Source organism: Nuphar pumila, chromosome 15 (assembly GCF_984573655.1).
Source record: "Nuphar pumila chromosome 15, dmNupPumi1.hap1.1, whole genome shotgun sequence".
In the NCBI taxonomy this organism is placed as follows: Eukaryota; Viridiplantae; Streptophyta; class Magnoliopsida; order Nymphaeales; family Nymphaeaceae; genus Nuphar; species Nuphar pumila.
In genome coordinates, this window is record NC_143263.1 from 14,080,677 (window position 1) to 14,210,374 (window position 129,698).

At 35.7% G+C, this 129,698-nt stretch overlaps 5 protein-coding genes across 8 annotated transcripts in view; 2 read left to right on the top strand and 3 right to left on the bottom strand.

The window, feature by feature from the left end:
• Positions 1-6,862: 6,862 nt before the first annotated feature.
• Positions 6,863-11,796, bottom strand: LOC149814578 (protein NRT1/ PTR FAMILY 2.7-like). Its single transcript, XM_089988554.1, has 4 exons — positions 11,613-11,796; positions 10,340-10,557; positions 7,843-8,381; positions 6,863-7,693 (listed from the first exon to the last, which is right to left on the bottom strand). The coding sequence occupies exons 1-4, from the start codon at positions 11,749-11,751 to the stop codon at positions 6,889-6,891; spliced, it is 1,701 nt and encodes a 566-aa protein (XP_089844680.1). The 5' UTR covers positions 11,752-11,796; the 3' UTR covers positions 6,863-6,888.
• Positions 11,797-56,759: 44,963 nt separating this feature from the next.
• LOC149814579 (spermidine synthase-like) lies at positions 56,760-64,102 on the top strand. Of its 3 annotated transcripts, none has more exons than XM_089988261.1 (11): positions 56,760-56,857; positions 57,783-57,990; positions 58,230-58,271; positions 59,034-59,110; positions 59,202-59,324; positions 60,941-61,045; positions 61,146-61,218; positions 61,434-61,505; positions 62,145-62,340; positions 63,204-63,336; positions 63,822-64,102. In XM_089988261.1, exons 2-11 carry the CDS (start codon positions 57,813-57,815, stop codon positions 63,888-63,890), a joined length of 1,068 nt encoding a protein of 355 aa, XP_089844387.1. In that variant the 5' UTR covers positions 56,760-56,857; positions 57,783-57,812; the 3' UTR covers positions 63,891-64,102. The 3 variants fall into 3 exon arrangements, 2 of the variants coding, with proteins under 2 accessions (XP_089844387.1, XP_089844388.1); XR_016427811.1 differs by having other exon boundaries at positions 56,761-56,857; positions 63,175-63,336; XM_089988262.1 differs by having other exon boundaries at positions 56,845-56,900.
• Positions 64,103-71,836: 7,734 nt separating this feature from the next.
• EMB2261 (Tetratricopeptide repeat (TPR)-like superfamily protein) lies at positions 71,837-75,146 on the bottom strand. The gene is made up of 2 exons (XM_089990398.1): positions 72,202-75,146; positions 71,837-72,019 (listed from the first exon to the last, which is right to left on the bottom strand). The coding sequence occupies exon 1, from the start codon at positions 75,144-75,146 to the stop codon at positions 72,522-72,524; it is 2,625 nt and encodes an 874-aa protein (XP_089846524.1). The 3' UTR covers positions 71,837-72,019; positions 72,202-72,521.
• Positions 75,147-92,731: 17,585 nt separating this feature from the next.
• On the top strand, positions 92,732-110,068 carry LOC149814581 (Leucine-rich repeat (LRR) family protein). 2 transcript variants are annotated; one of them, XM_089988855.1, is made up of 7 exons: positions 92,732-92,977; positions 93,533-93,687; positions 101,322-101,539; positions 107,813-108,422; positions 108,786-109,301; positions 109,398-109,509; positions 109,738-110,068. In XM_089988855.1, exons 1-7 carry the CDS (start codon positions 92,787-92,789, stop codon positions 109,745-109,747), a joined length of 1,812 nt encoding a protein of 603 aa, XP_089844981.1. In that variant the 5' UTR covers positions 92,732-92,786; the 3' UTR covers positions 109,748-110,068. The 2 variants fall into 2 exon arrangements, with proteins under 2 accessions (XP_089844981.1, XP_089844982.1); XM_089988856.1 differs by having other exon boundaries at positions 109,741-110,068.
• A 16,673-nt stretch (positions 110,069-126,741) lies between these two features.
• Positions 126,742-129,698, bottom strand: part of LACS4 (AMP-dependent synthetase and ligase family protein) — an 81,363-nt gene continuing 78,406 nt past the window's right edge. The window contains exons 17-19 of the mRNA XM_089989657.1: positions 127,810-127,992; positions 127,595-127,714; positions 126,742-127,066 (exon numbers count right to left, since the gene is read on the bottom strand). Coding sequence (XP_089845783.1) covers positions 127,031-127,066; positions 127,595-127,714; positions 127,810-127,992 — 339 coding nt within the window. The 3' untranslated portion in view covers positions 126,742-127,030. The remainder of the gene's footprint in view (positions 127,067-127,594; positions 127,715-127,809; positions 127,993-129,698) is intronic.

Consider the following 129,698-nt stretch of genomic DNA (forward strand, 5'->3'; position numbering starts at 1 on the left):
AAGAAGAAAAACTCACATAGAGAAAAGGTTGGTCCTTTGTGTGCTTAAGAGAGAAGAGAGAGGGTGTGAGATACAGAAGAAAGAGACAAAGGCTGGGCCTTTGTGTGCTGCAGTGAGAGGAAATAGAGGCAGCGAGAGAAAGAACAAAGTATTGTGTTCTTGTATGCCCAAAATAAATTTCAACAGTAGTGAAAAGAAAGAAAAAGACTTTGTCTTTGTGGTGAATCAACGTAATGAGCACTTGGATCATGGATTTGTCATTCTCTCCAAGTGAGGGCACATATCCGTTGAGCAAAAGCAAGCATAGACGATCCTCTTATGCTTCCGCGACAAGAAAAATGTATGTATCGAAAACCTATACACAAATAATTGTTGAAAGCCTTCATCTCTCTCACTTTGACTCCCAAAATAGATAAGAACTTTCTGTATAAGTCCCTCTGTCGAAGTGGGGGTGTTTGGTATCCGTGCCACTCCAAAAAAAAAAAGTTACTAATGATGCGTTCAATCTGTCATTCAATCCTCTTAGGAAACCGAAAGCTCATCATCCAATAAATTGGATATGAGGATAAAGTAGACTTGATAAGTACCAGATGCCCGCCATAGAAATAATTAAGATTCCCGCATTAATCTTTGTGCAAGATCATCCCTATATCAAGAAAAGCTTTCTACAACATGACAAATATTAACATGGATAAGATACTAATATTTCTGATAAAAAATATATAGTAAAGTTGTCTGGGCCCAACGAGCCATCCGCTTTCATCTCAAAAACAGCATGCCTGACTTCCTCCGTTGTAATAGGGGGCCTCTAGCTTCTCGTTTTCTAAACTAGTGACAAAAGAGTTCACAATGCCCTCAAAATCATCATCACCATCTAAAGTCCTAGAGAACAAGGACACAAGTCTTTAGCTTCCTTCGCCTTATCCTCCTGCAAAACTACAATGGACCCATAATCTCAGATAAGCTTATGGATGGAATTCCTCTGATTATTTTGCTTATGTTTTGACTGAAAGAAACACATTACAGTCCCCCCTCATTCAACCAATGAACACGGAACTTCTTCCTCCAACTAAAGGCATCCATGAAACTCCTCTCGCAGTAATTTACATCTCTCTACTGCCTCCCCATCGTCATCATCCAAAGACTGCTGGATGCCCACCAGTTCCGCTTCCAGCTTTCTTTTATGTACTTCAATATCTCCCACATGCTCTGTGTTCCAAATTTTGAGTTTCCTTTTGATAGCATCCAACTTTGCCATGACAATGATCATAAGAACTCATACAATGGAAGTAATGTCCTCAACTTGAAACATCTATTTGTTGACACCCCATTTGGACCGAGACATTTCATACATTAAGGGACTTGTGGTGGCTTATTTCAGAATAAGAAGGTTGATTTTGATCCTATTTTTAGCATTCAAAACAACTTATTTACAATTTTTAACCAAAAGGAAAATTGAAGTAAAAGATTTCAACTTTTCATGAAGCTGAAAGTTACTACCAAAACAAGTTGTCAGGAGCTAGGAGCTAACAACACAGCATTTTTCATCTCTGTCATCAGTAAACCCTTTTCCAGGTTCGTTGTCAGGATTTCTCCAAGACATGCATTTGCGGTCAAGACTTTGCCAACCCCATGCATTGTCATTAGCTCTTTCTGACTTCAAAAAGTGTACCTCAAATAAAACAGCCTAGATCTTATTTCTACCCCCCTTCCAAACAAAGATTGGAATATTCATAAATCTGAAAGTACTTACCTCATCTCACCCCTAAATCTAGGCTAGAGTAGCTTGGGTCAATCACAACCAACAATAAAAAAAATCAACCAATAAGAGCCCTCTCAATGTCTACTTTTGATGGATAAAAAAATACAGAATATCCAGAAAACATGTCTGAATCCACTAAAAAAACTATTAACAGGTGAGCACCCCCTATTCCAGCATTATAACTAGGTTTCAAAATGAGGCCTTAAAAACCAAGGTGTTCTTAGCTACAAAGTACCCTATTTCTATGTATCTTTTGGTCCAACTCAAAATCTAAAACCCATCACCTTTAAAGAAGATGTTCAAAACCCCAAGTGGAGAGAAACCATTGATTGTGAGAACATTGGCCTCATCATAAACCGAACCTAGTCACTTGTTCCGACTAATCAAGCCTAACATGATGTGGGTTGCAAATCAATCTACAAAATGAAGAGAAATGTCAATGGAACCTTGGAGTGATACAAGGCAAAACTCATAAAAAAGAATGTACGAATTATTTTGAAACTCTTTGTCCTATGGCTAAATCGACAACCAACTCCACCATCAACCACTCGGTCAACCAAGTCGTCAGGGGCCTCACTGTCGTCCAGACCTTGGCCGATGACCATCTGACGGATAGTGCATGGACGCAGGTTACAACCTGTCCTGTGGCTTCTCCTCCTTGGATGGTGGCCGCCTCATCAAGTCGACAGAACACTAGGCCATCGGCTGACAAGCACACCAACGGCGCCCCAAGTGCAACCGATGAGGGTGGCTACCAAACCCCGAACCCTAACATCTCATCTCCATTCCATCATGGAGTGGAGGATAGAGAACCAAACCGATTTATTTCTTAACCGGTTCATTCTCAATGTCCTTCCCTCTGCAGAGTCACCACCATCTGGAACCGGTTTCATCCTTCATTCTATACTTCATATCTTGTTTTGGATCCAAATCATGCCATAAAAGCCCATAATAACCCAAATCCCTAATCAAATCAATTAGATCCTATTCAAACTCGTCATCTTACATATTCAAACCTTAACCTAACCCAAGATCCACTTCTACGAAGCTTCAAACAAAGTTTTTTTTTGTTTTATCAAGGCTCAATGTTAGTGAAAGAATACATATAAGAATTTCATACAAACCAAGAGTTGTGAGACCCTTAACCAGCAAATCATTAAGTATATTGTTAGATTTTGTAGTAGCTTTTTTTTAAACCATATAATGCCTTCTTCACATCCTTAAAGCATGATTTTCAATGTGCATTGGATGTTAAAGTAGAGCTAAAACTCACCCCAAATGTCCTCTCTCGAAGCCTAGCAAAAGCTCATATTCAATTAGAGAAGACTTGGATCCAAAATCATATATTAGATCCAAATCCCCTTTTATTGGTTCTACTTGAACCCACCTTAGACTCTAAAATTTCAATCCAAGACAAACCCACTCAAGGCTTAAACCAAAACCCAATTGACCCAATCCAAAATGAACTTCACAAAGCATACCTAAGCCCTAATCTATGTTAGAACCAAAACCCAATAATCGGATCCAAAATTGTCTTATGCACATCTTCCTTATCCCAAGCCCATTTTGGACCCCATGCTTGCTGAAATTGGACCGTCATAAGTGCATGGTGCATACATTGATGTTTGGATCGTGGATGTCTACGAGTAAGATTCCTTTAGAGTGGATCCAAATTTTATCTAATGCATGGCTACAAATTGATGTTTGGATCATGGATGGCTACAAATTGATTGCTCTAGATCCATTCAATTCATATCAGCCAAAAGATGCAGCTGAGGACTATGGATGGTTTGATAACATTTTAGGCTTCTAGATACATATTGGAGCAAATTTTGTTTGGTCCACATAGTTTCTAGAACAAAGAAGCTATTTAATTTCATATTAGGAGTCCATAACCCACAAAGTGGAGCGAAATTGAAAAAGGTGCAAGCGAAATCGAAAAAGTCTTATCCAACCTTATGAAGAATAATGCAAGAGAAAGGGCAACATATATCCAGGTCTACAAGATCCAATTGGATCCATTTTGCAATATTAACAATAGGACTTATTGTTTAAGTAGGAAGATTTTGGTTTTTCTCGTTCCTTCTCTTCGATAGGAATAGGGATTTGAAATGATACAAATTCCTCTTCATTTTGTTGTGCTCAGCGCAGGAACTGCCTAAGCATACTTTTTATGAACCATTTTTTTTTTCAAAGTCTAATGGATAGAACGCAAACAATGACCACTGGAGGATTTGATCAAGTGAATGGCCGCTTCACTATATATGGTCATCCAAAAATCCATCAAGGTGAAGGCCTTGTTAAGTCAAGTGAAAGTTCCTAAGGCTCTCAAGTCGATGTGGAGCAGGCGTCAAGCGCCAATGAGATTAGAGCTCACGCAAGAGGCGTCTTCCCTCCAACTACGATCGGTGGCTTCACATCCGATTTGACTAGCGGCCCATCGGTTGATCGGTTGGTTGGCGTTTTTAGTTTTTATGAGGATATTGGATCTATATTAGATCCATATCTAATTAGGAAGTTAATTGTGATAGGAACTTAATTACCCTAATTAGAGTTTATCAGTTAGATAGTTTGTTTTGATTGTGATTGGGGATACTCGTCTATAAAAAAGATGAGAAATCTTATTGTTAACTCTGAATTAAGGTGTGTTAAATCCAGTTATTTAAAATTCAATTTATTTGTTGCTTTTTCAGTTTTCCTAGATAAAGTTAGATAATTCTAGATTGATTGTAGCAGTAGATGTAGTTCAGTAGTTTTTCTTTGTAAATCCGGAGATGGATTTATGTCAAAATGGTAACTCAGTTTGTTGTCTGCACTCACTACTTTAGTTAATTTTTTGAGCATAAAGGCTACAGATTTGGTTATTAGGCTTAAAATCTGAACTATAGCTTAGAATCTTGAATCTTTAACTTTTCAATGAGTTAAAGGTTCCTCAAATGTGATGTTGGAGTGAGAACTTACTGAGTTTATAAGATAAACTATGAAAATGGACCTAGATCCAAATGGATGATGTGGTTTGCCATCTGATTTTTGGATGACAAAGTGGAATTGCCATCTAGAAACTTTATGATGCTGGTTGGAAAACTTCTTGCCAATCCCGATCATTCCAGTCATTGGACGGCACCCGAAATGTTGGGATAACTCTCCTAATTGATCGATATCCTCTTTGCACCTTTGTAGATGCATTTGAGAGGGTTGGCTAGCACTTTACTCCCTCTAAGCTTCATTGAAAACCTGTCTTTGTCGAAAGTTAGTCAATTAAAGGTAATTTGGACTTAAATCTAAGATCCAAATAACCCGTTATGAAAGACAAAAAACAGACATGACCACCTAAGATTCCAGATAATCTAAGATCCAAATACCCGAGTGCTGACAATGTGAAAAAAGATCATTCCCTGTCCTCACTTTCTCTCTCATTTTGGTGTGTAGATTCATTATACAAAGATTCTATAAGATCCGGGCCTGAAATTGAGAAACCACACGGAGATTCTGCCAATTTTTCGGAGAGGGGTCCTTTTAAATCCCCAACAGCCATAGGTGGGTGCATTGTTTGAAAATGATGGAACTTGGGAGCACTAAAGCCAAAATGGATCTTGGAGCCTAGAAAAGGTAAACTGTCTTGAACCAATTGGCTTTCATTTTTTTGAATAATTTCTCATATAATCTTGGTATCTATGCTTTTCTTGCATGAAAATTCATATTTTCTTTGTGTATTATGGAGTTTGCAGATTTGATTCTCCTGAATTGTGGAAGTTAAACTGCAAAAGCTTACCTACTTTGGCTTCACATTTTCATTGGGAGTAGGATAGCCAGAGCTTGAAACGAATGTTCTAAAATTTCTTAGTAACTTTAAAATTCAAGTTTTGCAAAATTAAGGTAAGTTCATAGCAGGCTTGACCCCTTCATCCCAAGTTCGACTCCCACCAGGTGTGCAGGTGCCTTTCACTGGTGGGTTTCGTAAGGACTTGGGGGTCAGTGACACCACCCAGAGATTACCTGCTTCGGTCATAAAAAAAGAACAAAAGAAAGTTTTAAGGTAAGTTTTTATCTTGCAAAACATTGTATACAATTAGGGATGGCAATGGACCAGGGCGGGGGACAGGGTCTCCACCCCCGCCCAATCTCAAGATTAGAACCTCCATCCCCGTACCGGGATAGATTTTAACCTTCACCCCCGCATTCATCCCCCTTTCATGTCCTCCATCCCCGGTTCAAATAGGGATGAGGCGGGGCGGGATCCCGTTTCTTCCCTGTAGGGGAAAAAATGTAAGTCCATCCCCGAACGGGGATGGATTTTAACCTTTGTCCCCGCCTCCATCCCCGTTTCATACCCTTCATCCCCGGTCCAAACGGGGCAAGGCGGGGCAGGACCCGCTTTCCCCCTGTCCACTGCCATCCCTATATACAATTTCAAGAGATCACGGTGGGACCCTGATTTTTCTTTTGGTAGTTTCAAGGAGATATAGGATTTTATGAATTCCAAAATCTCAATCATCTAGTTCATTTTTTTTGGGGGGGATAATCCAAGGAAAAAAAACACCATCACCGGCCCCAACTTGGCTGGCCTCCAGTTGGTAAAACCCTTAAGGTCCCCCTCCCCTGCCCAACGGGGAGTACATCCAGCTTCGACCTTGCGGCAAGAGATGCCACCTGTGGGTTTTAAACTTGTGATGTCCAGTCAACTTGGTGACATTCACAAGTCGCCCCTACCAGATGAGTAGAGCCCTTGTAGGCAATCATCTAGTTCATTTGAAATCTGAGATTCAAATGTTACAGTCTGAACGACAAACCCAGTGTAGTATTATAAAAGTACCCCTCCTTGCATTTGTAAAACTGGGTTAAATCTCAGTTTTGGAGAAATCCGGGTTTGACAAAAAACTAGGTTTTTTTGGCACCCAAACAGGCCATGAGATTTGGTCTTAGGTCGTAAACCATGTTGACACTCAAAACCTGGTTTTTAAGCAGGTCTTGGGTGTGATCCAAACGCACCCTTGGCATATATATATATATATATATATATATATATATATATATATATATATATATATATATATATATATATATAACCATTTTGGAGTAAAGAGAATAGCACTCGCTGAATAACATGCAAAGGTCCTCCCACTGTTTCATGTTCTTAGTTTGTACAACTTAGAACACAAGAGATAGTAACAGAAATTGAGCCCTCCTAACACGGCCAACGTCCAGTACACATTGTCCAAACGGCCCTGGTTGATATCATCTGGTAGCCATCCGGTAGCCCTTCTTATCATGTCCATAACGGGTGAGCCTAAACAGAATCCTATTCCCATGGTCATCGACATCATGGACGTGCCCGTGGTCTTAAGCGATGCCGGGAATTCATGGTAGTACAGGCTCACCTGGCCGGGCAAGTGGAAAGCCGATCCGGCTCCGATGAGTGCAAGTGGTGCCACCAGCAAAAGGGCAGAGATGGGCAGAGTGGTACTGGGTCCACCAACAACCTGGCCTTGTCTGTTCACCTCATGCAACCTTCTTGATTCAATAAGAGCCATGGTCCCCATGCCAGCAATGTTCAGTATATGTCCAACACCTATTCGGTGAAGAAGTGTAGGTGACTCGTTTCCCATGGTTTGGAGAAGTGGGCAAAAGAATTGTTCAATAATTGGTAGGAAGGCAACCATGCTAAGGAATGCAAAGACTTGGAAGGAAGCAGCTGGGATCTTAAAGTGAGGGCCCAAACTACGGTCCATGGTGAGCGCTTGGAGAATGGAGAGGTTTGCTTGGATGCCAACGGAAACAATAAGATAGACGCCAGTAGACCAAAGTGGCAGCAATTTCAGTACTGTTTTGAGGTCATCTACTTGTTGCGTGGTGCAGAGCCTCCAAGGCTTTGCCAACTTCCCATCCCAATGAATGTCACCTTCCGTTATCAGGGCTGCTTTGTTGAAGAAACTGCAGAAAGGTTGCAGATTTTAGAGACCTTGAAACAGTATCATTTAGGTTCGTATCCTGTGCTGCTTAAATGTATGCTAGCTAGACATGAACAAAACATGGATCATGTCTACCTTTTTGCCTGCATCGGAGAGAGTGGAACACCTTACCTAAAGCTAGAAGGCGATGCCGGAAGCTTTGGTATTGTCACTGCATCATCACCGTAATAGTAGTCCTCCTCTTTCATCGACACTGAAGTCTTAATCTTCCGAGTTGCACTGACGAGTACCCGGGCCAAGCTAACAAATGGGCTCCCTTGCGGTCGAATGTCTATGTAGCGCCATTTGCCTACAAGGAACATAACTAGGCCAACAGCATATAGCACCGTACACAGTCCATAACCCCAACCCCAACCTACATTGTCCATTATATAGACAACAACCGTGTATGCAATGAGCGTTGCGAGAGTCGTTGAGAAGAAGTACCAATTCACAAAAACTTCCTGGTCTTTGGGCTCGTTGAACTGGTTTGCGCCGAGGGCAACGAAAGTGTAGAACGTTCCTGCTGCACCTGCGGCTATCAGTGCAAAAATTAAGCAGAGGGCAACAAACTGAGCCGTTGATGGAGGCTCACATGAGCCTGGTACCTGCTCGCAAGATGATGGAGCAAGAGATGGCACTAATGCCGTAAGAGTTAAAGCAAAGGTCCCCTGCACATCAAAGTATAAGAAATTTTTATTAACCAAATTTCAAAGAAAAGCAGTACGACAAGTTGTTCTTGAGGAAACTGCTTGTCGTTTGATCACTAGAGGAACTAAAGGAACCAATTTAATTGGGTGACTAATGGTCCCTAAGGATAATAACTTTGTTGGTGGGAATCTGACTGACGTAAATCAGAAGCTCTGTTCACGAAGGAACAACTATACGCTAACAAAAACAAGAATAATGAAAATTGATAAATTATCTAATGCATAAAAACAAAGAAAATAACAACTCAAATCAATCAATCCCCTTGAGAAATTCCCATAATAAGTATTTATAGAGAAACCCAAGAAATCCTAAATCTATTTACGATCCGAGATGAATCCATTACATTAAAAATATCCAAATATAAGTAGAACTCAAATAAAAACCCTAAATAGATCTATTTCGAATCCAAAAGGATCTCTTGGGCTCAGACTGCACACTACACTGCCCTTGCATCATTGTCCGTAAGTTGGAGAAGATACTTGCTTTCAAGTCTAATTCTTGTTTATGCTTATTTTAATTTTGCTCGACTTTTACGAACTCCAACGAGTGTGGATCTATTGAGTACTGATACAGCGAAGCAGACACTGGAAGGATTCATTTGGTTGATGATCCTATCTGGATATTGTTGCTCCCTGGTGGCTGGCTGGTGGAAAACAACTTCAAATGGATCTGCTTGTAATATACGATTCAAAGTAGAAATGTTCAACTACAAATGCTTTTGGATCCAATTAAGACAGATTGGATCCAAATTGGTTTCACCGGGTCAAATGGGTACTTTGCGGACTATTTAGGTAGTGGACAAGTGCAAATGGGTATAAGCATGTTTAATCGACATTTGACTTCAAATGGGTTAACTTTGAATGGTTTTGAATCACAAGTGAGCCAAAATCAGGATGTAGGACCCAACCTGTTGGATCTAGATGTCCCCACAAACTAGACTCGACTGGAGTCTGGCTTACAACACTCATAACTGGTGGTTTTTTGGTAGGAATCGATCCCAATCCCATAGAAACTAAGTTTGAGGCTTGGTTTCCCCCGGCAAACCGGCTACATGGGTTATAAACCTGTTTGAAAAACCAGGTTGCCTGGTTGCCCATCATGGGCGAGCTCACCCTGTGGGGCAACCCACGGGTGGGCAGCCTCCCTAAGAGGGAGCCCTCCACCACTGGTGGTAGGAGGATATATCTTCCCATTGGTGGGAGGCAAGCAACCAATGGGCCAGCTAGCCTATAATGAACAACTAATTAAGTTGCGCTACTCCTACAAATCTATGCTATAAAAAATAAGAATAATAGAAATTTAAAAATTAACTAATGCATAAAATCAAAGAAAATAAAAATTCTCAATCCAATCAATTCTCTTGAAAAAATCCTATAATGAGTATTTATAGGGAAATACAAAAAACCTTAAATTTATTTGGGATCCGAGACATTTAAAAATCTTTAAATATAAATAGAATTTAAATAAAAAACCTAAACTGGAGCTAGATCCAAATGGATCCGTTGGGCTCAGATAGCACGCTGCTCCGCCCTACATATCTGGCTCACTTGAAAATCACTAAAGATGATCGGGTATGGAAAGATAAACCTCCTGATTGTCTATGACTCTGATTGAATGAATGTAGCTGGTCAGGATCTACCTAACCCCAGATTCCAATCTAGAAAAAAAAATGATTCTCTATTTTTGGTTTTTCCAAAAAAAAAAAAAAAAAAAACAAAATCATTTGGGTGAGGTGAGGCAAGACCCCGTTTTCCTTTGGTCCATTGCCATCCCTAAAGAAGGATTGAGGATGGGGCGAGGCGGGAAAAAGCGTAAGTCCATCCCCGCATGGGTTTTGATTTTAACCTCCGTCCCCGCCTCCATCCCCGTTTCATGTCCTCCAAACGGGATGAGAAAAGGTCCACACAAACGTACATACCAAGAAAGCTAGAAAGGTAGAAATGGAGATGGTGAGGAAGCAGCCAAGGTAGGAGTCGCACAATATGGCACCAGCAACAGGCGTTAGGTTGATGAGAGAAGCTATTATGGTTGTCATTTTTGCTGCCTCAATGTTCTTGATGTTGTACCGTTGGCTTAGGTAAACCAACAAGTCGGTGGTCACTCCAAAGATGGCAATAGTTGCAGCACATGCACTCCCTGCACACAAGGATACAGTGTTCATATACAAGTGGTACGTGTGTGTCAGTCATGCAGATTTGGTGCCCCATGAAAATGTTGTATGCCTACTCTTCAAAAGCAAAGATGCGATGTGCGCAACATACCAGCTGCAAGCAAATGCATAGCTCCCCATGTTTTGTGTATGTTTTAAGCTCTCTCAAGCTCGAGAACTTACTGACCATCAAAAAATTGAAGGCAATTTAAAGGCTTTTTCTTCCTAGACCAAGCTTGAACCTAGAAGGAAATTTAAAGGTTTTTTCTTCCTTCAGGAAATAGGTTTGGCTGATAAATAACCCTTGTGAGGTTCGAACTTTAGACCTGTTGGATAGGGAAATGCAACTTTGTTATTGCAGTTATCATATAATTTTCCATCAACCACTCTGTACAAGTTATTCCTCACTAAAAGGAATATGATATTGTTGTATATTCTCAAGATCAAGAAAGAAAAGCCTGAGTACTGCGGGTATAATTAAACATACATGAGACATAAGGTTACTCGGTTATTGACTACATGAGACTAACTTTAGGCTCTGTTTAGGAGCATGGCACCAGAGGAGTTGGGATGTAACTGGTACGTGACACTGAAGATAAGGATTTGGCTGATGTTTGAGAGAAGGAGTTGGAGGGGGAGGCGAGATTTTTGACTAGGAATCAGCAACTCCAACTCCTCCAAAATACACATTTGAACTCCCCTTAGAAAGAGGAGGTATTTGCAATTACTGGGTTCACAAGGATTCAAGTGAGTCTATTAAAAATTCAATTCACAGCATTTTATTGAATTCACAAGGATTTCCGTGAGTCCCCGGTGAGAAATCAGGACTAGTTAAAAGCCTGAATCCTTGAAAGAGTTGTTTATGCTTCCAAACAAAAGGAGTCCACAATTCCTCTCAAATCCATTTTTCTTGAAATGAATTTCAGTAGTGATACTTTTTTCAGACTCCTTGTAATTTCCTCTAACACGAGTTCTCAAACAAAGCCTTACTCATGACTCTTAAATCGTTAAGGGTAAGAGATGGAGCCAGGAAGAGGCTTACCAATGAGGAAGGGGAAAGTGCTCCATCCACCTTTCGTGGAGGAAGGTTGTGGAGTTTGGTTGCTGGGAACTTCAACAGCAATTGCTTGTAGGCTGCATTCCGGATGTTGTGGAGCCATATTCTTCTCGTCCTCCCGCATAGTCTTTCTATCTCTGATTATTAGACGTTCAAATGGAGCCCATCATGAAGTTAGATATATGCACATATGAGTTGCAAAGGGTAGGCGTGTTGTCATCTTTAGTCATCATCAAGCCTAAAAATGGTGAGATTGATATGGCCATCACTCTTGACTCTAATCGTAGAGCGATTGAAAGAGACAAATGGGCTCATAAATGATGGAGTTTTCACCAGGGTTTGTTGGAGTGTGGAGCGTTTTTTTTTTTACCATAATATAAATCTTAAATTTTCTCAAACTCCTTTTTGTATTCACTGGTAAACTCTTTATAAAACTTGTATATTCTTATTTAAAGAGGCATCCTCCTCTATTTTGTATATCTCAATCAATAAAAGAAGGCTCAGTGTTATCGTGAACGTAAGCAGTTTTTGCTTAGCCACGTAAAATTCTTGTTTTCATGTGTAATTGTTTTGTTTTTTTGCATTTTTCATGCTTGTTTTTTTTTATTCATCGGTAGGTTGATGGATCGTTCTCTATCAGGGTCGATGGTCTAAAGTGGTCCAAAGTCCAAGCCCAGAGAGTGGCTGGCTGGCTACCCCAAATTCACTATCAAGGTGTGATTGCAATTTTGTCGTTGGCACTTTTTCCCAGCTTGAGCAATAGAAAAAAATTTTAAATTTGCAACTCTTTCGTCCTTTTGCTTCTGCGTCTGCAAAATGTAGACCACATGAAAAGGATGTGAGTCCCACCATTTTAGAGAATTTTCTAATTGGCTCCCTTTTACGTGGCAGTCGAATTCTGTTCTTTAAAATACTAGACAAAAAAGCAAAACTGAAAGCGACTGATCACTGATTTAATTATTCTGTATAAGCACTTTGGTTTAAAAGCCACCTCAACCATGACTTCATACAGACGGCTGAGTTTGTTTAGAGTCCTTAGACATCGTGGAACTGTTTTTCTTTAGCAACAGACGCAATAACAAATTAATAGAATCAAATGAATCGATTCTCAAAGCCCAAAAAATTAAAGTGCTTGTTGTAGAGAAAAAGATAGTACCCACTCATCTCAGGAGACACGGATGTAGGATTCGGTGCCCAAATCCAAATAGCATTTACTTCAATTGGATTCAGATCTGAGTCTGAACCTGAACATACTGGGCCAAAAGATACATGTTCCCTTGGTTTTCATATCCTGAATTGTGTGAGACATGAATTGGTTCAAGTCTTGCTCACTGATGCAGACCTAGGTCCTGTTTGGTTTTTGTTCCTCAGCTACTGTCTCTTGCTAAAGCTGCTCACGATTCCTAAGGGTCACATATTACGTCGATGGGATTCCTCAGGGATTGGTCCCTTATCTCGTTAATACCGATGAGTGCCTTTCCTTTTATATATATATATATATATATATATATATATATATATATATGGTTGTAACCCATCCTTTGCTCAAAGTGTGAGTCTAATAAGGAATCCTACCATTTACCATGGATGTAGGCTTTAAGCGGAACCACGTAACATGTTCTTCTCTTTTGTGTTTCATGCATGTGCGGTATGTGTCTCGTTGATCGTTACCACTTTAAGATGGTATCAGAGCGAGAGCATCTTGCTTAAGCTTGCCGATCTTTCTCGCCACCACCCACTCTCTTCCTTTGTGGCTTGTTTAGAACACCTTGTGCTTGTGTCAACAACTTTTCCTAGTCACTTGCTTTGTCCATCTGTGTATCATTCCCAGCCACTAGTCTTGCATCTTTCCTTCTCTCTGCTGCATATGCAGGTTTGATCCTTTTTTTCTCATGGTTGTCAAAGAAAATGTGGAAGATGTTGAGCACAACACCCAAGCTATGTCCAAAGTGGTTGTTCAAGAGCAAAATCCTACCTTCAAAATCACTTTAGTTTCTCTCAATGGAATTGACTATTTTGCATAGTCCAAGGCTGTCACCTTATTCTTAAGTGAAAAATCCAAGTTGGGATCGATACAACAATGGAAAAATTGCTCCCTCAAACAAAGATGACCCTACCTATAAAGAATGAGAGCCTAACAACCATATTGTCACTACAGGCAGGCATGAGGGTCAATAGTGATTTTTTTTTTACCGCTATTGCTCTATTTCTTATCATTATTGGCCTATAACTAAGAGAATTCTCGTCAACAAGTGGCCACAAAAAATGGCCTTTGTTGACCAATAACAGCGACATTTATAAGTCATTGTTAAAAGTGAACCAATATCAGCGAAGAATCTTGCCGGAACTGAGAATACTAATAACGGCGAGGTAGCCTATAACAGTAAAGGTTCTTTAACGATGAAATACCTCATAACGCTGAGATATATGAGTCACTGTTATAGGCTACCTATAGGTTATAACAAACTTGTGCCGCCGTTATAGCCTATAACAACAAGAATTAACTTGTCTTTGTAGGCTATAACAAAGAGAATTAACTCGCTATTATAGACTGACTATAACGACGAGACAGGGATCTCGCTTATAATACCGAGACAAGAATGCCACTGATATAAGCTATAAACCTATAAATTAAAAACTAAAAATTAGTTAAAAAAAAATTACATTAAAAAACTTGCAACTCAAACACACATTCAACAAAAACTTCAAATATACACTTCAAACATACATCCTCCAACATTAAATTCAAATATATACTTCAAACATACATCCTCAAACATTCAACTTCAAAAATACATCTTCAAACATTCAACTTCAAGTATACATCAAACATTCAACTTCAAACATACATCTTCAAACATTTAACACACTTCAAACTATTGACACATACTTTAAACATACATTCAACAACAACTTCAAATACACTTCAAAAATACAAATCCCCCTACATCCTCTTCAAACATGCAACAAACACACTTTAAATACAATATCACTATATCTTCTCCAAGCTTGCAACAAATACACTTTAAATACAAACCTCTTACACTCTCTACATCATCTTCAAGCCTGTAACAAACATATACAATTCTAATATTCATATAAATCAAAATTTAATTATAAAAATTATAGCAAAGAGTTTAGAAATCAAAACATATAGACTTCTCATATATGCAAAGAGTTTAAAAATTATGGACCTAGGATGGAGGGTTTTGTTTGTGCATATTCATGAAGGTCTGCATTTCTTCTTTGAGCTTCTGAGTTGTTTATATCTCTCGCTTCATTTTTATTTAATTATAAACAATATTAGATCAGTACATAATTGAATCATACATGAATATTCACTATCATACAAGAACAATATTGAATCAAATGACACTACAAGAAAAATGTCAATTAGCGACAAAAATTTATGACTGAAATAATCTGTTATAATTTTATGACGGATTAGCGAGAGAAAATGAATTGTCCCTAAAATTTTATTTAGTTGTGGGATTTGCGACGGAACAATTCTATTGCCAAATCCGTCGCTAAGTAGCGATGGATTAGCAACGACATTACATCCATCACAAACTATGTCGCAACTTAGCGATGGCTTTTTCCCGTCACTACTTCGTCGTTGAATAGCGATGGTGTTTGTGACGAAATGTTTATGTCACGAATCCGTCGCTAAGTAGCATCAGTGTTGGCGACCGAATTATTTCATCGCTAATTTTTTATGTAAAACGCCCATCTAGGACATGAAATTAACTTTGCTTTCTTTCTCTCACCCACGTTGCTCGCCCCGACCACCTACCTCTCTCTGGCAATCGCCACGACCACCTACCACCCTTCGACGATCGCCCCGACCACCTACCTCTCTCTGGCAATCGCCCCGACCACCTACCGCCCTTCGACGATCGCCCCGACCACCTCCCACCCTCCGACGATCGCCTTGGACACCTCCTCCTCCATATGTCTGGCAGACACCCCAACGACCCTGAGAACCACCCCTCTTTGTGTCTCCTCTCATTTCCCCAACAACCACTGACGACTAGAGCCACCAACGACTAGAGCCACCGGCAACTAGAGTCGTCGGCGATCTCCCCATTGTCGTCCATCTCTGACCTCGCTCTCCAGAAGGCTCCCTCCGCCGAAAACCTCTTTTCTCCGACGACACCTCCCCCTTTGACTCAAGTAACCCCGACTCCCCTCTTTCTTTCTGTTGCATCGTCGGTCGTTTCATTTTTTGCCAAGAAAGGGTCGAGCCTCCATGTCTTACGGGATGTGAGAGAGGGGCTCGGCCCCCTCCCTGTGCTTTTTTCGCCGGAGAGGGGCCGAGCCCCCTCCTTGTCTCCCTGTCTTACGGGTTGCACTGGAGGGGCTTGGCCCCTCCCTTTTTTTTCGCCAGGGAAGGGTCGAGCCCCCTCCCTATCTCCCTGTCTTACGGGATGCGCGGGAGGGGCTCGGCCCCCTCCCCTATTTTTTTTTGGCCAGGGAGGGGCCGAGCCCCCTCCCTGGCTTACGGGATGCGAGGGAGTGGCTCGGCCCCCTCACGTATTTTTTTTTTGCCAGGGAAGGGCCGAGCCCCCTCCCTGTTATTTTTTTCGCCGTGGAGGGGTTGTGCCTCCTCCCTATCTCCCTGTCTTACGGAATGAGAGGGAGTGACCGAGCCTCGTCCCTTTTTTTCACAAAGGAGGGGCCGTCCCCCCTCTCTGTTATTTTTTTCGCCAGGGAGGGGTTGTGCCCCCTCCCTGTCTCTCTGTCTTACGGGATGAGAGAGAGTGGCTGAGCCCCCTCCCTTTTTTTTCGCAAGGGAGGGGCCGAGCCCCTTCCTTCTTTTACGAGATGCGAGGGAGGGACTCTGACTCCTCCCTATTTCATTTTTTGCCAGGGAGGGGTCGAGCCTCCTCCCTGTATTGTTTTGTATATTTGTACTTTGCATGTACATTACTCAGCTAATTGTGTGATGCTTAATACTAAGCATTGCATGCGACTAAAAATGCAATGCAAAAAAGAAATAAAAAAATGCAAAGACAAAAACAATTCAAATCGAGTAAATACCTGTGGTGAGTAAGTGATGCAAGTGCATCACATGTTATTTAATTTCTTTGATGCACCACTTTTCTGTTCACACACTCACTTAGTTGTGGATATCTAAGACTGCTTTGATGAAGTTTGGAGATCATGCTGAGCATGATTTTAATGTATGAAAATAGAAGTATTCTTATTTTTGGAGTAGGGATTTCATGCTAAGCATGGTAGTAGTTAAAGGGATATTGGAGTGTGTTTGTTGCAGGTACATGTTTGACATTGTTTTGATATGAATGATTTGAATGTATTACAATGTTTGATGTGTCTGTATCCATGCTTGCATGAAGTTATTTTCCATTTAATTATGTCTTCCATGTGAAATTGTATCATGAAAACATGTTTCAAATGAATGTGTCATTTTGTGGAATGTGATTTCATATTTCTAAATATCCTCGTGATGTTTATAAATATGATGTGATGGTGTTACACACAAAAATATTGAATTATCAATGCATGCATAATAATAGTTCATGGAATTGAATTTTATGTTAAGCATGTTTCTGATCTAGAGGGAAAGAAAATTTACACATTAATTGAAATAAAAAATTACTCACAAAAAGTCACCAAACAAGAATTAATAGATAAATTAGATATTTTTTTCATTATAGCATTATTAAGATTCTCTTTTAACTGGTGATGATAATACTTGTAACATTATAGGATAAAATGACTACAAACTGTGAATGGATGTATCATAAGATAGTTGATAATGAGGTATCGCATGAATATATGAATAGTGTTGACAATTTTATTGAATTCGCAATGGAAAGTGTCAGTACAATGGATCCCACCGATCGGATTAGATGCCCTTGCACGATGTGTAAGAACAATCGATTTGTAGAACCTCAAGGCGTTAAACATCACCTATATAGGAAGAGTTTTATAAGTGGTTATCAAAATTGGATGCTTCATGGTGAAAAATTTTAGAATAATTTTGACGCACGGGTGGATATGGTGCATGATAATCCATATGTGAATTTGATATTTGATGTCGCATGACCAGAAATGGGTTCTGCTATGAGACATAGTGATGCTCCAACTGGGGTAGAGGAAGAAGCAACAAATGATGCAGCTAGTAGATTTTATGATTTACTTAGAGATGTTGATGAGCCACTATGAAATAGTTGCAAGAGTCACACTATCTTGTATGCAGCTCTTCAACTACTGAATTTGAAGTCAGAGTATAATTTGAGTCAATCATGTTTTGACCATTTGTGCTCTATTGTGAAGAGTATGTTGCCCAAAGATAAGAAATTGCCAGAAAATCTCTATTGTGTGAAGGTTATGGTCAACGCTCTAGGTATGGGGTATCAAAAGATATATGCTTGTCCAAATCACTGTATGTTGTATTTCAAAGATCAAGAAAATAGCAGATTATATCTGTCATGTGGGCATCCTCGATTCAAGCCAAAGCCAAGGGAAAATGGCAGCATGAGGTCAAAAGAAGTGTCATATAAGTCACTTTGTTACTTCTCTTTCACCCCTATATTACAACGACCACATATATGTTTTGTAAGGTTGGTAAAAAACAAATAAAGTTCGACATGATGAAGACAAGATCACACATCATGTTGATGTGGAAGCTTGAAGGCACTTTGATCGTACTCATTAGAACTTCGCAATGGAAGTGAGAAAGGTTAAGCTAGGTTTATGTACAGATGAATTTAATCCATTTGGGGGTAGATCAACCTCATACTCGTGTTGGCCGGTATATTTGTCACCCCATACAACCTTCCTCCAAGCTTGTGTATGAAGCGTTAAAATCTTTTCTTGTCTCTATTGATCCCTAATCCGACTTCTCCGGGCTAAAATCTTGATGTATATTTAAGGTCATTGATTGCTAAACTGAAAATACTGTGGGATGACAGTGTTCTCACGTACGATGCCCACAAAAAACAAATTGATTTTTTTATCATTTAACATTTCAAAAAGCAAAAAGAGGGGACATTGTGCCTTACATGGATATGTTTGTTGAAACACATAAACGTAAGAGCATGAAAGATTTTGTATCAGAGAAGGTGAGAGCGACATTGGTATGTATTTATTGTATTAATAAATGTTGTAATATACAAGTTACTATGAATTACATTATCATAAACATTGTAATTATTAATTATTAATTCATATTTTAATCATTACTTTGTAGGAGTCATACGAGCAACAAATGGTAGATCGATGACTCTACTTAGCATTCGCCTTTTGATCATGCAGCGTGAGTGACTACAACTGGTGAACCCAAAAAGGGTCATGTGTTCGGGTTTGAGAGTAACATGAACACCATAACAGTCGTTGACTCCTGCAGCCATGGCTCTCAGAGTTCTTCCACCAGCATCAACTCCCAATGTCTGATTGACCCTGCTATGTCTTTGGATGGTGTCTGTCAGCGTCTTGAGGATAAAATGCAGTACTTTTTAAATGAAGTCATTCTCAACATTGTCCATAATGAGTTATATAATTTTTTTGAGGACAGGGGAACTTCGTCTGCATTCAACATGAGCTCTGATGCCCGTCAAGTATAAAGATTCATGTCATTTGTTTCTTGTCGTTAGATTTCAAGCTAGTATATGCATGATTGAATACATATATATGCATGATTGCCTCACTATAATTTTTTTTGACGCCTTTAGAACACATATATGCATGATTGATTCACTATACATTTTTTATGACACCCTTGTAACATGAAAGTTTTTTTACAACCTTACAACACATATATGCATGATTTCATCACTATAAAATTTTCTTAGTGCCTTATAACACATATATGCATGATTGAACCACTATGAAAGTTTTTTGACAACCTTAGAGCACATACAAGCATGCTTTCATCACTATGACAACCTTAGAACACATATGAGCCTGATATTAGCATATATGAAAGTTTTTTAATGCCTTATAACACATATGTGCATGATTGAATCAATACAAAAGTTTTTTTACTGCCTTAGAACACATATAAGCATGATTGAATCACTATAAAAGTTTTTTGACAACATTAGAACACATATAAGCATGATTTCATCACTATGGAAGTTTTTTGACTGCCTTGTAACACATATATGCATGATTGTGATACATAACACATTTATTTGACAACCTTATAAACCATATATGCATGCGTGAATCATTGTGACATTCTTTGACAACCTTAGAACACATATCTGCATGATTGAAGCACTATAATTTTTTTTCAGTCTTAGACCACATATCTGAATTCTGTTAATGTCCTTCAGTTTATTGCTAGTCTATGTGTCATTCAGCCATTTACTTTGTTGCATTAGATTAGGTACATTACATATAATTTATTTCATTATATTTTGTTTATAAATACTAACATTTTGGTTTTCTTGTAGGATGCTGGAGATAATCAGCGTAGAGGAGCTGATAGAGGCATGGAGGGAGAGGCAGATTGAGAAAATGAAGAGGATGATGCCCAAAATCTTGGTGAGGATTAGATTCATGTGTTTAATTTGTTTGACGTACTTGTAACTAATTATAACTTGGCAAGGGCTGTATTTGGTTGTTAAAGTTGTTTAACTTAAAACTTGTGTTAAATTTGTTTCACCTATATATGTATTTTTTATGTGTACTTTGTTTTTTATAAGCAGGTTATATGAATTGTATAACGAGAATTTTTTTTTGAGTTTCAGAATATTTCAAAAAACAAATTAAATTAACAACGGATATTATCCGTCGCTACTCCATTGACAATTTAAATCAGTCGTTGGTTTGTGATGAAATTTAAGCCGTCGTTAATGTCCATCGCCAAATTGGCGACGGATATTAACAACGAATACATATCCCTTATTACAAATTAGCAATGGATTAAATTCCATCGCATAACCAAATTAATCTCTATTTAGCGACGAATTAGTGATGAACATGATCCACCGCTAATCCATCACTAAGTAGCGACGGATTGGCGACAGATAAATTCTGCCGCAGTTTAGCGACTAGGGTTATGCGACAGACACTATCTGTCGCTAATCCGTCGCTAAACACGTTAGCGATTGATTTTATGATGAATTAGCGACGGATAATGTTCGTCGCTAATACACATTTTTCTTGTAGTGTGAACGACAATAGCAAGATCATGGAGTTAAGATAACATACCATTATAAAATATAAACAAGGGCCATATACATTTTTAAACTCATTTTTAAAAGAAAAAAAAAACACAAGTAGTAAATAGAGCAATAACACATGCAGTTACATTGCACTTCTTTTGTAATCCTAGATGCTTTGTCAATTATTGAATCGGTAGATGTTCAATTACACTTATATCAATTTCTGGGTCTAGCCATGAGTCTTCCAATCAATTATGACTTTCTGGCAACACAAGGTCTTCCTTCTTCGCTTGTAATAGGGACCTACCGCAGTAACAAAAATGTCTTATTATATCATAAAATATCACAAATAAGATTAGATTGAGGGCTCTAAATACGTTGGTTAAAATAATCACATTCAATTAAGATAAATAAAGTGATGAATTGTACCAAATAAGTCAAAGACATGCAATACCCTTGTCAAGCAATTGTCCAGAAAACGCTAGTGCTAAGAACTTCTAGAAGTTCTTGTCCCATAAATATTTCTCATATGAAGTGAGGTCAAAGTTCATGTGCCCACACATTGTCATATTGATCATCTATGAAATCACTCATTGAAATATTTATTAATCATCTCAAAGTAACTACATGGGATCTTCGCCTCGTAGTAAGAGTTTGGCAATCTTTTTCACTTGGGCAACGCCTCTTACGATGAATCAATCAGCATGTCAAATGATATGTTATTCCAATTGTTCATTATTTTGATATGTAATTATTTGAAAATGAAAGCTAGTTTTGTTAACTTTGTACAGACTGAATATAGATCGCTTTGGGCATAACCCATTAAGTCCTAAAGGGGCCTGAGTTTGGCAATTTTTTCACTTGGGCAATGCCTCTTACAACAAATCAATCAGCATGTCAAATGATATGTTACTCCAATTGTTCATTATTTTGATATGTAATTATTTGAAAATGAAAGTTAGTTTTGTTAACTTTGTACAAACTAAATATAGATCGCTCTGGGCATCACCCATTAAGTCCTAAATGAGCCTATATTCGCCATCATCATCTGAAGCTAGATCCAATTTTGTCCCCATAATAATGCCATCCAACATTTCCTTGAGTCGGCCATGAACCTTTGTTGTATCCTCGCTCTCATCCTGGTATACATATACTGCATCTAAGTGGGTTTGGGCCACACTCATATGGAACTAAATATATTTCATGGTAACCACGTCTAATCATGTGTAGTTTGATCAGTGGTAGAACTTTATATTTTTTTTTTTGCAGCCTCTTACAAATATTCTATAGAACAAAAGAATGCAGACATGTCATGTACCCATTGTTTCAACAAAATTCTATTTGTAATTAACATGAGAATTGGTTTTGCTAGTGTCAACAAATAATTTTGCCCAGTTATCAAAATTGAATATGTAGAAATTTCATATCTATCACACATGCATCTAATCTGCAAAAATGAAACACCCCATCTCAACAACAATCATTGACAAACAAAAGCACTAAAAATTCTCGCTTATGAATCTCAAAAGAGCCGAAATTTTTTCTATGAGATAGCTTGAATCGGTTGGATGGCAATAAGCAACTCAGATGAAATGAGCCAAAAGAAAACAAAGACATGTTTTCTACGTAAGAATTCTGGCTTACTATGCACCACGAAATCAGCCAAAAGCAATGCAAGTAATGTATTAATTAAAATGTCATTGCATCTTGATTATCCCACTATGAAAAAAAACAAAAATTAGAGATGTATAAAAAAAAAATTCAATTTTTCAACAACATTGCCACACACTGCTTTGAACAGACTCATAAAGACAGAGCTAAACTCAGAGAGAGAGAGAGAGAGAGAGAGTTATACATATGTCTTTAACAATGATATAACTCTCGTTATTATAAACTAAAACCCTATAACGGTGAGATCCAAATCTTATCGTTATTGATAACATCGAAATCTTTTTTTTTGTTAAATATAGTCGTTAAAGTATTTTAACAATAATATTTAACAGAGAGATGTGTGAGGGGCAAGGCATTCAAGGCTCGGTCCAGCTCGTCATTATTGCTTCATCAATAACGGTGAGATTCATGATTGTAATAGAGTTATAATGTTATTACCTATCAATTAGCGGGGACAAAACTCTTGTTGTTATTGCTTGATTAATAGCAGAGAGTTTTTTGCTCATCATTAAAGAGTCGCTACTATTGACCCTCATCCTTGTAGTGATTCATAAGTCTCCAAATGCAAAATCTAACATTTGAATCATGGTTAACATGTTATATTTAATGTGTTAAACTTGACACAAATATTATGTTTTATACCATTTCTAGATCATCCTTAATTTCATGAATTGTGAGCCGTTGATTTTTATTGTCTTAAAAATAGGATCTTATGGTGTATTAGACATGATAAAACCTTTTAACATAGTAAATAAATCATGTTAAACACATTTGTATGGTTAAATCTATCAGTGGTGCCTAGATCCATATAAACAAGTGTACAACACTATATCATTGTACAAGAATCATATATATATATATATATATATATATATATAAGTTGTTGTCTACCACTTTTAGGCTAACCTCCAACAGATACATGCAATGAATGGCATACAAAAAACCCTTTAGCGGTGCACCGAAGAGCTGCTAAAGGTCTCAGGGCCTCAAGCACTTTTCGCATGCTGCTAAAGGGATTTAGAGGCACACAAAAAAACACAGACTCTTTTATAAAGTGTGTGCCCAGAGCGTCCAGTGCACGTCCCCTGGTGGTAGGCAGTCTCTCTCTCTCTCTCTCTCTCTCTCTCTCTATATATATATATATATATATATATATATATATATATATATATATATATCTTTATTTAACACGCTCACACGGTATCAATGAGTTGAAACTCTTAGGTTAAGTTATAACTACTCAATCTCCATAAATGTGATCCAAATGTTTGATTTAGTAAAGAATGGCTCATGGATAGAAGGATTGTGATGTATAAATAGGATTTTTTGGCAATCAAAGTTTAACGGCTGTAATTTTTTTGGCATAAAAATATATATTTTTTGTCAAAAAAACATGATCCAATGGTCGATCTTTACTGAATCAAACATGTAGATCACATCTACAGTGTCAGACGGGGTCGAAACCTTATGAGTTTCAACTCATTGTTACCGTGTGGATGCACATATATATGTGTATGTGAAAGCTCGTATCTTTGAATGGATTTTCATCAAACTCGTTTTGAACACGCGGCTGCGCACCGTGCATCTAAAAAAATTGAATTTTGGACCTTTACTGGCAGTTCTTGACCATTGCTAAAGCCCAATTTTCCGCCCAAGACTTTAGTGGTGGTCAAGACCATTGCTAAATGTCAAAAAAAAAACTCCACCATTGATTGTGCACGCAATTAGAGGCACACAAATGTCCAAAAATATTTGGACATTTTACGTGTTTGAAGATAGGTGTTACTCAATATAGACACTGAGTAACCTGTATCTTCAAACACGTAATTGAAGACGTGATCAAAGGACGATGTTGTGTCTACATTTTTTTGCATGGTCGCACGGTCAAGACTTTTAGCAGCAGTCTTGACCACCGGTAAAAGTCTAGGCGGAAAAACTAGCATTTAGAAGTGGTTCAAAATCCCCACTAAAATTCTTTTTTTTAAACGGTTTGCGGTGGACATTTAGCAGCATTACACTGAGCATCCGAACGGTTTGAAGGAAAGCCCATTCAAAGATACATCTCTCTCTCTCTCTCTCTCTCTCTCTCTCTCTCTCTCTCTCTCTCTCTCTATATATATATATATATATATATATATATATATAGGGGTGGCAAAACCTGACACAACCCGCCAACCCGCCTCTTAGGCGGGTTCGGGTTGGGCTTAAGCCAACCCGTTTAATAAACGGGTCGACCCGCCTAACCCGTTTATTAAACGGGTCGGGTTGGGGGTATGCCAACCCGGCTGACCCGTTTAATAAACGGGTTAGTCGGGCGGGTCAACCCGCCAACCCGTCTGCCAACCCGCCAACCTGACCCGTCGACCCGCCAACCTGAGAACCCGTTTACCCGACCCAACCCATTTATTAAATGGGTTGGCGGGTCGTGTCGGGTTACCCGTTTATTAAACGGGCCGGGTTCGGGTTGAGGTATGCTGACCCGCCAACCCGTCGGGTCGACCCACCAACCCGACACGATTGCCACCCCTATATATATATAATGATGGGTAGGTGTGAAATGCTAGGTGTCAAATGATATGTTTTAAATGAGTTTTTCAGGGTTTTTTCATTTTATTTTTAATTTTTGACCATACAGATGTGATCTATGTACTTGATTTTATAGGGATCAGCTCTTGAAGTGTTCGATTCCGACACATAGGTGAGTTTTTTGTAAGGTTCAAAAAATCAACGGTCCAAAATTTTTATAAATTTTTTAGGCTCCAAATATCATTTTTTCATTGAAAACACGTGATCCAAGTGTGGATTCATCATAAATCGACCATGCCCAACACATTTATGGGGTCGGAACCATGAAAAAACTACCGTAAGAGCAGAAAAACTCATTTAGCAATTATCATTTAGCACATATCAATTTTGCACCTACCCATATATATATATATATATATATATATATATATATATATATATATATATATATATATATATATATATCATTTGTATTAAGTAACATCTACTATTTTTCAAGTAAATAATTATAAATGGGTTGATTTGTGATTGGTTTTGCAACTAGGATCTTACAAGAAGTTGAAGATTTAGATAATTAAGAAATGAGGGCCCGTGGTCTATGCCACAAAGACAAGGACACAAACATAGTTTAACTCGGGGCTCATAGATTGATGTCTTTTGATGTAGTTAGCTTAATGTTTACTTTTAAGTGTTTCATGTGTCGTCGGTGGAGGAACAGACCAGTCCTTTCGAGGGAGCTGTACGAACAATATTTCAGTATCATTGTATTAAATTTTATTGTTTTAACTTTTTTAATAAAAAATACATTTTTAACACTAAAATATTAAAAATTAGTTTTTTATTGATTAACAAAGTAAAAAAAATTCTGTCCTTGTGTCCTATTTTTTCAAAAAAAAAAATCAAACTTTCTATAAAACTTTCATCATGCACGCATCGTATCTTTGTGACATTGATGAAAAGGATGCGGACATTGACAAAGTCTTGTTCCATACTTTTTTTTTTATGTGTGTGTGCGTGCGTGCATGCATGTATGTGTCATACCTGCTGCATCCTATACCAAGTTAGGCTTGAGGTTACCAAGCCCAGGCTTGGGTCCTCTCTCTCTCTCTCTCTCTCTCTCTCTCTATATATATATATATATATATATATATATATATGGTTTCCACTAATGCCTTTTTTAGACAGAGAAAGCTGGGGTTAGGCAGTACCCTACCAGTTATACAACCACATATTATTGGGATTCAAACTTGCAACGTCCCAACTCTAGGTGACCTGCACTAATTGCCACTGGACTCTTTAACAGCTTCCAAGATACACTTGCGTCCAGCAGTGTATCTTGTCATCTTTTTTGTTAAAATATAGTTATTCCTTGGTGTCCCCTGTCTTTCATTGTTCTTATGTGCGACATGTAGCTATACCTTCATTATTGATTTCAGAAGTCAGAGATACATTCACCTCTTTAAGGGCAAAAAAGTCAATTGAAAAGATGAGGTGATTAAATTTTGCCTCTTCTGTTGTTGGCTTGGTTTCCATGTTTATTTCACATAAGAAAAAAAAGAGGTTTCTTGGTTTGAACAATTGGATATGATGTGTTCATATTTGTGTTTGGTGTGGTGCAGAGATGCAAGGATTTGTACCATAGCTACAAATACATGCTTATGTGTGCATAAGCATGTTGATCCACAAATATTCCCCTCTTCTCTAATTTATTGTGCCAAACCTTTCTACTTGAATGATTGTTTTCTTGATGATAAGAAAAAACATAGAAGTCATATATATAACCTTTCTGCTCTTGACGAGTTCCTTTGAGAGATTCCTAGCAGTAAACCACCGGCTTTGACAACAAAGTCGAAGGTGAAGTGCAAATCTAGGCAAAAAGCTAATGTAAGTGATCCACCCTTCTGTTAATGTGAATAATTGTCATATGAATCTGTATCACTGCAAATTAAGGTAGAAAGAGTGCATGCTAATGTGAATAATTGTCATATTTTTTGGTATTTTATTTAAAGAAATTAACATCTTTACAGGCGCGAATTGTTTTGCGCCAGTAAAGATAAATTCTTTTTATAAATGTGGTAATTCTCTTTATTGATGCCGTATTAGCGCCATGAATTTTTTTTTTGTGCCATTTTTTAAAATTAAATTGTGGGAAAATCTCTTTACTGGTGCAAACAATACATCAATAAAGTCGCAAAAACTTTTGTGCTAGTAAAGATGCTGTTTTTTAAATAAAATACCAAAAAATCTCTTTATTGGTGCCATATTAGCGCCAGTAAAGAGATCTTTATTGGCACAAATTTTGCAAGTAAAGATATATATTTTCTCTCATTTTTAATTAAAAAATATAATCTTTACTGGCACTAAAAAATATGCGCCAGTAAAGTCTGTACTGACATGGCCAATTCTGATGTACTTACTGACGCGTTGCCAGCGCCAGTAAATACCTTTACTCGCGCTTTCCCTACCTTTACAAACCAACTGAAAACCCCTAGGCTAAGCATCTCAATTAACCTAATCCACTCTGACCATATGTTTTAAACCTAATAAACCTCCGTACTCTTTCCTACTGATTGGTTAATGATAGTGCAACCTAACAATCCAGTTAAGACATTCTCTCTCAAAAAAAAAATCCAGTTAATTAATATATTAAGGTGCATAACTATGAATTCTTAGATCACAAAGTGCATAAACTTCGTTATTATAAGCAACTGCATGAGCCCCACGCTCTTGTGGATAGGACGAAAGATAATTTTTAAATATAAATTTTTTATTATTTTTATATATATAATACATTTGAATAATTTTAATAAAACAATAAAACTGCTAAAAACGTAAATTTGATGAAAATCTAAAGGGTTATTTACAAAAACATACCTATTTTTTAGTCATTCCAATTCATTCTTAATTTCATGTTCAGTTACTCAAATTCATGCTCGAGTAACTATCCTCTTCACCCTCATTAAATATGCTTATTTCTTATCATTTTTCCTCATTAATATCTCTCTATACACAAGGGTAAGATTGACTTTTTCTTAAGTGAAAAAAGGAAAGAGCAACTTAGAAATTGACCATAACTATGTTTAGGTTAACCACAAATTAAATGAGAGGCAACGATTCGAATTACCAAATTTTTCTGGGCATGAATCTAAATTATAAAGTTGTTTAAGTGTGTTTTTGTAAATAACTCAAAACCAAAATAACATAAAAGATTAGCGCCTTTGGATAGGGATGTCAACGAGAGCAGATCAGGTGATCTGCCAAATCATTTTAAGGAAAGTGATTTGGCATCCTCACCGTCCACAAATTGCATAAAGACAGTGGGGTCCTGGTGGGATGAAGCAATGGACGGTGAAGATGTCAAATCACTTTCGTAACTCAGATACCCCAAACCCGGTTAGTCAATCCGGTTTGTTAGAAAAAAACTGAATCCGATTTTGTTGGATTCTGTTTTGCATAATAGAACCAGATCGAATTCAAATTCAAACTCAGCTTCTTACCAGGATCCGATCAGAATTGACAGTTGATAACCAACAACCTATCTGCTTCCACGGTTGTGCCAATTGGTGTAAAGATTTTATTCATGAACTCTAAACGGATTCGGACCCTAATCATCAATTTAGTCGGACTTCAGGTTGGGATTCGGATACTTCATTATCAATTGGACGTGGATTCACTTTTAGTTATCTCTTATTAAAGTCCCAATCCAATTTGGTTTCGGATTAGGTCATATCCCATTAATCGGATTTGGTAAGGCTCACATCCAAACTGAATCCAACCTCATTACATCCCTACGTCCGGATATGCTCAAAGAGATGAGCTTACCTTTTATGTGACGTTTATTTTTATAAGGAAATATACATAAAAATATTTAAAAATATAAACCACACGTTTTTTTCATGATAAATATCTGATAAAAACATAAATATCACGTTTAAAATGCGATATTTATGTTTCCATGAAAAACTGGCGAGAAATTGCCGATTTTAACTTTCCTATAATTTCTCAATATATATTTTCATAAATCTCTCTAGATTTGTCATTATGAGTGCAGCACGTTAAAGAAAAACATAGAATGGCTTGATCTCCATCGTGCATGGTCATCAATCATCACTCATCACAAAGACTTTTAGGTCAGCCCACAAGGGCTCCACTCATCTTGTAAGGGCGATTTGTAAATGCCATCAAGTTGATGGGATGTTACAAGTTCAAAACCCACGGGTGGTGTCCATTGCCGCAAGGTGGCAGTTGGGTGTACTCTCACCATGGGCAGTGGAACCTTAAGGGTTTTACCAACCCGAGGCCAGCCAAGGTGCGGTTGGTGATGTTTGGCGATGTTTCTGGCCCCTCATTTGACAGCTTGCCATGAGCCGAACATCGGAGGGCACCTGCCTAAGTATGGCTTGGAAGGATGAGCAGGAGCCTTTGAAAATTATTTATAAAATATACTTGTGCCCCTTACCAACTCATGGTTGTGTGAAGGTTCCCAAAATGTGCAAACATTCATTTACTAAAATCCTATACAGTAAGGAGGGCGTTCTTAAATGTGTGAGGACATTCGCGTAAGAAGTTCATAACATTGACAAATGTAAGAGTATTTAGTTGAGAGAGGTTCTCATATTTTGGGGACCTTCACAACTCATGATTGTGCCTCAAAATGTTCCAACATCCTTTTACTAAAATCGCATAAGAGGCACAGGCAAGAGAACACTCGCAAATGTGTAAGAACATTCACATGTGAAGGTTAGGACATTCACAAATGTGAGAGTATTTACTTAAAAGGAGATTCACACATTTTGGGCACCTATAAGGTCCCCCAAATATGAGAACCTTTTTTTACTAAAATCACATAAGGGACAAAGACAAGAAGACCTTAGTAAATGTGTGAAGAGATTCACTTGTAAAGATCTCAACATTCTCAAATATGATAGTATTTAGTTAAAGGAGGTTCGCGCATTTTGGAAACCTTCACAATTCATGGTTGCAAATGTCCCCAAAATATGCAAATCTCCTTTTACTAAAATCACATAAGCACACGCAGAAGGATATTCACAAATGTGTCGTGGGCGAAAGTTAAGACATTCGCAAATGTGAGAATATTTAGTTAAAAGAGGTTTGCATATTTTTGGGACCTTCGCAACTCATGGTTATGAATGTCCCCAAAATGTGTGAACCTCAATTTACTAAAATCACATAAGGGGCACGAAAAGGAGGACATTTATAAATGTGTGAAGACGTTCACGTGTGAATGTCAGGACATTCACAAATATGAAAGTATTTAGTTAAAGGTGGTTTGCACGTTTGGGGGACCTTCACAACTCATAGTTGTGAATGTTTCCAAAATATGTGAACATCCTTTTACTAAAATCACATAAGGGGCATATGTAGAAGGATGTTCGCAAATATGTGAAGGTCGAGACATTAGTAAATGTGGGAGTATTTAATTAAAGGAGGCTCACACAATTTGAGGACCTTCGCAACAAATGATTGTGAATGTTCCCAAAATGTGTGAATCTTTTTTTACTAAAATCACATAAGGAACACAAGCAGGAGAATATTCACAAATGTGTGAGGGCATTCACGTGCAGAGATTAAGACATTCACAAATGTGAGATTATTTAGTTAAAGGAGGTTTGCACATTTTGGGGACTTTCAATAACTCATGGTTGCTAATGTCCCTAAAATATGCAAACCTCTTTTTACTAAAATTGCATGAGGCATGCATTTTGGGGACCTTCTTAACTCATGGTTGAGAATGTACCTCAAATGTGCGAACCTTTGTTTAAAAAAAATACCACAAACATTTTTAAATACAGTATGACATTCACAAATGTTGTATTGCATTTGTGAATGTCCTCCTACCTATCATTTTTTTATACAAAGGTTCCCACATTTTGGGAACATTCGCAAGTAAGAGTTGCAAGTGTCATGCTATATTTGAGGAGGGGTAAAATTGTTTGCACACACAAAAGAACATTTGTTAATACAGTACGACATTTGTGAATGTCATACTCTATTTGCAAATGTATTCCTACTTGTGCCATTTTTTTAGATACACAAAGGGTTTTTTCAAATTGTTAGATATTTTGAGAAGTATGCCATATTGCAAGAATAGTACATTTATTTTTTAATTAGTAAATGGAACCGAGTATATATGGTTTATGAAATTTCATAGCAGACTTGGGCGTAAAACTTCATGAAGCCTAATATATCTTGTCAGGGTTGGAAAGCATGTAGGCACAATTACTTTTAGGTGTCTAGGGTAAAACAATACCAAATAGAGAATAGAAATACACGATCATAGATGTTATTGTGTCCAATTATAAGTAATCATATCCAAATTTATTCTACCTTAGAGAGGATGCCGATGAGGTGCCATCGACTGCGGGATGCCAGTAGAGATGTGGCCTTTGATATGCTTCTTTTGATGTGCCTTATTTGGTCATCCTCAAGATGAAGCTCAAGGTTGATTATGTTGTTCCTATATTCATTAATGAGTAGTTTAGATTCACTCCACCAAAGTGCATAATGACTTCATTTGCATCCAACATCATTGTATTTTTCTAATTGGGGTTGCTTAGGGGTTATGATGTACTGATTTGACGGCTAAATGCATTGACGTAGTTTTCTTTTGATGCAAGAGAGATTAAAGAAAGTTGGGTTGAACCTCACCAATAGATGTATCCTCTATTTGAAAGATAAAGAAACATCTGAACATCTCTTTAATTCATACAAAATTGCAAAGTCAATCTCGTCCCAAGTCATGAGACTATTTAGCAAGAAAAGAATCTAAGTAGTGGATATCCCAATAGAGTTGACCAAGTGGAACTACCACACCCTCAACAACAAAGTCATCAAGGGTAGTTGAATGGTGGCATTCCTAACAATCTTCTGAAAGATTTGGAGCACTAGAAACTCACTAACTTTTGGAAGCAAACTTATAATACAAGAAGGATTATTAGGGACATAATAGAAGTTGTGTGAGCAAGTTATCCTAAGGATCGACAACTTGGAATGCCCCATAGCTAGGAAGTGACTGCATTGGAACAGATGAAAACCCCCTCCATAGGGTGTTACGACCTGAATTTTAGACACACAAAATTAATCTCGGGACCTATGGGGTGTGGATGATGTCTACGTAAATTGCTGGGCTAAAACAAGACTCTTTTAAAATCAGGAGAATGAATTTGATTGTTGCAAGTACCTAAGCATAAGGTATCAGTTCCATTGGGTCTAAGGGACTGCTAGCTAGGAGGACTGAACACAATTAGGAAAAAGGACTAAGGTTCTTCATTATATTGAATAAGGTGGTACGAGCAAGATAAGGCTAAAACAGGTGATCGGGTAAGGCAATTTGGGTTCGCTTGACTAATCTAATATGGTTCACGGTCCAAAACTTGTAGAACCTAATCTAGGGACTCAAAGGAGGCCTGGGGATGTGATGGACACATGAAAAAGTTGTTGGATGTCCAGAGGTACCGGAATGACTTTATGGTTAAGCTAAGATTTTTGGCAATATACAGTTTTGGGTTTTAGCTTTCAAAACTTAAGTAGAGACATAGGGAAGGCTAAGGTTAAGGTCTATGGTCCACTTACAAGTATCTAACAGGTTGGGAAGATGCTCACCACAAACTGGAATATAGGCACACGATCTACAATGCAACAACTTTGGATTGCTCAATGAGAAACAGGATCGCATGGCTATCAGAGGAGCTTGAGTTCTCCGGATAGGGTGACCAGCCAACCTTTGGGGTCTGGTCTTCATGTAGATCAAAAGGAGAACGAAGAGGGAAGAGAGAGAAGAAAGTGAAGAGAAGAAAACACCAGAGAAAGAAAGAAATTAATTCCTTAAATTTAGATAACTTGTATATGTTGACCCTAAGCCCCCCATATATAAGGTGTGACATGGGTTTGGGTCCAGCTTTGATCCAAAAAAAAATATTAACCCATAAACTCAAAACATCACCTAACTATCAAAATAAAATAAATCCAAACTGGCAGTGAGAACTAGACTAAGAAGAAGAGTCCTTCTTAGCCAAATATTATCTAGTTACCAAAAGAAATAAGAAAATGTCAATGTTGGACTCTAATACACAAAGCAAGTAGGAGGGAGGAATATCCTCCCTTATGAAAAATACTAAGACAGGGAGAAAGAATCAACCCAAGATTTAGGGAAGTAGAGAACATCTCCCTCTTTCCTTTTTCTTTCCTTTCTTCACATGAGGCAGCTCCATCCTATGGGTCCTACATGTTAACTTTGTGGCTTCTCTAATTTAGCCACTTTCCTTCTTTTCTTTTGTCATGCAGGTGTCAAATGTCATCTTGGCTTAAGAATGTTCCTCCTCTTGTAGGGTGCCCTTCTTGCATGCCATGTGTCTTCGCAATGGTTCTATATTCTTCTTTCTTACTTAAATAGGAAGAGAACATGTGTCCCTTGACTTTTTTACCTTGTATTCAGACACATAAGCATGCATATTGGTGAAATAGACCATACATGTGTTGGCCTTTCCCCTTCTGGGCGTGAGATGACATCTTGAATCTAGAACCTGAACTTTGGACCTCTTGCTGAATTTGGATCCAGAATGACCGATTCACCTTGACCCCTACTGAATTGACCTGCTTCTTTAAAGTTATAGTTACCAATAATTAACATCAAAACCTAGTGTCCTGCTACAGCAACTCCATTGGAACCAAAAAACAAGACATTAAATCCTACTAAAATCAAATAAGCTCAAAAATAAATTGGTGTCAATTTCGGACTGTAGCATAAGAGTGAATCAAGGTAAACCTCTATAGTTCATTCACTTTATATATATATATATATATATATATATATGCAAGTGGGTTATACTATTAGAGATAGAGGGGCATATACTATCAACAAGATGTGTTTTAGGCACCCTAAGATTGAGCGATAAAGAATGGGCATGTTAGAAATCTATTTTGCTACAGGTAGACCCAAACCAAGCAGTCATTATTGAGTCATCCAGGCGAGATTTAGTAAGCTTGGCCATTGTGACAAATATCACGAGATTTATGAAAAACTCATGTTTTTCTTGTGAATAATACTCTAAAAGTTAAAAATAGTAACTTTTTGGGAAATTTACAAAAAATATAGTGAGATTAACATTTGTGACAAAATCTCACAAAAATATCACGAGAATTTATAAATCTCGGGTTATATTGTTGTATATTTTGTCTTAGATTTTCTATCTTTTTGCCTCAACTTTTCACCTATTTTTTGTTTTTTTTTTTGTTTGCCCAATCTACAAAAGAGATTTTACAAAGAGAAGAGGTTGTAGGCATTGTCCTACTCTCCATGTATAATAATGAGGATATGGATCCCACCGATGAGCCTAATGATGATGACATCATCATCAAAGATGTTGCTGCATATGATCGTGGTAAGGATGACGGAGATCGAGGCAACGATGACAACGATGGCCATGTTGAGGATATTGATGATGGCATTATTATGCTGATGAAATCACTGAATATGTATTCTGTGTTGGAGTAAAACAAAGACACATGCAGCAACACTATAAAAATATTAACTTAACAATGGAGAAATAAATACTAAAAACCTTTAACACAAGGTGAGAAACTACAACACGTACAGGCCACAAAACCCACTATTTATAGATAAAAACTTATAACTACTTCTTCTTAATTAATAGGCACTACCCCATTATTCCTATTACTAATGCACGACTCTAGTAACTCACAAAATTTATTCCTTACGTTTTGGAACCACACAGACACAATGTGGATTCTCAACTGTCTCATACACCCACTAACCCATGACCTACGGTTACTCTCCACGTAACCTTATTTGCATCATACTCTATCACTCCCCCTTGATGCAAAACTCAATACACCTAAAGTGGATCTGAATCTCACAAATTTTGAATAGCTAAGTGCTTTTATAAATCCATCTGCAATTTGGTCATTTATAGAGCAATATTTCATTGCTACAGCTCCATCGACAACAACTTGTCTAATAAAATGATGATGCAACTCAATATGCTTAGTTTGCCCATGGAATACGAGATTCTTTGTCATGGAAATGGTTGCTTGGTTGTCACAATAGAGTTCTGTTGCATTTGCCTGTTCTTGATACAAGTCTGCCAAATTTTTTCTTATCCAAATAGCTTGACATATAGTTGCATTTTCAGCAACATACTCTGCTTCTGAGGATGAAAGTACCATTGTTGCTTGCTTTTTTGACATCCATGACACAGCTCCTGATCCAAGATTAAAGATTAATCCACTTGTGCTTTTCCTGCCATCTACAAAACCAACCCCATCACTGTCAGAAAAACCAGTTAATTTGAAATCAGGAATTGATTGGTACCAAATCCCATAATTAGTTGTTGCTCAAACATAACAATGGATCCGCTTTGTCGCTCCAAGATGATGTATCATAGGACACTGCATAAACCTTGAGATTAGGCCGACTGGAAATACGATATCTGGACGTGTCTGCGTAAGATACATTAGCCGTCCAACTAAACTTTTATACAACCGTTCATCAGCCTTCATAGTACCATCGTGTACCTATAATTTCTCATTAGTATTCATGGGAGTAGAACATGGCTTGCACGACACCATATTAAATTTCTCAAGTAAGTCTAAAGCACACTTTTCTCGAGAAATAAAAATACCATCAACACTTTGTTGGATTTGAAGTCCAAGAAAATAATGTAACAACCCTAGATCTGATATTTCAAATTCTTGAATCATGCTCACCTTAAATTCTTCAGAAAGTGTACTTGATGAGCCTGTATAAATTATGTCATCTACATAGACACAGACTATAAGAAATTCAGTATCTGATCCTTTTACATACAAAGTGTGCTCACTCTCACTTCTGTGAAATCTTCTTTGCATTAGGTATGAGTTCAATCTCCCATACCAGGCTCGTGGTGCCTGTTTAAAGCCATAAAGTGCCTTTTTCAACATGTACGCCTTTTCCTCCTTCCCTTTAACAACAAATCCCTGAGGTTGGCAAACATAGACCTCTTCTTCAAAGAACCCATTCAAAAATACAGATTTTACATCAAATTAAAAAACTGACGATTTCATATGAGCTTCTAATGTCAAAATAATTCTAACAGTTTCAAAACGTGCAACAGGATAAAAAGTTTCTAAAAAATCTACTCCAAATTCTTGAGCATACCCCTTAACGACTAACCTTGCTTTATATTTTTGCACGCTCTTATCAACATTATATTTAACCTCGTAAACCCATTTCACACCAATAGCATTTTGACCTGTGGGTAAATCTACAAGTTCTCAAGTATCATTTTTCTGAATGGCTACCATTTCTTCTTTCATGGATCTTACCCATTCTTGTTTTTCACTAGCATCCTCGTAGCACATAGGTTCTTCAACCAACGGGGCAAGAGTACAAGATTCATAAATTTCTTTTATGGATCTTACCTTTTTAGGTGGTGAGTCTGTGTCCTCAGTATCACCGTTGTCTTGAGACATACTTGTTGAGGCTTCCAACGTCTTATCAGATACATGGGGAACCACCTCCATCTTTGACCTATATGCATCTTGATTTCAATTCCAAGAGCTTAATTCATCAAAAATAACATCATGACGAATAATTAAACTCTTAGTTGTTGGATTATATAATTGATACCCCTTTGTTGTGTTACTATAACCAACAAAAATGTATTTCTCACTTTTCTTATCCATCTTGTTACGATCACTATAATCGATCAAGGAATATGACACATAATCAAAAACTCTTAAGTTACTTACATTTGGCTTTCGCTGCCACCACGCCTCATATGGATTCATGTTACGCACAACTTTTGTTGGAGATATAGTAAGTAAGTATACAGTTGTGTTCACTGCTTCAGCCCAAAATTCGTTCGGGAGACGTTTTTCACTTAACATGCTCCTGGCCATTTTCACAACTGTACGATTTTTTCGCTTAGCTACACCATTTTGCTCTGGTGTTTTCCTTACTGTTAGCTGCCTGCGAATTCTAGTCTTCTTGCAAAAATCTTCAAACTTATTAGACAAAAATTCTCCCCCTCTATCTGTACGTAGACACTTTATGACATGTTCACTATCCTTTTCTGCAAAGGCTTTGAACTCCTGAAATTTTTTAAATGCTTCTGATTTTTTAGAGAGAAAAAATACCCAACTCATGCGAGTAAAATCATTAGTAAGCAATAAAAAATATCTACTATTGTTTAAGGATGGAGTGTTCATGGGCCCACAAAGGTTTGCATGAACTAACTCAAGAGGCTTTCTGGCTCTCTACGCCTTTTCGATCACTACAAGAAAATAGGTTATTAGCGACAGAATTATTTCGTCGCTAGTTAGCAACAAATTAACGAGCGAAACACATATGTCGCTATAATCAATGAAATTTATGAAAATAGCGACGGAATATATCCTGTCGCAAAATCTATCGCTAATTAGCGATGGATTTTGCGACGGAATATCTTGTCATAACGGATGCAGCATTTAGTGATGGCGGTTGTGACGGAAGATTTTCCATCGCTAATTAGCGACGGAATTGGCGATGGAATATATTCTGTCGCCATTTACGTGTTTTGATTTACGGTGGCTTAGCGACGAAATTAATATGTCGCTAAGCCGTCACGAATTGTCGCATAACCCTAATCCCAGCCCTCTTTTTCTTTTCTTCTTTCGCTGCTCTTGCTCCCGCCAGCCTTCCGTCATTTGTCGTTCATCGTTCGCCGATCCCATCGTCCACCATTCGTCGGCCCCACCGTTCGTCATTCGCCGACGCCTGGAGACAGGTAATTTCTAAAATACCTTAAGGGGGTCGCCCCCCTGCGTTTTTCGGCAGAGGGTCGACCCCCTGCCTTTTTCGGCAGGGGGTAGACCCCCTGCCGGAAACGCAGGGGGTAGACCCTCTGCCGGAAATGTAGGGGGTCAACCCCTTGCCTGTTCCGACAGGGGGTTAACCCCTGTGTTTCCGGCAGGGGGTTAACTCCCTGCCTTTCCGGGAGGGGTTGACCCCCTGCCGGAACAGGCAGGGGGTCGAGCCCCTGAGGCAGGGGGTTAACCCCCTGCTGTTCCGGCAGGGGGTCGACCCCCTGCATTCCTGAGGGGGTCGACCCCCTGCGGTTTCGGTAGGTTATTGGGTATTGGGCTTTTCAAGGCCTGTGTAAGATGTTTTCATTTGCCTCGGTTTCGAGAGGCATTGTACCATATAAGGATGTGTTTGTTGAAACACATAAACGGAAGACCACGGAAGACTTCATATCAGAGAAGGCGAGAACGACAACGCTATGTATTTATTATATTAATAATCATTGCAATATGCAAGTTATCATAATGTTATCATTAATTATTAATGCGTACTTTAAACATTATTTTATAGAAGGCATGTGAGCAACAGATGGTAGAGCGATATGGCGATGACGCTACTCAACATCCATCATTTGATTCTGCAGCATGGGTGACTGCAGCAGGTGAACCCAAAAAGGGTCGTGTGTTCGGGTTTGGGAGTAATATGAACACTTCACCTGTTATTGCTTCTTTCAGCTACGGCTCACAGACTTCTTCCGTCGACATAAGCTCCAAGCCGCATCCTATTCTTTCCGGTGATGATGTACGCCAGATCGTTAAGGACACAATGCATGACTACTTCCATGAAACTGTTGTCGATGTTCTCCGAGCTGAGTTCAACAGTTTTTTGCTGAACAAGGGAACTTCGATTGCAGGTCCCTCTCAGTATGAAAGTTTCATGCAATATATTGCATGTCGTTAGATTTCATGTAACTTTGATTGCCTTAACATATTCAGTTTTTTTGATTGCCTTAGAACACATATGAGCATGCTACAATCACATATTCAATTTTTTGACTATCGTAGAACACATATGAGTATGCTAGAATCACATATACAACTTTTTAACTGTCTTAGAGCACATATGAGCATGGTAGAATCACATATAGAGTTTTTCTGACTGCCTTAGAACACATATGAGAATGTTATAATCATATATTCAGTTTTTTGACTGCCTTAGAACACATATGAGCATGATCGAATCACATATATAACTTTTTGTCTGCCTTAGAGCACATATGAGCATAGTAGAATCACATATAGAGTTTTTTGCCTGCCTTAGAGTACATATGAGCATGCTATAATCACATATAAAGTTTTTTGCTTGCCTTAGAGCACATATGAGCATGATAGAATCACATATAAAGTTTTTTGACTGCCTTAGAACACATATGAGCATGCTATAATCACATATTTAGTTTTTTAACTGCCTTAGAACACATATGCGCATGCTATAATCACATATTCAGTTTTTTGAGTGCCTTAAAACACGTATGAGCATGCTAGAATCACATATAGAGTTTTTTTACTGTCTTAGAACACATCTCATTCATGATAGAATCACATATAAAGTTTTTTGCTTTGCCTGCTTTAGAGCACATATGAGCATGATAGAATCACATATAGAGTTTTTCTGACTGCCTTAGAACACATATGAGCCTGCTATAATCACATATTTAATTTTTTGACTACCTTAGAACACATATGAGCATGGTCGAATCACATATATAGTTTTTTGCTTGCCTTAGAACATATATGAGCATGGTAGAATCACATATAGAGCTTTTCTTGCTGCTTTAGAACTCATATGAGCATGATATAATCACATATAGAGTTTTTTTACTGCCTTAAAACACATATCATTCATGATAGAATCACATATAGAGTTTTTTGCCTGCCTTAGAGTACATATGAGCATGATAGAATCACATATAGAGTTTTTTTACTGCCTTAGAACACATATGAGCACATGATAGAATCACATATAGTGTATAATTTATTTCAATGTATTTTGTTTATCAATACTGACTGTTCTTTTCTTGTGTAGGTTGCTAGCGATAATCAGCGTAGCTGAGCTGAAGGGACAGATCAAGGCAATGAACATGAAGACGCACAAAATCTTGGCAATGATTAGATTAATGTGTTGAATTTGTTCTATTTTTTTTTTTGTTTCAAAAATGTAATTGTTGAATTGTAAATAATTAAACTTGTTAATTTTAAAGTGGAACGATTAATTGTTTTAGATTCCTTTTATATGAAATTTTATGTGTACTTTGTTTTTTATTTACAGGAAATATAAATTGTAGCATTCTCGATATTTAATTTTCAAATAATTTTTTTTTATTTTTTTTCTTGTTTGCGACGGATATATCCGTCGCTATACATATAATTTAGCGACGGCTTAGCGACGGATGTAAATCCGTCGCCAAGCTGAGGTCGTTGTTTAGTACCGGCGAATTTGCGACAGAATCCATCGTTCGTTATTCCGTCGCAATTAGCGACGGAACTGGCGACAGAATAAATTTGTCGCCAGTTAGCGTCGAAAAATTTGCGATGTAAGCTATCCGTCGCTAATCCATCGCTAAGCCGGTTAGCTACGGAATAACGATGGAATGAGGTCATCGCTAATCCACTGCTTTGTTGTGGTGGATGGAAAATGATAAATGATGTTGCTTCCCATATACACACCCTTCATAAATTCCATCACTGCACATTATACTAGGCAACTCTAAAACCATATTTTTGGTTCTTAGTATTTTCAACCCATTATAGTATAAATGTTCATACCGTAAGTGCCAAAGATGTGAAGACTCATCCGCTTTGCTAATCAAGGCAACATCATTCACGTGTGTAAATTCAAAAGAAAATATTCTATTAGGTGTCATCTTGACTCTTATGAGAGGTTCACTGTCTATTTTCCTTTTTCTAATTTCACATACTCTATCATAAAAGTTAAGTGCATAACCATTCTCAATTAATTATCCAACACTCAATAAATTGTATGATAAACCAGGTATATGATAAACATCATGAATCATCTTTTTATTACATGATTTAACATCAACTTCAATAGTTTTTTTGCCTTCACTTTGCACATGTTTGTTGTTTTCAAGCCAAACATTCATTCTCATGGACTCATCAATATTGTGAAAAAGTCTTTTTTTACCTGTCATGTGGTTATTACAACCACTATCTAGAAACCACATATTATTAACCTTGGTTTTAAATTGAGCAAGGAAAAGATTACTTTGTTCTTGTTCTTCAACGACATTGACCTGTTTCTTTGATTTCTCCAAACACATTGCTTCCACGTGCTCATACTTCTTGCAATAATAGCATTGTTTGTCTTTATAACTCAGCCTTTGATTGCTTCCATTGTGCTGACCCATTTCAAATCTCCCACGACCACGGCTACGATATCCTCCTCTACCTCTTTCTCTTACTGCATATTTATTCTCTAAGGTACCTTCACCACTCGCTTGCTTGTTGGAAATTTCTACCTTGGCCTGAAATGCATGTTCGATACTTTTCTTGATTGACTTGTTCAACCTAGCCTCATGTGCTAAAAGAGACCCCATTAATTCGTTAATCAAATAATTACTCATGTCCTTAGATTCCTCTATAGTTGTGACGACATGATCAAACTTTGGTGGCATACTTCGTAGGATTTTTTCTACTACCTTTTTATCATCAATTATTTCTCCGAATGTTCTCATTTGATTTACAGTAGTAGACATTCTAAAAAAGAAATCTTGCACAGGCTCATTTTCTTTCATTAGCAAGGTCTCAAAATCTCTACGAAGTGTTTGGTGTTTTACAGTTGTTACCTTACTATCTCCATGATAGGCTTCCTTCAAAATAGTTTATGCTTCATTCGACTTGGTGGCTGCCGCAATTCAAGAGAAAATACTTTCAGTCACGGCTTGCTGCAAAACAAGAAGGGCTTTGACATCCCTTTTGTGCAACTCCTTTACTTCATTTGTTGTTTTTTCTGTTGCTTTTGAGCTTTGTGCCTCTACAAAACCATTTTCAACTAGATCTAAAAGATCTTGAGAGATGAAAAATGTTTTCATCTTAATACTCCAAAATTCATAGTTTTCTCCATTAAAAATGGGTACCAAGACATGTGAAAGATTTCTAGAGTTCAGATTTGTATCGTTAGACATCATGAATTACACCGCGAAATTGCAAACTAACTTAAAGATATGGCTTCGGCAATGATCTTCGCAATGCTCAAACACGCCCAACTCAATCGAACCTGGGGCTTTGATACCAAACTTGTTGGATATGGAGAAATAATTATTAAAAACCTTTAACACAAGGTGAGAAACTACAACACGTATAGGCTACAAAACCCACTATTTATAGATAAAAACTTATAACTGCTTCTTCCTAATTAATAGACACTACCCCATTTTTCCTATTACTAATGCATGACTCTAGTAACTCACAAAATTTATTCCTTATGTTTTGGAACCACACAGACACAACGTGGATTCCCAACCATCTCATACACCCACTAACCCATGACCTACGGTTACTCTCCACGTAACCTTCTTTGCATCATAATCTATCATTTTGCTCGAACTGAGAGGTTGCCCCTCAGGAACCCTTTGAAGTCGCTGATGATGAGGTCAACTGTTGGGGATTAAGATGTTAGGAGGTCAATCAATGGTAGAGGTTTGGCAATTTTTTATTATGCTCATGATGAGAGCGCATTGTCACATGAGGCGAAGGTAATTCCTTGTCTCCTTTTGTTTTTGTGCTTCAGGAGAAGATTGAGGCCCTCTTTTCCTTTTCCTTTTTCTTTTGGTGGTTGAGATCTTGATGGCAAATCATGCATGTGATTGATGAGAATTAGGGTTTTGGTGGTTTCAGTTCAATGTGTTTTGATGTTTAAACTACTAGAACTCAAATCTGACCTTGGTTTAATTGGATTATTGTCATCTTCTCTGAAATTTGTTTACTGTTTGTATCTTTTTGTGGGTTATTATTGAAAATTGATTAGAATTAGGGTTTCATGGAATAGTTGATACTTCTTAGATATGGCTAGTGGGATTAAAAATAGATTTTATATTTTTTTTGCATATGAAATTAATTGTGTAATTAGTTTATTTATTTTAATTTTTTGAGAATTTATTTGATTTTTTAATAAATTTTCCAAAAAAACTCAAGAAATATTCAAAAAGTTGAAAATCTCCCAATAAATTCACAACCGAAATTTTGTAGTTTTAAACTTTTGTCACTATGAGCCTGACGAGGAGGTTCATTGAGGGCAGGGGGAAACCTAGGTCCATTCCCAACACTGCTCTCAATCTTGTTCAATTTCAAATGTTTATGCTATAACCACGTTGTAGATACAGTTGGCCAAAATGGGATCCATCTCATTGGAAAGACAAGCCACCAGCAATGTGACAAATATGGCGAGATTTATGAAAATCTTGCAAGAAATTGCCTGAAAGTTTAAAATGGCAATTTCTCGCGAGATTTACAAATTATCGCGAGATTTATGAAAAAACATAAATTTCGTGATTTAAACGCGATATTTATGTTTTAAATGGCTATTTATCGTGAAAAGAAATTTTGTATTTTTATTTTTAAATAAATTTTATTAATATTTTCTTATAAAAAATAATTTTTATATTGCCGAGATTTTGCCAAAAAAACACAAGATTTATGGATTTTTTTCAATTTCTCATATATATTTTTAAAACAAAAAATTGCCCATAAAAACTTTTGTCACTATGGCCACCAGACGACTGGCACCCTTCTAATGAAATTTTGTAAAGATCGTACACCTGTTTTTTACTAATATACCGGTAGGGGTTTGCCTAACCCCATCTTGATTATCGGGAAAAAAAACTCTTATGAGGCTTTGGAGACGTGTAGCATCTCGTTCAATAACTCTCTCATATTTTGCATGTTACTCTTTTTTGCCGATTGTATTATTTGCATCATGCATTCTTCTATCTTCTGTAAAATTCACTCTTCCAGTGTTTCCATTTCTATTGTCATCTTCTAACCCCATCGTTGATATTCGACCCACAACCCTAGCTAGTTTTTGGATGTTTCCCACCATCGTGTTCATCAGTCTTTTGATTCCACTGTTGCAAATTTGCAAACCTTCAACATCGTTGTATAGCTTGCTCACATTGGTCTCCATGTAATTCACACAATCGTCCATCGATAACCCCGAGTTGCTCTTTGTATTTTTTGTCGTTGCAGAACTCAAACACATCGACCTTTGCTCTGAACCAGAAAAGCAATTTTAGAGCCGTACTCAATTAGCTATCTTTGCTTACCAACCCAAGTGCATATGGTAGAGAGAGATTGATGGGGACTTTAGTACTCCTGCGGTAGGTAGTATAACCATGTGGGCCACTTCAATTTCTATCAATAACTATCAGCCTACACCTACCCAGCATGACCAACTTATTTGCTTCATCTTTTTATTTATTTATTTTTTTCTCTTGAAGCTACCGAACGACTGAGGTTAGGTGAGCTTGGTGTCATCATAACACACAGACACCGCACGTGCACGTGCTCATGCACACACCAAACACCTGAAAAAGACCCGAACCTGCGTGGAGAGAGAGAGAAAAGCACGTAAGGTCGTGGTATGTTTAGGTTCGGTAGGTTAGCAAGCAGAGGAGCATCTGAAAGTAACGTGAGATGATACCCACCTTAATTGTCAACAAGTACTGCAAGTTATTTGCTGCAAGCCGTGGCGCATACCATAGAACTGCCTTTGACACATCAACTACTTTCAATACCTTCACACAGTAAGTTTGTATCGGTGCCACCTAGTGTAGGTAGATTAAGTCAATAAATATCAATCTACGTTGATTTACACACTCTTTATGTATATAAAAAGCATTTGACACCTACTCTCTCTCTCTCTCTCTCTCTCTCTCTCTCTCTATATATATATATATATATATATATATAGTAATGTGTTCCTTCTGCCAACTTTCTCGTTTTGCCCTCTTAAAAATCTATCGCTTTCGGTATTTTTTCTCAAATCTAACACCATAGATATGATCTATACAATTTTTTTAGTGGGAACCAGCTTTTGGATACCTGTATAAAGGTTTATTCGTTTATCCTAAATCAATGGCTATGAAGGTACCAAGTTTTCCCAGCTCATAAAAACATTTTTTTTCATCAAAAAAATATAATTCAAGAGTCTATTCCCACTAAAACGAGCAGTATAAACACATCTAACGGTTCAGATGTATCATAAAACACATAAAAACTATGAGGCAAAACAAAAAATGGGGCTTAATATGTTTACGTATCTCTCTCTCTCTCTCTTTTATATATGCAGGGTAACTAAAATATGTAAACCAGTCAAATATAAACTATTATGAACCGAGATTTTCATAAGGTTTTTTTTCCTTAAATTTTCCTGTATAAGAAGAATCTTTTAAGGCTTGAAAATAAACTATGAATTTTCATAAATATGCAAACATAAAAAAATCACATATCGTGATCCGATTATAATGATCAAATCATCAATTCCAACAAAATGGACCACAAAGAATGCATCTGCATGGTTAGATTTGCAAAAAAAACTCTGAAAATCTTGGTTCATACCAGTTTACATATTTCTCTCTCTCTCTCTCTCTCTCTCTCTCTATATATATATATATATATATATATATATATATATATATATATATATATATATATATATATATGAGAACTAAACATATTAAGCCCTCTTTTCTTGTTCTACCATGTTAGGCCCCATAGTTTGAAGTGTTTTATATTATATTTGAACCGTTAAATGTGTTTATCATGCCCAATTTAGTGAAAAATGACTCTTAGATCATGTTTTTTCGATTAAAAAACATGTTTTTATGAGCTGCAAAAACCTAGTACCTTCATAGTTGATTTTGGATAACAAGGTATATAGGTCAGATTTTGGTGATCCAAAAGTTGGTTCTCACTAAACAAAATCTATAGATCACTTCTATTGTGTTAGATGCGAGAAAAAATATCAAAAGCTATGTTTTTTAAAGGGGCCTAATTGGGCAGAACAAGAAAACGGGTTAGAATGCATGCATTACTATATATATATATATATATATATATATATATATATATATATATATATATATATATATATATATATATATATATATATATAGAGAGAGAGAGAGAGAGAGAGAGAGAGAGAGAGAACTGAAATATGTAAACTAGTATGAACCAAGATTTTCGTAGGGTTTTTTTTCAAATCTAACCATGCAGATGCAGTTAGTGTGGTCCATTTGCTTGAAATTGATTATTAGATCATCATAATCTGATGAAAGAAATGTAATTTTGTAAGCTTGAATATTTATGAAAATTTTAAGTGTTGATTTTCAAGCCTTAAAAGATCCTTCTTATGCATCGTAATCAGATGATTTAAGAGTTTGTTTTCATAAAACCAAGCATCTAGATCACATCCATATGGTGAAATTTTAGACAAAAAAACTATGAAATTCTCAATGCATATTAATTTATATATTTAGTTGATTTTCATATTCCAGTTATATATATATAGAGAGAGAGAGAGAGAAATGAAAATCTACCCACTATAAAACATGTCAAACCTACCCACCACACGTTTTATTAGATTTTTTGTGTCTTTTTCAAAATTTTGACATCACATATGTGATCTATATGCTTGTTTTTATAGGAATCAGTTCTTGGAATATTTGATTTTGATGCATGGATAAGATTTTATACATTTCAAAAATGAATGGCATACAATTTTTATAAATTTTTGAGGCTTCAAATGTGATTTTTTCTATCCAAAATTCATGATCCAAGTATTGATTTCTAGTAAAACAATCATGTTGAACACATCTATGTGGTCAAAATTTTGAAAAAATACCAAAAGATTTTTCATTGTGTAGGTTTGGCATGTTTTTTAACAAAGTAGGAAACCTACCATGTAGAAAACTTACCAACCCTACCAACTAAGAATTTTTTCGGTATTCTTTTGAAGTTTTGACCTTATGTGTTTAGCATGATTGATTTAGTGGAAATTGACTTGGATCATGAATTTTGGATGAAAAAACAATGTTTGAAGCCTAAAAATTTTATAAAAATTGTAGATAGTTTATTTTTTAACCTTATAAAAACTTATATGTGCATGAATCAAATGATCCAAGTATCAATTTCTAGTAAATCAATCAGACTGAACACATATGTAAGGTCTAAATTTTGAAAAACACCAAAAATTGATGATCCCAAGCAATCTAGTACCATGTTGTCGGTTAGCTTTCTACTACATATATATATATATATAGTAATGTGTTCCTTAGGCCTCCTTTTTCGTTAGGCTTTTTCAAAAATCATAGTTTTAAGTATTTTTTTCACGGTTAACACCATAGATGTGATCTATAGGTTTTGTTTAATGGGAGTCGGCTTTTAGATCGCCCGAAATCTGACCTATATACAGGTTTTTTTTGTTATCCAAAATCAATGGCTATGAAGGTGTCAGTTTTTCACAGCTTAGTAAAACATATTTTTTTGTCAAAAAAACATGAACCAAGAGTCAATTCTCACTAAATTGAGCATGATAAACACATCTAATATGCTTCAGATCTATCATAAAACACTTAAAACTTATGGGGCAAAATGAGAAATGGAGCCTAATATGTTTAGTTCTCATATATATATATATATATATATGTGTGTGTGTGTGTGTGTGTGTGTGTGTGTGTGTGTGTGTGTGTGTGTGTGTGAAAGAGAGAGAGAGAGATTAATGTGTTCTTTAGGCCCCCTTTTTTGTTAGGTCTCATTAGGCCCCTTCAAAAATCATAGTTTTAAATATTTTTTCTTGCGTCGAACACAGTAGATGTGATCTATAGGTTTTATTTAGTGGAAACAGACTTTTGGATCACCGAAATTTGACATGTATACAGGTTTTTTCGGTTATCCAAAATCAATGGCTACGAAGGTACCAGTTTTTTTTTGCTCAAAAAACTTGTGTTTTTTATCAAAAAACATGATCCAAGAGTCAATTCTCACTAAATCAAGCATGATGTACAATCTAATGGTTCAGATCTATTATAAAACACATAAAAGTTCAGATCTATTATAAAACACTTAAAACCTATGGGGAAGAACAAGAAATGGGGCCTAATATTTTCAGTTCTCATATATATATACTAGAATATGTAAACCAGTCAAATATGTAAACTAGTATGAACCGAGATTTTCATAGGTTTTTTATAAAACTAACCCTGCAAATGCATTGTGCGTGCTCCACTTGCTTGGAATTGACTATTGGATCGTTGTAATCAGATCAAGAAATATGGTTTTTTATGTTTGCATATTTACAAAAATTTTGAGTTGTTGATTTTCAAGCCTTAAAAGATCCTTATTATACATCGTAACGGGATGATCCAAGAATTTTTTTCTATAAAACCAGGCATCTTGATCACATTCGTATGCTGAAATTTAAAAAAATAAATAAATAAAATATATGAAAATCTTGGTTCGTAACAGTTTACATATTTGACGAGTTTACATATTTTAAATATATATAATAGTAATGGGTATGGCTAAATGAAACATGCTAAATGAGTTTTTCAGTGACTTTTCATTTTATTTTTAAACTTTAAACTTGATTTTATAGGGATTAGCTCTTGAAATGTTCCATTCTGACACATGGGTGGATTTTCATAACATTCAAAAAATCAATGGTCTAAAATTTTTTAGGCTCAAAATATCATTTTTACATTGAAAGCACATTATCTAAGTGTGGATTCTTCATAAATCGACCATGCCCAACACATTTATGGGTCGGAATTGAAAAAAAAAAACACCAAAAGATCCGAAAAACCCATTTAGCATGTACCATCTCTCTCTCTCTCTCTCTCTCTCTCTCTCTATATATATATATATATATATATATATATGATCCAACCAATTGAGAGAGAATCAGTAATTTTTTTAAAGTGACAAATAGGAAGCTTTGTTTGGTAATAGAGAAAATGAAAAGGTCCCTTTTCAGCATTTTTAGCTTTGTTTTTTTTTTAGCTCTCTGAATTAGGTTGCATAATATTCTTCCAGATGAAAGTCACCGAAAAAATAAATTGATGAGCAGGTCCTTTGTTGAGAATAATATGAAATATGGATGTTCAACTAACTAAACCGGATTAATTTACAAGGCTCTCTTCTTTTTTTAAGCCAATAGGAAGGAAACTTTACAAAATTTTCGTGGGTGCATCCATTCAACGGACTTTTGAATGATTGTGCAGTTATGTTGGAGAAAAGGGCATACCAATTATGTTGGAAGATCTTTCTTTCTCAAACGTGATTATGATGATGGTGATGTTTTTTTCTCAAGTCTTCCTTACCCTTACTTTACATAATTGGTGGACTCATAATTTTTGGCTTGATTGGATCTGTTTTATATCAAATTGATTATTAAAATTTTAAAAATAAAAAATGGGCAAATAGGAAATTTGAAGTTCCAAAAAAAACAATTTCCAACACGTTGATGCTTTTCCTTTTGTTTTTATTGTTTATGACAAGGAACCTCACCAAGTACTGGATCATTTAGACCCAGGGGGTTTGGCTTAGTGGGACGAGGCCTAGACTGTTAGACGGGCAATCTAGGTTCAAATCCCTTGTGGGCAAGGGGCAGTGTACCATTTCACTACTAATTTGTCTTTTTACCTCACTTGCTCCTTGGCCTTCACTCTTCAGCTGGTAAAATTCACCTACTTTCTATTACTTTTTACTTTTTGTTAAGTATGATTCTTAGGCAAAGAATCCATCTCTTATTGCATAGATTGAATCAACTAATTCTTATGAGTGTCAACCTGCAGTTCCTCAAAGTTCACCACTGTCAGTAAACATAATATACTTATCAAAAAGATATCTAGTAGAAGGAATAAGACTTCTTTTACCTCTCCCATATTGATTCTCAAGTGGCTCCACATGAGAGGTATTCTCCTCTTCCAACTCATATCCATGATCAACCTGATCATCCATAAAATGTTATCGGCTTGTTCCTCTTGTTCAATCCCTTCTTCCTCAGCATGTTCTTCAACTTTTTTCGCACACGCTGACCTATAGGGTTACACGTCCCACTAAGGTGTGATTTACGTTGTTACTGTGTACCAAAATTGAATTCTTGTGCTCAGCTAGACTCACACTTAAGCACTCACAGAATCTGGTCAAAAGGGAAAAATAAATAAAAATTAAGAAGAGAAGATGCTTTGTGAAAAAACATCTTTTCTTATGATTATATGTTTTATTTTTTTGTTGAGAAGGTTTCTTATGATTATATGTTGATCGTAGCCATCTAACCTAAATGCATCTGGATGTTTGTAATCAACATATGATGTGCACCATCATATGTCATATGATACATGCAGTCTGTCTTTTAACCGTACGTACTAGACTACTTCAAGGACAAGATTTTCAAAATCTAGCCCATTTCTAATATATCACAATATTTAGTTTTTTGTTATGTTTAATTTTGTATATTTTTAATATTCAAATTACAAAATCTTGTTCTCAAAAATTATTCCAATTACAAATATGTGAAGATTTTTTCACATATTTTTTTTTTAAATCTAATTTGGCATGACATTTTTTCCTTGCTAAGAAATGTCCCAGATCAAGATTTGTGGTAGTGCCTCAGAGTTTAGCAACCAAGTCAAGAATAGGCAATTTGGATGACAAGCTAAAGCCAATCAGGTTTTCCTACATTTTCTTGGAATCTAAACATAAGAATTACATTGAGTATCTTATTCAGAGGAGAAAGGTGTCCAATGAACAAAACATTGACTAATATGATGAGAGATATCATGAGGGTCCACGCGATATATTGTAGAATAACTAGATGTTTGACTCCGAGGTCATCACGGGATCAGAAGTATTTTGACTCTCTTGTACCTAAAATAGTGACAACTATATATGGACAAGGATGAGCGACTTTGCATCAACACATGGGTGCTTAAATTGTGCATGAGAAATTGTCTTAAAAATTTGTTTACTATTAGTAGATAATTTTTTTATGTAAAAAAAGAATACATAATATCCTTTGACTTGAGGAGCTTATTTATTACTATGTACATAATCTAATTATTTTAATTATACATAAATAAGTTGTAATGAATTTATTGAAACATGTATATTAGATAATTAGTGAAATACTTGAGAAATGATGAGTATCCAACAAGGTATCCAAATCCATTTTTTAGAATATTCAGCATTAAAAAAAGATAATTTTGGATTAAAAAAATCAAGCTTGATAATTTGAAAAATAAATTTTTGAAAATATTTTACTATAATTATATTTTGAAAAAATTTATCTAATTTTTATGAAAATTTTCTATAAGATCCTATTAGTATTTTGGTTCCTCAATGGTTAATTACATAAGCTACGTATTTGACAATAATTCTTTATTCCTAAAAAACTGAGATATTGAATTATTGAAAGATGATTTTAAAAATATTTTTTGTAGGAAAGGACTTATTAAAATTCTCTCTCATTTAGTGATTCAAGCATAATATGAATATCCCATATCACTTATAATTTCATTAAATGATAAAATTTAAAGTTCATTAAACCTGAATAAGGCTAAGAGAACCTAATAGCAACTTGTAGCTAGTACCCTCTCCCTAAAATCTAACTACATGTGAAGGAAGCCCTATTAATAAGAGTGGTTGAGGGAAGAGAGTACTTCCCAAGATTTTCCATAATTTCTTTGTACCATTAGGAAGGCTAACGATTGAGAGGTATAAATACAAGAAGCTTTAGAATAAGTCAAAGGAAGTCATTGTTGGATCCAAGCTCTATTTAAGGCATGTCTTTATTACTTATTTAGGTTTCATGATTTAAGATATTCATAAAGTTTTCTATCTAGGTATTTGAAAACCGACCTTTATATTTATTTTTATTTTGGGTTTTATATTTAAACCCTTGTTGCTAACAGAGTCTCCAAGGAGCTGCCTACATGATCTCGATTCATAGATAGGTTTCTCTCTCTTACCTCGAGTTTGAGTTCCTGTGAGGGTTGAGAGAGAGGCCCATATATAGGGTTTTATATAGGGGTGTCAACGGGACGGGTTTGGTTTGGACCCAATTGGAACCAGACCAGGCCCCAATTTTAAGGTATGGTATCGGGTCCAGACCTGGGTCTAATCGGACCCACCATAAGAGAAACCATACCCTGATCCAATAAGAACTACATGAGCCAAACCCAGGCCATCCCTGAAAAAATAATATTTTTTATCATTTTTACATTAAAAAATTACAGGTCTTAATCAGAACCCTAGTCGGGCTCGGCTCTGGTATAAAATTTCATAAACTATACCTGAATCTATGTATTAATCGAACCTTTGGGGCCAGAGTCAGGTCTTAATCGGATCTTCTTATTTATCACCATACCCAGGCCCTATAGGGTTTGGTACTGGTCAGGTCTGGGTAAACCCTACCCATTGACACCACTAGTTTTATGCCATTGAGATGACAATTATAGGTAGCTTAGTGCAATTTTTTGTATAGTAAATAAAAGAAAACAACCATGGTGTTTGGAATGTCGCTCATCACATATGTGAACTACCCTAGAGGGGGCCTTCTAGGATTACCCCTGGCCTGATCTGCACTTCACACACAACAACTCAGTCACAAAGTCAATTAACTTGTGCAAAAGGCAAGATTCTCTCAACTATATATAATGTGCAAAATTAAAGACAAGGTCCTAACAGCTGTCTGCTTTTGCCATAAAGATTGTGAAAGTTTCCCAATCTAAATCTCTTAGATTTTCTATTCACTGTCAAATTGACTTTGAACAATGGCAGTTTACTAGAAGCAAAAAAGACATTGTAAATTTGTTGGCGCCCACTGAAAATTCTGGATGCTAACAACTACCCACATAATTTAATGATGCCTACATCCATATATACTCAGTGACTGCTTAATGATAATACTGCTATGGAGAAATGGGAATATATATTAGTTAAAAGAGGTCGGGGTAGGCCTAGGAAGACATTGATGGAGGTGATAAGAAAGGATATGAATGCTTTGAACCTCACTGAGGACATGGCATTGGATAGAAATGAATGGAGGAGAAGGATTCATGTGGAAGACCCATAATGATTTTCTTTGTTGGTTCGTATTGCCGACCCCAATTGTTTTGGGATGAAGGCGTAGTTGTTGTTGTTGTATTTTATTTAATTAGCTCATAGGCTTAGGCCTTATGAGGAGCGTTTGGATTAGGGATGGCAGTGGACCGAGGCGGGGGTGGGGGACAAGGTCTCCACCTTCGCCCCATCTCAAAATTCTAACCTCCATCTCGGTCTCCATTCTTGCACGGGTTCTGATTTTAACCTCCATCCCTGCATCATGTCATCCATCCCCGGTTCAAATGGGGCGAGGTGGGGTGGGACCCCATTTCCTTTCGGTCCGCTCCATCTCTAAAGAAGGATCGAGAACAGGGTGAGATGGGGAAAAGCATAAGTCCATCCTCGCACGGGTTTTGATTTTAACCTTCATTCCCTTCAACATCCTTATTTCATATCCTCCATCACCTGTCCAAACAGAGCGATGCAGTGCGGACCCCGTTTCTCCCCAGTCCATTGTCATCCCTAGTGTGGATGCACACGAGCCTAGCTTGATCCGATTTCAGCTCGTTCAAAAAAAATAGTACTCAGACTCGGCTCGAGCTCGGCCCGAGACTGAGCTTACCTTGTTCAAACCCAACTTGTGTTGGGTACCAAGCTTGGCCCGGCTCAGCTGGTTAGAGCATAATGAGCAGAGATCAGGTCTGGCTTATCTGGTTCGAGCTCAAGAGAACTGGAGGAAGCCCGATCTTCCTAAATGTAACATCCCTTTACTAATGGATCCGTTTGCAAATAGCCAAAGTGCTTAAAAACAGAAAAAATATCAAGCAATTTCAATTACTTACACGCTAACCGTTAAAAAAAAATCGAGAGTCATCTTCTCTTCCCTGCTTCTTCTATGAATAAAAAATATCTCCCCAACATCCAAAAAAAAAATACTTTAAGTGAAAAAAAAACAAAACAAGTAGAAATCTGAAATGAAATAAAGGAAGCATTTTTTTTCTTTTGTGGGTTTACTCGTCACCATCGGCTTCCTCCTTATTCAAGTCCTTTGAGTCCTTGGCATCTACAGTGCAGCCAAGTCTTTATATATAATTTTAACCCTAATCAAGATTTTTGAGCTCATTAGGTTGATCAAGCTCGGGCTCATTTATCCAACCAAGTCTGAATTTATGTCCAGACTCAGCTCATTTGTAGATTCAGACAAGCGAGCCTCCAGTCGGGATTAAATGAGCCGAGCCAGAGACCAAGCTAGCCCAGTTCGTTGTGCATAAGTGAGAGGAGCCCCAATGAGAAGTCACCAAGAATTTCACTATAGAGAATCTCTCAACCATTCCATCTTTCAAGTGAAAGATTCATTAAATTGTAAAACATTAATGTCATCCCATGATATACTTCTCCTTTTCTTTTTTTATTAGACTAGTGCCCTTAGGTATGTAAACGGTTCATATTCAGATCCGTGTGTGGCCAATACCATAATCAATTAATCAGATGTTGTCTAAATTAATTCGGATTTGGATGGTAAAATTCGGATATCTATCAAATTTGGATCTTTGTCGGATTACAACAACAAAACAACAACAACAACTACGCCTTCATCCCAAAACAATTGGGGTTGGCGATATGAACCAACAAAGAAAATCATTCTGGGTCTTCCACATGAATCCTTCTCCTCCATTCATCCATTCATTACGTAGCAAAAATTAAAAAAACATATCCGCATTAACAGAAGCTTCTTAAAACCTTAGAAGCGCTTGAAATACATTTCTTTGACATTTTGAAACTTTATGAGAAATGAACTTTTGAAATTATAAACTTGCTTCTCATAATATAAACAGAAATATTACTTGATATTACAGATGTTTTTTGCCATGTTAAGATAATTGTATTTTCTTTTCAAAGTGCTATATATATATATATAGGAAAAATTTCAAATAATTTTCGACCTAATTCATTTGCACACCAAATGTTTTAGACTTTGCAAATGCCCACCAAAGTTTTTACTTGGGTTAATCAAAATGATCCCAATGATAAACTATCTTGGGTTGTTCTTAGGTTAACCTAACTCATGATATAAAGTTAGTATTTTACTTCTGTAATTAAGAAAATAAAATTATTAGTTTATCTTAATCTCGAAGGACGGTCAAAATAAGTTTGATCATGTGTAAGGCTGTCAACCACCAAATGTATTTAACAAAAAATTTATTGCTTACAACTGTTGACCTTCTTTAACAAAAACCACTACTCTAACTACTACTACACTACCAATAATTTTTTTAGTCATGTTCCGGTACACTTTGTATACTCTTTAGGCTTCACATTCAAGCATTTTTTTAAGGGTTTGTTTGTTTCATCAGAAAATCACCCATTCTCCTATGATAGTAAAACAAAAACATCTGCAGAAAAATGAGCCATCCTGCATGTTGCTTGTTGTGGGTCCCACATGTTTTGGTTGAAAGTTAGGTTTTGCCGTGAATGAAAGTATAATCCGAGGGAGAAACGGACCTCCTCCCTAGTTCGTTCTCAAATCAGTGTATGATTATCTGCCCGTTATCTCCTTTACACCAGGGATCTCAATTCATCCAGATCTAGATCTTGGCATGGGGCCCATGCCTTGTCGGTGCAGACCACACAACTTCATTTCCTTGGAATTGAGATCCGAGGCTTTCAAAAACCAAGTCTATGAAAATCCTTAGAGCATGTTTCTTTCATGTAATCTTAATGGTAAATTGATGAGTTGGCATTCTTTTTTTTTTTTTTCTTGAGTAAAACAAACATCAAACCATCATGGTGGGAAGGTGCCTCGATTCTTTTCTCCACCTATTATTTTTCATGTTCTAATTCTTTGTTACCTCCCTTGTAAAAGCCTTCCCATAGGATTGTCAAGCTGACAGGAATTTTCTAAATGTGTCCATTCTCATGAAAAATGAAAAGAAAACTCTTTTTTTATGAGAATACACCCCCCACCCACGAGAAAACATTTTCTTATGAGAAGACGTGTGGCCACCTGGCTGTTTCTGGAGGTTTCTCTACCACCCGTGAGGTGAAACAAACAGGCATAAGATGCTCGTTTCTTGCTTTAGGCTTTAGGCTTTAGGCTTTAGGCTTTACGCTTCACGCATAGCTTCTTCCACCCGCTTCTCTAAAACCCGTGAGGTGAAACAAACAGGCATAAGATGCTTCCCCGTAGCTTCTCGCACCCGCTTCCCACTTTGGTAAATAAATAATGAAGCAGCAGTTATCACCTCACAAGATAAAGGTCTGAGAAAGAACCACAAGCAAATTCTTACAAGAAATGCAACAGCAACAGTGCCAACAATCTGATGAAGTAAATCCGCAATTTCCTCGTCACTTACCGGTGCAGTAAAAGCGCTTCTTACTAGTACCAACGAGTGCTAGGCTTGTCTGGCAGAAGCAGCTAGTGCACGTCACCTTGTGTTGGGATATTGCAGGTTCAAAACCCAATGATACCATCAGGTCGCTCCAGGTGCAGAGACCTAGCTCTCACATTGGCTCAGCCTACCGTACTTATGGTCTCTGTCCATGTCAAGCTAAAACAGGATGGTGACACCCGTAAGAATTGAACCTAAACTGCTCGTCAAAAGGTCTAGCCCCATCCCACTACGCCAAACCCCTCGGGACTGTACCGGTCTTTACATTATAAATAAAAAACAACGTAATTTCTTCCTCATTTCTACTATCTGTTTGTGTCCTCTTTCTACGGTGGGGCCAGAAGGGAGGCGCTGACCTCATCTTCCCATTCACACCCACCACCAGCCGCCGCGGGCCCCACTGCATTACTTCCCAATAGGACGCGGCCAAGGGGCTGAGACACAAGCGGTGGCGTCCGTAAGTCAGTCAGACAGCACTCAACGAGCACAACCAACAAATCAAAAAAAAAGAAAGAAAGAAGAGAGAGAGAGAGGTAAGAGATAAAAGGAATAGCGGGAGAGCTCCTTGGGCCTCCTCTTGCTTAATGTAAGCTTTTGTTGATTCTCCCTTCCTTCTTTTGTCTCTCTTGGTAGCTTATTTCCCCCCTTTGAGATTGTACCCTGATGGTCAATCTTTCTTTTTCTTTCTTTCTTTCTTTGAATCAGTAACAAGTTTGAACCTCCGTTCCCCTTCTCAAACCGAAAGCCCAATTCAGCTTTTGTCCTGTGTTTGAACTTCACCGATTTTTTCTTAGCGAATTCTTTCTTTTTCTTTCTGATTATGTGGTACATGTTGTTTGTTCAACCAGATTCTTTGATGCTTCGGTGTGTGTAGTAGTCGATTTTCATGAAAATATTGACGAGTTCGTACGCAATTTCCCGTTTATCTTCATTTTCGTGGTGCTTTGGATGAGAATTACCTTGAAACAGCGAACTCCGTAAATGCTTGTTTTTCAAAGAATTCGTCTCGGTTTTTTCTTAATTATCTGAATTATCCCATCTCGTTTATGGATTCTTTTCCCTTTTAATGAATTTAATGATTCTGTTGCTCTTTCACAGGATTCTCCTGTGAATTCTGTTGCTATCTATAACGATATTCTTTTCACATTCTGTTGTTCTTTCACAGGAGCTTTTTTTTTATCATTGAAATGAATACATCGCAAAAATGTCGATAGTTTTGTTTTTATGACAATTTATCAGAAGATTTTTAGTTTATTTTTTATTTTCTAGAACTTAATATTAAAATTTGTATTTATTTACTCTATTTAATTTGATGAAGTTTTCTCAATAAAGGGTGAGGAAAAAATCAAATCTGTTTCTATTATTATTATCATCATCATCACAGCAATGGGATTTTAAGTGGTTTATGCTAGTGATTAATATCTTCAGCAAACTTAATTGCTTTATTTGACTTTGCCTTTCTTCTGTTGACTTTTAGAAGTTAATTTTATGCTGTATTTGTGTGGATGAAGTTTATCTAGCTGCAAAGAGAAGTGGTAACAATGAACGGGCAGAGTGCACCTGAGCTGTTGGAGTGTCATGACGCTTCAAAGGGAATACAAAATGGGGAGAATGGTTTAACGAATATGATGTCTTCCTCTCATGAAATAGAGGACTCCGAAAAATGTGTTTCTGAAGTCGTTCCTGGGTGGTTTTCTGTAGTACCCTTATCTTGTTCAGGTAATTTAATAGCATTTTCTCTCTGCTATTATGTTTCCAGGTTAAATATATCTGCTCTTTGTTGTTAATTGTGCTCTCCTGGAGAATCAAAGATCTGCTAAAGCCATGTGTGCTTTATTTTGTTCTTAGTTTCGTTCGTTTGATGCCTAGTTGAATTATGCAAGCTTTGTTTTATCAAGGCTGAATAAGTTGCTTTTGTTCTGACAAGATGCTTTTAATTTTGATTGTTATTGCTGCAGGAGATCGTAATGTTCAGTTCTATCACAATCCCATGTGGGCTGGTAAGGGTAGATGCCAGTGTATTATCTTTGTTTAGTCTGGATGTTCAAGTTATTCATCAAGCAATTATTGGATACCAATATAGTATTAAGACATCCTGGAGAAGATTTTGATATCTCCGATGAATTTAAAAGAAAGCTCATTTGGTTAACTAAATGTTTGAGTTGCACTGACGCATGCAAACTAAAATTGTTATACTTAGAACCAGCATAGGATTTTTTAAATCTTGAACCTATAAAATTGTGCTTTGTCTTGAAGGTGTCAGCTTTTTCTAGTATGGACACATTATTTTTCAATAATACCGCCATGCATCCATCAAATTCCAGCCATAAAATGAAATTGGCATTCATATAAAACATGCTGCCAGTGCCCCATATATAATTCATATTGCATTATCATGATGTGTGCTGGTTGTCATATCAATAATTAACATGCTCCAATTAGGTTTTTTGTTGCACAATGTTTGTGTATGTGTATAATCATCATTCAAGGTATTTATTGTAGCATTCTATCATGCTGATTTGATTGTAGGCTTGTAGCATTCTATATAGAAAACATATTATCAAGATCCCACATGTTAGAATTGATCAAAAGATTATATTGAGATTGTTATTATCATGATCTAACCACATGAAAGTTAGTACTTTCAGCAACCTTTTTCCTTATTGGTCCATATCTGCTCCATTCTTGTTCATATATAATAATGTTGTTGTTGTCTTGCTCTGTTCACTTTTTGAGATTTTTATGTAAGTTTGTGTTTTCAGGAGAGGTACAATCACTGAAAGTAGAGAAAATCTTATATCAGGGGAAATCAAAATATCAAGAAATTTTGGTCTTTGAGGTTAGTCTTATTTTTTTATATCAAAGTATATATTAGATCATTCTTTATGTTTTCCAAGTTCATATTCAAATCCTGTCTTTTGTTCGTGCAGTCAACATCATATGGAAAAGTGCTTGTGCTTGATGGCATTGTTCAGTTGTCAGAGAAGGATGAATGTGCCTACCAAGAGATGATAGCTCATCTTCCACTATGTTCAATTAAATCTCCAAAAAATGTAATGGATTAAATTATCTCATCATGGATTTAGTCTAGAATTTCATTTTGTTATATTGTAGGATTTTTTTTTTCAACATGATTTATTACCATGATACTTGCAATAATTTTTTCTTTTTGTTGAAAATTTCTCCATGACATGCTTTATAATCATAGTACCTTGTAAATACATGGATTTCATTTTCTAGCCTTAATTCGAAGTTCAAACTTTGTTTTTTGGAAGTGATTTCATTGTTTGATACCTCCAGTGCTTCTGGCAGTAGATATTAGAGACAGGATTCTAGGGTAATCTTTCTTTGCGGAGATTAACTAATCTAATTTGAAGCTTAATTTTTTAATTTGACTGTTGCTACAGCTTGGATTTAAGTGATAATACTTGCAACACACTCATCTCATTGTAATGCATTATTGTCTACCAGATTGAACTAAAAATTAGTGTCAGTTTCATAGTAATCAGAATGAGATGGTTTCTTAAGTTATCTAAGCAGTTCCTGCTGAGATTTGTTGTACTTGTGGTATCAGGCCTAATACATGTGATCCTTTGTGCACGTCCAAAAAGGACATGGAACATGTCATCTTTGTAAAACTTTCATTAAAAATAGTATATATGCAGACACATCACCAGAGTTTATGGAATATCTCAAGCTGCTTTCATTTAGATCACAGACTCCCTCTAATTGCCTGCACCAGTGCAGCTTTTAAATGCTTTTGTCACAGTTGATAACAGTGTGACAAATATCGCGAGATTTGTGAAAATCTCGCGATAATATCGCGAGAAATTGCCTGAAACTGAAAGTTTAAAACGGCAATTTCTCGCAAGATTTTCAAAATATCGCGAGATTTATGAAAAAACATAAATACTGTGATTTAAACGTGATATTTACGTTTTAAACGGCTATTTATCGCGAAAAAAGCCTATATTTTTATTTTTAAATAATTTTTATTAATATTTTCTTATAAAAATTTGTTTTTATATTTTTTAATTAATTTTGTATTGCCGAGATTTTGCCTAAAAATGCTAGATTTATGGAATTTTTTCAATTTCTCATGAGTTTTTGAAAAACGAGAAATTGCCGATAAAAACTTTTGTCACTATGGTTGATAATAATTTACTGATGCAATGAACAGATTCAAAATCCATGAACTAGCAGTAGGCAGCAGTGACTATAATGGTTGGTATGATTTTACTTATTTTTCAGAAGGTTTGGGAAAATGTCTTTCATCTAGTCCTATTTGCGGTATTCGATGTAAACTGTTGAATTCCATGATGAAAATTCATCAACAGTTTTGATGCATTAGTCCTGCAGATGATTGTTGCATTATGAGTGACTTCAACAGGAAACAACCGTAACATGTTAATGGTCATCTTTCAAAATCCCAAGAGGAGAAAGCATATGCTTTGGCTGTAGCACCACATTGATGAATGTGATGACCCAAAGTACCATCCCGATAAGTGATTGTCCATGTAAATGTAAAAGGATAGAAATTGTTAGCTAATGTATAATTCAGATGCTAATTCAAATTGTGCGAAGAAACTCTGCCTCTTTGTTGAGAAATTGAATAACTCATATTCACATTTTCTAGTTATATATCTTTAATAATTGATGATGAATGCAGGTTCTGGTTGTAGGAGGTGGTGATGGTGGAGTGCTTAGGGAAATCTCTCGGCACCAATCTGTTGAGCGCATTGATATATGTGAAATAGATGAAATGGTCATTAATGTAAGTCAAGTCCTACATACTACTAGTGACAGTAAAACTTCGAAACATCTTTTTGTTTTTTTGTAAGGTCAATCCTAATACACAAATGCTTCTTTTATAGGTGTCCAAGCAATTTTTCCCAAATTTGTACATTGGATTTCAGGATCCGCGTGTCCATCTAAATATCGGTGATGGTATGTCTAATAATCTTTCTATTTTGAAGGTTTTGGCAATATGTCTTGTTTCTGTAAATCCTGAATGTCTAAGATTGCTTCTTTTTAAGCATGACTGTGCTCACAGATTCTTACAAGACCTTTATTGTTTTAGGTTTCTTGCCTATTGAAAGTAATTTATTGAACTAGAAATTGTGATCATAGTAACAATTAGTATCTGTTTTGTTTCTCTGCAGCGACGGAATTTTTAAGGGATGCACCAAGAGGGCTCTATGATACAATTATTGTTGATTCTTCTGATCCAATTGGTACTCACCATCTACTTTATCATCTTAATTTATTGTCCTCTGAGTAGATGTATTGGAGTAACGGTGGTAAAACTACAAAAGAACTAAAATCAACCATGAAGGAACACTATCCAGTCTATCCTTATCCTGAAACTATGAGCTATTGTAGAAAAGAGCATAAAAACTTGGATCACCATGGAAAAACACTATCCTTGATCTTGAACCTCTGAGCTATTGTAAAAGAACCATTTATCATATTTCATTTAGCATGTTTTCATCACTATATATATATATATATATATATATATATATATATATATATATATATATATATATATATATATATATACACACACACCCCTGTTCCCCTTATAAATGGATGTGAAGCTCATGGTCTGGCTTGCCAGGGCTCCGTGTAGGGTTTTGAGCCTTGGACTGGCCTGGATCAGGCCACAGCTCAGCCCATCCAGATGGACTGGTTGCTTTGATTGGCCTGTGGCCTGTCGATGGAATGGGCCAGCCCAGTCAAAAACATCCTCTCAATGGTTGAAATTTCTTATTAGGAGTTTCTGTGACAGGCATGGTGAGCTGGCATGAACGCATAGATACTTGAATATTGTGTTTTTTTTCTTGCCTCATCTATTGATCATTTTTATCCAGGTCCGGCTGTGGAACTTGTTGAAACACCATTCTTTGATTCAACTGCTAGGGCACTAAGGCCGGGGGGTGTTCTTATAAGTCAGATGGAGAGCATGTGGTTAGGCAAAAAGCTTATCCGTGACATCATCACTAATTGTAGTGAGGTATTTAAGGGCTCAATTCGCTATGCCTGGACAAGTGTTCCAACATATCCCAGGTCTCTCTCTCTCTCTCTCTCTCTCTCTCTCTCTCTCTCTCTCTCTCTCTCTCTCTCTCTCTCTCTCTCTCTCTGTGTGTGTGTGTGTGTGTGTGTGTGCTTTGCCTTGGATGAGTAATGATAGTCTTCTGGGAGCAGAAAGAAAACATGTTTTACAAACATACTGTGTCCCTACTGTAGTTTCTAAATCTGTGAGGTGCCTTTCAACTATTGCTAAAGTAAGCATTTAGTTGTAATGCAGTCTTCCTAGTACGGGGCACACTTCCATGTGTTTCTGTTCATTTTCTTCATGCCTATCTTGGATGTTCTTTGCCATCTATGGCTAGTGCATATTTATTATGTTTTATCGAGAAAATGTATCGCGTCCATGCAAGATGTCTTTCAACTTGTACTGAAGTAAGCATTTAGTTGCAATGCAGTCTTCCTAGTATGGGATGTGCTTCCATGTTTTTCTATTCATTTTCTTCATGACTATGTTGGTTGTTGTTCTTCGCCATCTATCACTAGTGCATGTTTATTACGTTTTATCAAGAAAATGTATTGTATCCATGCATTTTTGCATTGTATTCCCATCATTTTATCCATCCATTCTGTACCATTAAATACTTAATTTATATGATGTGGTCAGCATAGAATGGAACCTAAATTGACGAGATCCAAGTGGATATGGTTCAAAATATTTCAGAAATAGCACAATTGAGTGTGCTTGAAGCTTGCTTGTTGCTTGTTCTAAGGAAATAACTCTACACTTTGGAGATGGGTGGTTTCTTTCGAATCTAATAACTTCATTCCAATCTAAAGCTTTCTGCTATGCTGTTTTAATTTTGATTTCAGTGCCTTACATGAACTTTCTGCTCCTGCAGTGGGGTGATTGGATTCTTGGTTTGCTCGACCGAAGGTGGCGAACCTGTCAATTTCTTGGATCCTGTCAATCCAATTGAGAGGTTAGAAGGTGCCATGAACTCAAAGAGGGACTTGAAGTTCTACAATTCAGAGGTAGTTACTCAGTTTATGATTCACCAGCATTCTGGATTTAGGAACCCTACTGATATCATCTAATTGCTTGAGATTTAGTCAAAATTCCATTTTCTTTTTTTTTCTTTTGATAGTGAAGCTAAGGGTTGCTCCCGATTGAATTCAAACCAAAATTTTTCAGTTAGGAGTGCAACTCTAACCAGTCTAGCTATCTTATTCAACCTCCAAAAACATCCTTTTGTAATGTTAGCTTTTGTAAGTCATGTAACATGCATAACGTTTGCATCTTCACCCACATTAGTATATGGTCTTGATCCAAGTCTTTAGCTTGCCTGCCAGTGTTAAAAAGAAGAAACTGCATGAAATTATTGTGTTTTATTTTTTTCCATCTGCATGCACATTTAGTCAACTGGTTTAGAATAATTTGAATACATGAAACAAATTCATCATTAATTCAGAGGTAACATTTTAGATGTCAACTAACAGTGTTGTCTTTGAATCATCAGATGCACAGAGCAGCTTTAGCATTGCCAGCCTTTATAAAGAGGGAGTTGAGTGGTCTTCTTCATGGATGAGGAATCTCAAGTGAAGATAACGAGTTGAGAAATTGTCTTCTTTGAAGTATAGTAAATCATTGTAAACAATAATTTGTTCATTGGCCAAAAAGTATAATTACCTTTGGAACTGGGTTACATAGTATGAATTTTACAATGCGAGCGCCCTTCTTCAAAAATTGTTGTTGTTATTATTATCATTATTATTTATAATATCATTGTGATTATAATTATGGTTGCTATTGTGAAGCAGGCTGTCTTTTAAATGTTATTCTTGTTAGAAAATGACATATATATGTATATACTTGAATATATATATATATATATTTATATATATATATATACATACTTTTCGTAATACAAGAGTATGTATATGTATATATATATATATGTATATAACTATATATTTAAAGTATATACTTATATTCTTGTAATACTTTTTTATTTATTTATTTTTGTAATTTTATTTCTTTCTTATTTTTTGTCTTTTTGTCAAACAGTCATAATTGACTAGAGCTGTTGGACTGTCAAAACAGCCAACAGCCTTTTTGTCAGGTTCTGTCAAACGGTCAAAATGTTGACTGTTTGAATAGAGCTGTTGGGCTACTCCCAACGGCTCTAATTAGAGCTGTTGGGAGTAGCCCAACAGCTATCCCAACAGCTATTTTAATAGCTCCTCTCATGTAACCTCTCTATAAATAAGGGCATGCTGCCCATTGTAATTAATATACAAAGGTAGAGGGTTTTACCTCTTACATATTCAGATTCAAGTGCATTTATGCACTATTCTTATGTTTGTGCTGTGGAGCATTTTGTATGCTATTTTGGTTTACCATATTGGGTGAATGTATGTTTTGTCAAGTTGTTTGTAGACTTGATTGTGTGAAAGACTCTTTACATGGTATCAAAGCTTGGTGTATGATCAACCGTGCATTGGTGAGCTGCCTCGTAAAGCGTGCCTTCTTTCTTTCATGATTGGTGGTTCCTTTTTTTCTTTGGATTCATCATGGGTGAATTTTTTCCGCACAATACAAGCAACTCCAACTTCATTCCGCCATTCAAACTTGAAGGAAGCAACTATAACATTTGGGCGGGACACTTGGAGACATTCATCAAGGGTCAAGGTTTGTGGGGATTTGTAAGAGGTACTATTCTTGAACCCACTCCAAAAATTACATTAGGTGAAAATGACGTTGAGACTAGTCTTGAAGAAAAAAACAAAGCCATGGAAGAATACTACAAAAAATTAGATGAATGGGAAATGAAAAATGCCAAAATTCTTTCATGGATGCTTAGTGGAGTTGAGACAAAAATTGCCTCAAACCTTTTGTGTTACAAAAAGGCAAATGAAGCATGGGAATATCTTAAAGGTATGTTTACCGAAAAAGATATGGCTCATAAGTATTATCTTCAAGAAAAAGTTAGAAACATTAAACAAGGAGATAAGAATATAAGAGATTATTTTATGGAGTTATCTTCCATTTGGACCCAACTTGCTCAATTTGAACCCAAATGGGAAGGAAAGTGTATAGAAATGCGGAGACTTCAAGTTGAAGAAGAGAGACTTTTCGCTTTTCTCTATGGTTTGAGACCCGAGTTTGAACAAACAAGGGCCTCCTTGCTATCATCTTCATCACCTCCTCCTATTCATGAGATTCTCACTAAACTTAGTGGAGAAGAGACTAGGCTAAACATGAGTAAAAATGTTAGTGTGCTTGCTACTTCTAGCAATGGTCAAGAAGAGTATTGCGCACTTGCCGCATCAAAACCAGGACACTATATCAAGCCATATAAACCTCCTCATTTTAATAAGAATCGAGGAGAATCAAAAATCATTTGCCATAATTGTAATGAGCCCGGTCATATTAGGCCTCAATGTCCTAGATACAAATATAGGCCTCAAGAAAAGCGTGTTGCGGCTGCACCATCAAAACAAGATGAAGATACTTTGAATCTCAAAGACCTCACCAAATCATTATCTCAACTGACGGAGGCATTACAACCACTGCTTAAAGGATCTACCTCAGGAGCGGCCATTGCAACCTCTTCTACTCCTGGTATGTGCTCTTGGCTTCTTGATTCAGGAGCTTCTTTTCATATGACCCCACATAGATCTATATTATCCGAATGTCAACCTAATTCAAATGCATCATTTGTTTCCACTGCCGATGGTACTGCGTTGAAAATAGAGGGTGTTGGAATTTTTAAAAATGATTTGTCAAAACATAATAACTTTTATATTCCGAAAATAAGACTTATACCAAAACTTCATCTTAATCTACTTTCTGTTTCTCAAATCTCGGATCATGGATGTGATGTCATTTTCTCATCAAGTAAATGTTGGGTGCAGGATCGTCAGTCCGGGAAATTGATTGGGGAAGGTTCTAGGCAAGGAGATCTCTATTATATGGATTTCCTTTGTATTCCAAAGGAATCATTTTGCAACACTGCCCAAACAAAAGACATACGGACTTGGCATCATAGACTTGGGCATCCAAATATAAGAAAATTAAATTTTGTACCTATTACCAAGAATCTTTGTAAAGATAATTTTGAATGCAAAGAATGTTTACTTGGTAAAATGACAGTCTTGCCTTATGGTCAAAGAACTTTTTACTCCTCAATGCCTTTTGAATTAGTTCATTCGGATGTATGGGGTCCTGCTCCTGTAGCCTCTAAAGGCGGATTCTCCTACTATGTTGTGTTTATTGATGACTTCACTAGATATTGTTGGATTTACTTTCTTAAGTATAAATCAGATGTATTTGCAACCTTCAAAACATTCCATAACATGATTAAAAATCAATTTGAAAGTAAACTCAAAATTCTCAGAACTGACTCTGGAGGAGAATACTTGTCAAATGAGTTTAAACAATTTTTAGAAAATGAAGGAATTTTACATCAAAGATCATGTCCTAGAACCCCACAACAAAATGGAGTTTCAGAAAGGAAACACAGACATATTATGGAAACTACAAGAACTCTTCTTATTGCTAAAAATGTTCCAAAAAATCTTTGGGTTGAAGCTGCATTAACCTCAGTATATCTTATAAATAGAATGCCTTCCAAAACTTTATCTAATGAAATTCCTTTTGAAAAATTATTCAAATATCAACCTGACTATCAAAGACTGAGAATCTTTGGTTGCAAATGTTATGTTTTGAATGATAAAGGAGATAAACTATCTTCTAAAGCTATTTCCTGTGCGTTCATTGGTTATTCAGAAACACAAAAAGGATTTAAATGTTATGATACCAAAAATGATAAACTTCTCATTTCAAGGAATGTTAATTTTGTTGAAAATGAAAGTGGATTTGAAGAAAACATGTCGGAAGACATAAACTCTGATTATTCTTTCTTGTTCAAACTATTGTCTAATGATGAAAATATTTATGTAGAACCTCTTATTGAAAATAGAACAATAGTTGAACCAATAGTATACACTAGAAGAAATCGAAATGCATTCAATGAAGGTGTAAATCAAAGTAATCATGAAGCATTAGAAATTCCTTCAGAACAAACCACTATTCGTAGATCAGAACGAACCTCAAGAATCCCAAATAAATTTGTGTCTTATGATTCATTCTCTCCTAAACATAGAGCATGTCTTATAGCTATCCACTCATATTTTGAACCCTCATGTTACAATGAAGCAAAAAAATTTACCTGAATGGATAAAAGCTATGCACATAGAATTAGAAGCTCTTAAATATGCTAATACTTGAGAAATTCTGGATTTACCTATAGGAAAAAAGACAATAGGTTGTAGATGGGTTTTTAAAGTAAAAACCAAAAGTGATGGATCCTTGGAAAGGCATAAAGCCAGATTAGTTGCCAAAGGATATCCTCAAGAATACGGAGTAGATTACGAAGAAACTTTTGCTCCTGTTGCCAGGATGACCACTGTTCGAATGCTTGTAGCTATTTCAGCTATTAAAAATTGGAATATATTTCAAATGGATGTTAAAAATGCATTTTTAAATGAGAATCTCAATGAGGAAGTATATATGGATATTCCACCTGGATTAATAATTCCTTCAGGTAAAGTGCTTAAATTAAAAAAGGCATTATATGGCCTCAAACAAGCACCTAAAGCTTGGTTTGATACTTTTAACAATGTTATTACAAGGTATGGTTTTAAACCATGCTATACTGATACAGCTTTGTTTATCAAAAACTCTTATGCTGGTATTATAATTTTACTTTTATATGTTGATGATATGTTAATTACAGGTAGTGACAAGGAGGGAATCAAGAAAGTAAAACAATTTTTGAAAAATTCTTTTGAAATGACAGATCTTGGGTTTCTAACATACTTTCTTGGTATAGAAGTTTCATACTCTAACCGAGGATACATATTGTCACAAACAAAGTTTGCTTCAGATATTATTGACAGGTCAGGACTTTCAGATGATAAAGTTGTTGATACTCCAGAGATTGTTGGAATGAAAATGCGAGCCGATGATGGAGTTCCTTTGGACAATCCAACTCCCTTCAGACAGCTAGTGGGATCTCTTATGTATTTAAGTATTACAAGACCAGACATAGCCCATGCTGTACATATAGCCAGTCAATTTCAACATGCTCCAACATCAGCTCATATGAGTGCAGTCATGAGAATTATTAAATACATCAGAGGCACTATAAATAAGGGAGTCTTTTTGTCCTCTTCTTCCTCCTTAGATCTTATTGCATATTCTGATGCTGATTGGGGAGGAGATCCAAATAACAGGCGCTCAACAACTGGTTTTTGTATATTTCTAGGTGAATCTTTGATTTCATGGAGGTACAAGAAACAACAAAAGGTGTCATTATCATCTACAGAAGCTGAATATAGAGCAATGGCAACTACTACTATGGAAGTCGTGTGGCTCAAACAACTGATTTCAGATATGGGGATTCACCTTCAGAATCCTACAAGATTGTGCTGTGACAATAAGAGTTCGATATACATTGCTCGAAATCATACATTTCATGAAAGAACTAAGCATATAGAGATGGATTTCCATTTTGTTCGTGAAGAATATTTGAAGAAGACTATTGATCTTCCCTATGTGACATCAGAATATCAACTTGCTGACTTCTTCACCAAGGCACTATGCTCACCAAGATTCAACTTTTTACTTGACAAACTTTCGGTGATTTCACCATAAGTTTGAGGGAGACTGTTAGAAAATGACATATATATGTATATACTTGAATATATATATATATATATATATATATATATTTATATATATATATACATACTTTTCGTAATACAAGAGTATGTATATGTATATATATATGTATATAACTATATATTTAAAGTATATACTAATATTCTTGTAATACTTTTTTATTTATTTATTTTTGTAATTTTATTTCTTTCTTATTTTTTGTCTTTTTGTCAAACAGTCATAATTGACTAGAGCTGTTGGACTGTCAAAACAGCCAACAGCCTTTTTGTCAGGTTCTGTCAAACAGTCAAAATGTTGACTGTTTGAATAGAGCTGTTGGGCTACTCCCAACGGCTCTAATTAGAGCTGTTGGGAGTAGCCCAACAGCTATCCCAACAGCTATTTTAATAGCTCCTCTCATGTAACCTCTCTATAAATAAGGGCATGCTGCCCATTGTAATTAATATACAAAGGTAGAGGGTTTTACCTCTTACATATTCAGATTCAAGTGCATTTATGCACTATTCTTATGTTTGTGCTGTGGAGCATTTTGTATGCTATTTTGGTTTACCATATTGGGTGAATGTATGTTTTGTAAGTTGTTTGTAGACTTGATTGTGTGAAAGACTCTTTACAATTCTATATACATTTACGGTCTGTTATTTGTTAGATGGTTTGCAATCTTCAGTGTCAATTTATTGTCTTGTGTGTGTGTGAGAGAGAGAGAGAGAGAAAGGTTTACACAAGTTTTGGCTTGTTTGGAGGAGGTATTTGGGAGAAATTGATGAAAATTATTTGGAGGAAATTTCAATTAATTTGGAAGGAATTGGATTCTTTCTGTCAGCACTTTGTCATTCCTCCACTGACTCAGTCTGCCATGGGAACAACCTTCTGATTGCACATGATTGAGGAAGCCTATCTGCTGGGTTAGACCTGACAACGAAAGCTAGATCAGATCTGATTAACACCCAGCTATTCCTACATAAGTCCTACCATGCAAACGGAGATTACGGTCAGCCCCAGGTGGCTTCAGACAAATGACACACACAGATGATGGTTGATGTGCAACCTGCTGTTCTTATACTTGAATTCATTGGAGACAAAATGATGCAAACTACGAGGTCGTTCTTAAAGTCGCAGTTTTGATGTTAAAACACAATCAGAGGCCTGCCATGTGCGAATGATGATGTGAGGGTTTTTCTCTTGGCCTAGCCAAAATAATAATAATAATAATAATAATAATTTTTAGCATTACACTTACTAACTTTAATCACAAATTGGTGTTTGAGACTGCATACCAATCAGTTACGTTAACCTGTTTGGACTCCAATCAATATTAGGTTCTAAGGTGATAAGATGGATGTGTGATTCTGTTGTCCTTTAGTATGTTTATTTGAGCTTTACACAGTTGGGATATATTTGGTTGGCCTTGGGTCTATAACAGACTAATCTTTGAAATTTTGAATATCCTTGATTATTTTGATCCTAATAGCAATCTTGCATAAAAAAAATAAGATCCGTAACATTCTAGACCTGCCTTTGCATCATTCTCATATGGGCGAAGAAAATTTAGACGAAAGTTCATGGTATGCATATGGATCAAACACATTTAAGATCAGCAACATTTGCCAATCAGTAAGCAACTCAGTCAACTATGCATTATTTACATAATTTCTTGAGAACCTTGAACGTTCATCTACGCTGATGTTGGAGTCAAGTCCCTGATGGTTCAAAAAATTATTATAGGTGAAGTCAGCTTATGGTAAGACAAGATCCCAAGTTTTGACATTATCACCAACTAAACTCTATAACAAATTACTCAAAGTTCAGTATCGGTATCGGCCCTGTATCGTTTGGCCAACCATTCAGGTGAATCGGCCCATACCGATACTAAAGTGAATTGTTCTGAATCATCCAAAATATAATTAAAAAATATTATGTGTCAATCAGAATGTGACGTGTTAAATCTATTAAAATAATATTAAAAATACTTTTAAGTATTTTTTACATTTTTTAAAATTAACTAATTCAGGGGTGAAGCATATTGATTTTCTGCCTTCAGCCGATAAGCAGCCATACTGACAACATTGGTTTTATTCAAAGGGTTAATTTGTGTGGATTATATCATGCATTCACCATGTTATTCATTCAACCTAACTGCTTCCCCCTGTGTTTTTTTTTCTCTTGGGTTATAAAGAAAGTCCTGTCCAGAGTAAGTACTAAGCCAGCGGTTTTAAAGTGGCAAGTACAATGTTTGTTATTTCAAGCTCTTCATCAAAGTTTCTGGTGTATCTCCAATTACTTGTGTTTGAAGCAAAAAGTCATAATCTGTCTTTTGATCCCTTAAAGGAATAGTAAAGTATGATGCCTAGAACTTTATGTTGATAGGTCCGTCTGAGAAGGGGTTTGATTTCTGAGCAGATGCAAATGAAGATGCACTGACTCCCTGGTGATGAGAATGAAGATGGGTGAGTAAAACTCTTGCATCGGAAGGAACCAGGATTGATTCCCACAGCTTTTGCCAATGATGACTTCCTGTCATGATAGGCAGAAGGTTTTTGCTCACTACTGCTTTTAAGTCTGTCCATTGGAGTCCTTAACTTGACGTAACCAGATCCAAGACTCTCGCTCTGTGCATGAGCAAACTCCACTTGCGGAGAATCTCATCAAAAGTCATTTTCTTCTGAGTTGGAACTTAGTGTTCATCAAAGTCTATAATGATCTCTAAAATGCATATCATGATCAAAGGTGATGGATCCAAGAAGATCATGATAAGGAGTCATATCTTTAGAATGCTGTGAAGCAACTAAACCATTTATGGATAGTTTACATTGGATAAATATAGCCATTCTGGATAAATATAATTATGACTCGGACACAAATCGAGTCAATTACTACCATAACTGAGACAAATCACATAGGAATGCATGGACTTTGAAAGCTTACTGCATGCTGCCCGAGTCTGTCGCCACCTTCGCTACATTGCAAGGTCTGCACATGCAGTCCATCAACACATTGTATTTGTGCATTTGCAACCATGTAAACAAAATACATATGATAAATAAAAAAATTATCCCATTTGCCTAGATAAATATGTGCATGCAAGCATATTGTAACAGATAGTTTTTCCTTTTGCGCAAACTAGGACTATAGAGTCAGGATCGGCTACTTACATCCTGAATTGGAATGTTGAACATTCAAATACCAATCAGCAACATGTTATGCAACACCAAGCAGTGCGATATACAGTTCATAGTCTGGCTGTCTTAAGCGTCACCATATGAAAAGTAGTCACTGAGGATTAATCACATTTTTCTGCCTGCATCCAGCAAAGTTATTCAGTCACTGGCAATCAACATCCTCCCATCACACAGCCCATAACTGATTTCTCGCTTTTTTTTTATGCACCATTTAGTGTCGCCAGTTCAATTTAGTGTTTAGACTGGTCATGTCAAGCAAACAAAGCCAGGTTGCTCATGACTTTGGTCACTAATCACCAGTAATCGCTACACGAACACTCTCCATCCTTAACATGATGGAAACGGTTGCTATCTCTAACAATGATCTCCCGACTGGTGGCCACTGAAATGAACTTCATTACAGTATGGCAGTCTCCACACACACGTAGATTCTTGAATATCCGAATAGGCCTACCTGGAGATGTATTTAAAATACCAAAAGCAATGGCTAACTTCTCACTGTGTTGAAGTAAATACTGCTCCTTTAGTTCTTCTTCCACATCATGAAGAACAAAATTTGTATCTGGTGTATACCCCATTTCTTTAATTTTAGAAACTAGCTGATCCAACTTTGAGTAGATTTCTTTTGTTTGTGGATGAGAAGTGTCTCCAACATAGAACCTATGCACCTTGTTATGTATTTCTATCCAGCTGCACCCTGCTTCTTTCCTCAATTGTTTCTCCTTCATGTCTTTTCTTATATAAGAAACAGCTTTCCATAAGCCAGATGCAGCATACAAATTTGAAAGTAGAACATATGCTGCTGGATCATCTGGTTCTAATTCTAAGATTCGTTTTGCTGCAGTTCTTCCTATCTCCATATTGCCATGAGTTCTGCAAGCACTAAGCAGTGTTCTCCAAACCAAAGCATCAGCTTCAAAAGGCATCGAGTTAATGAAATTTAGGGCTTCTTCAAGACATCCAGATCGACCAAGAAGGTCAACCATGCAAGCATAGTGCTCCATTCTTGGGAGAATTCCATGAAGAGATGACATTGAATTGAAGTATTTCCATCCTTCATCAACCAACCCCACATGACCACAAGCAGAAAGTACACCTATGAATGTCACTTCGTTTGGTCTGATGGCCAACTTTATCATTTCGTGAAATAGTTCGAGTGTTTTTATTGCATATCCATGCTTAGCGAGACCTGTGATGATTGATGTCCATGAAATTAAATTCCTAACAGGCATCCTACTGAACACTTTGAGTGCATCCTCGATGTTTCCACACCTTGAGTACATTGAAATTAGAGAATTTCCAATACATGGATCAGAACCTAATCCAGATTTTAAAAGCCGACAATGGAGCTGTTGACCATTTCCCATGGCACCTATGCTTGCTGCTGCACTCAGCAGACTAGAGAATGTGAAATTGCTTACCTCAATCCCCATGTTTTCAATTTCTTGAACAAGCTCCAAAGCTTCATCTGTTCTTTGGCTCTTAACGTAACCATCAACCATTACATTATAGGAAATCAAGTTCTTCTCAAGTATAAAATCAAAAGCTTGCTGTGCCTTCTCCATCTTTCCACATCGAGCATACATGCTTACAAAAGCATTACCTACAGCATCAAATGATGCAAGACCAGCCTTGACAACAAGTGCATAGATCTGTTCACCTGCTTCCAGATCAGAACAATTCGCACAGGCCTTTAGGACGCTAGAATATGTATACTCATTTGGTTGAACATCTCCATGTTTCATCCTGCAAAAGAGCTTAATTGCCTCTGCGTCCTCCCTTGCACTTTGCACGTATCCTGAGATAATTGCAGTCCATGACATCACATTGTGTTTGGTCATTCTATCAAAGACCTTCCTCGAATCCTCCATCGATCCACCCACTGAACATTTTGCATACATGTCTATCAAACTGCAGCCAACACAAACATCTGTTGCTAAACCAGCTTTCATAATTCGGGAATGCACTTGATGGCCAAGTTTCAAGGATTCCAGCCCTGCACAAGCTGAAACAACACTTGTAAAAGCAAACTGATCTGGTTCGAATCCATCAAATTCCATGTCCAAGAACAAGTCAATAGCTTCCATTTGAAACCCAAATTGAGCGCAGCGAGTGATCATTAGCGTCCAAGCAACGCCATTCCGTTCAGGCATATCATCAAACAATCGGAGTGCGCTGCTCAAGTCATTACCTCCCTTCACAAGCATATCAATCAGGCTACACCCAACACACAAATTGTAATTGAACCCAGTTTTTATAGTCAATCCGAACACCACCAATCCAAATTCAAAATTCTCAACATCCCAACATGCTCTAATGACACCAGCATAGCAGAACTCGTTGGGGTGGAAACCAAACTCCACCATATTCTTAAATGTGGCGCTTGCTCTATGGTCTTGACCATTATGAGCAAAACAAGATATCACTGCACTCCATGAGACCAAATCTTTAGCACCCATCTTCTCAAAAATCTCATACGCCATCTCCCAATCTCCAAATTTAGAGTAGAAACTGATCAGAGTGTTCAGTAAGACGTTATCGCAATCGATGTTGGACTGGAGAAGGTGGGTATGCAGGAATTTACCTCGCTTGAAGTCTCTAAGACGAATGCATGACTTCAATAAGACGGAGTAGATAACCAGATCATGATGGGTCATGGAATTGAAGACATGGAAGGCCTCCTTTAGGCGACCTTTGTTGCTCAGTTTTATAATTTGGTCTTTTAATGCTTCAAATCCGAACCTGATGTTGGTCTCTTGGGCGTGGCGCAAAAGCTTTAGATTGCTTTTCTCAAAATTGGGATAAGTTTTGGGGGTGGAAAGAGCAGCAGCAGAAGGTTTTGGACGCCAGGATTGAACTCCTAGAGGGGATGGCGGAACCAATGAATTCATGGCTCCGATGACGAAGACCGTTATCATGCCCTGCTTATAATCCTAAAGCTTATATATTTGCTACAGTCGATTGTACAAACAATTCTAGTTGGAATCTTTTGAGGCAAGTGGTTTCGACCATAGTTACTCTAAAGTTTTTTGCTACGTGGGAAAGCCCATTTCACAGGACAAGTTTTCCACTTTTTTTTTAAAGAAAAGCTTTAGAAACCCCACTTTTAAAATATGAGAAACTAGTTTTCCATTAGTGGGAAGTTGGCTTCTCCCTTGTTTCCCAAATTAATCCCCTCTCGCTTCCTTAAAGCTCTTTTTGGGAGCACGTTATCAGAGGATTTGAGATGTAATGGGAAACTATTATATGATGCAGCGTTCAAGAACCAGATTTGGCTGCCGTTTGGGAGAAAGAGTTGGAGGGAGGCGAGATTTTAGGGTGCCAATCAGCCGACTCCAGCTCCAAATTATACAGATGAACTCCCCTTAAAAAGAGGAGGTATTTGTGATTACTGGATTCACCGGGATTCCCGTGAGTCCCCAAAAAATCCGATATTTTGAAGAAGAGACAGCATTTACCACAGTAAATGCTCTATTTACTATGACTCATACCTCGTTGGTTATATATTTCGACTCTCCCAAACGCTGCATATGTTTTTTTTAGAAGCAAACAGTAAAGATATATTCCAATAATATCTCTCTCCATTGTTAATATATTCATTAGTATTTTGTCATCTTTTGATGGTTTTTTTGGTATGCTGGAGCTATATTTAATTTTTTCCCTCACTTGTAACTTGTGACGTCCAATGGAATATGTGAAAAGGAGAAAAAAAAAACTCCCTCCTGAATTGTGATGATCCTTGATCCTACGCTTTTCCAAATTTTCCTCTTGAAAATGGTTTTATGAAAAGCACCTGATGTTTATGGTTCCATTTGGCTTTCCTTTATTCTATTGAGAGCTATATCAAAAGCATCTTGGGAGCCGTTTAAGACTACATCATTTGTCCAATATGTTCTTCTTTTTTAGAATACCATTCATGTGAAGGTGTGACTTATTAGGATTCATTAGGATTCCCGTAGCTTGTGCATGTATGAAAACCCCACCATATATCATTAGGCCTGTAAATTTTGCTAATATTTTTTCTCCTCTGCTTGTAGGTTGTGAGTGGTGATCTGGTTTGTGATGTGCCACCCATAGTGACAAATATCGCGAGAATTATGAAAATCTCGCGAGGAATTGCCTGAAAGTTTAAAACGGCAATTTCTTGCGAGATTTTCAAAATCTCGTGAGATTTATGAAAAAAACATACATACCGTGATTTAAATGCGATATTTACGTTTTAAACGGATATTTATCGTGAAAAAAAATGTGTATTTTTATTTTTAAATATTTTTTATTAATATTTTCTTATAAAAATAAATTTTAGATTTTTTAATTTATTTTTTTATTGTCGAGATTTTGCCGAAAAAAAACATGAGATTTATGAAAAAATTTCAATTTCTCATGAATTTTTGGAAAAATGAGAAATTGCCGTTTAAAACGTTTGTCACTATGGTGCCACCTAGGGTAGTTATTGTTGATCATAGAAGACACGATGTTGTAGGAACTTGGGCTGCTCCAGGAAGATTATGTGATTTTTCTAAATTTTATTTAATTCCTTCTAAAACATCATACACACACATAACACCTTGCTTTGATAATTTTCAAGAAATGTTTTCTTTATCAGTTTTTTTAATCTTCCTATCAGAAATATTAATTGTTTGTCAAAAAATTTAAATGTCAATGATGCAGTTAAATACTATATAATTTTTTTCTACATTCTTTGCTACTCAAATACCATGCTACTGGTTCCCAAACATGGTAAGGTATCAGGAGTAGTTGAAAATCTGAATCATTGAAAAAGTTGTTTATGCTTTCAAACAAAAGAAGACCACAGCTCCTTTGAAGTCCATTTTCCTTCTAATTCAGTAGCTGTACTTCTCCTGACTCCTTGCAACTCCCTCTAATACGGGTTTTCAAACAGAGCATAACCTTTCTCTCTTCCTTTTTTTATATTTTTCCTTAATTTTTACGTCTTTTATAATAAAAAATATTATTTTTTTATAACAAGCTTGCATTGATTCTATATTTTTTTGTAATTGTTTTCATTTCTTTTTTGCTTTCACTCATGCTTGGTATTGCTTTCTACGTTTTAATCACTTCACACTGTATTCTGCTTCTCACTTTATACTACTTTTCAACACGTTTTCTTTCTCACTTTCACTTCATGCATAGCTTCTCATATACATTTTTTTTCCTAAAATTATGGTTTTGACACAATTTAACCTTATAGATATGTTAAATATAAGAGTGATTCAGGTTAGAGGCACCTTTGATGGTAATCTATCAGCGATCCCTTTGCTACTGTTCATCCATAAGATGAAGGGCCTCCCAAATACAAGTTAGGTTTATTTTCAGCCATCCATTCTATATGCCCTTCATCTAGAGCGTCAGTGGCCCTGAAAATTTTTGTGGGGCCCATTTAGGATACAAGCAACATGATTATAGTGTTTGGGAGGTTGTTCATCTTATCTTGTGGATGAACCTTAGCAAAACAACCTAGCACGGATTACCCTCATAGGTGCCTCTGACCTGGTGCACTCTCTCAATATAGACAATTTAGTAGGAATCAACCCATGGATCCTAAAGGTACTTTTTAAGTATGAAAAAATGGATGCATTCATAGCCATCGATTTTTGCATCTTTGGAAAAATCTGTACATAGGTTGGATGTTGGCCATTCAAAAGCTAGTTTATAATAAAAATCATGTACATCTTACAATTGATTGTAGCAAACAATATATATATATATATATATATATATATATATATATATATATATATATATATATATATATATATACTTTGTGTGTCACCAGAATCATCAGGTGCCACTGGCAAAGAGAACCTCCAAGAGAGTGTCTCTTAGCATGTGAAAGCTGTCGATTGTAAATTATCTCAGGGGTATCCACCTAAGGGCTCAACTTTCAAGAAGACCAGAAAGTCAAAGACTTTCAAAGTACATCAAGTGCATAATTAAAATCCACAGGTTACACCAAAAAGAACATGTGTGAAAAACCATGGCACTTCAAGAGAGATTGCCCAAATTAGTCAAAAAGAGAGATTCTATGAAAGCAAACCACTAAAAGGAACGAAATAATCTGCACAATGTTTGAGTCATTGATTAATGATGAAAACCTCCTTATGATATATTGACTTAGGTGTGACGCGACATGTTGTCAAAACAAAAGGACCTGTGAAATTGAAGGAGCTAAAACCAGGTAATCACAAAGTGTTGTTAGGAAGAAATATCTAAATAATGAGATATAATAGAGGTGGTGAATATAACTTTGATGAGTTTAGGTCTTACTGTTATGCTAATAAGATAATATCTCATACAATCATACCTTATACACCATAACAAAATGGTGTAGCTGAGAGAATGAATAAGACCCCAATGGATACGACTAGATCTATGTTGGCACATGCAAACCTTCTCAATAAATTCTAAGAAAAATATATTAGCATTGTCATGTACATTTTTAATAGGGTACCATCTAAGACTATAGAGCTTACACCCTATGAGTTGTGAACTAGCAGGAAGCTAGATCTTAGTTATATATAAAAGTAAGGGTCATCAGTACCTCTGTTAATTCGTAGTCAAATGACGAAACAATAGAACATAAAGACATAACACATGTTTTGTCTATTTTGTAACAATTATACTACGTCCAACATTTGTTTTGACTAGACAAGAATTTGTGTTCCTTGGGTCCATCGTTTGATTTTTAGTTATGCAGACAATTTGAACACATATGGATAATGGGTCAAATAACTTCATTTTGGATCTTACGACTCGATTTGCCTAACTATATGAGTGTTTAAACATATTTATTATAGATTTTTGTTTCAAATATAGATCTTAAATTGGATCTAAAATTTTTAAAAATGTATAAAATTTGGGTAACTTGAGAAAAAATAAGAATTGATATTTTTTTATATATAAATGCTTTAATCAGTGTCATATTGTATCTAATTATGAAAGTTTATCAAAAATTATGGATTCTAGCCTCAAATATGGATCTTAAACGAGATCCATGTATGCAAAAAACTATTTAAATTTTGGATAATTTGAGAAAAATAAGAATTCAAATTTTTATATACAAATACAAAAACATAAATAAATCATAAAGCCCTAAAATACAAAAAAATAAATCATAAATAAACTACAAGTAAACAAAAAAATCTTAAACTACAAGAAAAATAAACCATATAATAAAAAATATAAATAAACCATAAAATTAAATATAAAATGCCCTAATTTAAACCCTAATGAAATTAGATCAAAGAAAAACAACCCTAATCAAATACAAGAAAAGCCCTAATCAAATTAAGTATAAGAAACCATAATTAAAATAATTTCATTCAAAACCCTAGTCAAAGAAAATCAAATAAAAAACCTTAATCAAATTACATATCTAAAATCCTAATTAAAGATATATGATTCAAATCCCTAATCAAAGAAAATCAAAGAAAAAAAGCCTTAATCAAATCAAAAGACAACCCTAAAAAAATTAAATGATAAAAGTCCTAATTAAAGATATTTGATTTAAATCCCTAATCAATGAAAATAAAAACCCCTAATTAATGTAAATCAAAGATAAAAAACCTAAATGAAAACAAAAAAAAACCTAATCATTGAAAAACAAAGAAAAAAACCTAAATAAAAAAACCCTAATAAATGAAAATCAAAGAAAAAAAACCCTAATCAATGAAAAAAAAAACTAATCAAAGAAAAAAAACATAATTAGAGAAGAAGAATAAGAATGAAGAAGGGAGAAGAGAGAGAAGAAGGAATAAGGAGAAGCGAGAGAGAGAGAGAGAGAAAGGGCCTTTCGCCTCACCGTTGGCCTCAACAACAGCCTCCTTCTTGGCCGTTGCATAAGAGAGAGAGAGAGAGGAACAAAGAAGGGGAAGCGATAGAGGAATGAAGAAGTAGGGAGAGAGCAAGGGCCTTTCGCCTTGCCATTGACTTCAACATTGGCCTCCTACCTGATAGTTGCACAAGAGAAAGAGAAAGAGAGAGGGACGGGGGAGAGAGAGAGAGGGTCGGGTTAGAAACCCCCTTATGCCCTACTTTTTTTAAGTCGTATTCCCCCATCATGTTCTCAACATAACAGGAGGGTCATTGTTCCACAGACACGCGAAAACATGCAGGTTGTTCTCTTTAAACATTTGATCGCGGTTGCAGTGTCCCGCGCGATACATGGTACACGTGATCAAACACCCCCTAAGGAACAAGTTAGATAATAAAACTATCAAGTGCATTTTTATGGGGTATCCAAAGGGATCAAAGGGTTATAGACTATATAATCCTAAGAAAGGGTTTATAGAAAGTAGAGAAGTTGAATTCTTGAAAAATAAAGAATGTAGCTTTGATTTTGAAGAAGATGATGTCCCTCTTTATATTTTAAATTATTCAAGGGTACAAACTCTTTAATTTTGAAGAAGATGATGTCTCTATTCATATTTTAAATTATTTAGGGGTACCAACTCAAGAGTACGAGCATCATGATCCAGTTATAAATGATGAGCAGTCTCTATAGCCTATAATTTGTCAAAAAAATTAAGATCTTTTTTATCTTATTTAAATGATTATTATTTATTCTTGAGTAAAGAGTTATGTTATTCCATGGACTTGAATAAAACTCTTGATATTTTAAGTTTTTATAATATTATTGCCTCAAATAAATCTAAATATTAGATAGGGGCAATGAAAGATGAGTTAAACTCTATAAAGAGAAATAGAGTTTGAGAACTAACTATATTACATAATGGTTGCACGACAATTCATAGCAAGTGAGTTGTCAAAAAGAAACTTAAGGATGATGGAACTATTGATAAGTTTAAGGAAAAATTGGTTGCAAACGGTTATTCTCAATGTAAGAGAATAGATTATGAAAAAACTTATCCCTTTAAATTGGCTTCAATTTATATGATATTGACATTGGTGGCTTATTTTGATCTTGACTTATATCAAATAAATATAAAAATAACTTTTTGAAATGGTGAATTAAAAAGAATATATATGCAACAACTAAAATACTTTGAAATTGAAGGTCAATAAGGTAAAATATACAAGTTGAATAAATCCTTGTATAGACTTAAACAATCATGTACGCAGTGATATTTGTTTTTTCATAAGGCTATGAAGCAAATAATTTAGACCATTGTATATATGTTAAGAAAAGTGAAAGTAAGTTTTGTATTTTGTCCCTCTATGTTGATGATATATTAACTGTAGAAAATGATATAAAAATGATAAATAAAACCAAGTTTTGGTTGCATTCTCGATTTGAGATAAAAAAACATAGGTGAAGCATCATATATATTAGGAATTTAAATCTAGAAAAATAGAAAATCAAGATTATTATGCCTAAGTCAAGAAAAATATCTTGACCACATTCTAAGAAAAATTAAAATGAAGAGTACCAAGGCAAAGTCAACTCCTATAATTAAAGGCTTAAGATTTAGAAAAAAATGGTTGTCTAAAAGATGAACAAGAGAGATTAAATGTTCCTTATGCACATGCAATTGTAAGTCTAATGTATGGTATGTTATGCATTAGGCCTAATTTAAGCTTTGCAGACAGAATAGTAAGTAGATATCAGAGCAATCATAGATTTCCTCATTGGAAAGCAATGAAAAGAATATTTTGGTATCTAAAGGGAATGAAAGAACTCATATTATGCTATCAAGCTGATAGGCTAAAGCTTGTGGGTTATTCAAATGTAGATTTTATTGGTGATAGAGATGAAACAAAATCTACCTCTAGTTATGTGTTTATTTTAGAAGGTGGAGCAGTTGCATGGTCATGCAAAAAGTAAGGATGTGTAGCACAACATAATAAGGAAGCTGAATATATAGCTTGTAACATGACAACAATATTTGGTGTTTGGATAAATCACTTCTTGAATTATTTGAAATTGGATATTTCAATCAATTCAGTTCAAATCTATTGTAATAACAAAGTTGTTATACATCTAATAAGGTCAAATATCAATATGTGTATAACATGTTTATGAAAAATAAAATAATAGTAGATTATATTCTTTCAAGTGACATGGTAGCAAATCTCTTGACAAAAGCAATCACTAAGGAGGTATTTTCTAGACATATGAGTCAAATGGGACTCGGGTATGTCTAAGATGGTGAGTGTATATATAAGTCCACAAAGATTGTGTAAATAATATAAAATTCAAAGATATGTACCAATACAAAACTCAAAAGTGGGAGGAGGTTGCCCCTTATGGCCATGTAGGAGATGTAGGGATGTAAGTAGCCATAAGAAAACCACTGAAAAGGGGACACTCCCAACCATTGCATAACTCCCAAAAGGCATGAAAGAGTTATATAACAGATTAATATAGAACATAAACCTAACCTAAATTAAGATAATAAGATAACATCAAAATACAAGTTACATACTCTTAAATCAAGGGTTATGGCCCTTAGAGTTGAAGGGGCACTTTTCTATTAGACATGTCTCAATCCAGGCCGGTTCTACAATGCATAAAAGTTTACAGATTTTTTGAAAAAAAGTCATTATACTAGAAATCTGAAAGGCAAGAGGTTGTGAGATAAATAATGTCTGTGATGGTTTCTTGCATAATTATACATGTCCTTCAACTCACGTCCACACCTTTCATGCGTGTGACAGATCTTCCATAAACCACTTTCAAAAATTGATTTAAAAAGTATTTTTTGGCAAATATGATTGTTCAGATGCGATCTCCAAAGTAAAAAGCCTAAGAACTATCAACCAACTCTTGTAGCAAAATTTTTCAATATATACATAGGATTTTGTATTATGCTAAAAACCAATAGTTTGAAAATTTTAAAGTTTTCTAGATAATAAAGATCGAATCTAAGCATAAAAAAGTTCACAATAAGAATTAGTTCTTAGGTTTTTATCATGAAGATCACATTTGTGGTCAGACTTGTCAAAAAATATTTTTAAATATGATTTTTAAAAGTAGTTTGAATGGTCCCCCCTTCCCTCTATATATAATATTTATTAAGTATAAATTACTTACATTTCATGCTTTTTTAGATTTTTTTGTTAGATGGGACCTTATGGATGTCATCTACAAGGTTTGGTTAGTAGAAAATGAGTTTTGAATCAAGTGATTGTGACACGTAAGTAGATTTTTTAAGGACTTAAAAAATCAACAAACTAGAGAGAGAAACATGTATTGGATTAAATATTTTTTATTGCTCAAATGGTTTTTGATACCATGTTGTACCAAATGTTTGGGATAAAAAAATATAGTCACTTTTTTTGGTCAAATTAACTCAATCAAAAGTATAGTTTTTAGTGGAAAAGCAGTTGATCCTTTTTTTTTAAAGGTTAGAAGTATTATCTTACAAGGTTTGATCTGACCACTTTTATTTTTTATCACCACAACTTTTCATTTCTTGTTTCTAGATTTCATCATTATTTAGTGTAATTTTATTCACTATAATTCCTGCCTTCTATTTTATCTTTGCATTTTTTACTTGGTTCATGTTGTAATTGCATTTATTGGCAAGATTGACTTGTATCATACTAACCAAATAAATATGGCTTTGCACTACGGTGAGTTTAACACCAATCACGAATCCCCAAGAATATTTCAAGAATTCTTGCTATACGTAAAACTCGTGCTAACTAATGACCAACTTGCAATGAATAGGGAAGGTATAATAATGTTACCAATGACCTACTATCAAATATTGGTAATATAGTAAATTTGATAATTCGAGACATATTAAACTCCAATGTTATAGTCAAAGGAAGATCAATTTTGTGAAAGATATAGATGAGTAAATGGAAAAATACTGATATTTAATCTCTGTGAAAGATATAGTAACTTCTTTATGGTCTATCATTCTTGCTAATACATTATCCTCAGTTTGTTGTTGATTTTAATCCCTAATGAAAAAAATAACTCCATGAGCAAAAGCTTCTGTCACGATGAACCTTGATATATATAATGCAACTTGAATAGTAAAGTCTTGTGTTATGAATCCATGAGCAAGTAAAAAGTATATGTTGAGATTGAAGTACTACACCTAGAGGGATAGGAAAGAGATAAAATATTATGTATAGTACTTTTAATAAAAAAAGTATCTAATTGATTTTGTACCCATTGCTCAATTAAAAAATGGATGAGATTAAACCAGAAGACTTAAAAGAGTGATGAAAGATGACAAAAAAAAACTAAATTTCAAACAAACAAGTTCAAACTTGAAAAGATCCTTTCTCATTCTCAAAGATTTTTTTTTATTATAATAAATTATAATTACTCTTGTGTTATGAATCAACCCCAAGTTAAAAGGAAGACTCAAATATTCAATAATGAAATCATTCATATTACATTATGAGGTTGGTAGAGAAATGGTTGATTGAATAAAAATAAAAATGTATCAGTGTTTAGTTTAGCCCTAGGAAATATTGTACACTGGTGAATTTTTAATAGCTTCCTATAAATAAATTTATTTATGACTTAAACTTGTTGAATGTAGACGAAATAAATGTGCAACTGAATTAGAATAAATGGGCATTTGAGTATAGAATTTATTGGGTGTGAATTTGAGTTAAATGTGAGATTAAAATTGGGTTTAAATTTGGATCTAGTGGGAGATATGGGCAGGAACTGTTTATTGGATTGAATCCTCTTGGAATTTGAATCCAAGAGGAGGTGATGTATAAGGATTAAAGGGAAGTCAGGCCCACGCCCAAGCCAGGGTAGGATGCTCCACCTTCCTTCCCTATAAGTCTCTACTTGGTTCACCTAATTAGCTTAGTTAATTAAGTAACCTTAATTAGTTAAAAATTATTTAAGCTAAGGGTAAGGTATATAAGAAACCTACCTAAAAAAAAATTAATGCTTAAGGCAAGTAAGAGATTTCCCCCTCCTTTCCCTTTAACGTGTTGGAGAGGACCTAATTAGAGATGAATCTTGAGAAGAAAGGTTAAAAATGCTCTCCATCTCAAATGATTTGGCTAGCTTACTTTAGAAGGGACTAGAGGAAAAGAAGCAAGGTAATATGGTAAGTTAGAAATCTTACCTTTTCCTCTTACTTTTATATTTTGGAAAGATCATAAAGAGTTTGCCAATTTAGTAAGGGAATTAGGAAATTTCAGATTTTCTTGAAAAATTTCCTACTCCATATAGGTTTGGGGTGAGGGTCTATTAAGAAGAGCCCTCACACACACCCCTTATTTCTCATTTGCTCTCTCTTTCTCTCTCTCACTAGCATCCTCTTCACTTTCTTTCATCCTTCTAGATCTAGATCCTCTCACATGTTTGGGAGGGACTCCGTTGACTGATGTGGGTTGTGAATATGCTGGAACTGTTGACAGATTTCAGTCGGACTGGGAGCAGATTGACCTATCTCTCGATATCAACAAACCTGTGGTTGCCTTTAAGCCAAATCAATGTGGAAACCTGTTTGAGATAGTGTGTGCAAGGTACCAAGATGTACCTGCATACAACCCTATTTTAGGCATATGTATGTCAATACATATGCTCAGCCGTGGGTGGTAACCATGACTGAGATAAATTGTTGAAATTATATACATACATATATATAGTTTCGTTGTTGTATATAGTTTGAATGCGTAGTGGGTAGTTATATATGTTGATGTATTGATGATACATTTATATGTTGTTTTATGAGTATGATGTCAATGTGAATCAAAAGTCCAGATTCATGAAATAACAAGTGTGGGTTGTATACTTATCCCTAAAAATGTTGCAGAAATATATATACACGTACATGTTTTAATAATGCGGAAAAAGTATGGATGAATGCATTATTAAAACATACTTCATGTGCATCTTGGTACCTTGCACACACTATCTCAAACGGGTTCCTACATCGATTTGGCTTGGAGGCAACCACAAGTTCGTTGATACCGAGAGATAGGTCGATCTGCTTCCAGTCCAGCTGAAATCTATGAATAATTCCAGCATACTCACAACCCACATCTGTCAACGAAGTCCCTTCCAAACGTGTGAGAGGATCTATATCCAGAAGGAAGAACGAAAGTGAAGGGGATGTTGGTGAGAGAGATGAACTCGTGAGAGAGAGAGAGAGCAAATGGGAAATAAGGGGGGCATGTGAAGGGTCCTCTTAATAGGCCCTCACCCCAAGCCTAAGCTTGTATATTTTTCGGCATAAATTGTTATATTTCTAAAGTTTTTTTTTTTAATTTTAGCCAATACCCTATAATATGTTAATATACTAACTCTGAAAATCATGAACACCCTGCAAAAAACTAAAGTTATGAGCATGAGTTTTCAATTGTTTTCTTTTAGCATGATACATGCTTCTGCGTTGTACCAAAATTATGTTATTATTGTCCTCATACATATGTACTTTATTGAACTTGTACATGCATAAGTATTATTGTTTACGTGCATTGCTAAGTTGGTGACATGCTAGACTCATGCATCTGAATATTCCAAAATTTATACAAGCATATATTGAAGGATTTCATGAATCATTAGTCTTAAAATTGTACTGTTTTTCACGCATATATATATATATATGCTTATTTGGAGCCACATAAATATATAATTTTGAGTCACATTTATGTGTTGTTTTTACTCAAATTTATATGCAGTTTGGAGCCACATAAAGGTAATGTTTTTACGCCCATTTAGGTGTTGATTTGAACCACACAAATGTGTTTTTTACACACATTTAGGTGTTATTTTGAACCACATAAATGTGTTGTTCTTACGCATATTAGGGTGCTATTTTGAAACACATATCTATGTTATTTTGAACTATACTGAGTTAGAACTACATATCTAGGCTGTTTTGAAATTACATAATTATGTTGAGTCAAAACCACAAATCTAGGCTATTTTGAAACACATATCTACATTGTTTTGAAATTACATAACTATGTTGAGTTAGAACCACATGTCTAGGTTGTTTTGAAACACATATCTATGTTGTTTTGAAATTACATAACTATGTTGAGTTAGAACCATATATCTAGGCTGTTTTGAAACACATAATCCTGTTGTTATTGAGCCAAATATTTGCATTGTTTTGAACCACACGAATGTGTTGTTTCATAGCGGCAAACATGTGCAGTTTTGGCTATGTGAATGAGTGATTTAAGTATATACATATATGAGTAGTTCGAGCATATGTATGCTCATGATGTATCATAGAAGGTCTACGTACATGCAGGCTGGAGAATATGATTGCCCATATATATATATATATATATATATATATATATATATATATATATATATATATATATATATATATATATATATATATATGATTATGCATGAATCTTAATTTCTTAATTTGAGTTCTGCAACACCCTACAGACCTATTTCGACCTTGTGCCTAGACCTGAGCAACCCGGTGTACATGTCATACTTGTCATGACCCACATATACCTGATTCAAATTTAACATGCTAAATGTTTAGATTTTTAAAACAAAAAAAACACCTGGACACAAGTCTTGTAAAAGTCATAGGTATATATATATATATATATATATATATATATATATATATATATATATATATATTGTTCAATACTCTGCCCAGCTAACACGCAGTTGGCTACGTTCAAACAAACTCGATTGCCTAGCCGACTATGGTTCAACTAGGCCTGCCATATAAGATATTTTTTTTGCTCACATCCTACCCACAAGCGGCTAGGTCTAAACTATGCCAAATTCAGTCCAGCCAAGTGGCTGGCATGGCAGGATCTGCCAGGCCTGCACTAACCCAACCGAGTGGTTGGGCCTGGTAGGGTATATATATGATCATGCATGAATCTTAATTTCTTAATTTGAGTTCTGCAACACCCTACAGACCTATTTCGACCTTGTGCCTAGACCTGAGCAACCCGGTGTACATGTCATACTTGTCATGACCCACATATACCTGATTCAAATTTAACATGCTAAATGTTTAGATTTTTAAAACAAAAAAAACACCTGGACACAAGTCTTGTAAAAGTCATAGGTATATATATATATATATATATATATATATATATATATATATATATATATATATATATATATATATATTGTTCAATACTCTGCCCAGCTAACACGCAGTTGGCTACATTCAAACAAACTCGATTGCCCAGCCGACTATGGTTCAACTAGGCCTGCCATATAAGATATTTTTTTTGCTCACATCCTACCCACAAGCGGCTAGGTCTAAACTATGCCAAATTCAGTCCAGCCAAGTGGCTGGCATGGCAGGATCTGCCAGGCCTGCACTAACCCAACCGAGTGGTTGGGCCTGGTAGGGCCTAGATTTGTTCCTGTCGAGCCAGTCAAAACCCAAAAAAATAAAATTTAAACAAAGTCTATCAAATGTGCATGCATGTGCAGGTTTTACAATTTAGGTATGCATGTGTTTGCCCATTCAAACTCACTCATGCATGCATTAGCATATTCACCATCAAGAAACATACGCATGCTGATTTTGCATTCAAGATTTTACATGGATCTAAAAAGACAAACTTAACATGGAACATACAACAATATATGTTGTTCAAACATGAGTAATAACCAAGAGCAAGTTTTTTGTTTTATCAAACAATAAGCATACACGAAATTTTTTCTAATGACATGTAGATCGCATTATATTTATATTTTTCTTTTTCAAAACCTTAGAACACTAGATCTGGACCAGATCTGTGCATGTTTAACACATGGCAGATCAGTTCAGCTCCATGGGTCAATGGCACATAGGAATATATATATATATATATATATATATATATATATATATATATATATATATATATATATATATATATATATATATATATATGTGTGTGTGTGTGTGTGTGTGTGTGTGTGTGTGTACATATATGTATTTTTATTCTAAAATAGATTTTAAAAAAGGAAAAATACATTAATTTCAACCATGAATCTTAGAGTAAATATTCAGATTTACTCATTTCTCATGGGTTTTTACTAAAATATTGTATGAAATACAAATCCATGCTCTTTTTCTCATTCAAAACAAGAGAAAGACCCATACCTTACGCAAAGATTGAAAATACACACTAATGGATGGTTAAAAACGATGGATGATTAAAGAAAAGGTAGCCCTCTTCTTCCTCTTCCTCTCTTTTTCTCTCATTTTTCTCTCTTTCTATCTCTTTTTCCTTCTCTTTCTCTTCCTTTCCTTCTTTTTTTTTTCTCTTAGTAGCCTATTTATAGGCATAGGGGGTGACACCCCCCTCCCCCCCCCCCCACTCTCTCCAGCCCCTTCTAGAATGGGCTGGAGAGAGAAAGGGGCCCGAGAGAGAGAGAGCCTTCTTTTTACGAGATTCCCTTCTCAAGTTTATGAAATTTTCAAAATTCATCATGTGTTGACTTTTTCAATTTGAGTGTTTTTAAATGTCTTTCTTAAAGCTTCTAAGGCATGAACAAGGGCTCTATAAAGAGTCCTAAACACTCTAAAAAAAATAAATTTTAGAATTAATTAAAATTAATTAATTATTTATTAATAAATAAATACCTAGAAGCTTTTAAAAATTATATTATTGAACTAGAACATTTCTAAAGTGATTTTATATGGCTTTAAAGGCTCTACTTAGAGTTCTAAACAATTGTCAAATTTAATTTTTGGAATTATATTAAATTAATTAATTAATATTAAATAATAAATAAAATTTTAGAAGCTTCCAAAAATTACCAAATTAACTTGGAAGATTTATTAACATTAATTAACTCAAATTTAAAGATTTCTAATGAATTTAAAGTTGGAAATTTGTTGGGCATGAATTTAGATTTGAATCTGGATCCAATATCCAAATCCATCTCCAAAAATCCCAATGGGTTTTGAGTTGGATCAAATTAAAATTAATATGGGTCTTGGATAGAGTCCAGATTAATATTAATTTGGATCAAATCCATCGGATCTAGTCAGATCCAAATTCAGATCTAGCCATTGAGGCGATCTTTTTTTGGAAAAATACGATTTTTGGGCCAACCATAGCCCAAATCAAAGAGAATAAAATATCGTTACGATCAGAATTTTAAGACGCATCCAACGATATATAACTCGAATTTTGCTTTCAAATTTTACTAAAAAATAACATGATTTTTTCTTGAATTTAAAGGTAAAAAATAAAACTTTTTCTCACATTTTGAGTGGTTCATTTAGCCCTTGACAATGAAACATGGGCCAAGCCCAGACTCCAAAGCATTAGCCTAAAATCGAGAATCTATCTATTTTTCTTCTATACTTAGCCAAATTTTCAAAAAATTACAAAATGACTATATGTGAAAATATGTGATATTATATTTATTTTAAGATGTATAAATGTATTGCATATAACTGATATATAATTGTATGTTGGCGCATGCTTGTTACTGAGTACACACCTATTCCTTTGGTGTTCCTACTGTTGAGGCTGATTATAGTTTGACCCTACTATTTAAATATTTCAGGTAAGGAATAGATGGTACGAAGCAGTTGCAGGATGCGGTAGGGGCCTTGATGTATGGATTTTTTATATTCCTGGGATAACTTTTGGATAGTTTAATTATTTTTATTTAAACTCGTGTAACGAACTTATGATTTTATTTGTTGTTAGACTTTATGAAATATGTAGAATGATATCTTTGTTATGAATGCCTATGACATGCCTAAGAGGTTTGACCCAAAGCTAACTTATTATTTTCGTCGTGTTTAAGAAAAATGTTACAATTTTGGGTTAAAGTCTCGGGGCGTTACAAAGATGGCTTGGTGTGCAAGTAGGGGTGTCAACGGGTCGAGTTTACCCCGACCAAAGCCTATAGGGTCCGGGTATAGTGACAAATAAGAAGACCCAATTAAGACTTGGGTCCGGACCTGAAGGTCTGATTAATACATGAATCTGGGTATAATTTGTGAAATTTTATACCAAACTCGAGCCCGATCCGAGTTTCGATTAAGACTGCAAATTTTCAATGAAAATAATAAAAAATGTTATTTTACAGGGTATGGTGCAGTACTAGTTCACGTAGTTATTATCGGGTTCGGATATGGTTTCTCTTATAATAGACCTGATTAGACCCAGGTCCAGATCTTATACCATACCCTAGGTGCAAGTGATTGAAGGCTGAAGGAAAATTCATAATCAAATAAACAAATAAGTCTGAAAACAGGTCTGACCTGACCTAACCATCATTTTATTTATGTGATAAAAATGAATATGCAAGCTGGGGTTAGGCAGAACCCCACCATAACTGAGAGAGCGCAAGAATGATAAAGTTTGTGACAATTAGCAATTGAGCGTATGAGCAATAAGAAAAAAAATCAATATACTTGACCGATCAGAGATCACATCCAGATCCAAAACCAACTCTACTCGTGAAAATTGGAATTCAGTATTGGATCAACCCACATTCAACCCGATTGCCACCCTAATTTATCATAACAAGGTACACCGATGTGCCGTTTTGACTGCGTGTCTCTAGTGGCACGACCAGACATGCTGACACGGACACCGGATACATACAGATATTATTTAATATTTTTAATAACATTTTATTAAAAATATATTTAAGTATTTTATATATGAAGATATCAAAATATAATTTTTATTGTCTAAAAATTAAGAAAGTCCGTATCCTCGTGCCTATCTTGAAATAAAATTTTCAACTTATTTCTCAAATTTCTATCGCATGTCAAGTTCGTGCCAGTATCCCTGTCACAAGTATATTAAAATCCAACCGGGTTTGATTGGACTTACCATAAGAGAAACCATACTCAGATCCGATAAAAACTACACCAACCATACCCAAGCTATACCCCGTAAATTAATATTTTTTATCATTTTTGCATTGAAATTTTTTGGGTTTTAATGGTTCCTCGGGTTGGGCCCAGGTCTGGTATAAAATTTCACAAACTATACCTGGCTCCATGTATTATTAATCGGACCCAAGTCTTAATCCGGTCTTCTTATTTTATCTCCATACTCGGAACCTTACAGGGTTTGGTTCGGGTAAACTTGACCGGTTGACACCCCTACTTGTAGGTGCACATATTGCACTTAGTCACAGGGATACGGTCAGTGATACACTCGGACACGCTAAATAAACATTGATACATACAACTATTATTTTAAATCTTTGAGCAATTTTAATTTTTATATTATTTCAATAAATAAAACAATACTGTCATGGACATGAGCGGACACGCTTTGACACAAACACGGATGCGGACATGTATAGATAATATTTTAATATTGTTTTAAAGTTTTATTTTAACAAAAAATGCATTTTAGCGTAAAATTATAAAAAAATAGTTTTTTATTGATTAAAAAATTAAAAATTTCGTGTCCTCGTGTGCTTCTGAAAAGAAAAAAATGTTAAACTTGTGAGTCGAACCCGCCTCACACGTCCTCGTGTCCGCGCTCTTTGTGTCAGTTTTAATAATAATGCTAGATGTCAAAAGGAATTATTGAATAAGAAATTTAAAACATTTGGTGCCCTGCTACCTGCTTTCCACAGAAATTGTCGTACCTTGCGAGTCTGCAGATTTTGTGGCTAAAGGGCTGGATAAAACAGAGGCAGGGAAGAGGAGGAGGGGGAGGAGATGGCGGCGGAGGGGAGCGAAGGCATCAGAGGTCTGGTGGGGATGTGCGTCGAGGCCGCCTGCAGCAGCGACGATGCGGTGGAGGCGTGGAGGCGCCAGCGGAGGACGCTCCAGTTGCTCCCCACCCATCTGGCTCACGCCCTCTTCCGTCGACTCCTCAACCACCAACTTATCTCTCCCTCTCTCCTCGAGTGTGTCCCCTTTTTCTTTTTCTTTTTATTCTTCTTCTTCTTCTTCATTCTCTCGTTTCAGTCAATAATAAGGTTGTTTCCGAATAGTTTTTTTGCGGAGAAAGTTGAGAAATTCTTTCTTGCTTAGCGACTGAGAAATCTGAATGGTTTGAAAAAAGTAATTTTTACCAATATCAAGTTGCCCTCTCTTCATTGCCCATCAGATATTGATAATCGATCTGTAGATTTTTCAACCCGGCACACGTGAAATTCATCCTTTCGTGCATTTTTTTAAGTCTCTTATAGTTAACTCATCCCAAATTGATTTCTGATCTGCCAACTTTCGCTGCTGAATTCTCTTTCCTTTCTTTTATTTTTATTTTTCTTCTTTTGGGCTGTTGAGGCCTTGAGGGTATCTTCTGATCCTTTTATTTAGAACTTCAGCGAAAGATTTTGAGGGGTGTCTTGATTTTTAGAGATGGGCGCTAAGAACAGAAGATCTGCTTTCGTAGTTAATTAGCGATACGAGTTTATTCTGAGGATTTTCGCATTCTTGGGTTTTCTTTTTTTCCTCAGAGTTTTCCGGTATTCCGTCGAGGAGATTGATTTGAAAGGTAAGAGCTTTGTCGATGCGGAATGGACGGCTTACTTGGGTGCATATCGGTCCTTGCGTGCTTTGAACCTTGCTGATTGCAAGGGTATCAATAATTCCTCCCTATGGAGTTTCACTGGTACGTGCAACATCAGATTTATTGTATGTATATTGTGCATGTTCTGGATCATCTGATGGTATTGTGTAAGCAAGTTCTTTGGGAGATCAAAAAATCAATGGTCCTTAATTCACCAAAATTCCATGATCTAAAAAACTATGTTTTTAAGTTACCAACACTAGATCCAGTATGCAATTCCTAAGAAAAGAAAAAACCATGTTGGACACATCCTTGGGTTCACATTGAGCGGATAAAGCTCACACCCATTTCTTTCTGCTAGACACCTCCATGGGATCACATTGAGCAGATAAAGCTCACGCTCATTTCTTTCTGCTAGAGAGTGTAAGAACTAAGAATATATTTGGTACTATTAATAGTGGCATTCCATCTAGTATATCCTATTAATTTTGTCATATTCTATGGCATGTTTTGGATATCAAAGTATCAAACCCAAGTGTGATATCTACAGTTTGTCTGGTGGAAAACATGTACTGAATTAGGAAAATTTTCCTTTTTAGACAGGTATTTGAAAATTTTGAAAAGCAACCACACATATTCCACCAGTAGGTCCAGTACTTAAAAAAATCAGGTTTTCCTTGAAATGTTTGATCCAAAGCCTGTTTTCTGGTAGAAAAGAATTATAAACACATCTAGAAGGTCAAAACTTGAGTGAAAACACTAGCCACTATCACTTTTTCCTAAGTAGTATGGTAGTACCAATAGGGCCAAATTTTCTACTGTCTTGCGTATTGATATTTTGATATTCAGTGTGTATCTTTGTTACCATTGATAACACTGTTGTGCATAAGTATGAACAGTGAATAGAAAAATCACTCTCACAAGGCTTGGTTATGACTAGTAACAAATATTAAATTGCAAGCAACAAGGATTTCAAAGATAAATCACAATTCAGTTCATACACTCAATTGATAATTTTCACAAACTTGATTATTCTTGCGCACTCTCAATTTTTAGGCTTTCACTTACAGATGTAATTGTTTTTAGTGGGGTACATATATTAAATCCAGAGATTTTGTTGTTTTATAGAGTTTTAAAGAAATCTGAAAATTAATGGTTCACAATGCAACCAAATTCCATACCAAAAAAGAAATCTAGTTTCACATCAAATCAATTAGGTCCAATGCATGTTTCCTAGTAAACAACCCATTGTCGACCATAGTTACCGGCAGCGCTACTATAAAGTGGGAATCACGATTCCCAGGAAGCGGGAACTGGAAGCAGTGTGGAATCATGCTTTTTATGCGTGGGAATCACGATTCCATAACAAGGGAATCCCGATTCTCATGGCTGAGTTTTTATTTTCATTGGAATTATAATTCCCAAGTTGAGGAATTGAATTCCTCGTATATAGGGATTGTAGTTTCTCACCATTTGTAGTGTGATTTTGTCTAATGCAGCCACAAGCCCCCTCTTTTTCTCTTGTTTATCTTAAATAAATGCACAAATTTACATAGTATATAGAATATAAATGCACATGACTTTTGACTTTAGTGTTATGGTTTTGATTGAAAAAACAGTTCCTTTTATTTTTTGAATTACCTATCTAGTTTGATATGTTTTTCGGTATGCATGTTTGACTGTTGTACTCTCTTAATTGCAACTGTTCTTTGTTTCATAATATAGCTACAGAGGAGAAATAAATTATCAGCCTAATTTGTATTACTTTTTGCATAACAACTCAGTAGCTTTTATGTATCTTTTATACAGCTTTATTATATTACAATTACTATATTCATACCTACATTAATATTAAATCATCAACAATACATAATTAGCTATATGTTGTTAGACATTTGTTTTGTTAAGACACACACACTTATATATATATATATATATATATATATATATATATATATATATATTTCTTGTACATTTCTTATTGTTTAAAGGTATCATATAATAATTGATTATATTGTTAGGTTTAGTTGAAGTGTCTTAGAATTGTAATATGTGTGATGAATTACACATCGGTTGCTGAAAAAAAAATTATTATATCAATGTTTTTGTATCCAAACTCCAAAATAAACTCATGAACTTGTAGTTTTTAAAGGTTTTGCATTTTTATTGATTGTATGTGTTATTTAGTTATCCTATTAAATGTTTTTAGGTAGTTTTTTTAATAAGATGATATAATCAAGGTTGTATGTACCGTATAGTAACCTGTATCTTTCGGGCCCAAAATAAGATACATATCGTATCATATTATATTGGAAACAATCGTAATTTTTGAAAAAAAAAATAAAAATTCTAAAAAAATCATAAAAAATAAGAAAAATTTAACAAAAAATCTAAAAAATCATCACACAAAACAATGATAGAAATGCTCAAAATGCAACCATAAAATTACACGTAAAGCATTTATGTCTCTATGAGCTACATAACACATCATCAATTATCAAATCTCATAGGAGCAATATTAATATCTTCAATTAAGAAGTAAGAACATGCCACAAGATTCAACAAAAAGCAAAAAAAAAAAACAAGTTCATGAATACTTAACAATTACAAATTACAATACATAACCAAGTTTTTAAGAAGTATACCATTAATCATCATCATCATCATCTTCTTCTTCTTCTTCTTCTCCTCCTCCTCCTTCGACATTCAAATAATCTCCAATATACGAGGGGTCTTTATCATCTACGTTATGAGCTCCCTTTATGTTTATCCACTGAATGTCCTCTTCATTCAGCAGGTCTCCTTCTTCTTGAACCCATTCATCCAATGCATCAAAGTTCTCTAAACTGATGGGATCAAACTGTTCTTTGTGACTTTTTTATGTCAGCTTTTGTATTTTCCTAAAAAGATAACATGAAAATTTAAAATTAGTTGAGTTTTGTACGCATAAAAAAACATTAAATAACACATGAATATGATAAATAAACTTTATAATTTTAAAGTTACCTTTGCCTTAGTCATAGGTTGTAGCGAACGTACACGAGGTCATTGAGCCTTTTGTGCTCTAATTTGTTTCTTCGCTTTGTATGAATATGCTTAAAGACACTCCAATTTCTTTCGCATCCACTTGCACAACATGTTTGACTTAGGATGCGAATAACACAATCTCTTAGGTTTGAAACATCACTTCCAAACTTAGTCCACCACTTGTTTGAAAAAAACAAAAGAATGTGAAATCAATAAGGCAATAATTGATACAAATCATATAATCATACAAAGCATCATAACTAAATAACAATATAAAATTAAAATTGAAATAGACAAATAAATTACCTGGTTGCATCGTGATACGGTTTCACACTGATGCAGGTCTTCCCATATCATACAATGTATTGTCGTAATTTTTTATTTTCTTATGAATTTGATCTTGAATGTCATAATAAGGGTTCAACCTTTCAATGCAATCCAAGAGACCCTTGTTGACTTCATTGTCCATCTTAAATGTAGGAGAGTATCTAAATGCATGATTTAAATAGTACGATGTAACATGAAGAGGTTGATGAAGTTGCCCAGTCCACCTATGGTCAATGATGTTTCATATAGGCAAATAATTTTTTTTATTTAAATTATATCTAATGACTTTTTTTGCCTTATCTATAGCCTCATAGAGATAACCTATAGTTGGTCTGTCTTTGTTGTCAACCAATTAAAGCACCTTCACCAAAGGTATACTTATTCTCAACAACTTAGCGCATTAATCCCAAAATTCACTTCTAAATACAATACTATAGTTTATTTTGGCTTTCTTTTTTGTGAATGTGAATATGCATTCCACTCATTTGAAGAAACCATTTTTTTAAGTGTACTTTTATTCTTTACAAGACACTGCACTGTCAAAAAATTCATAGCAAATCTAGTAACTGCGCTACAAATCAACTCAACACCATTAGTGTACTTCCTCATTAAGCTCAAAACTCATGCATGATTATAAATAAATTTTGTAATTTCTTGGCATCATTGAAATGTATGTCGTATCTCATCCATGCTGCCAATGTCCTTAAGCATGGGGTCTATGCAATGGGTAGTACATGGGCTCCAAAAGAATAACTTATAATTTTCTGTTAGTTGTTTACCTGCTGCCCTATAATTCGCTGCATTATCAGTAATGAACTGTATAATGTTTTGAGGTTGAACCTCTTCCACAACATGTTCAAAAACTCTCAGCAATACATCTGTTGTCTTGGGCGAATCAGACAAATCAATTGATTTTAAAAATATGGTTCCTTTCGGGCAATAAACAAGAAAATTTATCAAAGTCATCGACTTTCTATCTGTCCACCCATCTCCCATGATGCTACACCTAGTCTCTTTCCATGATTGTCTCGTCTCATCATAATAAGCCTCCACTTCATTAACATTAGCATATAAAATATTTTCTCTCAAAGTATGATATGAAGTCATCTTGTATCCAGGCCCAATACTGGTTATGACATCTGCCATGACCTGAAAGTGAAATGAATTTGCCACAATGAAAGGAGTGTAAGCATCATAAAACCATCCAACTGCGACATTTGCCTGTTCGACTAAATGCTGAGGAGTCATAGCAGTACAAATGTTGGGTTGCTCCTCAGGGTAGTCCTAAGAGGGAAAAAAACTCCTGATAGAACCTCTAGCTCTACATCCTCTCGAAAAACTCTCTCATATTCTTCTTTCTCTTCCTCTTTTTTTGTGCCCGTGATACTACTATTAGCACCAGCCACACATTTTTCCTTCACTGTAAAACTTTCTACTTCTGATGTTACACTAGGGGCTATAGGATCAAAAGTAGGTATCTCATCTTCGTCCTCCGAGAGTTGCACATACCCCATTTTTGCCTCACTCACTCATTTCTTTTTCTTGTCTTTTTTCTTTCAAAATAGTAAGTAATTGCTAGCATTGCCATTTTACGACAACCAGCAAAGTCCTTCATGCCCAGGCCACAACATTTAGATGTGTTTGAGCTAAATGATGCTTCAATTGAGAGATACCACCCGAAATAACAATGAACAATAGTTGCACTCGATTTTTAACTGTTTTTCACTCATTATTCGAGTGTTCCATTAGTCCATTGCCATGTCGGATCATTTAATGCCATCTTCCTCCAAAAAAGCTCAATAAGAAGCAAAAAACAAGGTTTTTTTACCTTAACCCACTTTCTTGACTGAAAAAATAGTGAGAATGCACTCTTGATAAAATCGCAAAAGCCCTTTCCCTTGCTCACAGATCGACGCTCAAATCTCTCTCACGAGTCCTAAGGTGCATGAATACCTCTCTAATGGCCTATACACAAATGAGAGAGTCGGCCCTCAAAAGGTCTTTAATATCCAAAAAATGAAAAAAATACGGTTCTGACCCTTTTTTAAGTACGTTACACCCTATGTCACATGGGTGCGGGTGTGGGTGCGACACGGGTGCAGAGCAATTTCCAAAAAATTTGGACACGGGGACACGTCTATATATATGTATGTATATTTTTAAAATATATATATATATATAACAATAATAAGAAGATTTTATTATATATTATTTTTTAAAAAAAGTTTCCTATACACATTGAGCAATTTCAAATTGATTTTTAAAAGCATGCACACTCACGAATTCAGAAAACATAAGGAACAAATAGCAGAATAAATGGCTACTGCATCCTTGAGGACCAACGTGCCATTTTAAGAAGATTTTATAGTGGCATACTATTGAATATGTTATAGTAGAATAATTAGAATCAAATAAGGATTGAACTTCATGATAAAGCATAAGGGTGTACATTGAACTTCATGATAAAGCTCATTTCACAACCCATTTCATATGCTATATATATATTAAAAAAAATATAAAAAAATCAAATTTTTAAATTTTTTGCCCTAAAAAATGGACAAAAATAGACTCGATCAAAGTTGACCGAGTCCAAAATGTGGACGGACTTGGCCCCAGTGCATTGACCGAGTCTGACACTTGGCTGACCGTGTCCGCCCCGTGTCTGAAGCCGCACCCGTGTCCGGGCGTGTCGACGCGGGTGCGTTGACCCCCTAGCCAAGTCCGTGTGACATAGGTTACACCTATATCGTACGATATGCCCTGTATTGTATGATATGATACAAGCCTTTATCGTACGATATATATGATGCAGATACGATGCATATCGTATTGATTTTCTTCATAGTAATGATACCTATCATACCTTATCGTACGATAAAGACAACCTTGGATATAATTGTCAATTGTGGATGTCATTTCTTAATTATTCATTTTGAGATATTTTTTCTTCAAAGAATTTCATTCTTTAAAAGTTAGTTTCTTACATCCATCTTTTTATCATTATTGCTCATAATTTATATGGTACGATACAGAAAACCTTGGATATAATTGTCAATTGTGGATGTCATTTCTTAATTATTCATTTTTATATATTTTTTCTTCAAAGAACTTCATTCTTTAAAAGTTAGCTTCTTACATCCATTTTTTTATCATTATTTCTCATAATTTATTATATGCTTCCTGAACGATTCCTCCTACCACTTCCTATTTTCTTCCTGCATCTCGAATCCTCAAAAAATTTGGATGGACCGCTTCCCGATTCTAATTCCCTTACGTTCTGGCAACTATGTTGTCAACACAATAGTATGATAGTGTTGACAATAGCAAAGATAAGCCTATATATATATATACACTTATAAATGGATGTTTGAAGTGGCATTAACAACATAATAATATAAATTCTGACAAAATTTTCTTCAAACTTTTGATGTAATTCCAAATCCTGTAAATCCTTGTTTTGATGCACGTGCAAGGTGCACATTCTGTAAATGCCTTTGGGCTCCTTGCAGAGGTCCCTTTTGGTCTGATCAATGATGTGCGGTCTGCAAGTTTTCATTGCTTATTTGATATTATGCGATGCAGGGGGACTGTTTTTGAAGTTTTTTGTATTAGTCAAGTTCTTATGCATTGTAGCAACTATAAACCGGCCTAGCTGAGCATTGTTTTTTGGCTGCTAAAGATTGACTAGGTGCTCTCAATTGGAAGTCTGATACTAGAGTTGATATCAACTATGATGCATGAGAAAGTAAAGCCTATCAGCCTATGCTGGAGCGGCTATGTGAGCTCAAGCTGGATGCAGCTTTTAAAAATAGATTGAGAACTTTTTATTCTGTATGGGTATCTAATGAGTTGGATGAAAGGAGAATTGGGACAGCTACCTGCTGACCTACACAAAAGTTGACAGAGTCGTTACCAACTAGATTGTTCGTAATTGTGAATGCTGATGTGTAGCCTAGCTGGATACATGTCATAAGCCACACTTTGGCTCGTGCATATCCATGCTTGAGAAACTACCGCGGGGTCGCCCGCATGGCCAGCAGGGTGGTTGTGAGGGTGCTGAGATGAAGGCACCGGATCAAAACCTGCTGGCACACGAGTGTGTCTATAGCTTTCAGAGGTGGGCCACGTAAGGCGGGGTGGTTGTGGGGCCCCACCTGGGGTTTTCCTCGCTTCGGCGAGGGTTCCTCATCATAAAAAAAGAAGAAAGTCCATGCTTGAGAACTAGGGGCCATCTTTGCTTACAAGTTTTTTGCATGAGCATGAAGAATCTGGTATATGAGTGAATCACGGCTGCCTCTTGATGGGTCTGTTTGTTTGCTATCACCTTCATTAGTATTGATGGCTGTCATCATTATAATTATTCTCACTTTTACTGCTTTTAGGTATGACTTGTCTAAAAGAGCTGGATCTGTCAAGATGCCCAAAGATTAACGATGCTGGAATTCAGCATCTCACATACGTACTGAACTTAAGAAAATTAAGCCTCTCAGAAACTGGTGTCAGTGCGGCTGGAATCACGTGCCTCTCTTCTCTTGTAGACCTTACCTTCCTGGACTTAGGAGGTTTGCCAGTTACCGATGCATCACTTGCTTCATTGCAGGTAGGTTTCCCACCTTTTTTCTTTTTACTTCAAAATGGTACATAGTAATTCTGTCTTCTATGGTGCCCTAATAAGACTTCCATTTTTGTAAATGGCCATATCTTTATGATGTGTACCTTCTCCCTTTCTCTGTATCTGTTTTTTCTAGCTAATTTCTTGGTTATACTGCAGTGGAGTTCAATAAAAAACTCTATCAATGGGACTGATTTTGATGACTTTCAATAAAAGTTGTGTATTCCCTTATCTGCAAAACCATGGTAGAAAATGTTAGATGAGGTCTCTGTGACATTATTGCTCAGCATATACATGCTCCACCGATCATGTCTTATCATCAAAATGGTGCCTCTTATCATTTTGTGTTATTATGCAGTTATTCAGTCTGGCTCTTACAGTCTTGATGTCAAGTTGGCATAGATATTCTGTCCTGACTTTTTGTTTTTAAAGACTAAAAACATGTGCCTCATTGTTCTTTTCATCATAATATATCATTAATTCATTATCATGAGATAGTGTGGTGTTCCTGTTTGGCTGCCATTATCCTCAAGCCAAACTGTGATCAGCAGTTTGTGGCTTGTGCAGGATATCACACCTCTGAGTAGGCGTGTCAACGGGTCGGGTTTGACCCAGACCCAACCCGTACCAAACCCTATAGGCACAGGGTTTGGTGATAAAGAAAGAGGTTCAATTAGAATCCAGGTCGGACTCAAAGGGTCCGATTAATATATGGAGTTGGGTATGGTTTGTGAAATTTCATACTAGACCAGGGCCTGACCAGAGTTCTAATTAAGATCTGCAATTTTTCAATATAGAAAGATAAAAAATATTATTTTATTGAGTATGGTCTGGGTCTGGGTCTGGTTCATGTTGTAATGAAATATGCGGAAATACAAAACAAGGGCCTCTAAGGACTAACAAGATCATAAACACAAAATGCACGTGCACATACACAAGTCCAACTAAGGGACAATACAAGAGCACAAAGGAAGTGCATTCAAGACATCAAGGAATTTAAAAGAGGAACACAAGAACATAAGAAATATATTTTATTGAGCATGAATGCTTAAGAGAAACATTAAGAAATGAAAGAGGATAAAAGCCCTTATTTATACACATACAAGAGAGAGGAAGACCTCAATAGATCTACAACTCTATTGACTAGTCAACTCTATGTTGACTAGTCAAAAAATAACCCAACAATTCTATTTGGTATTTGACCAAATAGTCTCTATAAAAATAGAAAATGACAAAAAGAAAAAATAAAGTAGAAGTACTAATGTGACCCTAATGAGTACATCCTATTACAAGGACTGAAATGATCAAAATACCTTTAATGGGTATTTACATATTATATCATTATAAATAATATATATATATGTACAATATAAACCAAAAATATATATGTATGAAAATACGTATATATACATTTAGAATTTAACACTCTCCCTCAAACTTATGGTGTGATATACCGAAAGTTTGAAAATACAAAAAGAATCAATATAAAGGATCAAAGTCTTCAAGTGTCTTCATTGAAAGTCTCCATCTTTATGTCACATCAGAGAATTTTGCATATACAAGTCTTTGAATGTCTTCATTTTGATCGTTCCCAAACGCCTTCATCGGCTATCTCCATCTTCATGATATGATGCATCAAAGATATTCCTTTATTAATCCATCACATCTTTAAGAGCCTGCAGAGAGAACAAAATAAAGGTTCCAACTACAAAAAGAAAAATATCATAACCCAATAGTTATAAAGTTTTTAAAACAAATATATTTTTAAATAAGAGAAACATTAGATAATCATTAAGAAAGATAAGAAGAGCATACTTCAAGGATAAAATTTTATGAAATCAAATCATAAACCCAAAATCAAATATTTTTTTTCAAGAAAAACATAAATATTGATCATAAGAGAATTTGATCACTATAAGACATATAAATCATCAAGAGAAAAAATTATGCATAAATAATATCCCAAGAATTTTTAGAAAAGCATTTCAAATGAAATAACAAATCATCATTGACAACATGCATATAAAATATAACAATTCAAAAGCGCCCTCAAGAAAAGAAGAGATAATTAAATTCTTGCATACAACAATGTGAACAAGATAATTAATATGAAATACATATATATACAACATGCAATTAAAGCATATTTAATGCACATAACAATGAAGGAGAGCAATCTCATAAATCACAACCCATTAGGATTCATTCACACAACCTAGAATGGGCTTAAGCACAAAGGACCAAATATCAATCTTAATATATTTATATTATTGATGAAATAAACATTTTTCCATACAAGTAGAAAAAGTTTAAAAATTTTATGAAGAAATTTTAAAAATCCCACCTAACAAAAGAAATGATATTTACAAATCTCAACAATAATTCGACCACTACAAGTAATCACCTCACTAGACCTTCGAACCTCAAAAATCAAGGTTATAAGCTACTAGAACAAGAGTATATTCACAATGCTACTAATAGGCTAAAAAATACACAAAAAGTGTAAATAACGAATATCTCTTGTCTACATAAAATGATACTTAAACAAGTGTATCAACTACTAAAATAAGAACATAATCATAATGCCACTAATGGGCTAAAAATACACAAAAAGTGTGAATAACCATCGTCTTTTGTCTACATAAAATGACACTTAAACAAGTGTATCAACTACTAGAACAAGAGTATAATCACAATGTCATATATGGACAGAAAACAAATACACAAAAAGTGTGAATAACCAATGGGTTCACATAACTCACCACATTTAGAAAACATCTCTTGTCTACATAAAATGACACTTAAATAAGAGGAATAATAGGAGAAAACTCACGAGGTAAGGAAGCTTGTAATAAATACAAACTAATGTCACCAAAAAGAATAAAGATATCAATTTTAACAATCTTTCGAAATACCATGGTTTCAAAAATAGATAGCCATCAAAGTTAAATATAATTATAAGCATCCAACATAATAATAATGACCAAATAAATAAATGAGTGATATAACGCACTCATAGAACCAAAACAATCTAAACTGACAAAAAATGAGGTGCACACAACTCACCCCAATAAACATCTCTATTATAATCAAAGTCAACATCGATCCAGATGCCAATCAACTATCAATCAGACCCAAGATAAGTGACAACACGTCACTGATAAGATGACGTAAAGTGCACACATAACTCACATCAATGGCTAACCCTTACCCAATAACAACAATACTAAAAAGAAATGATGCATCATATAAAAATCTGTTATGGACAAAACAAATTTCATAAAAAGGCGATACAAGCACATGAAAATCAATTTTCAAATATGGGGGTTAATATATATAAGAACCGAAAAACGAAGTTTCAAATCAAATCCAATAATGGTAGATGAAAAATCTAGAATGAATATAGTGCAATTATATGCACAACAAGATGTCAATTGATGCGATCGTATGCATGGTCAATATAAGCAAGCTTTATAGAGATATAGCTCAATCTATATTATAAGTCTACTATGTGACACTAATGACATACAATATTAAAGAGGGCCAAAACATATATAGAGATTTTTAAAGAACCATAGGAAACCCAGAGCATACATGAAGTGATGGATTACTCTAATGCAAGATATATATGAGAAGTAATATATGATACGTGACATAATTATCCACAAGGGATGATCACAAAGGTCACTAAGGGCACTCACTAAAGAACACAATTTAAAAGTTTTCATTACTAACAAGTGAAGATATGGAAGCCTTCAACGTTACCAAAAAATCCACAAAAATTGGACAAACACAAAAATGTTCTCTAAGGAACACTTTTCACAAAATCCACAAATGGGAAAGTTCTCATAATTTTCAAATTAATATTTTATTAATACCAAGTATGCAAAAATCATAATACTTAAATACCATGCAAAGACATGCAAGATAATGTTCATTAAAGAACCATGAGACTAAGAAACAACACAATAGCATAACTATTTTTAATGCTTTTAAAAAGACATTCATAAAAGTGAATAACTCCCATAAGAAGAATTCATGCTCAATACCTTATACATAAGGATCATATATCAATATAAAAAACATTTATTCAAATTTCAAAAATAGCAGGATATCCATGATCACTAAGATCCTAACCACATATAATTTTTAATATTTCATAAACTAATACATCAAAAAAAAGAAAAAGAAAAATTCAAACAAAAGTTAAGCAAAATCTCATAAAGTCATATTTGTGAATGACACACCAAACCATTTTAAAATAAATATTGTAAATTATTTAAAATATTTGATAAATTTTCAAAAACAAACAAATTTCAATATAACGATAAATACAAACATGATTTGACATTTATAACCATGAGGTGTTCGAATAAAGCATCTAAATGCCAACAACACATGCTTAAGAATACTAGATCATATACGTACATATAAAATAACTTCAAGAAAATCTAAGATTCAAACTAGATCTCATAAAAGCATATATATATAATTTTGCAAGATCAAATAAATTTTATAAACCTTATCAAACATTTAATAAGAATAAATCCAATAATAATTTTGAAAAGCTTATAAAGATTTTAGTTTTTTTTTTAAATAACAAATTAGTTTTTCAAACATAAGAAAAATGAGTGCTTTCTCATGCATAATTCATGAGATAGATAACTCAAGTAACACTAAAGATTTAAAATACATACCAGGTCAAGATTTTTCTTGAATCTAAGCCACACAATGATCATGAACATTCACGAAGCATGAACTTGAACCAAAGAATCTCAAAACCCAAAAGAGGCAAGAAAAGATTTCTTAGCTCTGATATCATGTACTGAAATATGTGGAAATACAAACAAGGGTCTCTAAGGGCTAACAAGATCATAAATACAAAATGCACATGCACATACATAAGTCAAACTAAGGGACAATACAAGAGCACAAAGGCACTATACAAACACTACGTGCATTCAAGACATCAAGGAATTTAAAAGAGGAACACAAAAACATAAAAAATATATATTTTATTGGGCATGAATGCTTAAGAGAAGCATTAAGAAATGAATGGGGATAAAAGCCGTATTTATACACATACAAGAGAGAGGAAGACCTTAATATAGTTGTTGGACTGTTCCAACAGCTCTATTGACTAGTCAACTCTATGCTGACTAGTCAAAAAATAACCCAACAACTCTATTTGGTATTTGACCAAGTAGTTTCTATAAAAACAAAAAGGACAAAAAAGAAAATAATAAAGTAAAAGTACTAATGTGTCCCTAATGGGCACATCCTATTACAAGGAGTGAAATGATCAAAATACCTCTAATAAGTATTTACCTATTACATCATTATATATATATATGTGTGTGTGTGTGTGTGTGTGTGTGTGTGTGTGTGTGTGTACAATATGAGCAAAAAATATATATGTATGAAAATACATGTATATATTCATGTACAACTTAACCAAGGTTGTCAAACTAGGAAGCGGAAGCAGAAAGCAAAAGCGAGAAGCGAGGCATTTTGAAATTTATAGGAAGCGGGAAGCGAAGTATCAATTTGAAAGCGAAATATAAATAAAAAATGAAGCAATATGGTCACTGAATAGGAATCCAACAAGAAGCAAATAAAACCTAAAATAAAATTGATTATTCTTATGTTTCATGATTTTTCAGTAAAAGTTAAATTTTTGTTAAAATCTAACAATGATGGTTACCTATTTAGAGAAAGAACATGGGAAGTGAGTGAAAGTGTGATATGAAATACATGAAAAAGACGTGAGAAAAGCATATAGAAAACATATACGATGTGTGTGGGAAGCACAGAAAAAGCGTGGGGGAATCGAGATTCCCATCAAGTTTCGGAAGCGAGGAGTATTGCGCTTCCAAAGTGAGTTTCCGGGAATCACGCTTCCCACCTACCTAAGAAGCTTCCGGTAACTCTGAACTTAACACATGTAATCCTTATAGGACCCATGTATGGTTTCTCTTATGATGGGTCCGATGGAACCCGAAACCAAACCCTGTACCAACACCTTAAATCAGAACCTATCTGGATCCGAACCAGATCCAATCTGTTGACATCTCTACCTGACAATGTTGAGGGGTTCTATTTCATATAAGGTTCAAAAAATTATGGGCCATTCATGATTATATCTTCATCCATTCTCTTATGTGTGTACATGCACATGCGCATATGAGAGAGAGAGAGAGAGAGATCCTTACTACATTTTCCTAAACCAATTTAACTCTTAACACTTATGTTATGATTTAGGGATTGACAAAGCTGGAGCACCTCGATCTGTGGGGAAGCAAAATATCCAACAAAGGAGCTGCCATTCTTAAAGTTTTCCCCACGTTGAGTTTCACTAATTTAGCATGGACAAAAGTTACTAGATTGCCATATCTGAAATCTCTTAAATGCTTAAACTTGAGTAACTGTACCATTGATTCCATTTTTGATAGTTGTGAAGCCAAAGTACCTTTATCAAGGTTAATCATTGCGGGGTCTATATTCAATAACCCACATGAAGGTTTCTCTTGCTTGGATACAGAGCACCTTGAATTCTTGGACATATCCTGTTCTTCTTTTCATGACTTTTGCTTCTTGAGCAAGATGACAGAGCTGACATATTTGGATCTAAGTTCTAGCAACATGTCAAATACCATGATAGAGCCAGTTGCAGAGATTGGAGCAGGTTTAAGAAATCTCAATCTTAGTAATACTAGAGTCACCACTGCAGGTGTAGCTGTTTTAGCAGGGAGAGTCCCTAATCTGAATACGTTATCGATGTCACACACATATGTTGATGATTTCGTTCTTTTCTATCTTGGCATGATGCCTGCACTCCGTATGGTCGACTTGAGCAACACAAGCATTAAAGGTAGTGAGTTCATACTTTGTCTTAACATGAAAGTTTAAAACCTGATTGCTATTATTTTTGAGGAATTCAATGGAACTTGGAGAGTTCTTTTTTCCTTCTCTCTGTCTGTCTCTGTTTGTGTCTGTGTGCACCTGCCTAAACGTGCTCATGCACATGATGTTGCTCTTCCATTTGGGTGATTGGATAAGTTGATTCAATTCCCATTTGGTTGTGTATGCTGGTAAAGACACAAGAGGAACGACATTTACTAAGCCTGAATATGTGGGTTGGCTGGATTCCAATCGATCTAGTTCTAGTCTACTTCCAGTCTCTGGTACTGAAACATCTAATTTCCTTCCATTACCTTTAATGTTTAAATTACAGGTTTTGTACGCCAGGGTGAACAGGATGTGAAATTCTCATTAACACCTCTTCAAGGTCTTGAACACTTGGAAAGTTTGGATTTAGAGTGTACCCAAATTAGGGACTTGGCTTTAGGCCCTCTTTCCGACTTAAAGGAATTGAATTGTCTATCCCTCAGCAGTGACTTCCTCTCGGATGTTTCCCTCCACATGACATCGCCTATACCCAAACTGAAGGTTCTTAGTATTCGAAATGCAGTGTTGACTGATGCTGGAATTCTTTCTTTTACACCACCACTGACGCTTCATACACTGGATTTGAGTGGATGCTGGCTTTTAACAGAAGAAGGTATTTCTACATTTTGCAAATTCCATCCTCAGATAACTGTAAGGCATGAAGCTATCAATAAGCTCTCTGAAGAGCAAAATAGACATGATGGTTCACTGCAACTGCCTGGAGCTTTAGGTTTGTCTAGGTTTTCAGCCAGAAGGAAACATCCATTAACATTGAAACCAAAAGGTCGAAAAGAGTTCAGAGGTATGCAAACATTTATAGATATCTACATTTGTATGTATTTTTTATACATTTTTTGAGAAAATTGCTGTATTCTTAACACTTGATAATGTCAAATAGATGAGAGAATCAGGTATAGCAGGCAGGAGTTGCTGCAATTACGAACATCACATCTATCTAACCTCTCACTATGTGATACAAATATTGCCTTGCCAAAAGATCTGGCAAAGAAGTAAGTTGAGAATTATGAGACAGTTGGCTCATTTTTACCATCTTCACTTATTCCGTAGCCTTAGAATTTTTCTTTTTTTGTTTTTTAGAAATGTATCAGTGGTTATTGTCTTGGTCAGCCACATTTAAGTTTATAGACTTTATTATCTATCCTTGGTATCTTGAAGCCTTGTCTACATTACTGGATAGTAACAGAAAAAATCATTATTCTGTTTTTTTTTCCTTTCAGCAGTTCTTGAGGGATTAAACAGAGACGGACCTGAATGCATTGGAATGGGCTATTTTTGAACCGGGAACTTGAATATCAGTGCATCTGTATATTTTCTGATGAAATTCTTGACACTGCCATCTTTGAGCTAGTGCTATATGTTGTAGAATCTATTTTCTTAGCACCTAGAACAGTCCGTTTGATAGCTACTGTAAAATTTAGGTATTGAAGCCTTGGAATCTTTATCTACATGCATGTAATCATCCTCAACTGAGAATATACAAACGGTTTTGTATGTGCACTTGCAGGTGCGCTTATTGTAACAGATTATTTGGTCTGGATTGTGGCCATAATCGCAGATTTGGTGATCTGAAAATGCCGCATTTGTTTTCTCTTCTTTTTGTGTTTTTCGTGGGAACATGTTTCAACTTTCAATCATATGGTGCTTCAGATCTCTCTCCCTCTCTCTATCTCTTATATATATATATATATATATATATATATATATATATATATGTGTGTGTGTGTGTGTGTGTGTGTGTGTGACATATACAAATTTTTTTTCCCAAACTCAAGTACACAAAAAGAAGAAATTTAACATCCGTAAATATCTATAAGCAACCACATTTACCCAGATTCATAAATAGCTCCATTTGATAAAAACAAATTCTTATTTTCTTAGTAATCTCAACGCAACACTTTCTGTTTAATCCAATTTATTCTGTGTATAATATAGTTACACTTCTACTCTAGTCGGACATAATAAGTGCAGGCTAGTAGAAATGCATGTTGACAGACTTCATTAGCATATATCTTTGGTTAAAATACAAATAAAAGATGGCAATGGGATCACTTTTGCTGCTACAGTTTAGAACAATTTCGGTGTGCAGAGTATACAATTGATACGTTCTCAACAAATGATCAAGGCACTCACGCAGATCGTATGTCATCATATTCAGAAATTTTAAATGTTTCAGACCGTTTCCAACAAAATTTGCATATACCAGAACTTTAATAAAATTTCCAAAAGGGGTCAGGATATGATACAGTTTCAAGGCCAAAATACGCAGAAGACCAAATGGCAGTGCACTAGGTTCAATGATGTGTTCTAATGCAAACTCGCACCACCGACTGTTTATCAGTCACCCAGAGATGATGCGTAACTGAAAAGAAAAAACACGGTCTGAACAAGTTTAGCATACATCCAGATATTACCCAAACAAACCCCCCCTATCATCCGAATAATCCAACATGTAATTAACCGCAAATATACTCAGAACCCTGACTGCTCATTCTGATTTCACACATATTTACCTCCCACCGAACCCTACAAGCCCAAGATTAAACTAATCAGGGGCTTCCATACTACAACAAACAACAACAACTACGCCTTCATCCCAAAACAATTGGGGTCGGCGATATGAACCAAAAAAAAAAAAATCATTCTGGGTCTTGGACATGAATCCTTCTCCAATCATTTCTATCCAATGCCATGTCCTCGGTGAGGTTCAAAGCATTCATATCCTTTCCTATCACCTCCATCCATGTCTTCCTAGGCCTACCCCGACCTCTTTTAACTAATATATTTTCCCATTTCTCCATCCTTCTAACTTGAGCATCATTAGGCCTTCGCCGAATATGTCTAAACCACCGTAAACGATTCTTTCTCATCTTATTTTCAATGGGTGCAACACCTACCTTCTTACTCGTTCCAAATCTTATCTTTTATTGTATTTCCACACATTCATCTCAGCATACGCATCTCAGCTACACTCATTTTTTGAATATGATGTCTATTGACAGCCCAACATTCCGTATCATATAGTAAAGCAGGCCTAATAGTCATCCTATAAAACTTTCTCTTCAACCGCAATGGCATTCTACGATCGCACAACACTCCAGTTGCACTCTTCCATTTCATCCACCCAACCTTTATCCTATGATTTACATTTCCATCAATTTCTCTATACTTTTGAATGATAGATCTCAAATATTTGAAACAATCATCCACCGATATTTCTTGCTCACCAAGCTTCACTACTTCGTTGCTTACTAAATCGACATTCCATGTATTCTGTCTTACTCTTACTCAACTTAAAACCTCTTGCTTCCAATGTCTGTCTCCATAATTCTAACTTAGCATTAACCCCAGTTCTAGACTCATCAATCAAAACAATATCATCAGCAAACAACATACACCATGACACATTTTCTTGAATTGGTCTCGTAAGATCATCTATCAATATAGCAAATAGGAAAGGGCTTAAAGCAGATCCTTGATGTAACCCAACCGTTATAGGAAAATTGATTGTCACCCCTCCACAAGTGCGGACATTGGTTACTACTCCTTCATACATATCTTTAATTATACTAATGTACTTGAGAGAAACACCTTTCTTCATCATTGTCCACCATAGAACGTCTCTAGGTACTCTATCGTATGCCTTCTCCAAATCAATAAAAACCATATGCAAATCTTTGTTTCTCTCTCTATTTCTCTCAATAAGTTGTCTAAGAAGATGTATAGCTTTCATAGTTGATCTTCTAGGCATAAAACCAAATTGATTCTCCGATATCATGACAACCTTCCTCAACCTAGACTCAATCACCCTCTCCCAAAGTTTCATAGTATGACTCATGAGTTTTATACCACGATAGTTTGTGCAATCTTGTATATCACCCTTATTCTTATATAGAGGCACCAAAGTACTCTTCCTCCACTCATTAGGCATCTTATTTGTCCACCAAATCTTGCTAAAATGATTTGTCAACCATTCTAAACCTTTTTCTCCCAAGCATTTCCAAGCCTCGATAGGAATACCATCTGGGCCAACTGCCCTTCTTGATTTCATTTTCTTCAAAGCCTTTGCAATTTCTTTCTTTTGAATCTTGCGCATGAAGTCACTATTCATCTCATGAAAAGGAATTGAGAAGTCTCTCAGATCCTGAGCATGACTTTCATTAAATAGCTTATCAAAATAATCTTTCCATCTCTCCTTAATCTCTTCATCTTTGACTAAAACCCTTTTGCGTTTCATCTTTGATACATCTAACCATATCCAAATCCCTCGATTTCCTATCTCTCATCTTTGCAAGCCTATAAATATCCTTCTCGCCCTCTTTGGTATCCAACTTGTCATAAACCTCCTTATATACCTTATCCCTTGCGTTCCGAACTACTTTTTTAGCTTCCTTCTTTGCTATCATATACTTCTCCAAATTCTCATTATCACGACTCTTACTTAGATTTCTATAACACTCTCTTTTAACCTTAATAGCTAATTTGACATCCTCGTTCTACCACGATGTATCCTTACCTAGCGGCGCTTCCCTATTGCTTCCCTAAAATCAATACCTACCAAAAAAAAAAAAGATTTGGGTAGAGCATGTTTGCAGAACCAATATGTATATATAACCAAAACACACAACTTAGGTTATACAAAAAATCACAAAGAGAAAATAAAATAGTGGGAGAATCTCCTTTATAAAAATGCAAACCGAGCTTCCAGTTATAAAACACGGTTCGATTTGTTTTCTTTTTTTTTCCTTTCACAGAATCCAATAACCCCCAAAATATGCTAACAAATGATTAATATGGATTTCCAAAATTATTATATGAAAACCCTCTTGTTTGGTGTCTCGTAAACATGTAGGAACGCGATTTCGCGTTTGCGCAATCTCAAATTCACGTAGAGGAGGTGTGTTTATATATCTTGCATTCTGGAAACATGTACACTACAAAAATCATAATATCTCCTACCTTAAAATCGTGAATCCCTGCTTATGCTGTCGTGTGCTCGCGATGCTGGGTCTCTCCTCTAGACCGTGCCCAAGAGGGGAAGAAAGAGGGAGTGAGAGAGAAAGAGAGAACAAAAAAGAGAGTGTGGAGGGGGGGTTTTAAGGGATGCAAGAAAGAGAGTCGGTTGGGGAGAGAATGGGGGATTAGAGAGGTCTTGAGTGAGGAGTGGGCTTATCCAGATCCATCTTTTAAAATTTTAAAGTATTAATATTTAAATTTTCGAATATAAACCCAAACTAAATTACTTTGGATCCAATTACATTATTGTGGATCTCCACTAACTTATTATGGATCCAAGATCCGTTGTGTTCATAAAACCCTTTAAAAAAATATACGGATCTAAGGATTCAAAGTTTTCTTCACACTATGAATCTGAATTAACATACATGGATCCAGACTACTATTATGGATCCAAACATAATATCTGAGATCCAAATACGAATAAACAAATAAAATGATAGAATTATCCTTGTACTAGGTTAAGGACATGAATTTCAAGTTTATTTATCCGATAAAATTCATGGGTATTACATCATTTCTTCGTAAAAAGAATTTTGTCTTCGAAATTCTCATACAAGGACTACTCAAAAAGACTGGAGTACTTTTCTTGCATACTGGCCTCATGTTTCCATGTGGTTTCGTTGATACCATGATGTTGCCATCTAACCTTAATGAGAGGGATGGTCTTGGATCTCAGCACTCATTCACTTTGTTCCTTGATTTCCACCAACTTTTCTTTCATCGTCAGTTCTTCTCGTATATCTATGTCCTCGTACTGAATGACATGGGATGGATCTTGAATATACTTCCTCAGTATAGACATGTGAAATACATTATGAATTTGGGCATATTGGAGAGGTAGAGCTACTCGATAGGCTGTTTCATCAACCTGTTCCAAAATCTCGAATGGTCCCACATATCTGGGACTCAATTTTCCTTTCTTGCCAAATCAAAAAACACTTTTGGTTGGTAACACCTTCACAAAGACCTGAACTCCCACTTCAAAAGTGAGTTCCTTGTGCCTTTGGTCTGCATAACTCTTTTGTCGGCTCTGAGCTGTCTGCAATCTATCTCTTATCATTTGGACCTGTTGGGTATAGTGTTGTAGTATGATTGGTGATTCCATAACTCGCTCACCAATTTTGTCCTAATACATGGGCGATCTACAGGGTCGTTCGTATAGAGCCTCAAAAGGAGCCATGTCGATGCTCGCATGATAACTGTTATTGTAAGTGAATTAGGCCAAAACCTCATGCTTATCTCATTTGCCCTTTCAATCCAGCATACAGGCTCACAATATATCTTCTAGAGTCTGTATGGTCCTCTTGGATTGTCCATCAGTTTGGGGATGAAAAGCGGTACTCAGTTTTAGCTTTGTACCTAAAGCTTTTTGTAATTGTCCCCAAAACCGAGAAGTAAATCATAGATCTTGATTCGATATGATGGAGACTGCCACTCTGTGCAACCGAAAAATCTCTCTGATGTATAGATCTACTAAACATTCAAGAGATTAATTGATCCGTATGGGCAAAAAGTGAGCCAATTTGGTAAGTCTATCCACTATTACCCATATGGTGTCATGTTGTCTTTGAGTTTTGGGCAAACACACCACGAAATCTATGGTGATTTCCTCTCATTTTCACTGCAGAATCTCCATCTGCTGCATCACTCCCCCAGGTTTCTGATGCTCAATCTTGACTTGTTGACAAATCAGATACTTCGAGACATAACTAGCAAGTCCAAGTCAATACTAAAGTTATATTGAGCTATGATAACAATGGATTTACCAAGAATAAGAAATTTAAAGTTTAATTTACTAGTCTTACCTAGCGACCTCGCGCTTCATTATGTTCCACCAATACCCCCGTTGTAAGTCTTTAAACATCTCTGTACTTCTTGGGTGTACGGTGTACTTAGACTTATGTGCCTTGCCCAACAATTCTTACTTTAACTTAGAATCACTAGGGACCCAAAGTGGTTTTTGCATCCAGATACTGCCATCTTCCTTCAGTGTGAATGAAGAATCTTCTTGTTGAGCAAACAACTTAAGTTTCTCATATTGAGGATCCTTCTTCTGACCCTCAATAATTTTTGTGAGAATCTCAGGGTGAGCAGATAAACTAGATATTTTGATGATTTTCAGTTCATCTTCGAACAACTTTCAGTCAGTAAAATCTTCCACTAATTTCCATTCCTTTGCCACTAAATTGGACAGAGTGCAACCCGCCTTGCGACTAAGAGAATCTACTACAACGTTTGTTTTTCCCAGGTGATAGAAAATAGTAAAGTCGTAGTCTTTTATAAACTCCAACCAATCCTGTTATCGCATATTTAACTTCTTTTGTGAGAACATGTATTTAAGACTTTTATGATCTGTAAATACCTTGATTTGTTCTCCGTACAGGTAATGTCGTCATATCTATAGAGCAAATACTACGTGTGCCAATTCCAAATCATGAATCTGATGCATCTGAATACACCACAAAACCACCTTGACCCGATGGTAAGGCTAGTACGGGAGCGGTTGTAAGCCTCTTCTTCAGGGTTTGGAAGCTCTTCTCACACTTATCTATCCATTTAAACTTGATCCCCTTTCTAAGGAGTTTGGTCATAGGCAGAGAAATTTGCAAAAAGTCCTGAATGAGCCTTCGATAATAACCTGCCAAACCAAGAAAACTCCTGATGTCGTTGATATTTTTTGGTTATTCTCAGTTCAATACATCTTTAACCTAGCATTTGACACCAATTAGCATGATACTTTTATGATTTTATCTATATTATTCCTGACATAACTATGGAAAGGTAGTTACCTTAGCTGGATCTACCAATACTCCATCTTTTGATATGACGTAGCCTAAGAACATGACCTTCTCAAGCTAGAATTCATACTCGGAGAATTTAGCGAACAACTGATGTTCCTTAAGAGTCCAACACAATTCTCAAATGGTTTCGATTTTGCTCCATGCTTTCTGAATATATCAGTATATCATCAATGAAGATGATCACAAAAGTATCTAAATATGGTCTGAATACCCAGTTCATTAAATCCATAAATGTGGCGAGAGCATTTGTAAGTCCAAACGACATCACTATAAACTCATAATGTCTATACTTTATTCGAAAGGTTGTCTTTGGAATATCATCGCCTTTGATTTTGAGTTGATGATACCCAGATCTAAGGTAGATTTTTAAAAATACCTTAGCCCTTTGCAACTGATCGAACAAGTCTTCGATGTGAGGTAGTGGATACTTGTTTTTAACAGTTGCCTGATTCAACATCTGGTAGTCTATGCATAATCTCATAGACCAATCATTTTTCTTCACAAAGAGAACTTGTGCTTCTCATGGCAATACACTTGGTTTGATGAAGCCTCGCTCCATTAACTCCTGTAGTTGTTTCTTTAGCTCTTTCAATTCCACTAGAGCCATAGGATAGGATGCTTTAGAGATTGGTGTTCTCTCGGGCACCAACTCGATATGAAAGTTCACCTCACGCTGTAGAGGCAGTCCAGGCAATTCTTCCCAAAATACCTCCGAAAAATCATGAACTACTTCGAGTACATCAAGTGGTGTGACCTTCGGTTCAATTAAGGATACATTAACTAGAAAAACTCTGTATCCATGTCGTATATACTTTTGAGCCTTCAATGCTGATATTACTTGGTCCTTTACAACAGGTCTGGAGAGCCTGGATTTTATTTTCAGTAATTCAGGTCGGGATAATATCATTTTTTCTTGACAGTATAGAATGTTGGCATGATATTCATATAACCAATCCATACCCAATATGACACCATATTCAGTCATATCGAGTAGGATCAGGTCAGCAGGTAATTTCTGCCCGTCAAATAATATTTTCATATATGGTATGTAGTTTACACATATCGAATTATATCCAACAAGGTTATACACATCTAATATATGTCTCAATGGTTCAATGTTTGCACCCAATTGTTTAGCAAAGCCTACAGATATAAACGAATGTGTGACAACAATAAAAAAGAACAAGTGCAACATGACCATCAATAAATATCGTACCTTGCACCAAGTTTCCTTTCTCCAGATTTTTGGCAGTGGTTGCATAAACACATCCTGACACCCGCTTCTGAACATTTTATTGTTATTGATGTTGATGTTGTTGTGGTTTTCCTCCTTCAGTGTTTCACCTTTGCATGTTCGCGGTCTTCTTATGGCAGGGATGATCACCATCGTTCTGCTTCTGCTTCTTAGGAGGTGGTTGATGCTTCTTGCCATCCTGGTACTGCGGCCGGTTGGCTCCACTCTTACCAGCAGTTCTGGTTTGATCCTTTTTGGATCTCTCCCATTCTTCACTCAAAGTGGTAGCCACTTCTATGACCTGATAGAAGGTGGATGGTAGACTGGTCATCATCCGGTATCGCAGTCCATCCTTGAGTCCATGAACATACTTGGTCGCCCTGGCTTTGTCGTTGGTGAACAAGTTAGGGCAATGCCTCTCCAAGTTTCTGAACTTGGTGGTATAGTCTACCAGGCTTATGCTAGGTCAACTCTAGAAACTCATGTTGTTTTCGGTCACGAGCATGCTTGGAGAAAGTAAGTCTCCAGGAATGCCTCCCAAAAGACTCCCCACATAATAGGATCCATCCCAGTAAAATTTACTGCCCGGGTTGTATTCCACCATTTCCTTGCATCACCCTTCAAGCGATAAGTGTTGAAGTCTGTTTGTCGATCCTCCAATACTGACAGAACACAGAAGGCTCGCTCCGTTTCTTCAATCCAACTCCCAACTATCTTTGGATCAGCCTTTCCAGAAAAAGTTTGTGGATCCAACTTGAGAAATTTCTCATAAGTGATTGTGCCGCCAGTATGACTCGTGTTGGCGGTTGCTGCTAGCTCAGTCTGGTTGTGCATTTGGGTGTTCATTGTTTGGGCCAGGATATTGAGGGCTTCCATCATGAAACCCCTCTGCTCCTGCCAGTCATTGGCCACACATCTAGTAAACTTTTTAATAAGTACAAATGTCTATAATCTATAAATTAGGATATCCCTACCACTATTACAAGTATATATCTACACTTATGTATACTTTAAAAGAACATGCAAGTAACATAACCAATAAAATGAAATATACTCACATAGTGCTTGTTGGGTTGTTGTACGATCATAATTTATGATTTATTGTTCACAGGCTCTAATACCATAATTGTAACGCCCTGAAATTTAACCCAAATTTTGAAGATTTTTTTAACTTTTTATTTAACGTACATGCACATGCAAATTTGGATTGATTGTGACCCGCGACCCATTTACATTTTTGGGTTCCAAATTTTTTGGGCTTATCCGGATCCATCCGCGGATGTGGATCCTTTTTAAAAAATTTAAAGTATTAATATTTAAATTTTCAAATATAAACCCAAACTAAACTACTTTGGATCCAATTACATTATCGTGGATCTCCACTAACTTATTATGGATCTAAGATCTGTTGTGTTCATAAAAACCTTTTAAAAAAAAATACAAATCTAAGGATCCAAAGTTTTCTTCACATTATGGATCTGAATACATACATGGATCCAGACCACCATTATAAATCCAAACATGATATTCAAGATCCAAATATGAATAAACAAATAAAACGATAAAATTATCCTTTTATTAGCTTAAGGACATGAATTTCAAATTTATTTATCCGATAAAATTCACGGGTATTACATATGCAGGAGCTGAAAAACTCAACCAATTTCATCCCATTGAGTTGTGTAATTTTATTTACAAGATTATTACCAAAAATCTTGGTTAATCGAATGAAAGGGATTCCGGAACGAATCACAAGCCTCAACCAAGAGGCTTTTCTTAAGGGGAGAAGCATACAAGAGAGTGTTCTTCTGGCTCATGAGATGATAAAGTCAATACTCACAAGCAAAAATAAGAGAGTAATATTCAAGGCGGACCTCACCAAAGCTTATGACATGATATTTTGAGATTTCGACACATTATTGGTTTTGGCTTTGACCGATGTCGACAAAAAATTTTATGATGTCTGAACCTCATCATATGCTAGTTATAAATAAGGAGACCAGTAAGCAGTTTTGGGGGAGCAGGGAGATTCAATACCGCCCTACTTATTCTTACTTGTCATGGAGAGGCTTACTAGACACCTCAACCTCTCAGTAACCATGGGTCTTATCATCTAATCTTTCATAAGAGAGTTTCAATGGCATCATTCCTTCTTTGCAGATGATGCCTTATTTTTCATTAGTGACCATAGACAATCAATAGGAAACTTCCTAAAGGTCATGGGATCCTTTAAAGAATTAGCAAAAAAAATAGTCCATCTTTGTTCCCTGTAATATGTCTAACATCCATATCTCGTTGGAGTGGATGGCAAATCAATGATCTCCCCTACACATACATGGGCCTACCGGTTTTTTAAAGGGAGGTTGAAAAGGGTGATGTGTGAGCATTTAATACACAAATTTCGCTCCAAATTAGAATCGTGGCACGGGAAACAAGGCTGGGAGAAAGTGTGAAAACCCCAAGAGGAAGGATGATTAGGCATTCGCTGTCTGAGAGAGATGACTACGGCTAGGCTTGGAAGGTAGCAAACCACCATGAAACTCTTAGATAAATACTTAAAGTTGGAATCATTATGGGTTCCGAATCAACCTAATAGGGGCTCCTATGGATGGAAAGGAATTAAGCATGGAGCAACTGCCATTTTGGACCATACAAAATGGGTGGTTTGTAAGGATGAGAAGATTGAGTTTTGGTTCGACCCATGGTGCCCCAAGGACCTCTTCTAAATCTTTTTTTTTTTTGAAAGGCAAGCTGGGGTTAAGCAGACCCTTACTAGATATCTCTTAAGCCCCATGTGGCAGAGGGATTCGAACCTGGGCCTTTAGCTTGGCACAGGACCCCGCTTATCACATGGGATACCACCTCGGTGGTGTCAATGCAAACTTTGTGAGACAACTAGGAGAGGGTGTTGTGTGTTCTCCCCCGAACATGCACTGTAGCTACAGTGCATGTTTGGGGTCTCGACTGAGCGCCGTGTGGCACTCAGTCAGGTGTACGGGGTGCCGTACACCGTCGTACAGTCCGCAGGCTGGCGTACGGTGGTGTATGGCATCCGGTACACCCGACTGAGCGCCGGGGTGTTGGGTTGCACATATAACCTGCCCCGGACAACTAGTGAGGATGCAAATCACCTCTTCCTACAATGCCCAATGCTTATTTATGACATCAAGTGGCGCTCAACTGAGAACCTAACCAGAGATATTCAGTCCTGGTCTACATTCAGATTTGAGGACAAATTCATTCGGTGGAGCTAGGAGAGAACATTTCAGGTGATCATCTGGGTTACTTGGAAGTTGTGAAACCAGCAAATCTTTGGTTATGGCAGAAGGAACCTAACTCAACTGCAAAGAGAAGGAATGCTTTTGGTGAGGGAGTAGGTACTCAGCATCCTAAAAAGCTCGGTAGATAGAACAACAATTAGGTGGAGAAGATTAGAGTGCTGGTTTCCTCCTGAATCGGGTTGGATACAGATTACTATATGTGGGCTATATCATCAAGCGTGGTGCTATGGATACACCATTCGGTCACATACACATACAGGGCAGTACATCTTTGCGGGATGTTTCATTAAAGCTGGCACCCTGAAGGACAGAATGGTGAGGCTGTCCAGGTATACCAAATTTGATTGTCCCTAGATCGAAAGTCATCTTAGAGACTGGACGGCCCAATATGGCGTCTAGATTCTCTAAATTTTTAGGTCGATACCAGGGACAAGATATACCTCAAGAAGTGAGGACGTTTTTGTATACTATAGTCTGTACAAAAGCCTAAATATAACTCTAATTTTGCAGCACATCATTTGGCTAAAGGGGATACAAAAATCCTGGAAAGATCACCCCCCTCCCGGATTAGTTCTCGAGGGGGAGGAAATATAATCGTAATGAAATTATAAAAATGAATGAAGCCTTTCAAAACAAAAGTCTATCCGGGCTTGACTTCTATTAATTGACATTTTACAAATATAATGTTTTTTTTTCAGTATTATATCAGTTTTGAAAATCTCAATATAAAACGAGATATTGAACAAATGCCCAGTATTTGTCATTATGATATAAACTGTAGGCCGCATATCTTAACCTGCGGATTCCAACAACCACTACAAGAAAAAACGTTTTGCTGGTGCACAAATAGCCCTAGCAAAAACCTTTGATGGTGCAAGAATGTGCCAGCAGTTGCGCCAGAAAAGGCATTGCCGTTAATGCATTTCCTGGCGCAACTCTATACCACCAGGAAAAGGTGGTTTTTGCAGGTGCAAATTTGCGCCAGCAAAAATTTAATACTAGCGCCGTTCTGCAAAGGTAAAGATATTTCACAAAACTGAAATGTCTTTTTACTGGCGCAGACCTCCTCCAATAAAAATCCACAAATCTTTACTCACGCTATCTTTGCGCCAATAAAAGATACTTTAAAAAACTAAAAGATCTTTTATTGGCGCTAGACTGCATAAGTGAAACATGTTTACTTGTGCAATATTGCACAGTCAGAGTCAACTCTGTGTTGTGCAGTTAGACAAAGAGCATCACATCTTTATCATTATGATCGATGTATTTTCCTAAAAACCCCACAATTTGTGATATTCTTTTCATGTCCAAAATCACAAATAATCAGCATTGAAATATCCCTTTTAAACTTCGCATGCGCGAAACTGATGAAGTTTGCTTCATATATCGGGTGCAGCATACACCCACTTAAAATGAGGTCCACACTTTTTGTTTGTGGACTTCACAAAATTCACATAAAATTATATATGGACTTCTTGTTAAACTTGAGCAAAATAAGGAAGTTCGTACATATTTTATGCGAACTTAGAGAAGTCCACACATATTTTATGAGAACTTTAGAAAATCCGCATATATTTTATGCAGACTTCCTCAAGTCGCATAAAATTAAAATATATGTGGACTTCTTCAAGTCCGCATAAAATATATGAGGACTTAAGAAAGTTCGTATAAAATATGTGCGGACTTCCTCAAGTCTGCATAAAACATATGACTTCCTTATTTTGTTCAAGTTTAACAGAAAGTTCACATATAATTTTATGCGAACTTTGTATAGTCCATAAAAGAAAATGTGTGAACCTCATTTTAAGTGGGTGTATGCAGCACCTGAGGAGCGAAGCGATATATTGCACGAACTTCATCATTTTCACGCATGTGAAGGGTAAAAGAGATATTTCAATGTTGGCTATTTATGATTTTAGACATAGAAGAGAATATAAAAAAATATAGGGTTTTTAAGGAAACACATCAAATTACCCATACAGTACAAACATTTTTTGTTTTTCTTTTGTGTCTTGTGAATGCAGTCACACCTAATCCCACACCATTTTTGTGCGTTATAATGCATCACCAGATTACCAACACAAATAGAATAGCTTGAGTAAAAGACAAATAAAGGTGTGTATAATCGTGATGTCCCCTTTTTTAGCATATGTCATAGATATAAATGCAGAGACAAAAATCTTTAATATCTGCTATATAGCATTTTTTTTAAATAGTTTTAACATATTGAATATGTTTATTCATCATAAAGTACATAAAGTATTAAAAAAACACAAAGTGTCAAACATATGTTAAAGCTCATCACATGGCATATCATGATTTGTCGTGTCCCCTAAGACACGAGACCTTAAATAATGTGCCCTTGTGCTATAGCTTAGATGACACCTTTATTTTTCGGAAAAATATGATGTGTTTTTCAAAATGCCCTACATTTTTTGCTATTCTCCTCATTTCCAAAATCACAAATATCTAGTTTTAAAAAAACCCTTTTACCCTTAGCATATGTGATTTCCTAAATATATGTAAATTATTTCTTAAATATGTGATTATTTTTTACAGAACAATATATGTTCTCATATCTATACCTCTCTGAACCGATGCCGAAAACTTATGTTTTTATAATCATTGGATATCGAAGATATACGCTTGTAACTTTCTTGTTTTGAGTCAGAACTGAAACCCCTCCAAGGTTCTCATTTTTGCATTCCAAAACCAGAATAGAAGCATGCTCTGTATACTGAAATAGGCGTAGTTGTACCTTTTTTGTCTATTCTATATGATTTTCTAGCTACATGCACTGAAAATTGAGAAAAAAAAAGACAGATAAATCAGTACATTAGATTTTTAATGCCACCAAGATCACCTTGATTTGATGAACAATTGAGAAAAAATGTCTTCTAAAAGATAAACTGTTCGGTTATTCTAATCTACAAAGCATGCTTTTATTCTAGTTTTGGAATTCAAAAACAAGAACTTTAGAAGGCTTTTCGGCTATGACTAAAACATGAAAGTTATAGACCTATGTTTCAGCTTTCCAACATCTATAAAAATACAGGCTTTTTATTTCAAAGTAGAGAGATACAAATATGGGAATATAGATTATTCTTCAAAAAATATGTATGTAATTTTTGCATATATTTTTTACGATTTTATCTTAAATATATATAGAGTTCCTCCTATATATGTATTTTTCTTCTAAACATGTGATTTTCTCCTAAATATATGCAATTTTTTTTAAATATATGCAAAAAAATTTATATGTGATTTTCTCCCTAATATGAGATTTTTCTATATGCAAATCTCTTAAACATGCAATTTCCTCTTAATATATGTGATTTTTTCCCTTTATATGCGATTTTCATACAAATATGTGATTTTTCTTCAAAATATATATGATTTTCATAAACAAAAAATCGCATATATTTAAGAGAAAATAACATATATAGGAGAAAAATCACATATATTTAAGAGAAAATCACAAAAATATATGAAAAAATCGCATGTTTAGAAAAAAACCCATGTATATAAGAGGAAAATCGCATATATGGGAGGAACTCTGTATATATTTAAGAGAAAATTACAGAACATACATGTAAAAATCACATATTTGAGAGAAAATCACATATAAAAGAGAAAAATTACATATATTTAGGAAGAAAATTGCATATATAGAAGAAAAATTGTATATATCTAAGAAAAAATTGCACGTTTAGGAGAAAATTTTCATATATTTAAAAAAAAATCACATATATATAGGATGAACTTTGCATACATTTAAGAGAAAATCATAAAAAATATATGCAAAAATTACATATAAATTTTTTAGAAAACAGTCTCCGTTCTCAGGTCTGTATCTCTCTGCTCTGACATAAAAAACCTGCATTTTTACAGTTGTTCAAAAAATGAGACATAGACCTATAACTTTCATGCTTTTAATCATATCCGAAAACCCTTTTAAGGTTCTCATTTTTTAGCTCCAAAACTAGAATAAAAACATGTTCTACAAACTATAATAACCAAATAGTCTATCTTTCAAAGGATGTTTCTCTCCAACCTCTCATCAGATCAAGGTTAGCTTGATGGCATTGAAAAGCTAACATCTTGATCTATCTTTGTTATTTTTCTTGATTTTTAGTGCACGTGGCTGAAAAATATAATAGAATAGACAAAAAAATGTACAGTCATGCCTGTTCCAGTATGCATAACATGCTTCTATTCCAGTTTTGTAATGCAAAAACAAAAATCCTAGATGGGTTTTCGGTTATGACTCAAAACAGAAAAGTTAAAAGCCTATATCTCAGCTTTTCAACAATTGTAAAATCGCAAGTTTTCTACATCGGATCAGAGAGATACCGATTTAAGAATAGACATTGTTCTGCAAAAAACAATCAGATATTTGAAAGAAAATTTGCATATATTTAAGAAATTGTATGTGAAGGGTAAAAAGATTTTTTTAAAACCAGATATTTGCAATTTTGAACATGAAAAAAATAGTAAACATTATGAGGCATTTCAAAAAATGATATATTTGCTATACAATATAATCATTTTCCTTTTATTTTTCTATAAAAGCAACTAATTTTCATACCCATAAAAAGTGACTCAATCAAGCAAAACTTGTTATCACCATCTTCAGTCAAAAGCCAATGCTTGGGCAACTTGCATTCCCGAGGGTCCCTCTAATGCCAAGATGCAACCTTTTTACCAGCAATTAGGGGTGCACGAGCCAAGTTTGAGAACCCTGTTCAAACTCGGCTCGCTCAGAAACACTCTTATTCAAGTTTGGCTCGAGCTCGGAGCTGAGCTGGAACAGCCTTGTCCAGACTTGGCTCTGTTTCTAGCTCCAGCCGACCCGAGTTTTAAAATAAATTTGTATCTTCCACTTTTGATGATGTGGGATTCAATCGCCAACCTCTCCAAAATGTGTACAAATGCCTCATTGTTGGATCAAGCTGGCCATTTGTTACTATTATGACCTAAAAATAATACATATTCTAAAAACATGGGCTAGGTTATTGTAAAATGTGAAAACTGGTAGAAGATTCGATACCATGACCTTTCCAAGAAAAGTCGAAAAACTGTCCATCAGATAAACACTAACTGTTCCTAATACACTTGCAAACATATTTTATATATGCTATTTTTACTAGCCTAATCCAGTTTTTCAAGCTTTATCAAGTTTAGTGGCTTGATCAAGCTCGGCTTGTTTATATACATCGAGCCAGGACTTGTGTATAAGCTCGGCTCATTTACTTTCACGGACAAGCTCGAGCCAAGCTTAAACGTGTCAAGCCCGAGCTAGCTTGGCTCGTTGTGCATCCCTTCCAGCAATAAATATAAACGGGCTTTATTGTTCCGTGGGTCCACAAAGGAAACCAGGTGCAGATGATAATATCTAGGACTGAGTACATGAAGGCTTAAAAAGTATAGGATACGTTTTATTTGAAACACATGTTGGTATGACACTGAAAAATAGGAATATGGGTTTCTAAAACAATTGGTACGAGTTTTAAAAAGTTGATACGAAGTGCATAAAATATTAAAATGTTAATAAAAATAATGTCTATAAAATGCAATTGTTACTTGTATGCAAAAATGCTAATAGAAAGTTATTTGATATTCATAATGCAATAGAAATGTGTTCCTGTGTAAGTTGATATATGTTTCTTAAGTAATTGAGATGAACATCCTAAACATTTGATACATGTACGGTTTTGAAACAGAGTTCCGTACCAGCATCTGATACTGGTACGCGTGATACACAAATACATTAGGGTGTACCGAATACCAATGCAACTATGGTATTACCTGATCCCAGTTCACAAAATGGTAATACTGTGATCATGCCTAAGGTAAAAAATTCGTAAAACCAAGTTCAACAGTGACATATTGATAATATCATTCCCCTAGATTGTCTGTTGTGATAATATGGATGAAGCACAACACTGATCATACAGTAAAATTGTTAAAAGTTCATCAAAGATATACGTCAAATGAGTTCCAGCTTAATACAATCTTCCAGAAACATCTTTGATAGATGCACTTTCACAAAGATTTTGTTCATTGCCATCATATATTTACAGTATGAAGTGAAAAACACATCCAATTAACAAATTATTGTCACGAAGATACTGGAACAGATGCACTTAGAGTCACAACTCCACTGCCACGTGAGAGCTCACTTGGTGCTTTTATATAGATTGTCAATTACGTTCTGTGGATGGCCAATTTGCAGTTAGTACTGATCAGGCACACACACGCGTGCGCACACACATACACACACACACAACTGAACTCGTCGGGTTTCAGCTAAGGGACAGGAACATGATGAGTCAGTTGGCAGGCCTACATTCTAGTTATGTTGTCTTTGTGAATGAAAGACAAAAATACAAGCTCAAATACCATATTTAGAAAAAAATTCAAAAAGCAACAAGAAATAGCAACCACTTCTATATTTTAGCCACTAACAGAAACCATCATAAGAGCAGTCAGTTTTGCAAGGGATCTTAGTGTGCTACTCTAGAAAGGTAAATTGAAAAATATGCTTCAGATTTTATTCAAAAAATCTTTTCTTAAAACATCATTTCAAAATACAAGGAGAGAATTGTCATTATTTGATGGAACATCCTTGAATTTTGGTTATTTTAGAAGTTCAGATCAATGATGGTAAGTTGAAAAGTATATCAGTCATATGCAGGAGCATAGTTCAGAAATTCCAGCATAAATAGGGACGGAGGCTGACCTGATAGTGCTTCAGAAGCTGTGGTCTCTTCTTTTTGTATGTTGGTGTAATCAAGTCTCGTTCCATGTCAAAAGGTAATGGATCAAGGTGAATAGCTTTTATAAATTCGAAACCTTTCAACTGTTCAAAATAAGACAAATAAGGCAAACTGTAGTGATTAAAAATGTAACAAGGGCATTCACTGTTTTAATGATGAATAACGACAAAAAAGATACCATCTTCTCTTTCCCAATTCTATTAAGCTCCCCAAGTATATAGTCCTTGGCCTTAGGGTTTGCACAGAGAGCAACAAAATCTCCACTTTCTCCATTTTCTTCTGCCCAACGCTCAAGGGATTGATTGTTGGGATTTATGATTGCAATAAGGAAGGACTCAAAGCTGTTACCATAGACCCATATCTGACAGTGTCATAGTGCACCAAATGAGTAACAAAAAAACCTGACCTGATGAATACGTAAAATGAAGAAAAGAAAAGATTGAAAGGATGCCTGAATAACCTGTAAAAAAACACTGAAACAGATGGGTATGCTCATAAATATTGATTTTCTGATGGTTTGCATAAATAACAAACAAAGCTTTACATATAACCTCCAAATATTATGCACAGCCCCTCAAAGACAAAAAAAAAGACGGCATTTGCGTAATAGAGGTTATGCAAGTTGGAAGAATCATCTTTTTTTTTACTGCATCTAATTTAATACAATCAGTAGTAATCTTAAATATTGTTAAATTATATGTACCTTTTGTATGGTTAATATATGCACAAAAATGTATTTAAGACTTATATGTAATCTTCCCTTTTTTATCTTTGTATTATGTCATGTTAATAGGCTAGGTGTGTAGTTAGTCTATGTCATAGACTATGTGCACTTAGGATAATGTTTTTGTCATGTCATGTCATGTCATGTACCATGTGCACTTAAGTGTGTGTGTGTGTGTGTGTGTGTGTGTGTGTGTGTGTGTGTGTCATAGGCTATATGCTAGTCAGTTTTTTTTTTTCTGTTTTTGGTTTGTATTGCTAGTCGTTAGAGAGTCCTATGGCTGTTACAACTCTCTAATGGCTAGTTCTCTCTCCCTCTCTAATGTGTGTATATATATGGACAAAGCCCCTTTGTAACATATGCATATTTTGTGCATAGTGAAGCTTAATAAGAAAAATATTAATTTTTATTTTTGACTGCTCTCGCTCTTGTCCTTAGTGGTTCGTGCATTTTTGCCCTAATTGCTTGTGTTTGCGCCCTTAGTGGCTTTGTATATGCTCTTTTACTCTTATGCCTATTTCATTACAAATATGTTAATAAATGATGTGCAATTGAGAAATAAAAGCTTGATTCTATGCCACCTACAGACTCCTACCAGCCAGTCCACCTATTTACATGGCCACTCAAGTTCTAGGCCCCACAACTTTTCATTCCCGGAATACTTCAACAATTTTAGATGCTCCATGAAGATTCAAACATTTGGTAGCATCTCAACATTTTTTTGTAGTTTAAGATTCTTTATTCGAAAGAGGGATACATTTTGTGACTACTTTCTTCATATGTTAAAATGTTACAAGTATCTTGATGGTCTAATTTTGAAGCCATGCATTCATGGTTTTATAGGACTCATCAAACAAATAACTATGGAACAAAACACCAGCTTCTTGTTAATCTTTTATCTCTCATTATGGTTCCACTTCAAAAGCTTATATTTGAAAGTTAAAAGATTCCTGCTCTGCCCCCTTTCTCATCCTGCCCATCTGGATGAGTACGCCAGGCTTCCCATACATGCAGAAATATGGTCCCATTGTTGAGCATGCTGGTCACATTTCTGCTGGCACAGAAAGAAAGTTTGAATAGTTGGAGATTCTCTTCCCACTATCTGAATCCAGTCAGTTGTGGGCGAGGAGGGATTTGAACCCCCAAAGCCACATGCTATAATCCTCTGAGCTACAAGCCTCATCTCATCTTCATTGGATCACTTCCTAGCAGTGTACCCTACAGAAGGAACCTTTCCTCAGCCATTTATTTAGGACTAAGATGTGGAAGCATATTTCTCTCAGAATCACACGCTGTCTCAGTGATCCTCAAAATCTGAGTCAAAATTGTTGAAATAGGTTAGC

Excerpts from the sequence above, each read along its gene's own strand:
- EMB2261 (XM_089990398.1), bottom strand. The coding sequence starts at position 75,146 with ATGATAACGGTCTTCGTCATCGGAGCCATGAATTCATTGGTTCCGCCA.
- LOC149814579 (XM_089988261.1), top strand. The coding sequence starts at position 57,813 with ATGAACGGGCAGAGTGCACCTGAGCTGTTGGAGTGTCATGACGCTTCA. Across the intron at positions 59,111-59,201 it reads AAGAAATTTTGGTCTTTGAG|TCAACATCATATGGAAAAGT; the intron begins GTTAGTCTTATT and ends TTGTTCGTGCAG. Across the intron at positions 61,046-61,145 it reads TAGATGAAATGGTCATTAAT|GTGTCCAAGCAATTTTTCCC; the intron begins GTAAGTCAAGTC and ends CTTCTTTTATAG.
- LOC149814581 (XM_089988855.1), top strand. The coding sequence starts at position 92,787 with ATGGCGGCGGAGGGGAGCGAAGGCATCAGAGGTCTGGTGGGGATGTGC. Across the intron at positions 93,688-101,321 it reads CTCCCTATGGAGTTTCACTG|GTATGACTTGTCTAAAAGAG; the intron begins GTACGTGCAACA and ends TACTGCTTTTAG. Across the intron at positions 109,302-109,397 it reads AGGTCGAAAAGAGTTCAGAG|ATGAGAGAATCAGGTATAGC; the intron begins GTATGCAAACAT and ends AATGTCAAATAG.
- LOC149814578 (XM_089988554.1), bottom strand. The coding sequence starts at position 11,751 with ATGCGGGAGGACGAGAAGAATATGGCTCCACAACATCCGGAATGCAGC. Across the intron at positions 8,382-10,339 it reads CTACCTTTCTAGCTTTCTTG|GGGACCTTTGCTTTAACTCT; the intron begins GTATGTACGTTT and ends TTTGATGTGCAG. Across the intron at positions 7,694-7,842 it reads GCATCGCCTTCTAGCTTTAG|TTTCTTCAACAAAGCAGCCC; the intron begins GTAAGGTGTTCC and ends ACCTTTCTGCAG.